Source organism: Silene latifolia, chromosome 11 (assembly GCF_048544455.1).
Source record: "Silene latifolia isolate original U9 population chromosome 11, ASM4854445v1, whole genome shotgun sequence".
Classification (NCBI taxonomy): Eukaryota; Viridiplantae; Streptophyta; class Magnoliopsida; order Caryophyllales; family Caryophyllaceae; genus Silene; species Silene latifolia.
In genome coordinates, this window is record NC_133536.1 from 5,389,288 (window position 1) to 5,521,455 (window position 132,168).

The 132,168-nt window shown below is 37.7% G+C and overlaps 12 protein-coding genes and 1 long non-coding RNA gene across 18 annotated transcripts; 6 read left to right on the plus strand and 7 right to left on the minus strand.

Moving 5' to 3' along the window:
- Positions 1 to 303: 303 nt before the first annotated feature.
- LOC141610767 (putative manganese-transporting ATPase PDR2) lies at positions 304 to 14,571 on the plus strand. Its single transcript, XM_074429022.1, has 22 exons — positions 304 to 458; positions 1,976 to 2,321; positions 3,431 to 3,523; positions 4,110 to 4,303; positions 5,132 to 5,204; positions 5,306 to 5,478; positions 5,553 to 5,724; positions 5,986 to 6,090; positions 6,173 to 6,283; positions 6,364 to 6,450; positions 6,575 to 6,757; positions 8,180 to 8,230; positions 8,328 to 8,453; positions 8,621 to 8,700; positions 9,975 to 10,083; positions 10,577 to 10,705; positions 11,695 to 11,760; positions 11,850 to 11,921; positions 12,024 to 12,175; positions 12,381 to 12,492; positions 12,579 to 12,695; positions 13,149 to 14,571. Exons 2-22 carry the CDS (start codon positions 2,073 to 2,075, stop codon positions 14,259 to 14,261), a joined length of 3,567 nt encoding a protein of 1,188 aa, XP_074285123.1. The 5' UTR covers positions 304 to 458; positions 1,976 to 2,072; the 3' UTR covers positions 14,262 to 14,571.
- A 4,501-nt stretch (positions 14,572 to 19,072) lies between these two features.
- LOC141610768 (uncharacterized) lies at positions 19,073 to 24,256 on the plus strand. The gene is made up of 4 exons (XM_074429023.1): positions 19,073 to 19,282; positions 20,950 to 21,217; positions 22,345 to 22,405; positions 23,517 to 24,256. The coding sequence occupies exons 2-4, from the start codon at positions 20,978 to 20,980 to the stop codon at positions 24,113 to 24,115; spliced, it is 900 nt and encodes a 299-aa protein (XP_074285124.1). The 5' UTR covers positions 19,073 to 19,282; positions 20,950 to 20,977; the 3' UTR covers positions 24,116 to 24,256.
- Positions 24,257 to 24,275: 19 nt separating this feature from the next.
- On the minus strand, positions 24,276 to 25,628 carry LOC141610769 (uncharacterized). Its single transcript, XM_074429024.1, has 4 exons — positions 25,334 to 25,628; positions 25,123 to 25,204; positions 24,693 to 24,854; positions 24,276 to 24,552 (listed from the first exon to the last, which is right to left on the minus strand). The coding sequence occupies exons 1-4, from the start codon at positions 25,538 to 25,540 to the stop codon at positions 24,485 to 24,487; spliced, it is 519 nt and encodes a 172-aa protein (XP_074285125.1). The 5' UTR covers positions 25,541 to 25,628; the 3' UTR covers positions 24,276 to 24,484.
- A 638-nt stretch (positions 25,629 to 26,266) lies between these two features.
- Positions 26,267 to 27,835, minus strand: LOC141610761 (uncharacterized). Its single transcript, XM_074429016.1, has 2 exons — positions 27,701 to 27,835; positions 26,267 to 26,932 (listed from the first exon to the last, which is right to left on the minus strand). The coding sequence occupies exons 1-2, from the start codon at positions 27,713 to 27,715 to the stop codon at positions 26,417 to 26,419; spliced, it is 531 nt and encodes a 176-aa protein (XP_074285117.1). The 5' UTR covers positions 27,716 to 27,835; the 3' UTR covers positions 26,267 to 26,416.
- Positions 27,836 to 41,406: 13,571 nt separating this feature from the next.
- On the plus strand, positions 41,407 to 45,582 carry LOC141610762 (rho GDP-dissociation inhibitor 1-like). Its single transcript, XM_074429017.1, has 5 exons — positions 41,407 to 42,143; positions 42,337 to 42,403; positions 44,447 to 44,665; positions 44,742 to 44,866; positions 45,161 to 45,582. The coding sequence occupies exons 1-5, from the start codon at positions 41,949 to 41,951 to the stop codon at positions 45,236 to 45,238; spliced, it is 684 nt and encodes a 227-aa protein (XP_074285118.1). The 5' UTR covers positions 41,407 to 41,948; the 3' UTR covers positions 45,239 to 45,582.
- Positions 45,583 to 48,742: 3,160 nt separating this feature from the next.
- Positions 48,743 to 51,010, plus strand: LOC141610770 (fasciclin-like arabinogalactan protein 7). Of its 2 annotated transcripts, XM_074429027.1 has the most exons (3): positions 48,800 to 48,919; positions 49,159 to 49,249; positions 49,976 to 51,010. In XM_074429027.1, the coding sequence occupies exon 3, from the start codon at positions 50,049 to 50,051 to the stop codon at positions 50,814 to 50,816; it is 768 nt and encodes a 255-aa protein (XP_074285128.1). In that variant the 5' UTR covers positions 48,800 to 48,919; positions 49,159 to 49,249; positions 49,976 to 50,048; the 3' UTR covers positions 50,817 to 51,010. The 2 variants fall into 2 exon arrangements, with proteins under 2 accessions (XP_074285127.1, XP_074285128.1); XM_074429026.1 differs by lacking the exon at positions 49,159 to 49,249 and having other exon boundaries at positions 48,743 to 48,919.
- Positions 51,011 to 52,848: 1,838 nt separating this feature from the next.
- On the minus strand, positions 52,849 to 57,717 carry LOC141610763 (BTB/POZ domain-containing protein At2g04740). Its single transcript, XM_074429018.1, has 5 exons — positions 57,055 to 57,717; positions 55,079 to 55,838; positions 54,310 to 54,346; positions 54,086 to 54,219; positions 52,849 to 53,686 (listed from the first exon to the last, which is right to left on the minus strand). The coding sequence occupies exons 1-5, from the start codon at positions 57,536 to 57,538 to the stop codon at positions 53,335 to 53,337; spliced, it is 1,767 nt and encodes a 588-aa protein (XP_074285119.1). The 5' UTR covers positions 57,539 to 57,717; the 3' UTR covers positions 52,849 to 53,334.
- Positions 57,718 to 60,094: 2,377 nt separating this feature from the next.
- On the plus strand, positions 60,095 to 62,739 carry LOC141612657 (uncharacterized). The gene is made up of 3 exons (XR_012529132.1): positions 60,095 to 60,257; positions 60,357 to 60,424; positions 62,544 to 62,739. It is a non-coding gene; the product is annotated as an uncharacterized LOC141612657 (long non-coding RNA).
- Positions 62,740 to 64,840: 2,101 nt separating this feature from the next.
- LOC141610764 (protein ENHANCED DOWNY MILDEW 2-like) lies at positions 64,841 to 78,374 on the plus strand. 2 transcript variants are annotated; one of them, XM_074429019.1, is made up of 20 exons: positions 64,841 to 65,033; positions 66,101 to 66,521; positions 66,617 to 66,713; positions 67,552 to 67,605; positions 67,694 to 67,836; positions 69,763 to 69,865; positions 69,941 to 70,039; positions 71,076 to 71,323; positions 71,680 to 71,769; positions 71,861 to 72,235; positions 72,494 to 72,632; positions 72,958 to 73,059; positions 73,463 to 73,555; positions 74,838 to 74,879; positions 75,147 to 75,260; positions 76,544 to 76,615; positions 76,705 to 76,823; positions 77,139 to 77,211; positions 77,319 to 77,557; positions 77,670 to 78,374. In XM_074429019.1, the coding sequence occupies exons 2-20, from the start codon at positions 66,112 to 66,114 to the stop codon at positions 78,148 to 78,150; spliced, it is 3,093 nt and encodes a 1,030-aa protein (XP_074285120.1). In that variant the 5' UTR covers positions 64,841 to 65,033; positions 66,101 to 66,111; the 3' UTR covers positions 78,151 to 78,374. The 2 variants fall into 2 exon arrangements, with proteins under 2 accessions (XP_074285120.1, XP_074285121.1); XM_074429020.1 differs by having other exon boundaries at positions 66,104 to 66,521.
- Positions 78,375 to 78,733: 359 nt separating this feature from the next.
- Positions 78,734 to 83,331, minus strand: LOC141610765 (uncharacterized). Its single transcript, XM_074429021.1, has 7 exons — positions 81,912 to 83,331; positions 80,382 to 80,498; positions 79,988 to 80,166; positions 79,804 to 79,897; positions 79,628 to 79,705; positions 79,251 to 79,352; positions 78,734 to 78,944 (listed from the first exon to the last, which is right to left on the minus strand). The coding sequence occupies exons 1-7, from the start codon at positions 82,389 to 82,391 to the stop codon at positions 78,807 to 78,809; spliced, it is 1,188 nt and encodes a 395-aa protein (XP_074285122.1). The 5' UTR covers positions 82,392 to 83,331; the 3' UTR covers positions 78,734 to 78,806.
- Positions 83,332 to 90,564: 7,233 nt separating this feature from the next.
- LOC141610771 (uncharacterized) lies at positions 90,565 to 99,023 on the minus strand. The gene is made up of 11 exons (XM_074429028.1): positions 98,394 to 99,023; positions 96,480 to 96,613; positions 96,000 to 96,081; positions 94,876 to 94,943; positions 94,232 to 94,333; positions 94,041 to 94,130; positions 93,195 to 93,269; positions 91,970 to 92,002; positions 91,765 to 91,845; positions 91,051 to 91,107; positions 90,565 to 90,970 (listed from the first exon to the last, which is right to left on the minus strand). Exons 1-11 carry the CDS (start codon positions 98,446 to 98,448, stop codon positions 90,788 to 90,790), a joined length of 960 nt encoding a protein of 319 aa, XP_074285129.1. The 5' UTR covers positions 98,449 to 99,023; the 3' UTR covers positions 90,565 to 90,787.
- Positions 99,024 to 106,523: 7,500 nt separating this feature from the next.
- LOC141610772 (putative lipid-A-disaccharide synthase, mitochondrial) lies at positions 106,524 to 111,605 on the minus strand. Of its 4 annotated transcripts, none has more exons than XM_074429030.1 (9): positions 111,521 to 111,605; positions 110,470 to 110,712; positions 109,966 to 110,065; positions 109,746 to 109,851; positions 109,431 to 109,654; positions 108,747 to 108,819; positions 108,102 to 108,340; positions 107,602 to 107,828; positions 106,524 to 106,954 (listed from the first exon to the last, which is right to left on the minus strand). In XM_074429030.1, exons 2-9 carry the CDS (start codon positions 110,697 to 110,699, stop codon positions 106,786 to 106,788), a joined length of 1,368 nt encoding a protein of 455 aa, XP_074285131.1. In that variant the 5' UTR covers positions 110,700 to 110,712; positions 111,521 to 111,605; the 3' UTR covers positions 106,524 to 106,785. The 4 variants fall into 4 exon arrangements, with proteins under 4 accessions (XP_074285131.1, XP_074285132.1, XP_074285130.1 ...); XM_074429031.1 differs by having other exon boundaries at positions 111,448 to 111,524; XM_074429029.1 differs by lacking the exon at positions 111,521 to 111,605 and adding an exon at positions 110,867 to 111,250.
- A 210-nt stretch (positions 111,606 to 111,815) lies between these two features.
- On the minus strand, positions 111,816 to 112,736 carry LOC141612794 (uncharacterized). Its single transcript, XM_074431546.1, has one exon. The coding sequence runs from the start codon at positions 112,734 to 112,736 to the stop codon at positions 111,816 to 111,818; it is 921 nt and encodes a 306-aa protein (XP_074287647.1).
- Between the last annotated feature and the right edge of the window lie 19,432 nt (positions 112,737 to 132,168).

Sequence of the window (132,168 nt, forward strand, 5' to 3'; positions counted from 1 at the left end):
TTATTTTCGCTAAGCATTCCACCAAATTGGGCAACAACTAGTCATTTATAAACAGTTGTGTACCTGTGTGTTTATTTTACCATAAATTTCTTAAGAAGAATTCCAAATCAAACTAAAATATTAATTGATCTATTAATTTACATATTTTATTTAGAAATATTTTCAATCACTAAGTAATAATTACGGAGTGCTAATTAATAATTTGATTAGAATAAAAAAAAAATAGAAAATGTGATATTTTAAAGAAAAAAAGGAAAACACAATTACATAAAACAAAACCCTTATTACACTTCCCCAAATACAACCACAAACCACCCTCCTCAGCCGCCTACTGGTTGCCGGCCTCCTCCTCACCACCGACCACCGACCTCCGACCCTACCTGTCGCCTGCCTCCCACCGACCTCCGACCCTACCTGTTGCCTGCCTCTCCTGATCCCTCTCCATTCTCACCTACTCGGTATGTTTAATATTCTTAATTTTTTCCCCAAATTTCTCCCCAAATTTGATTATTGAATATTTGATTGAATGTTTGGTTATTTTGTTTGTTGTTATTATTAGTTTTAATCTATTAGTGTAATTGTAGATTTGTGGTAGTTTAGATTGAATGATTGGTTAATTACTCATTTTGCTCAAACCCTAAATCATTGAGTTCAATTTCTGTACTTTGGGTAATTAGGAACCACAATTCCACCGGGCAAAGCAATATCTTAGCACTTATCCTCACTAATTTCAATCAAATGAGATTCAATCGATTCACCTTTAAAAAATTTAAGCTAAGATCTGTCGATATGTTGTATCCACGACCAATCGATCCCCAATGGCTACTGGTAATTTCAATGCCATTATACACTACAACACAATCAAGCTCATCACACAAATGTACTCTATTTTCATGTAGAGGCGGTTCTAGGATTTGATGGACGGGGGTGCGTAAATTTTTTTAACAATGAAAATATCTAAAAATTGTCCGAGCACAAGGATAGAACTCATGACCTCTAACTAAGAAATAGTCAATTAATGTGCTCCTTTACTTAACAATATTGTAATTATTTTTCGGAAAAGGGGTGCAGATGAACCCCTGCACCCCGCCAAAAACGCCCCTGCTTTCATGCAGATTGTTCGGCAAACAAGTAAACCAATTCTAACTCTAAAGGCAAGCTTAAAACTCATACGGCGAATGAAACCAATACACAATCTTTCGTACCCTTTTATTTGTACTTTTATTTTAAGCCAATTCTATGAAATAAGTTGGGTTCACAAACAATCCCATCTCCAATACAACCAACTGCCCAAACTTTAAACAAGTAACAAGTCGTTCTTTAACACAATTACTTGTTCATGAATTGTCGTGAACTAAATACTTTTTTTAATTAATAAATTAAGTGCCCTAATCTCAAAACCTGGGCACTGCAATTTATCCGATTGAAACTCTATATTTTGGCGAAAACCAAGTATTCAACACCTCATCATCGGTAAATTCTCTATCTTCCCTCTTTCGATCTACTTTAGATTCTTCATTTTCCTAATTACATGATCTTAAGGGTTTTCGATTGATCAATTTGCGAACTTTCAGTTATTTATCCAACTTTAATTGGATGTGATTGATCTACTAATTTTTTCTTGATTGCATTGTTATAGTAGTAGCTGCGAAACCTCTTAATTTTTCGAATGAATTGATGTTATGATCAGTAATTCATTTGCTTTTACGACTCTAAACCCTAATTTTGAGATTTAATTGCTCTCTATGAGGTGGTTTTACACTAATAATGTGTGAAACGGATCCCAATTACATAGAACATGTCACATAGATGTTTAAAATTCGTTACCAAAATGATCCGTTTTACAATATACTTGTTTAAGACCGCCTTATAAAGTACGTGTGGTTAAGATATATTTGATGTTATTGCTAGTTAGTTTATTTGGCTGTTATAATGAACTTCATAACAAAGATTGTTCCTTTGTTTATTGGATCAGGATTTTGTATAAATAATTCATCTGGATTCAATTTCACATGAGCTGGCATTGGTGAAATATTGAGTTCAGCCAGAAAAAGGAATCGAGTTTTTGAAAGATGCCGAAATTTCATGTTGGAGGGAAAGTAGTTGATGGGATTGATTTATTGAGGAAAAGGCGAACACCATGGCGACTTGATGTGTGGCCGTTCGCCATTATTTATGCTCTTTGGTCGGCCATGATTGTTCCTAGCTTAGACTTCACTGATGCTTTGATTGTTCTTGGCGGGATTGCGGCCTTCCACATCTTGGTCTTGCTTTTTAGTGCTTGGTCCGTGGATTTTAAATGCTTCGTGCAATTTAGTAAGGTATGTGCATGCTTGACTTAACTATATCGTCAAGTGAATATTATCCTATTAAGTAGGTTATGATGGTTTGATATTTGATCCAACCTGTTGAACTCACTGATTTATCATCTGATTTAGTACTTGTATATAATAGAATATCTATATGTTGGTGTTATCAATACAGAATGTGGTTTGATACAAATGTGTAAAGCTATGCATTTTTCCAGTTAGCTAGGGGAAAGTTGCTTATAATACGAGACTTATGCGTGTGTAGGTTGCTATGTTACTCCAACTCTGTATTATACCTAGCTTACCAGTGCCTGGCACTAGACACTCCGGCATGGTTATGACACTTGACACTTCATTTTGAACCAAAAACAAGATATTTTTTTTCCATAAAATAGACGAGTCTGACACCCACTTTGGGTACTTTTCATGGAGTTTGAGTAACATAGGCGGGGGAACAAAAGAGATAATTGAAGCTGGTAAGACCTTGATTAAAAGTAATCTTATTATCTTATCATCCAATCTCTTTCATAATTTCTCAAATCTTTACCTTAGCTTTATTCCACTCATTAATCCTACAAGATTTACTCCCAGAACAATGAGTCCTATTGTGTCTATGGTGCTTACCCCAAATTATTGTGCGGCTAAGGGTTTCTGGTTGTCATTGTTATGTACCAAGTTCTGTTGTGTTGCATTGTCGAACTATATAAATTTATGCTTGACTATGTCACTGTATCTTTTTAAGTGAATATTTTATTATCATATACCATTATAATTCAATAACTGGACACTCAGATCCAAGCAAATGTCGGTTTCCTATCCTGCATGTCTGGGAGACATTTTGCTAAGTTTCGGTTGATGGACGAGCATTGGAATTATGTTGTTAACTACTTGTACTAGTCTACTGCGGTAGCCTAAAGGTAATTCATGATGCGTGGTAGTGGGCAGAGCATTCCTACTTTTTCGTAAAGTTCTATGGAAATGGATATGAATTAGGTCTCTTCTTATGTCATGAGTAACAGCGTTGCCCGTTGGTATTCATATATGATTTGCTGGTCACTGGTTACATGGTGATACTGAGTTTCAGGGTTCCTATATTTTTCTAATCATTTCATATTTTGCAGGTTGATGATATTCAGCAAGCAGATTCGTGCAAAATTATACCAGCAAAGTTCTGTGGTTCAAAGGAAATTGTTCCACTTGAGTTCCGTAAAATAGTAAGCACCATTATTCCAATGAATTTTTGGTGTTCGAAAGTTTCGACAGATTTGTTAATTGCTTATTTTTCCTTATTTTTTTTTTTTTCTTATATTCACAATATTCCATCCAGCAATGTGTCACACGCCTTCTAAGAGTAGAATTTTGTGATAGGAGATTGAGTATCCTGTAAGGTACTTAAGCATCATAGCTCATGTAACATTTTAGGAGTGTGAAAAACTCGGTTTATGGCTCAAAATACTTCGTAGGAGGATTTTATGTTCTTTAATAACTGGATTGTGGCGTGTCTACATGATGCAATGGAGTACGAGTACATGGTAAGAACGTGTTTGAGAAGGAAAAAGAATTGTAGGACATAGTTTGGATATTTCGCAGACGAAAGGGATTTGGGACTTGGGAGCTAAATAAGGGATTTTGGATTTTGTTTTCAAATGTTGACACTTTAGGACTCTGTCGTGATACCTTACATGTTTTGGATGGGGGTTCTGTTTCCATATACAAACCTACTGGATACAGTTGCCCCATGCTGTGTATTCATGTTCTTATTTTACAATTTACATGCCATAACATGTGTTCCATTGGCAGGCAGGTTCCACTAATGATGAAGAGGAAATTTACTTCGATTTCAGAAAGCAAAGATTCATATTTTCGATGGACAAGGAAACCTTCTACAAGCTCCCTTTCCCTACAAAAGAATCATTTGGATACTATCTGAAAAGTACTGGCCATGGCACTGAAGCTAAAGCAGTAGCAGCCACAGAGAAATGGGGGCGAAACGCGTATGTTTTCTTGTATAAATTTTGGATTTGAAGTCTTATGTAATTTGCTAAATTTTAACACCTCCACCAACAATGACTGCTAATCGCAATGATACTTCTGTTTTCCTCCATTTTGTTAAAACATCTCAAAACCTTCAATTTTCCCTTGTGTAAATGCTAATGCTTTAGTCTTGTTTTTTTTTTTTCTCCTAAAGGTATAGCCTATTGGGTAAAAGTGATGTTGAATAGAATTGAAGTCCACATTATTCCTTTCTGTATCTTTTCTATTTACCTTGATGGTTTGGCCGTGCTAGGGAAATTTTTTTGAACACCATATCTGGATTTTTCCTGGTTTAAGAGACAGTTATCCTTCTTACAGCAAATATGGAAAATTCATTTTTTTTTCAGCCATGGTTATATCTTTTAAGTGGTGGTTTATTTAGTTATGGATCATCTTCCTTTTATTTGCTTCTTCTTTATTTCTCATTGCACGTGTTCTTTTATCGGCCGATAGTGTCTGTAGTCTTTGAAGATAAGTAATAGTTTTCGAAGTTTTGAGTATGCCGTTTTTCCTTGGATCAACCCATACGTGATTAGAACATTTATTATCTATAATTGTACATAATTTATGTTTTGGTTACATCGCTGAATGGAAGTCTGTTGTAGTTTGGGCAAAATTTTATTCTGAAAATCTACCTTGTACACAGTTTCTCCTAGGATTTATTTTTACTTCAAATATTGTGGTGGTTCTGTGTTCAAATGACGCACGATGAGTTGATGATAACATATTTATTTGTTTATTTTTTTATTCATTTATTTTCTTTTACCTCATTTCATTTCATGTTCCAGATTTGAGTATCCGCAACCCACATTTCAGAAATTAATGAAAGAGCACTGCATGGAACCCTTCTTTGTATTCCAGGTTTGCTTCTTTCACTTCAGCTTCTTTTGGTTCAGTTTTCTTCTGGGTAATCTTCCACTCTCAGTGTCGCTTATGTACATCGTTTTGTATTATGTGGCCAGGTCTTCTGCGTAGGTCTTTGGTGCTTGGATGAGTTTTGGTACTACAGTCTCTTCACCCTGTTCATGCTGTTTATGTTTGAGTCTACTATGGCAAAGGCCCGTTTAAAGACTTTGACAGAGCTTAGGCGTGTAAGAGTTGATAGCCAGACCATAATGGTGCACCGTTGTGGCAAGTATGTCACTGTTTCACCTGTATTAAGTTTTTGTTGGTTAAATGGAGTATAGTTGCTCAAAACGTTGGTTGTAGGTGGGTCAAACTTTCTGGGACAGATCTTCTACCTGGAGATGTTGTTTCTATTGGACGGTCTTCCGGATTAGATGGAGAAGACAAGTCGGTCCCAGCAGACATGCTATTAGTAGCTGGAAGTGCCATTGTTAACGAAGCGATACTAACGGGCGAGTCTACTCCGCAGTGGAAGGTGCTGTTCTTTCCATATATTGTTTTTGTTGGTACATGTAGTGATTCTAGCGACTTTATTGTTTGTCAATGTCGTCATGGCATTTTGGTTGCTATTGGTTTATTTCAATAGGATCTTAACAAGATGCCAGTTTCTTTCTATAATCTTTTAAAGAATAGCGTTTGCTCAATATTACTGAAAAAAAATCAGATTATAGAAGTGTGGAAGCTTGTGCTAACAGAAAATCCTAATAGTTTTATTTTGAATACTTGGAATTTTTAGGTGTCAATCACAGGCAAATCAGTTGAGGAGAAGCTTTCAATTAAACGAGATAAAAACCACATGTTATTTGGCGGAACAAAGATATTGCAGCACACGCCAGATAAGGTATCTTTTTCGTATTGCTCATTTATTGCTTTGGACGCCAGCTCCAAACTTTTGGTCTGATCTGTCTGTGACTCTGTGTCAGTCTTTTTCTCTGAGAACCCCGGATGGTGGCTGTGTGGCTGTTGTCTTACGAACTGGATTTGAAACAAGTCAGGGGAAATTGATGCGCACAATTTTATTTTCATCTGAGAGGGTAAATGATCTGCACAGCATATGTTATTTTTCTACATTAATTTATATGGCGAAGTGTTAACAACCTAATTTGTGTATCAGGTTACTGCGAACAGTTGGGAAAGTGGACTGTTTATCTTATTCTTGGTTGTGTTTGCCGTTATAGCAGCCGGTTATGTGTTAAAGAAGGCAAGTTAAGCATAGATGATATTTTTAAGCTTTCCTGTCTTAGCAATCTTTAACAGGTTGTTTTGTATGTTGGTTCACTCTCAGTTTGTGTAATGCTTTCATCTGATATTAGGTTTTTCTGTAGGGGCTGGAGGATCCCACAAGGAGTAGATACAAGCTTATCCTCAGTTGTTCACTGATTATTACTTCTGTTATACCTCCTGAGCTACCAATGGAGTTATCTATAGCAGTCAACACTTCTCTTATTGCTTTGGCTAAACGTGGGATATTTTGCACAGAGCCATTTCGTATTCCATTTGCTGGAAAGGTGATGAAAGTTATTCTGATAGCTTGCATTCAGTTTACTACAGTACTTACTAGTGATGTCATTGTGTATCTGCAACCAATATGCAACTTTTGTTATTGGTTGTGGGGAATTTCATTGTCCTCGACTCTTCTAGAGTTGATCCTATAAACTTGTGCATGTGTCATATTATGGCCCCTCTTATTTGTATTTCTATCGCAAAAGCATAATCTAAGCTTAAGCTATGGACAGTTTAACAGTCCTATTTCACCTTGGAATATATGTTAAATTTGTTGGTGTTGCAACTTGCAAGAACTAGGTAGCTGTTGGCCGCTTGAAGCCTAAAATTTTGTATACTTCCTTGGGTCCATTTTATTGTAAACGTATTCTGTTCTGGGCCATTCCATTTGATTCTATATGTTTCTATTTACGGCAAGTTATAAGTTTCCTAAATGAGAACTATATACCCTGACCTCCTTTCTGAATCAAAACCCCCACCTCAAGCTGGAGGTTGGTGGAGGATTTGTAGTGCTGAGGTGGGGGTTTAGATTCATAAAGGAGGTGAGGGTATAATTCTCATTTAGAAGAGTCGGAGTAACATAGAATTCACCATAACCCTACCTCCACCTCTACGGCTCCACCCATCCAACTCTGCCTCCACCAAAACCAGACTAACATCCATATCACCACTGTCTTACCACCTACCAGACTCGCACCCTCCGTCCACCCACCTACCTCACCCATCGCTTCCAACGCCGGCAAAGAGGTTATGGTTGGAGTGATGGACAGATCTGGGATCTGTAGTGTAGTTTTTTGTAATGGAGGGTAATGGATAAGGTTGGTGGTAGGCAAGGGTTGGTGGTGCTTGAAAGACGTGGTGGCTGGCATTTATAATGCGGGGCGGAGGATCAGCATTCTTTGGTGGAGGTAGGTGGTGGTCAAATGACTGGCTGTAGCTCATGGTGGTGTGCGTCAGAGGATCTTTGTTCTATGGTAGAGGTAGGTAGGTGGTGGCTGATTGGTTGGTTAGTTAGGGATGGTGAAGGAGGGCTGTGAAGGTTAGAGAAGGTGGGTAGTGTAAGGAGGTTGTGGTTGTGCACTGTGGTAGTCGTAGTGGTGCAAGGAGGAGCAGAGGAGGTGTGGCTAGGTGATGCCGTGGTGGCTAGTGGGGGATGATCTAATCTGAGGTGATTTATGGGGGCATCTTGTTGCGTAATGACTTTGCCCCACATGGTTTAAGTTTTAAGCTCTCTTAAAATATCGTGCAGAAAGCACACATATACAATCTATTGGAACAGAGGAAGTATATCCTTTGGATTTGCTTCCGGGATTATTGAGTTGCTTTTGGAAGAAGCTAAATTAGAGAGACGACACAGTCTCTTCTTTACCAGATGGTGAGCATTTTTATTAGGCTGGCTCATTCTCTTGCTTTCTCTTTCTTTGCAGGTTGATATTTGTTGCTTTGACAAGACTGGAACTCTCACATCAGATGACATGGTGTGTCATCTGTTGTTAGCTTGACATGTTTACTAATTACTAGAGTACTAGATTATTAGAACTTCTTTTAAATGTTTATTTTTCCTGACCCTCTTAGGAATTCTCTGGCGTGGTCGGGTCAACTGAAAGCATGGAACTAGAGTCAGATATGAAAAAGGTGCCTGGCCGAACGCAGGAAATTCTTGCTTCTTGTCATGCGCTGGTCTTCGTGGAGAATAAGCTGGTAAGCTGTTTTTTCACTTTGACACATTCTGTACCCCTAATTTATTGTTTAAAATACTCTTCGATAACTTTTTAATTTACAAGTCAGTGTTTCAGTGCTCATAGATCCATACTAGTATGTTCATATTTCATTGGTTGTTGACGTGTCTCTTAACATACAATTTTTAGGTTGGTGATCCTCTTGAGAAGGCTGCGCTTCAGGGAATTGATTGGACATACAAATCTGATGAGAAGGCCATGCCGAAAAAGTAAGAAATATTTTTAGTTCTCCAGCAATGTTGTATTTGAAATTCTTCTTTGCGATACTTATGTTCAGCTTGTTCTTTTGGAAGAAAACCTATTCATTCTTTAGAATATTAAGTTTTAATTGATAATTATCTCTTATTTCCTACAGTATATTATTTGTGATGCATGTAAAATCTTTCAGATATTGTTGTTGGGGTCTTGGTGATAGAAAAACTTTACCTTCCTTTGTTTGCTGTTTATATAGTACAGTGATTGATTGCATACATTTTCTGTTTATTTTGAGTTTCTACCCTTTTGACGTATCATGGTCGCCTTGATGTCTCGTAGTACTTAAGCATCACCCACGTGGTGTCCCATTCTCGATATGTGTTATTAATAATTATATTTAAGGTGAAGGTTCATCCGTCGATCGAGAATCATTCCCTGACCTAGTATTTCAAGATAGATAATGGAATGCCAAATTAGTGAAGCTTTTGGTGTTCACCACTTTAGGATAATTTATTACTATTTCTGTACAATAGCTGTGAGGACAGGAAATTGCTTTTTTTTTGGGGGGGATATTCTCCCGTGTACCCCTCAACTTTTTCATTTTCTAAGATGTACCCCTCTTTTCTTGCAAAAAAACTTTGACCGTCAATAACTCTTCGCTACAAGTTCAGAATACGATAAACTTTTTTTTCAAATTGACCGTCTTCAAGAGGTCTTCAGTTTGAAAACGAATTCACCGACGTCTCAACTCGTAGTCGGGAATTATGGTCGCTCAAAGTTTATTCGTTAAGAAAGGTTTGACCAACCATAACTACCGCCTACGAGTTCAAAAGGCGGTGGATTTTTTTTTCAAATTCAAGGCCTTGACCGAGATAATATGTTTGAAAAAAGAAATTACCGTTTTCTGAACTCGTAACAGAGAATTATTGTCTGTCAAAGTTTTTTTTGTGAAAAACAAGGGGTACACCTTAAAAATGAAAAAGTTCAGGGGTACACGAGAAAATATCCCTTTTTTTTTGTTGGACTATTTGTCCCAGTGGCATGTTGCCACTGATGAAATATATCTGTCATCAGGTGCTTAATATGGATGGATAGCTAGTACTAGAGTTATAGCCTGGCTAATTAAAGTTGCAATAAATTCGAGTTATTTTCTAAACCAAAATTAATCTCCTGGTTCGTGTTGGTTTATTACTTATATATTGATATTTACTGTGTTTTGTAATTTAACATTGCAAATTCTTCTGAGTCTTAAATCCTTATATTTGATAGGATTTCAACAATTATGCAGGGGAAGTGGTAATCCAGTGCAAATTATCCAGAGGCATCATTTTGCTTCACATTTAAAACGAATGGCAGTTGTTGTACGTGTTGAGGAGACTTTTTTCGCTTTTGTGAAGGTTAGCTTTCAGACAGCCTCTCTGTGCTATTTTTGTAGAGGAAGCCTCTCCATGTTACTTTTATTGGCTTGTTCTGCCCCATTTTAGATTTTCATTCAGTCTTTCGTGGGTTAATAGTTTGTGCCTTTGTGATTGAAAGGGGCTGATGTTATACCAAAGTTCTATAGGACTCAAATGGAATGATTGTCTTTTATATCCCAATTTAATATAGCCTTCCCTGACTAAAGCATTTGGACATGACAAATAGTTTAAAGCCTATTTAGATTTGTTTGTCTGAAATTCTAGGGTTTTCTTGCACTTGAGTCAGTTTCACTTAAATGAAGCACTTTAGTGAGAGACATTTTTTTTAATGTCATAATTGTAGGTTTGTCTTTTTTCTTTTAGAAGCACTTTTTGATGTGGATAGTGTTGTCTTATACTCTTATCCGAGGACTCTTAACCTCCTACCACTTTGTTGCTTCCCCTTATTCATTTTTTGTTTTGGGAGTCACAGGGAGCCCCTGAAACTATCCAAGAACGGCTTGCCGACCTGCCGGCCTCATATGTTGAAACCTACAAGAAGTATACTCGTCAAGGGTCTAGGGTTTTGGCTCTCGCTTACAAGCCTCTTCCAGAAATGTCGGTAAGAAACATCTTCGTTGGTCATTAGTCACTTGGATATAGATGACTCATTAGTTATCATCGAATTATTGGTTTAAGCACTGTGCTCGTCAAAGGATACTCTGAATAGATTTGATTTCTTTTTTACTGCTTTGTCTTATTGGAAGTCACCTGTGCCATCCTCCTTGGAAAAAAAATGTTCATAACCAAAACAGATAAGCTCCAGTCTGTTGGAGATTTGGAGTAGCAATGTCGTATGCTTAACACTTCATTTGGAGGAAGGGATTTCTAGAGAGCGGGGAAGGGAAAGGGAGGGAGAAAATTCCTATGCGTAGGTGGCAAAATGGGTTGGAGGCAAATGGAGGGAGGGGGAAATGAAGTGATCCATTTCCTTCCTACGAGCCAAATTACAATCCTTCCCAACATAGGAAAACTCCTCCTGTCCCTTTCTGTCCCCCTCCATCCGACTTTCCTACCCTTAGCCCACGTCTATCCAAATACATCTCTCTCTCCCTCCCTCTTCCCCTCCCTCCCCGTCCCCATCTGATTGGACATTCTGATTTGTACACTTAAGGTTCTGGTGTCATTCCTGAGCTGTATCGTAGAGGCTGTTCAGGTTGAGGGATTATCAAGTGTGTTAAATTATGCCTTTATATTGTTCTAATATGCCAATATGGCCTCAGAGTAGTTTAATTTCGTATGGGACTCTGCTTTCCCCCTCCCGACTATTGTCATTAGTTGGTTATTAGAATTGTGGAATGATATTATGTACCATGGCAAAATGATATTATGCAACCTATCTTTGATCTTTATCCCGAGCAATTTTATAATACTGAAATAAAGGAAGTTTGAGTATTTTGGACCGATAATATCATTTTGCCATGGTACATATTTGACCATTAACATGAGTTGCATAATGTAAACTTTTTCACCACTTGCATATCAGTTATATTGATATTGTCACATTTGTTTATATACCATAACTGTGGGTATGTTGCTGACTACTTGAAGGTTAGCAAAGCCAGAAACTTGGACAGGGATGTGGTGGAGAGTGGCCATGTATTTGCTGGTTTTGCGGTAGACACTCTTATTTCATTCAAATGGTAATTTATGCTTCCAGAGTTTTATCTTAGTTGGCCCTGAGTTGGTGAGTTTTTTCATTTCAGGTATTTAACTGCCCCATTCGTTCAGACTCAGCCTCTGTATTGGCTGAACTAAAAGGAGCCTCGCATGATCTAGTAAGGGAGCTTTCATTATTAAATATTTAAAAATTCTTGTCTAGGAGTAATTTTAATAGCATAATGACTTCTTGCTGGCGATGGATGGGGTATCTCTTGCAGGTGATGATAACTGGTGATCAGGCTTTGACAGCTTGCCATGTTGCTGGCCAAGTGCATATTGTTTCCAGGCCGGCTTTAATTTTAACTTGGTCTCAAGATGGTGGCAGCTATAATTGGGTCTCTCCGGATGAAACTGAGACTGTACCCTTCAAGTGAGCACTTCTCTTTCTTCTGCCCTTCCATCGCCTGCACTTCTCTTTCTTTTCCATTTTAGGGGTCTATCTTGTAAAGATAATGTCGTTATCTTGTGCTATGATGTAATAGACTAATATTAGCATGTTTATTGCTTTAAGCTTCCTCTAAAGGGTACCCTCTTTCTAATTTAAGTAGTTTTGATAAGATTAACATCATTTGCAGCGCAAACGAGGTTGAGCTCTTGTCAGAGACACATGACCTTTGTATAGGCGGTGATTGCTTTGATATGCTTTTGCGAACATCTGCTGTTGTACAAGTCGTGCCTTTTGTTAAGGTTTGTTAGATTATTCCTTTTGATGAATTAATTTTGGAGAGCAGATAGTCACGGAATTTCATTGCAGTTCATTGTCAATGAATCAGGTTTTTGCTAGGGTTGCCCCTGAACAAAAAGAGCTAATCTTAACCACGCTAAAAACTGTGGGAAGGATGACACTAATGTGTGGTGATGGTACCAATGATGTTGGCGCTCTTAAGCAGGTAATATTATGACACTAAGGTTAATAATCACTTCATCCTTTAGTATGCTATCTACTTGCCTAACGATCCACCGCCATGTTAATAGTAAAATATTCCCTTGGGCTCAATGTACTCCCTAGCTCCCAAGTCTCTTTAAGAAATTTCTCCTGTCGCCTGCCTAATTGATATCTTTGCGTTTTTCAGTATATCTGAAGTCTATTTTCTTCCAACAACTTTCACATATTTTCAAACTATTTCCCTTACCTTGAAAATTGGAATAAGGAATGGTATAACACAAATTATATATTCATTTGCATGTATTAATTTTCATGTTTCCTTCGGTATTTGGTATTCTTGTTACGGGAAGTCGTGGAAAGATAGTTTTGAAGAGGTTCCAGTTTCTTTACCTTCTGAATTCAAACTCATGTAATACACCAAATCTGATAACCGTCATTTTTGGCTGTATGGTATTAGGCACATGTCGGAGTGGCTTTACTGAACGCGGTGGCTCCAACCAAAAGTATCGAGTCTTCTGAAACCGACAAAAACGAACTTAGCAAATCAAAGTCAAAGAAACAAAAGCTTCCTGCAGAAAACAGGAAAGCCATTAGTGTAAATGGCGAAGGCTCATCAAGGAACAAAAGTACTTCAAAAGCTGAGTCCTCTAGTCAGACGACTGCTGGTAGCAAGGCTCTAACACCTGTTGAGCTTCAAAAACAAAAGCTGGAGAAAATTATGCAAGAGATGAATGAGGAAAGTGATGGTCGTTCAGCCCCTATGGTCAAGTTAGGGGATGCTTCAATGGCTTCACCTTTTACCGCAAAACACGCTTCGGTGGCCCCTACTATAGACATCATTCGTCAAGGTCGGAGTACTCTTGTAACCACCCTTCAAATGTTTAAGATCCTTGGCCTTAACTGCCTTGCAACTGCTTATGTCCTCAGTGTCATGTATTTGGACGGTGTCAAGCTAGGTGATGTCCAAGCAACTATTAGTGGTGTCTTCACGGCCGCCTTTTTCCTATTCATCTCACACGCCCGACCACTTCAAACCCTCTCCGACGCCCGGCCCCACCCCAACATTTTCTGCTACTATGTCTTCCTTTCTTTACTCGGACAATTCTCTCTTCATATTCTCTTTCTAATCTCGGCTGTCAAGGAGGCAGAGAAATACATGCCTGATGAATGCATTGAACCAGACTCAGAATTCCATCCCAACCTGGTCAACACGGTTTCATACATGGTTGGCTTGATGCTCCAGGTGGCCACATTTGCAGTCAATTACATGGGTCATCCCTTCAACCAGAGCATATCGGAAAACAAACCTTTCCGCTATGCCTTGGTTGCAGCCGTTGGGTTCTTTGTTGCCATAACTTCTGACTTGTTCAGAGACCTTAATAACTGGCTGAAGTTGGTTCCCATGCCGAAATCCCTGAGGAATAAACTGTTGATTTGGGCTTTTCTTATGTTTTTGTGCTGTTATGCCTGGGAGAGGTTTTTGAGATGGGTTTTCCCTGGGAAAATGCCTGCATGGAGGAAACGTCAAAGACAAGCCGTGGCTAACTTGGAAAAGAACAAGAATATTTAGATTTTTTGTCAACGGTTTTACTTGATGATACATGGTGCATCATTGCAGTGACTTGATCATCATCCAAAAGGCAGGTATGTAACAGTTTTTTATCTTGTTAATTCTAGATTATCATTCACAGTTTTGTTAGGAAACGCTTTCCCTAGTACGGGATGAGAAATTTGTAAGATTTTGGTTTTTGAGGCAGCCTTAAATTTGGCAGCCATTATCAAAAACCCTTCTGAATGGCTCGTTGATAGTTAGTTACTGGGTATCTCAACTTTTTTTCTCGCAAGATATAATGAAAGCGTAGTATTTTCTTTTTTTATTATACTGTTTGTTCTGCAAATGGTCGTTTGGGCCTAATTTCATATTTATTAATGTGATTAAATGAAGCATTGATGCTTTACTTTAGTTCTTTCTGCGTTTGTTTCAATTGTGATTATATATTGTTGGAATACACTGCTAATTGATGTCCTTGCTAAGAGCTTGGGAGACTGGGTGATGTCTACTTCTTGCCTGATGGAGGAGAGTGCTATTTTCCGATTATTGGTGGATTTTTACAAGACTCCGTATGGTTCGAGGGAAAATATTTTCATTCGATTGTTTTTTTTTTTTTTTTTTTTTTTTTTTTTGTGATAAATGAGTGTTGAAAAGAAAAAAATAAGGGAGGGAGGAGGAATGGATAATTTGACAGCGCCCTCTTGTCTAGGATAGCCAATGGGTAAGGCAAAGAGAGGATACCGAATTGCCCTGCGCCCGAGTGAGGCAATGGGTAGAGTATTGGGGGGTGGTTTGACAAGAAATGGGGGAATGGGGTCCTAACATCCGCAAAGGTGAGGCTCCCCATATCTTCTCTTTCCTTTTCTTATTCGTCCACCTCATTTTCCACTAACTTTTCCATTTACCCTCCCCATTTCATAATTACATTTATACAACAATGGGGTTCCCCAATTCACACACAAAAATTTGGGAACCTCCCCAAAAGCAACACAAATTGCCTTACTTTTTTTTGGGGAGCTCCTCTAAAAACAGTGGAACCCCAAATGTTGGGGAGCTTTGTGCAACAATGAGGAGCCCCATATGAGAAGAGAGAGGACATATGGCCGATATGGGGAGGCACCTCCCCACCTTTGCGGATGCTCTAAGATTCAAAGTACTGCTCATGCTAGCAACTTTGTCTCCACATCGCTGCTACTCTCTCTAGTCTCTACCTACTTGTTTGTTACAAAATCTTGGTTAAGACCGTCTAACTCCTAAGCTAGGATAACACTGACTAAAGGCGGTTTTAAGCCAGATCCACTTTTTTTTTGGTTATGCTATTATCTGAGACGTGAGAGCGAATCGTTAGTCTTATCTTATCTTCTCCGCTATTTTCTTCTACACAGCTCCGTTTGATTTATTTTGCGTGCGTTATTATCTTTAATGGGTCAGGATCTACTATGGGTTTTTACTTTTTAGAGTTCGCTATAAATGAGAAATAGAATGTGTTGGGTGTATAGTACTCCCTCCATACCACACCAATGGTAACATTGAGAATCTTGACACTATTCATGGTCGTAGGTAATCTTCGATATTATTCTTAATCTATAAGACAAAATATAGTCATGTGAGATCTTGTTTGATTTATCGTCATGAATGCTATAAGAATATCAAATTTTTATAATTTTTATTAATGTGTAACTTAAGGTATTGTGAAAAAGTTAATGTTACCATTGGTGTGGTATGGAGGGAGTATGAGTTATGAGTTACGAGTATTTCTTTCTATTTCTCATGATTGAATCTTAAAAATTTATATACATTGAATATAATTTCAATATGAAAAGGTGGGTTGCCCGGGACTCGAACCCGGAACTAGTCGGATGGAGTAGAAAATTTCCTTATTAAAATTAATAAGGGAAAAATCTCTCCCCAAACCGTGCTTGCATTTTTCATTGCACACGGCTTTCCCTATGTATATATCTAAAACTAAGTTCCCTTAAGGAACACGGCTTTCCCTATGTATATTTCCTTAAATGATTTCTTAAGGGCACATGTTAGAAAAACTGTTGTTTTTATTATGTATCAAGTAAATTATATGTTGTGGAGTTATTTTTCAACTCCACTATCACAACACGACAATATCCGTTTTTAACATAAGAAGGTAAAAGGACGAGATTCGGAACATAAGATGAGTCGGATTTTCTTTGTTATTTATGATCAGTATGATGATAACTCCAGCAAGTACCTAGTTTTTTTTTTTTTTTTTTTTTTTTTTTTTTTTTGGTTTTGACACCTAGCTTTGTTTGTTGTTTTATCATCAGTGTGATTTATGAACCTCGTCTATCCTCACCCTCTTATTTTCCTCAAAATCTTGTACCTGGATTTCTAACACCTGTAGGGCACTAGGGCTGTAATAATAGAGCTATAAATTGTCATGTAAGAACGTCATATGACGTACAACAGCCTTGCCATTTGTATTATCATAAATTCTCATTTATGAGTTATGACGGCCGATACGCATCACACGCTTGTGACGGGTCAAATAAAATCCAAATGGGTGGATAAAAATAAGTCATTTGTGATTCCCTATGCATTCTACTTTTTGTCTTATCTACCCATGTGGGTGATGCTTGACCCGTCACAAGCTTGTGACGGATATATCCGTCACAAATGGGACCTATTGTAGTATTATTGTACCAAGAAATATCTGAAACTCAATTGTTTAAGGCGGAGTTTTTCGGTTTACAGTTAAAACGAGTCATATATTATCCACTTGACATAAAAAAGACGAGAATAGAAGAAGTTTGTTCTCATCTGGTTATATAGGGTAGAACTTGACTCGTTTTAGTTATAGAAATGATACCTTCATCTTAAGGGAGATAAACTGTTAAAACTCAAATGTCTTTTATAAGATAATTACTCATGGACTGTGCTGTATAAGTTGATAATTAGGTTTGTGACCCGTGAAATTCACGGGTTTATCTGTTTTAGTTTTGATATTTTTATCGTATTGTTAATATTTGTTCGAGCAATTAATTGTTGATCCATTTAAAAATATACAGTCTTGAAATACATAGAAATTAGTTAATACTTTATTTTTTTGACAACTTTGGTTTATTTTTTTAAATCGAATCCTCCAAGTAACAATGTGGTAGCTACTAATTTTGAGAAACTTGACAACGGAGTAATGACAAAGACGACTCATTATATATACGTGTATTTTACTCCGCAATATATAAAGTGAGTTTTTTAAATATTAAAAGTTGAAACCATCTGTATATAATAAACTAGATTTAATGCCCGTGCGATGCACGGGCCTATTTGTAATGTCTAATCGTGCATAATATAGTAACTGAAAAAGTGTGTGTATAATCGAAACTATGTGCTACTTCGTTCGTATGATCTTCCACTCGGGATGAGATTAATAATATCTTGGTCAACTAATTCCTTAACGATTTATTTACGTTTTTGTATATGTCATCGCTTTTGTTAATGAAGTAATCCATGGTAAATTATCTACCTGATATCAAGTCTTTTTATAGTAACAATTTTCGTTGATCAGCAATAGTTGTAAAAGTTTCGTCAATGTAGCAAAATATTCCATCAACATACATGGTATTTGAGTTTAATACTCATCATGTTCCATCATTTGTTTAGCTTTAATGAAATACTCCTCCAAAATAATAAAATAAAAATATTTCAGGCGGTGAGTAATACAATGTGAACAAATGAACGATAATCCATAAATATATACTTCCTCACATCTAGGGGTGGGCATAATCCAGTCCGGACCGAAATCGAGTGGACTGGAACCGGAATTAAAAATTCCGGTCCGGTCTCCGGTCCACCATTTTTCAAGATTCCGGTTTCCGGTCCGGACCGGAATGCCCGGAATTATGGTTATTTTCATTTTTTTACTTAAAATTGTATTTTTATTCCGGTTTAACCGGTCCGATCCGGTCCAATGGACCGGAATTTTTGGACTTGAAAAACTGGGTAATTCCGATCCCCCCGGTCCGGTCCGGTCTTGGACCGGAATTTTTCCGGTCCGGTCCCGGATCGGAAATTTTGTAATCCGGTCCGGTCCCGATCCGTGAATTTTTCCGATTCCGGTTCCGATCCGGTCCGGTTTTGGACCGGTGCCCAGCCCTACTCACATCCAAACCAATGGTAAAATAAGAGGGGGCACTTTTAAGAAAAAAATCAAAAATGTAAGGGTAGTTTTGGAAATATAGTAGGTCCACTTGCAATTTAATTAAACGAGGATCGCAAACATAATGACATTCTATGTAAATAATAAGAATGTGTGAGGGGTTTTTAGTAATGTTTTACCAAAAAAAAGAATGAGTAGTTTGATTTGAATGGTCCAAATAAGGTAAATGCTACCTTTTTTTTTTTTTTTTTTTTTTTTTTTTTTGATGACGAGGAGGTTGGATCCTCCCCGGATGGGACCCCACCCCGCTGGTGCAAACATGTGAGTTCTTTCCCGCGGGGATTATTCCCTCTCCGGGCGTCAGGTCCCCAGGAAAGTGTTCATCTAGGGAATCGAACCCAGAACCTCGCAATTCCTCCTTAGGAGGCTTTGAGGTTACCCTGGAATTCCACTAGACTCACACATCTTGGGTTAAATGCTACCTTTGGTTTGGATGGGATGAAGTAATATATAATCAGTAATTATTGTGTGGACGGTCTCACAATATAAGCCGGTCCATTTCTATAAAAATCACTCTTTTAATTTATTGATAGCGACAAATGAATGCTTTGAAGGACCGTCTCACGGGAGAGACCGTTTTATTCTACAATTTGTGAACGTACTGAATATGTAAACAAATGATCGAGAGGGAGGCCGAGGGTCTTGTCATTTTTAACAAGGTTTTTAAGAAAAAGAAAACAAAAGAGACAATGAATGACCAAAGTTTGAGTGAATGAGAGAGTATGAAAGTATGAGACCCTCAAAACCCTAATCGGAAAAATCAGACATCAATTCACTAAATTGATTTCACCCCCAATTCTATTCGCTCTTTCTCATCACGAAAACCCTAATTCCTTCAGCGATCCAGGTATTGATTCGATTCTTCATTTTACCCTTTATCTAATTCGTTTTTATCCATTATTCCATTGTTAGTTTTCAATTCTCGAATTCATGCCATGTAGGTTAGCAATTGGGGATTGTTCATCGTAAAATGTTCCGAAATTTTGTGATTGATGTTGTGTTGTAATGTTATGCCTTCAGTAACATGAATCCGAAAATGTTGCGTTTGTAGAGAGCTGTAGGTTTGAGTAATGTGGATGTGTGAAGTTATGTCGCTACGACTCTTCTCCCTCGCGTATCTGTGTCCGACACTACACCTCATTTCAATTAATTTATGAATACAGCTACTTGAACACTCACCCTTGTTAGATACTTGTAAACGAGTCCGAATAACGTATGTGTTAAGTTTATGTTGTCAAGAAAAAAAAGGAAAGTTAGATGCATTGGACACTTGTATGTGAGAATGGCTATTAGACACCTCATTTTAAGCCAAACTGTACAGATTTTCGATAAAAAATGGCTATGTCAGATACTTGATCAGACACCTTAGCTGGATACTTGTAAATGAGTCTGAATAACATAGGTGTGAAGTGTATGGTGTCAAGAAAACAAAGAAAATGTATATGCTAGGTTTGAAGGCCATTTAGGCGAAAATCTTCGCCTTGAGTTCGAAATATTGACACTTTTCGAATCAAATTCATGTGCTCTTTTGCCTGAAATCAGCTGTTACTTGGCAAACTTCCAAGTTCCAAGTTTTGGATTAGTTTCAATGGTTTCTGTCTCTTTAATGATGAGTTTACTGCATGGCTTGGAATTGGATCTTTTGTTGCATCAATGTTGTAGTTATAGCAAGAGCAAGTTTTTGGGTTAGTTTATTAGGAGTATTTGCATACTCGCCTCCTTAGGGCTTTGTGATGGCTTTATTATGTAGCTCTTTTCAAAGAATTCCCCTGCTTTGCTACTATTTATTTTTATTTTGCTAGAATATATGAATTGAATACCTCTTTGTCCAAACCTCTTCATGGGACTAGCTAGGTTAATACTCCCTCTGACTCGCATTGAGGTTCATAGGCACCACCATTACGTGAAGGGAAACGTTGTCTGGTGGGGCCCATGAACCTTATTGTGAGACAAAGGGAGACTTTTGTAGTGAGCATATATTTGAATGAATTTTTTGAATAGTTTGAATATGATTTTGGTATTTCGTCCACTTGTTTTTGTATCCCACTTCTTGGTACCAACTACTCGTATCTTCAATCAAGCTAGGCTTGTCTCAACACAATCTTATATTTTCTACCTTGCTTACTTTAATCAAGTTGTAGATCATTATGTGGAATCGTTATAGAGGTTAAGTAATCATACATGTAAAAAATTTTATGGAAATCAGCATGTTTGCTGATTATGAATGCTTCACATTAGCATAAACTTTCTGACATTGCTACACGTAAGCCCCTGTACCTATAAACTTTGAGGGTTGATAGTGTAAGGTTTAGCTCTTTTCCTGGCGATGTCTACTAGAGAGAACACTCTTCAGCCAAGTATTTTAGCTAGACAACTGTATTTTGAAATTTACTTGCATATATGTTATGCTGCTTGTTCTAGCAGATTCCAATAATGTTAAATTAGTTTGGGTTACACATAAAGGAGATGTTTGATTATTTTAAGTCTTAATAACTTTTCCATGATTGCTTCTAGATCATTAAACTTTCTAAGGCAAGCAAAAATGTCTCCTGCAAGAAGTCCTAGAAGGTTAACCTCTGATATTCGAGATAGGGATAGAGATCGGGATCGGGATCAAAACCGTCGGAGAAGGCTTCATGATGCTTTGCCTCTTGAAACCTCACGAACTTCTGACGCCAAGCCAGAGGTCAAAGATGCCAATGATAAATCTGGAAGGAAAGCTGTAGAACTAAGTGAAACAGCCAATCCAACTGGAGTCCCTCGTTCTCGATCATTTTCTCAGGTTTCTCACGTTTTTTATTACTATCATTTAAATCTGTATGAGTTTTTAAATACCAGTTTCTTTCATGTTAGTCTAGTACTTTTCTCATTTATGGTGAGTGAGTATCATCTACTTTCTTTTGGGTTCACATTTATATGCTTTAGACCTGTGCATAGCAAACGTTGATGAACTCATGATTTCCTGTGTCAGGATAGCAAATAGATAACAGAAAAGGTATACTTTTTTGCCCTATGTATCAGAGAGACTTTTCACAAATATTGAGAAGACTGAAGTGCTTTATTTAAAGTTTTACTGTTACTGGAAACTAAGTTCTTCATATGTTCGTGTTAAGCAACAACATTGCTTTGCCTCTTCTTCTCCCTTTATCAATTACTTTTGAAGCCTCCTGCTTGTTTTTGTGACCTGATTTGTTTTCTTTTTAGTTGGGAATACTGGAATAGGTTGCAATACATTCATGGTTCTGACTTACGATACTGCTATGAACTATGCAGAATCATTTTAACAGAACGTGTTTTGAACTGGCAAGAAGGAATTTAATCCAATGTTTCTTTCAGTAACTATTTGCACATCTTTTATTGTAAAAATAAAAGTCCTCTCAAACATAGCATTTGTGCACCGTGCATTACTTTTATTTTTTTAGTTTAGGAGGGTGCGTTACTGCTTGATAAAAGATATGCAAATAGTTGCTCTCAAACATAGCACAGCTCAGTTTTGGATTAACTCTCAATTCTTGGTGTTGAGCACTACTGAGTGCACAACTGCTATGTTTGAGAGTACTTTTCTGTGCAATACTAGTTTGGCAAGTCGTTTTGCTGGTGCTCTAAATACCTGCCTTGTCTGTATAATGTGTTTCTACTCTATGTTTGACTGAACACAATTTTGTTTGTCGAGAATTTATATTCATTTCTTGTCCTTTATACTTGTGTTGCCTATGATATGAATTGCCAGAACATACCTACTAGATTTTCAAACAGGTAGATATATATACTATTTGAGTTCTGTTACTTGGTGGTTATTCAGTGTGCAAATCGTTTACTGCGGTGAAGTAGCTGGACACCTGTTTCTCCCATGACTTTCAGTGCTCCTATGTAACTATGTTAGGCTTGCCTCTTCATGTCTTGTAACAGCGTGACGACCGTGGCACTGCTGCCCAAGATGGCAGACGTTCTGAACGGAGATTGACTTCTGGTGAGTTTATGTTGCGCTCTTAACTTGTACTCCGTTCATCCCAGTCACATTGTTTCCATTTCCTTTTTGGTTTACCCCAAAATAAATGGCATCTTTCTATATCTAGTAAATATAAGAAGTGTCACTTCTTTTACTACTCCTAGTCAAGTAACATAATATCGAGGATGATACGGTATTTCTACATGGGATAATAAAGATAATTCATTACTGAACCTTTAATTGAGACCTCTACCCTAATGGGAACAATATATAGACGGCATGGAAGGATCTGGTTTGTCTATTGTTTAAAGTTCAAATTTTAGAACTTTTTCTGAATAGGTTAGCCTAAGTTCACTTGCTTTTCATGACCTCACCCTCCTGCTTTTTGGTCTTCTCCACTGTATTGATATAGCTATGCTAAGCTAACGCGCAGGCTTGTGCACAACCATCTTATGTCGAATGGTTATGCTAGTACCATAGGGAATAAATGTTCTAGCTAATATTCAGTACAGTTAGGTGGAAACACTTATCCTCACGTGTCCTTACTCTTGATCAAAACAGCACTTATTGGTTATAATTCTCACATTTTTGATCTGACCAAGCCTGACCTTCCTGAGTTTCAAATTGGTCTGTGACTGGGGGCGATTCTGGATTGAGAGAAGAACAGAGCTGTGAGCAAACCCAAGGCAATTTTTTAAAATTTTAAAATGGTATCAAAGAGATACCAAGGGAAAAGTTTTATGTAGGAGTATGTCTTGGAGGTAGGTTTTTGGTAGATGTAACTTGTAAGGTCATTCTTTTCTTTTTGGCCGCTATTGCCAAGATTGGTCAACAGTTACATAGGTTGTTGGTTGGTGGCAGTGCTGCATGGTTCCTTGTTCAATTTATTTCAGGAATGGGTTTAGACCTCACTGAGTGCCTACTAGATTCAAATCTAAAGAACACTCACGAAATCTGTCCCTGTACCGAATTTCCAGATAGAGGATTGACGGTCCGAACCCTGAGCCATGCATCAGTGGTCCATCTTTAGGAGGGAGGGGAAATGGGAGTTTCGATGTGCATGTTTTGAATTTTGCTCTTTTTGGTGATGCAAGGATGTTTACTTAAACATTTTGTTTATTATATTGTGTAGACCATGGAAAGTGGAAAGATTCCAGAGATGTAGAACGAGCTGCACGTAGAACAGCTGGTGCTAATCTAATTGAAAAGGAGAAACCCAATGCCCGAGGTGGTGATAGTCGAAACTGGCGCCATGATAGGTTCTTTGAAGAAAAAAATGCAGACCCCCCTGCAAAGAAAAGGCGACAGTTTCGGGAGGAAAAACTTCCGCTAGAGTCTAAACCCGCAAATGATGTTACCGCTGTTCCTAGTAAGGATATACAACACCCAAACTCTACTACAGCCACTGAGAGACTTGAGGAAAGATATCGAACTCATCGCCCTTTAGAAAGAAACGACAGTGATCGCCCATTTGTGAAATCAAGGCCTCTTTTTAACCGGGAACGAGGAGAAAGGACTGATATGCCTCCGAGAAATCGATTCAACAATGGCGGCGAGTATGATAATAGATACCGTGGACGGGATAATTTTGGCGGAAGACAAGGGTATCAGTCCGGCAGTGGCGGCCGTGTAGAAAAGTGGAAGCATGACTTGTATGATGAAGCCAATGCAAGTCCTACTAAAATCGAGGAAGATCCTGTTGCCAAGGTTGAAGCTTTGCTCTCTCTGTAGTTTGTCATAATCGACTTAATTCGTGTGAATTATCTTATTGATTCTAAAATGAAGACGAATTGGTATGGTATCCCCCGACAATTGCCGCCATCTTCTGTAAAATTTGCTATTTTATGTCACGATGTTAATCGTCTGTTTTCAGTTTTGTTCTCGTAATCCGTTATCATGGCCTGATACAGTCGTTCCTTCATAAAATGTACAATAACGGCCATGCCCAGGTTCAGGGACTTAGCCGATAATCGCCATATCTGTGAGATCTGAAATGTACAAATGAGTGCCTGAAGTTTCTTTCATTACAGAGACTAGCAGAACATTCATATGAGATTACGAGTCCGTTGAAGTAAAAACTGGTGCCAAACTCGTTATCCTTCAACTGGTGTATTCTGTCCTCAACCGCTCCAGAACATTTTTCTCGCCTATCAGGACCTCAGCCAAACCTTGCAAATGTCCAATAATAAGTGTCGAACAGCCAAGATACAAAAAGTCGTCTCATCTCATACAAGACTCATTGTAGCTCAGGAGAGTGAAGAATATTATTGGTCGACGAAGATGGAGATAGAGAGAGTGAGAAACTAACCATTGGTATAATGGCGGCAATCATGGTGGCCAATGCGCAAATCAGTCGACCAACTGCTGTTGAACTTATACGCTGCTTCTACTGCATTGTCGGAATTTGATAATCCAATGTACCAGCATCTCTTATTTGGGAGCTTACTGATTTTCCTTGTCAAAATCGTTCCTAATTTAAGACGGAAAAACAGAGGTAATATGTGGCTCCGAGCATTTCTTCTATATTGTGTCGAGAATATAGCGACTGATCGACAATTCCCTGCAGCCTAACCGTTTGCTCATGCAACAAAGGTTGCAGTCGAATTAGTCAAAAACTGGTGGGGCAGCAACAACCCAGTGCCAGGTCAATTTGGTGTCGGGTTTTGTTGGGGTTAAATTTTCGGGTTTGATTAGGTTAACGAAAGTAACCGGAGTTATGCAAGCATGGTAAGGCTAACCTGGGATAGCTCTACCAGATAAAGCAGCAAGAGCCACAAATATATCTTCAGGATCCTGTGGCTGAAAATCAAACACTACTCCCTGTAAAAGTATAGGCACTACTAAGACCAGGAACCGACTAAAATGCACAAAAACTTATATCAGACGATCTTCTATATGATACGAAGCAAATACCGAGCAATTTCTGTAAGGAGATTATATATAATGAACCTGAGAGATGGGGTGTGAAGATACGGAAGAGGAGGGTTTGATGATGAGCATGAAATGTTGAAGAGGGCGAACGTTAAGAGCGAAGGCCGCTTTCAGTAGGAGTTGAGGAGGACCCTTGGTTGCTCTCAGTGGCATCGCGGCTACGTATACTTCATCTCTGGTTGTTGCTGTTGGATTTGAAGGAGGACTAATTGAAAGGCTTGCCATTTTTTATGGAGATATACTTGACTTGTGCAATATTGCTATTGAAGTTGCTCCCCTCTATTTTAGAGGGCAGTGATGGAATGACCTCAAGTCCTTAATCCTCCTTTATTTTTTTTACCATTTATTAATTGTTGAAAGAAACTTCGTTTTCACCGGTTTTTTCTCACGTTTAATTAACTCGTATGGATTGACTCAGTTGGTTAAAAAAAAAAAGGAAAAAAAAAAACTTGTAACTTTCAAATGTGGACTCTTATGAGAGATGTTACTCTGACACTTCACTTTGGTTACGTGTCTTACACTTTATTCTAGTCTAAGAAATTGAATACTTAACAGGTCAACTGACTTGAGATCTATGTTACTCGGTCACTTTCAATTTTGACACCAGGTCGTGTCCGACACTTTTAGGGTGTGTTTGGATAGGAGGATTTGGAGGGAAAGGAAGGGGAGGGAAAGGGAGGGATGATAAATCCTTTGTTTGGTTAGCGAAATGGAGGTGAAGGGATTTTGAGGGGAGGGAAATTGGATCCCTCCATTTCCCTCCTCTAAGCCAAATTATTTCCTCTCCAACAAAGGCAAGATTTGGAGGGAAAATGATCTCCTCCATTCTCCCTCCCTTTCCCTTCCATCCCTTTCTCTTCCCTCCTTCTCCCTCCCCTTCCTTTCTCTCCACTTTTGCTATCCAAACACACCCTTAGAATGAACATTGCTCAGCTTGCAAATACAGTGAAATAAACATCCATTCATCTTATTCAACCAAATACACTACAGAGCGAGCTCAACAACATTACACATCATAATAAAAACCATTAATTAAACCAAACTTGATCATAATTAACTAAAAAACATTTCTTCAGCAAACAACAGATTCAATCATCCGACTCAGGCATCTTGTGCATCATCAGTTGTTGCAGCAGGAGCATCATCAACAGGTGCATCAGCAGAAACAGCAACAACAGTAGCAACATCAGTAGCATCGTCAACAGGTGCATCTTGTGCATCATCAGTTGTTGCAGCAGGAGCAGGAGCATCAACATTGGCATCGTCCTTGACGGTTTCATCTTCTTTAGGTTCCTCAACCTCGACTACTTCCTCTTCTTTTTTCAGTTCCTTGAGTTCGGTTTCTTCAGGCTCAGGAACCACCTTTGAGGACTCTTCCTTTTTCTCCAATGCGAGTTCTTCTAGCGCGCTCTTGGCCTCCTCCACTTGTGCTTCCTCATCATTCTTAGTCTCTTCTTCTTGGATGTCTTCCGTTTTCGCTTCTTCAGCTGTCACTGCTGTTTCCTCTTCTTGGTTTTCGACTTTCTCGTCTTCTGCTTGTTTTGGGGATTCCTCTTTAATCATCTGGTTTGTTTCCTGTGCTTTCTCCTCTTGCAGTGCACTCTGTGCTGATGCAACCTGCTCCAATTTGTGTCAATATTTACAACAAAAAAAAAAAAAAAAAAAAAAAAAAATCATTGGAATTTTTAACTTAAGACGAGCCTTTTCCGTCTGAAATTAAGACAGCAGAAAAAATGTGATTCATTTACGATAAAATGTGTCCACTTTTGATACAAAGTTACAAAAAAAATTCTAACGAAATGAGAACAATTTTAGCTGTAACTTTAACGGCAAATCATTAAATGGTAAATTTCTATTACACAAAAGACAGACATTTTATGTCTTAATTTAAAAATCATTAAATGGTGACTTTTTATTACTACAAAAAAGACAGACATTTTATGTCTTAATTTAAAAATTATTAAATGGTGAATTTCTATTACAAAAAAAGACGACATTTTATGTCTTAATTTAAAACGGAAAGGGCCATTTGAAATGAGAATTTACCTACTTAAGAAATGAGGCAATAAAATAAAATAAAATGATCATTTTGTCAGTCGATATATACTATACTTGACACATATATCGTTATAGATTATAGAACATTCATAAACAGGCTCTTTGTGTTTTTAAGAAAAGGTAAAGACGCGTGTCTTTATGAGATTATCGATGATAAATGACCGAGGAAAGTACATGCTTGATTTATCATTGTGAGTTAATAAAACATATGGTATCAAAATTAAACTTACGTTCAGATGTAAAAATGTGTGTGAAAGAGTGGTATTAACACGCGAAATATATAAACTAAAATGTCGTAACAACTCGAGTAATTTATTGATTACATACCTCAACAGTGGCCATTGATTTCAAATGTTGACAGTGAGTGAGCTACTAACACACAAAGAGGAGTGTACAAAGAAAAGTGTTTGAGAAAATCAAGGAAGCAAGAAAGATTAGATTCAAAAGGTGATGACTGATGAGAAAATGATCAATAAGAGGACCTATTTATAGTGGTTAAGTTGCCTTAAAAAATGATATTAATAAGTTGGGTGACGTCGGTTTAGAGGTGATCAGTTGCGGCCTTGGGTCGGATAAGTGAAGGGCCAACAAGAATTTTGTGATCATGGACCGGTTTGGTCGGTATGAGTGTATGACTATGAAATTCACCAAAGCGGGATGAAGCTAAGCACAGGTTTACCTGACCATAGCTCGAGTGAACTTTAACTTTTTTATCAAAAAAATAACTGACTAGATATTTTGACCCTAGGTATAATCTGAACCTAGTTTTGTCCCTGCCCATAAGCGGAAAAAGTTTTTAGATGCGGTACTCATTATCAACTTTAAAACTTATCTTCACTCCTTTTATTTTTTATTCGATATATATTCACTTACGGAATAGGGCTTGTTCTTTTGGACTTAATTTTATGAACTGAACTAAACTCAATTTATAGGAGCTGAACTGAATTTGGCTTTGCTCTTTTCGGCTGAAAAGAGCTAAACTGAACTCAACCAAACTTATTGGATGGAGCTCAACAAAACTGAACTGAGTTGAATTGAACTGAACTAAACTAAACTGAAGTAAGAGTTAATTTGTGAAGAGATGAGCTCAACTGAACTGAACTGAATGAAACTGAACTTAACTGAAATTAATAGACCTGAACTGAACTAAAATGAGCTGAAATTAAGTCCAAAAGAACAAAGTCTTATAGGAGCTAGACTGAACTATAGAAAAATGAGTATGATTTGAGCTAAACTTTTCTGAGCTGAACTGAAATTATAGTGTAGCTGAACTGAGCTTATAGAAGCTGGGCTGAACTTATATAAACTGAACTAAACTTAACTTAATTTAACATATACGAGTTGAATTGAACAAAGGAGTAATTTAAGTCCAAAATAATACTCCGTAGAACCTAAGTTATTCACTTTCAAATGGGGCGGCCCTTGCATTGTTCAATTCGGTTCTTCGAACCGGGGCCCAACAAAGTTGGGGGCCTCATCTGGAAAGAGTTCTTAGATATGTATAAAAACGTTTAGTATTGTTAACAAATATTCCTTTGACATAGTGGTAGTGGGCTTTGTGGCAAACAATTAAGAAGTCTTAGCAGGTCCTAGGTTCGATTCTTTGTGCATTCATTTTACATCAATTTTCCAAATGATGATTCAGTTAACTAATTAATCATTTTGTTTTTTTTCATTAGCTAGCTTTAATTAATTATTTTAGTTTCATTTTCTCTTTTTTTAAACTCTTGTTTCGCATTTGTAAATTTCAAAAGAACATTCATACGAAGTATCCCCTAAAATATTTTTAAAGTGTAAGCGACTTGATAACTTTGTCACTTTTAAAAAGACCGTTGGTCCGTTGGTCTTGCTTAAGACCGTCTTAACTTTAAACCTAGAGAGCCTTTTTTTTTACTTCTATTTCAATCGGTTGTGCAAACCGTCTTATGATAACACGGTTTTAAAGAAGAATGGTATTAAAAGAATAGTCTCATTTAACAGAAAATGGCTCATCTTCTAAAAAAAAACTGTTACAAACATGTTATCGATGATGCATTTACCGTACTCAAATTGTAGCCTTATTTATCAAATTATTTTTCTCCTAAAAATAAAAGTGTAAATACACTAAGTGGAAGAAATAGAGAGAATATTTGTTTAAAAGAAACAAAATAATATGATTAAAGTTTTTAATTAAAGTCAAAACATTGATGCGCTTAATTTATATTTATAGTCTTTGAAATTTTGAATATTACGTCTCCTCATATATTAATGGTCTTATATTTTCTTATGACTATAAGAAATACTAGGCGATCATAAGGCCTCCACCTCATATTTGGAACAGGGCCTCCAAATTTAACGGGCCGCCCCTGTTCAAATCTATATGAATACTCTTGTGTTTTTTTGCGAAAAATGTTAAGATATGTCTTTGTTTAGACATTGAAAGTTTTCATAAAATAAAACCTATATTTCAACAGATTATAAATATATTAAATACAACATTTTAATGTGGGAAAATGATATGCTCCTATTACTTACTCCATTTCATTCAATTTCATACATTTTTAAAAAAGAAAAGAGATTGTGACACGTCTCAAACTTATAACCGTCACCGATATGACTTGTCCTTGATGTAAATAGATTAAAGAAAAAAGGAGTAGTGGAAAAATTAATTGAAGAATATAAAAGTAGGTCCATATCATATCACTGAATTTAAGGTAAGAAAAAATGTAACATGTCTGCTAATAACGTCAGACAAATTGCCACAAATTATAGATTAGAAGTTTTGATGCGTTTCTACTATGAGAAAATTAATACGTTGGTTACCTCTTTGATTGGAGTTAGGCCAAGGACTGTGGCGGATTTAGTAGAGGGTTAGTAGAGACACATGTCCTTGCTGGATAAATAAAAAATATAAAAATTTTGCTAAATTTTCGAAAAATTTCGAGTATAGTTTATTGTATTATTAGTTCTTTTATTCAACTTTTCGACTCCTAATCGTAAATTCTAGCTCCGTCACTGACTAAGGGTAATGAAATTCATATTCCTAAGAGGCTAAAGACTACCATCATTCTTTGTTTGGAATAGTGTGCTCTTGTTCTTTGTGAAGTTACTTGTAAACCCTACCTCATTATCATTTACTCATGTTCTTTGCCTCATTGCTTCTAAATCCTATAAAAATGTTCCATTGGATCTATGAATTTAACTTTTATCACAATTCACAATCTTATGAGTAGTAGTGGTGGAGAATTCGAATTTCTTTCAAATTTATCGGTTAGTCTTATGTAAGACGTAAGACTATTTGAATGAAAAATTACTTTATCTACTTAATATTTGACGCTACTCGTTTAATTGTGTGGATAATTAAGGTAGTCTCAGACTCTCAATTAAGACGTTTCATACGATAATTTTAATTACTGACTGAAATTTACTAGTGATGCATGACTTGTTTTGCCAAAACGATTTTACACAAGTATTTTCATACACGTGCATTTAAGCTATATCTAAAATTTATTTAAGTAACTTAAATCGTCTTAAGCAAAATCTACTTTCTTACTTCGTAATATAACAAGTCAGGAATATTATGTCAAATCAAAATTTTATTTCATTTATTCCCAATCCAAAAAATCTGACTCAGAAAGTATACGGCTACTACTATGATAATTCATATAGTACCAATTTCTGACCATGCATGTAGCCACCCATGTACATGTACCTTTATTTGTTCCTGCATGGAAAATAAAAAATACTGTAATAATATGATGTTAATTTGGTACAACTTACAAGTTGTAACATCATTAATTTAATTAAATTAGTTGCTGAATTTTCATTATCATGGACTTATGAGACCAAAATTACGTCGACACCTACGTGGCAAAACCTTTTTACAAAAATAGAATATTAATGTTTAATATCAACGATAATTGAATTTCAGAACAACTTTTCAGATAAGTAGTCCGTTATTCACTATTTAAATACAAAGAATATTTTATTGATCGGGTGTATTAGAGTATAAAACGTCAGGGTTGAAGCTCATCGACTTGTCATGCACCCTTGTAGTTCTACCCAGCTCGAATGAACTAATTTTAAATAGGACAATACAAAAAAAAAGTAAAATAATGGAAATAAAATGGAAATTTTATGTACCAATCAACCTGCCTAATAATGCTCATAACCTAAAATACTTGTATAGTTGTATTTACATCAGTCACCGAAAGGTATGACTATATGCCCTACTTTTTTCCTAGTATGTAAATAATTCATATGACACTGTTTTTGGATGATCATGATATATAGTCTTATTGATGATCATTTCTATCAAAGATAATCAATAGATGTACGTACGATCACGATTACAAATAAGTTCGAAATAATTTATGATAATCATGAGCATTCAGATCAACTGATAAAAATTCCCGTCAAATTCAAGCAAGAAACACTTAGTGTAATTTATCAAGCTATATTATCAAATCATCATAAATCTCTTTAGTCTTTATCGACTTTAAAGTACATTTAAAATCGTAACTAGCGTTTTTCAACGAGTTATAATTAGCTGGATAAGGCTAAATCGAATATTGCTAAGAGATTGATCCAGATTAATGACTTCAAATTAAGCTATGTTATTATAACGATCCGTGGTGGAGTTAGGGGATATCAGGGGAACTCGGCGAGAAAATTCAAAGTTTTTTGTTAAAATGTCCCAACTTTTATCGAGTTTTCAGTACACTATTATCCGTTTACTAACTTACGTTGAAATTTTTCTCTCCTAAGTTCAAATCCTGGCTCTATAACTGACTACTATCTTATAAAAAAATGAATTAAAATTCTTGAAATGTAAAGAATCTAGAAAAACATTATTGTAGATCCCAAACACACCAAACCTAAATAGAAGATTTCGTACGTTTATGTTTGTTTATAAGCACAAGCATTGGCTCATGAAAAAGTTTATTGGAAATTGGCCTTACACAAAGACATTCCCCTTTAACTTCTCCCATACCCTTATTGGGGGAAATGCCTCACTAAAAGTACAAAGCGTCTTGCTTGTAACGGGTTAATCTCGTTACAAGCTGAAAACCTCTCACAAAAAGGGAGAGGCAAGGGTGTCTAAGGCCACGGGCAACCACGGGCGTGGGAACCGGGCCTCCGCTTTTGGTCACCGTATTATAAGCTTTCATTAATGAAATTTAATACAAATCTCGAAGTATAATATACTTGTGCATTCATTTTGGGGCCTCATTTTTCCGTGTCGCACTGGACCTCCATTTGTTTTAAGACGCCCCTGGTCAGAGGGTGACAAGGTGGGACACTCTCCATGTGCTTCCCCACTCACCTCTCATGGATATTTTGTGAGAAAAAACAGTATCCGTCACAAGCTTGTGACGGATATCGCCGTCTTTAAAGAGATTTTGTGCTAAAAGTAGTTGCCCTTTTCGATTCTTTGTTTGTGGACGGTGGGCCTGGCCCACCATGTATGGCCCATCACTTCATCTTGTACCTACCTAATTAAGATTCTGTCATAATACGGAGTAGTATTAACAGTGTCAGATACTTGGATGTCTGTTGGCTTAGTTGATCACGTAATAAAGCACGGTATTTCTAGCTTAGATTATCTATCAACACTTAGATTAATGGATAAAAGGTTCTTCTACTTTAACCAGAAATTTCGAGTTTAAGCCCTAGGATTCTAGGAATCTAGCAGTGTTAAAACTCTTGAGCGAGTACTTGACTGTTTTAAAGGTCTTACCTAGCTAAAATCCGCACTAAATTGAATTATATACACTAAAAAAATTAACAAAGTTCGAATTTTATCTATTGCGAGTATATTCTTAATGTAACTTATAAAAGTTACATAGACTCCATTTGGTACAATATAAAATATATTGTTACTTAATTTCATACTAACTTTTATGATGCTTAAATTTACATTAATCTGTATTCAAATTTTGTAGGAATTTAGCAGTGTTAAAACTTTTGAGTGAGTGCTTAACCGTTTTAAAGGTCCTACCCAGCTCGAATCTGCAAATTTTTATTGAAGTCGGACAATTTTTGTCACTTTAAAAAAACATCTCACAAATTGTAAGTGGGAGAGTAAATAGAAATGGGGTTGTGAGGATCTTTTTAAAAATACGGTTACAAACGAGACTTATTGCTTTTCTTCCCTTGTTTTAATTTATCAGTTAGTCTTGCTGAAGACGGGTCGAAGCAAGTGACGGGTAATGCCACTCACAAAACGGATAGGGGGGACAAGGTGGGACACCCCTATGTGCTTCCCTCTCTCCTCTATTTGGGTCATTTATGAAAGAAAATGGTATCCGTCACTCCAAAGTGACGGAGCACGTCTTCAATGAGATTTTGTGTTAATTTATTGTCATCTTAAATCCAATACCAGTCCACAGTTAATCCATGTTTAGTCACTTGATCTTATGTGTCTCCAGCTCAGCAACCATGCATACTTTTTCAATGCCATGACTCATGACTCAATTCATGTCCTATACTCCTATTCTCTTAATTTTCATTTTCGATGGCCTACTTATTTTGTAAAATTGATCTCATCAAACTAATGGTCCTATATGTTTGTTACTGAAAGACAGTTTTATACTTCCTCCCATCCAAACCAAATGTTACATTTGACTTTTTGACACTATTCATGATTGTATAGAATCTTTGATATTATTAGTAATGTATAAGAGAGAACATAGTCATGCGAGATCTTCTTTGATTCATCGTCTTGAATGCTATAAGAATATCAAGTTTTTATAATTTTTAATAATGTGTAATTAAAGATATTTACGTTGCAAAACACATCTCGACAAGCGTAATAAAGTCAAATGTAACATTTGGTTTGGATGGGAGGGAGTATAAAAATACTCTTTTCATTTAACTTTTATCACCTCACTTTAATATAATACTCCTCACGCATATTGAAGAAGTGAGGTAATAAAAGTTAAATGGAGGGAGTAATGTTTTGTAGTCAGTAAAAAAAAATTGAACATAACATAGCAGCAGGTAAAGAATTTTTAAAAATACCGGTTTTATAATAAAACTATGATTGCACGAGTATTTTTGATGTTATATTACTTCATCCATATAAATCGGTTTTTTCTATTTTTATTTTGTGTTTCAGTCAATTTTATTCTCTCTCATTTTGAGCATGTTTTGATGAGATCAATTTTTACAAAATAAGTAGATAATATACATAAATTAAAATAGGACTCGGGGATTTGGCATCGGATTGGGCTTGCAACCAAGGTATCCTTCATCTGGATTTGACATCGGATTGTCTACAGCTGCTACTGCAGTGGGCAGGGAAGGAGTGCAAAGATCATCAGATTAAAGGACTCCTGGAAGATATATCTAGTTTATCGACATCGTTTCATTGTCTATGTTTTCGTTATGTGTGCATGAAGCGTAATGGAGAAGCTCACCGTCTTGAAATACGGGAAATGTCATCGCTATAGGAAACCTTTTTTCTGGCTGCCAAAAATAAAAATAAAAATAAATAAAATAAATAAATTATAAATAGGACTCAGGAGTCAGCCTGAGGGAATATACATAGAATAAACTAGGGCGGAAATATACATAGATTAAGTCATTAAACTAAAGGTTGAACAAAAATATACTCTCATCTGGTCATTTGTTTAACCTATTGCATTTTGGAGTGTATTAGTCGATCACCAATCATTTTTACCGTTTTATTTTAAGAATACTACCCTCAATTGCATATTTGCATCCATTTATCATCAAATAACAACTGCTCACCTCCTCTTTCCTTTATTTTTGTTACAATTTTAAATTGGGTTATTTCATAGGAATAATCCAAACTATACCCCGCCTTCTCATATTAATCCAAACAATACTTTAACTCAGAATAATCTGAGGTAGACCCTCATTTCTCTCACAATGAACTAAGTAACCGGCAACCTGTTTGTCGGGTTACACTTAAAAAAACGGTGTTACTCTTTCACATACACATTTTACTCTTTCACATACTTTTTTTCATAATATTTCCATCATATACCCTTCTCATCAACATTGTTCTCTTTTTTTTTTCTCTCTTACGACCTAAACAAAATCCTCCTAAATTCAACAATAATGAATCTTAATCTCTCATGTCAAACAAATAATACTTGTTATTAAGAACAAGGTATAAACAAGAAGAGAATGGAATACACCGAAACTGCTATAATCAATTGCTCCAAACAGTTTGGCCATAACCAATTGCAGTTAACATTTTTGCATACATTCAGTGGGCATGGTAAATCTCTTGACCACAGTCATAGTCCATCCACTGCTATAATGAACATAATTTAAGCGGTAATTCGGTAGTAAATTAAGTTCAAACTTGAATTTGTAAAAGGAAAAATAACAGATTCTTATCAATTGGAAAGAAAATTAAAAGAAAATAAGAATACATTACATCAATTTTGATTGATTAAGTTAATTTGTGTTATATGTTCTTTAATTAGTTAACTTTGTCAATTAGGGTTTGATGGGGAATGGATAATTATGGGTTTGAACCAGGTAATCTGCACGCTGCTAATAGCGGTGGTTGCATCTCGATTCGGCGGTGGAGCACAACGATGGCGTGCGAAGGAGATACAAAGGACAAAGGAGGCGCTATGATGGAGTTCGGGTGGTCAATTTTGGGAGTTCCTAAGGAGGTTTATAAGGAGGTCAGATGTGGTGGCTTGGTTGTGATTCACTATGGTCTTCGGTGCGCAAGTGGTTGGTTGCTGGCGACGGAAGGGTAGTGGGCGACAAAGTGCGGGTGGTGGTCAGATGGTGATAGGCGTCAACGAGTCGTTGGTGGTGGTGAAGGGAATGATGGTGGCGACAATGGCGGGAAGAAGTTGTTCTTTTGTTCCCTAGTTTATTATTGTTGTAAGAGAGAGAAGGGAGAGCAGAAAGACAAAATTGAAAAAAATAAGAGGGGTACAAAAGGTAAAATGCGTATGTGAAGGAGTAAAATTCGTATGTGAAAGAGCAATACCCTAAAAAAATGAGTAAATCTTAATAATTTTTAAGTGGCCTTTTTCACACACCAGACCCCCAAAACCATCGTCAAACCCGTCTCCCTACTTCCTCTCAACAACCTGTCTCCTTTGCTACATTTGACATTCCCACAACAAATGAACAACAACAGAAAAGGTGAAGCAAAGACAACCAGCAATCTCTCGGCTCTTTTCATCAAAAACCAAACAACCGCCTTCATCGCCACCTCTCCAACCTCCCAATTCCCCACCTTTTTCTTCACCATCTTCAAAAAACGGTTCAACATTCACCTTTTCCCCCTTTCCCTGCAAAATGCCTACAAACTTTGAATTCCAACACTAATCTATACTAAAAATCCAAACTTTGACCTTCTTTTCCAAATTTCAATCATACCTTCATCAAAAATACCTCCACAAGCTTTTAGAACCTCACTAAATTACCTCCATATTAGTTTTAATGATAAATACGGTGATATTTTATCAAAAAGATCCAAACTTTCACCTTCTTTTTTCCAATTTTCCTACCCTTCACCAAAAGTTCTTCTTAAACCTTCTGATGATGTTTTAGAACCTTCTCCAACATCCCTTCTTTGCTATTTACAGCCTATTTTTCAATTATAAACCCGATTTCGATGACTGATTTCTCCGCTCCGTTATGTTAGGCCCTCCCAATCCGTGGTGGTGAACTTCGGTGTTGATGAAGGGTGAAGGTGGTTGGCTGGATTGGGGATACTGGAGTATTGGTGGATTGGTGGTTGTTAATGGTGGGAATTGTATGTTACTGAAGGAGAAGGAATGATGTTTATAAAAACAAAGAAATGGGATGACCGGATGAATTTACCTGAGTTTGTAGGTCAAAATGGCTTAGGTGCATTGTGAGAAAAAGGATGGCCTAATTCAGATTATTCCGAGTTAAAATGTAGTTTGGATTAATATGAGAAGATGGGGTATAGTTTGGATTATTCCCATAAAATAACCCTTTTAAATTTAGTAGGCAGATAGGATATAGAATACGGTTCTATAACGATATGGTTTTGGGCTTCCCCCAAATACGAACCCTATTATTTATCAGCAACTCTCCTATAGGACCGTCCTATAGCATAGGACTGGCCCAAAAGGAGAGAAGCCCAAAGATAACACTTAATTTAATTTATATTTTAACAAGACGATATTTTATGATAAAAACTACTCCCTCCTATTCTCTAACATCTTCCACATTTCCTAAAACGGCAAATTCACAATGATCTTCCACTTTCCTTATTTGTCTATCTTTTGTGGTTATAATAACTTATGACCCCACATTCTCTCTCTTACTTTCATTTACATCCACATATCATCATCCCACTAAATTCCACTCAAAAACAAATGTGGAAGAACATAGAGAATCGGAGGGAGTAACATATTTAAATATACAAGTTATTAATATAAAACTTTAGGTTATCAAAATAAAATATTTTTTTTACAAGTTTATTAAATAATTTTTTTGGACTTTTGGTTATTTAATTAAAAAGGTGAGTTATGAGTTAATTATTTGGGCTTTTGAATTATGGGTTGGTCTTATACTATAAGACAGTCTTATAGAACAATTTGTGATTATTAAAGCCCCGCAAAAAACATGGGCTGTTCAGATTTGCTAGTTGCTTTTATTAGGTACACAGTTGGGAGTCCCTGGATTGCTGTACAACAATGCCGCACATGTCTCTTAAATGGGCTGACAATTTTGTCACTGGGCCCTTTGACTGAGTAATGTACTGATCCAATAAACTTGTCGATAGTTTAACTGAAGTGTTTTTGGGTAGTTCATTAAAATTGACCCGATTCAAATAACCCGATCCTAATAACCCGGTCTAAACCCGACCCGACAACCGATTCAAGACCCAATCTTGACTCGAACTCGATTATAACTCGACCCAAATGTTTATTGTTCAAACTGATGACCCAATTCACAACTAACTTGTTAATAGTTGACTCGAAAATGACCCAACCCAGCCCTAGCCGAACTCTATAGGCCCGAGATAACCCGACCCGAAGTTGACACGACCCAAATGACCTGTTTGTCAGGTCTAATCTCGGGCGAAAATCTGAAACTCGTTGAAATTGGTTTAAGACTTGTTATTTGGTGCTGAAATTGAATAAGGTAACTCCTGAAGCGACCCTAGACACGTGATAGATAAACTAGGGGAGATAGAAACACGACCTGGTACGGCCTCCCGAACGGCTCAAATTAAAATGTATATTGAAGTGATACACGATTTTCGACATTCCAGGGTCCGGAACAAAAATATCCGTAAACCGTGCAGACGGTTTCTGGGGTCAGATAAAGCAGCCTCACAAATTTTGATGAATAACGGATGACATTTTAGGTTGCTGTTGTGCGATAACTAAGTGAGAGACGGAAATCAAATACTCGTTAAAAATGGTTTATTACTATTTATTTGTAGTTGGAAATGAATAATGGAACTCCTGAAGCGACCCCGAACACGTGGTAGAAAAACTAGGAGAAAAAGAAACACAGCCCGGAACGGCCTCTCGAACGGCTCAAATTGAAGTGTATAATACACGTTTTTTGGGATTCTAAGGTCCCGGAACAAAAATGTCCGTAAATCACACGGATGATTTCTCGGGTCAGAAAAAGCGGTCTCACAAAATTTGAGGAGCAATAGAGAACATTTGAGGCTGCCGATATGCGATAAACCAGACTTGGGCGGAAATCGGAGACTCGTTAAAAATGTTTTAATACTTGTTATTTAGGGCTGAAATCGAATATGGTAACTCCTGAAGTGACCCTTGACACGTGGTAGAAAAACTGGGAGAAAAGGAAGCACGACCCAGTACGGCCTCCATAACGACTTAAATTGAAGTGTATAATACACGTTTTTCGGGATTCCAAGGCCTGGTAACAAAAATGTCTGTATATCACAAGGACGATTTATCGGATTAATCTAAGCGAACTCTCAAATTTGAGAAAGAATAGTGGATATTTGAGGTTGCCAGTATGCGATAAACAAGTCTGCAGCGGAAATCGGGTACTCATTAAAAAATGGTTTAATACTTGTTATTTTGTGCTTAAATTGAATATGTTAACTTCTGAAGCGACTTTGAAAACGTGGTAGAAAAACTAGGAGAAAAAGAAACATGACTCGATACGACCTCTCAAACGGCTCAAACAGAAATCTCCGTTATAATATAATATACGGTTTTCGGGATTCTAAGGTTTCAGAACAAAAATGTCCGTTAATCACACAAATGACTTCTCGGGTCGGACAAAGCGGTCTCACAAAATTTGAGGAGCAATAGAGGACATTTGAGGCTGTCAGTGTGCGATAATTAAGTGAGAAACGGAAATCGGATACTCGTTAAAATGGTTTAAACTATTTATTTGAAGCTGAAAATGAATAATGTAACTCCCGACGACACGGACATGTGATGCAAAACCAGGAGAAAAAGAAATACGACCCGGAACGACCTCTCGAATGGCCCAAATTGAAGTATATAATACTCATTTTTCGGGATTCTAATGTCCCGGAACAAAAATGTCCGTTAATCACACGGGTGATTTCTCGGGTCATACAAAGCGGCCTCACAAAATTTGAGGAGCACGCAATAGAGGACATTTGAGGCCGACAGTGTGCGATAACCAAGTCTTGGGCGGAAATCGGAGACTCATTAAAAATATTTTAATACTTGTTATTTTGGGGATGAAATCGAATAAGGTAACTCCTGAAGCGACCCTTGACACGTGGTAAAAAAACCGGGAGAAAAAGAAGCACGTCCTGGTAGGACCTCCCGAACGGCTCGAATTGAAGTGTATAATACACGGTTTTCGGGATTCCAGGGTCTCGAAACAAAAATGTCCGTTAATCACAAGGACGATTTCTCGGGTCAGTCTAAGTAACCTCACAAATTTGAGAAAAAATAGTGGATATTTGAGGCTGCCACTGTGCGATAAACAAGTCTCGGAAGGAAATCGGATACTCGTTAAAAAAATGTTTAATACTTGCTATTTTGAGCTGAAATTTAATAGGGTAACTCTTGAAGCCACCCCGGAAACGTGCTAGAAAAATCGGGAGAAAAAGAAACACAGCCTGACTACTTGATACGACCCCCTAAACGGCTCAAAATAGAGTGTATAATATACGCTTTTTGGGATTTTAAGGTCCCGGAAAAAAATGTCCGTAAATCACACGGACGGTTCTCGAGTCGAACAAAGCGACCTCAAAACTTTTAAGGAGTTGCGGATGACATTCGAGGCCGTCGGTATGCGATAAACTAATATCGGGTAGACCTTGCAAGATTGACCCGACCCGAATGACTTGCCCAAATAACCTGACCCGAACCCGACCCGATACCCGAACTCAAGATCTTAACTTGACTCGGCCTGCTATAACCCGACCAAAATATTTGTTATTGCAAACTAATTATTATCCACAACTAACTTGTTAATAGTTGACCCAAAAATGACCTGAATCCGAAATAATCCCGCCCAACCCAATCCGACCCGAACTTTATAGGCCCGAAATAATCCGACCCGAACCCGACCGATTGACTCGTTTAACAGGTCTAAACTACAAGCATCATTCATCTTGAAGCTCCTTCCATTCCACTTTGTTCCATCTTGTGCAAATATCTACTTGGCGTATCATGTCATTTCTAGCTAGTTTATTTATTTTTCGGGTTTTCCTCTCTTATCGTGTACAAAAAAAAAAAATTATGAAAAATTGAGAATCCGATCCCCGACCTATACCCATATGGGTTCAAAATTAAGAGAACTCATACCCAACCCACTAGGATAAGACCTAAAGAGTTTGGATAGGATCCTGAACCCGCTGCCATCCATCCCTACAACCCTACTCATATGACAAACATAAAAACTAACCCGTAAAATTATGGTATAGCCGGAATTCGGGAAACTTTAACTCATACCATGATTAATTATCACGTAAATTTACTGATAGTCGCTATAACCATACTCAAATAAAACCGTCTTATACAAAACCAATCGAGAAACTACTACTATCACCAAACGGGCAATCATTTGCCAAGATAGTGCTCCTCACGATCTCTCTCACACTCTCTGTCTCGATCCTTCCGGATCAGCACAAAACCTTTTTCCCACCACTTTCACTTCTCTGTTCCCTCAACTCCCTTCTCCAATTCCTCTCTCTAATCACTCTCCCCAACAACAACAATAATCCACAAAACTCCATTTCTCCATTGACTTTTTTCTTTCATCACCTAAATTTCAGCAATCAATTACTTCAATTTAACCTACATTCTTCCCCCTTTTTCTTCTTCAATTCAATTGAATCAAACTAAACTACCCAGATCAAATTTTGTCACTTTTGATTGAATTCCTCAAAAGGGTTTTCAATTCAACCAATTTAATCATCTGGGTTTGCTTTACTTTGTCCCAAAACTTTGTATTTTTTCTGGGTCTTGAAGCTACATTCTTCAATTTCCTGTTCTTCAATTAAATTGAACTACCCAGATCAAAATTTGTTGGTTTTAATTGAATTCCTTAAAAGGGTTTTCAATTGAACTAATTTAATCATCTGGGTTTGCATTAATTTGTGAATTTGTAGAGTTTTGATTAGTTGAAGGAACAAAAAATGGGGTTTGATGAGAAGAAAGAGGTAGGTGAGCAGAGTGGAGCAAATAATATAGAAGAAAATGAAACAGAAAGAATTGGGAGACAATTGAGTGAAGTTTCTCTCTGTACAACTGATCATGAAGATGAAGATTATGAAGGAAAACTTGATTTGGGTCCTCAATATACTCTTAAAGAAACCTTTGAAAAAGACAAGGTTTTCCTTTTTCTTCTAAATTGTTAATTATTCGTTGTTTCAAGTCATTTTCTGATTTTCATACGTAAATATGTTTGGTTGAGGTTGCTTTTACGTATTTTGAACAAACGTATGGAAATGACTTGAAACGAGTGAGACCTATAGTGGCATTTGTTTTTTATATGGTGAATTTGATGTTAATTTTGAAATGTAGGATGATGAGAGTTTGAGAAAGTGGAAAGAACAGCTTCTTGGATCTGTTGATTTTAATGAACTTGGAGGTACTTTCTCTATTTAATTATCCTTTCTTAATTAAAATGTATAGTATTTTTTGGTGTATTGTGATGTTAAATGTGAAATATAGGATGATGAGAGTTTGAGAATGTGATGCTGATTGTTGATGTCCCAAGTTATACCGCTATATTACCCTCATGACTTTACCGGTTAAGTTAGTTAAGTTAGTTGGCATCTGCAAACCGTTTCTATTAAGAATATGAATGTATAAAAGAGGTTGATGTATTGTGTGTATAATGGTATTGTTTAATTATTTGTGTTCTTGTTTATGTGTTTCTCCTTGGAATTGTTCTAATTTTCTCTTATAATAGTTGAATGTTATCGAAAAGTGCAACTACTTTTTGGTCTACATAATTATTTATGCCTCATTAGCACAAATTTAATTCCTAACCTCCTATTTAGTAAGCTAGCCGAATGTGATTAGCGCGTGCGTTCTTGTTTCATTGTTTTAATTTTAAGTGTTCGTTTCAATAGACAAAGGTTCCTTTTGGGTAACAGATGACAATTGACAACCACCATCTTTCATAGAGTGAGTCTTGTATTAGGCGATGAGACCAATTCAAATATTTATATATTCCTCGTTTAGTTGTATGGTTTATTAGTTGATCCCAAAGATGTGCCGAATGTCATTTTAAAAAGTACTGGTTTGCAACATGCCAGATTGTAGTTAATGTAAACCACGTTACTGAACCGCCAATGTGTTGATCCTGAATAATTTTGTCGCTTCATCCAGAATATTAAAATATGTCCCTGCCTTACGGAAGGTCTTGATCTATCTTAAAAAATAGGAACCTTAACCTACTGCAGGGCTTAAGGACAGTCGGCTTACGAAATCAGTACATGTACGGGTGGTAGGGTAGGTGCAGATGCCCAATGTTGTTTAACCATAGGTTTTCGTGCTGGACAACCCACTGGACCCAGCTTGATAGAAAGGCATATATGGACTATCAATTTTCAGACTAGGCCGTAGACTGCTAACCCGCCCTAAACCAGCTAACCCGTTTGTCTGTAAGCGACCTATCCCATGCTAAACCCAGATATGTCCAGCCAAACCCTGTGTTTGATCATTTCTTAGCACACAGTTTGCACTCCTGCAGTACAACATGTCCAACATTAACGTCTGATTCAGGATTTCAGTGTTTTGGGTCTACTCTTGGCCATTTTCAATCGTTTCTACTGATTTATGGTCTATGTTCGAGTTTTCCTGTTTCCACCAGGCTTTATGATTTGTGCGATCAACTAGTCTGTACATAGGAGTATAGGACCATGGGATAGTTTTATGCAAATAAAATTTTCTCGTAAGATATTTCTTTGGATTCCATTCGTGACTTATCGCAAATCCACCTATTGATTGCTTCTTTGGATTGATGGGTCCTGCCATGAAAACTAGGGTGATTGTATCACAGTCATGCTCAAGGCCCACTGCAGTGAAGCTACTGCTCCAATAGATAATGTGCAACGTGGCATGTAACTCATGGTCATACAATCATACCGAATACAATTGTTACTCTCATAGGTTTTAGTGCAAACATAATGATTATCTCGAAATATAGCTCATGCCACACAAGAGCTTATTTATCGTGACTTGCTTTACTATGTGGAATATTTAAGTAATCTGATTGCTTTATCTTTTAGTGAAATTGATGGGGAAGAGTCGGAAGACTATGGTTGCTAATTGCTATTTCTATTTTTTTATCGTAATGCAATCTGTTAAACCAATTTCTGTGGTGAGATATGAGACATGTTATGTCATTGGATGTGACGGACGTCCGATTGTGTGAATATATCACATGGTGTGTCCCTATCCCCAAAAGAGCAACCTAATGTAGCACCAAAACTGAAAGGACTGATTTCAAACAAATACGGAAACGACCCAATTTGTAACCACCAACTTCAAAAATACCCAAACTAACCCGTGCATGAACTAACTCAAATCCGTTAAAAAGTGTAGTCGCACCATTTCAGTGCTTGTCAGGTCTACTAGCTGTAAACGTGCAGTGGCGTAACATTTCAGTACTTGTTTGCTGCAGAAGCTCTAGAACCAGAGGTAAAGATCCTAAGCCTTGCAATCGTCTCTCAAGACAGGCCCGACATTCTCCTGCTAATTCCGGAGGACGGGAAACCAAATGGACCATGGTTTACATTGAAGGAAGGTAGCCGCTACAAGTTGAGATTTACTTTCTTGGTTAACAACAACATTGTAGTAGGACTCAAGTACAACAACACCGTGTGGAAAACCGGCATGAAAGGTAAAATGCAGTTCATGTCGATTAGTTTAAAATTTATGGTCAGATTATATGTAGTTCTTACTGAGGTCGTGTACAGTGGATAGCACGAAGGAGATGCTTGGTACCTTTAGTCCCCAGGCAGAGCCCTACACACATGAGATGCCCGAAGAAACCACCCCGTCTGGCTATTTTGCCCGAGGATCATACACTGCAAGAACCAAGGTTCGTCTCATTTCAATCGTCTCAAAGTTAATAAGCTATACACCTCTATCTCTTTTATATCGTTTTGATTTTATCTGATTTTCTCAAAATATACAATAGTTAAAAGTTTATAAAAAACAAGGTTTTTAAAATGAAATAAAAAATATTTCCGATTTAGTGATACATTGTTCATCACTTTATTTTGCTAGTGAAGCCGTGCTATATTCAAAGTTCAAACTCGGGTAATTCCATTCAAATACGTAAATCATATTGTGATGTGAACTAATAATGATACTTTTTTGGTCTATATTGCAGTTTCTTGACGACGATAAAAAGTGTTATTTGGAGATTAATTACACCTTTGACATTCGTAAAGATTGGCTAACTACATAATGAAGCAGTTTGCCGTCAAATGACAGTATCATCTCCAAAATTACCTGCAAATTCGTCTGTGCTCTTTTCGCTCTCCGTGAAAGCTCTTTTTTTTTTGTTACAAAGTTGAACATAGGTTTTCTTTGTCTTACTCATGTTATTACTTGGTGATTTCTTTGCTTGTGTTCCCTTTTAAGGGAAATTAAACCGAAAAACATGTTATAGAGCCATTGTTGCATCTTCGACTTCAGACTTGAATATCTGAGCTCGAGTTTACAAAGGGAAATAGCTCAGTCGCTTGAGCTCGACTTTGTCTCGATTATTGAGTTGATTTCTCTCTATTTATTGTAAGACAGCCTTGGAATCTTGTGTGCGAGAGTTTTGCATGTATCCGTTATAGAATTCTGCGATTAGAAACGCAGAAGATCTATGTATTTTTATTTCGCGGGAATTAATATTTACCTATTTTGTGGGAATACATCCCGACTACGTTTTTCCATTTGGTGGTACATTTTTCTTGCCAACTCCGAATGTATTTGGAAAGAATAATGGCTAAAGTTTTAGCGTTTCATGTTTTCAAAATCGAATATATATGAAAAAAAAAATAGAATGAAGATTGTTGCCATGCGCCATGTAAGCACCGACATACGATGATACAATTGGAAGATAATGACGATTTGGACGATTGGTAATTTGGTTGATGCCCGGGAAAGCAACATTAGGGGAGGGTGATATTGCCCTCCCCCGATCAACTAGTAAAATGATGATCGTTTAATTGAATGTCGCAAGTGCGTAAGATTCTGGCAAACGGGTCATTTTGGTTCAAATTAGTTTTGGTTGTGTTATTGTCAATTTATTTAGATGAACGATCAAATCAAAAACGAGTTTTCTGTTAGAGGGCAGTTCAGATACACATCGAATCATCATGATCATGTCATATCGAAGATTATACCAAATTCAAACATGACGATCAATGATGTTTGAGAACCAACAAACATATTGAAATGGACACAACCATTAAATCATAGCTTCAAAGTTCAAAATAATACGTTAGCAATATCATAATATTCATAAATTCATAAATATTTGCCTACACATTATACTCTACATATATTTCACAATCAAATGACATATACAATTGCCAAAAATGATTGACTTTTACTACAAGAAATCTTAAGAAACAATATGAGTCGGTTTCACACTGTAAAATTGTCCAGCTTTATTAAATGTGTTTCCATTTAACACTAATAAATGAGTCGTCTTTTACTTAATAAGACCGTTTCATAATGTAAAACCGTCTCACGTAATAATTACCGATATCGCAACCGAATGACACATGCAAATGCCAAAAATGGTTGGCTTTTAGTAAGAGCAAACTTAAGAAGAAATGCCGCCGACAACCGTAAACAGAAGAACCAAATGATTAAGTTGGTCCTACTCTACGCATTCCCCCATTTCCAACTAATTATTTGCTCTTTTCCTTTCTAGACTTTTTAGCATTCCGTTATTATTATATTCTCCTACTCTTCATTTTACCTACTACCACAAATTTATTATACGTATTTACACAAGTGGTATGTATATAAACTGTTTTAAGTTTCACAAAATCTCATTGAAGACGGCGATATCCGTCACAAGCTTGTGACGGATACCATTTTCTCTCACAAAATACCCATGAGAGGTGAATGGGGAAGCACATGGGAGTGCCCCACCTTGTCCCATCTCCCTTTTTGTGAGAGGTCTTCAGCTTGTGACGGGATTAGCCCGTCACAAGCAAGACGCTTACTTTAAGTTTAAGAGTTAAGAATGGATGGTGCTGTTTTAAGGGAGATTTAAGTCATGTTCTTTTAGACTGAAACTGTCTGAATTTAATGGAACTGGACTTAATGGAACTGAATTGAACTGAAGTACGAGTTAATTTGTGAAGAAAAAAGTTGAACTGAATTGAACGAAGCTGAACTGAATGAAGCTGAACTGAAACGAACTGAATAGAGCTAATCTGAACTGAAATAAGCTGAAATTATGTCCAAAAAACAAGGCCTAAGTCTCGCTTAAGACGGAAATTAAGATCTCTCACAATTTTTTTTTTTATTTTAACATTATTAAAATCGATTGTGAGTAAATCTTAATTGAAGAGCATCTGAAATAAGAATTTAGGAAGCTTAAGACTTTAAGAGGCAATAGCATGACATACCAATGATACGATACAAATCATACAAATATACATATATGCAATTAACAAGGGTGGGAGGGTGATTTAGAAATCCTACCCGACAAAGAGCACTTTCTAGATCCCTTCTTACCATGAAACACGCCAATGCAATTGACTGAATTAGTATATCACATTTTATTAATTCACATATTTTCAAATTTATCGTCGTATGGCCGTTTTATAATAACTTACGACTTTATTTACCTTATAATAGAATAAGTTAGTAAAAACGAGTCTCTATAACATTTATTTGTATCTCTTATAGAAAAAAAAAACCTCGTCGGAGGGACTATCATTAACAATCTTGCAAGTTTTCATTTTTGTAAAGATTTGAATAAGTTTCAAGTTTCCCGGAGGAACATGCCTCAAATTAAAAGCTTTTATTTTCGCAGGGTTTGGTTTGAATTTTTTTTTTCCTGTTGCAAAGTTAGAAATTAAGCATCCATTTAACTATTACAATGTATCTTTAACATACACGTTCTAAGATGGTGAAATGGAGAGAGTAAAGATGGGAAAACATTAAACACACTTAGATTGAACGAGCTAATACATTTCTTAAATTGTGCTAATTACAATAGTTATACCGGTCAAAAGTATATAAGTTGTACATTTTTAAAAGATAACACAATCCATTTTAGTAGACCAAATGTCACCAATATCACAATCTCTTTCATACATAGTACTTGATAGTTAATACAACATCGTTATAAACCTTATTATAAATTTATAATAGTACGTTTTATAAAAGACCTAATTTCATACTTCCTTCGATTTAACTAAAAGAAATTCAGATGAATGAAAACGGAGTATTAATAATAATTATAAAGACTGTTAAGATTATAGAGGGGAGAATTCATAAAAGATAATTGTGTTGTTGATATCAATAGAATGATCGGTATTTTCAATCAATACCGCATGGAAACCAAAGATATCAAAACCCTACCGATAAATAAAACCAATATCCTAATAAAGACCGCAATTCCACAAGGTTATAGTCTAGTACTAGTTTATATGGGCCTCAGGCTCAAATTTTTTCAAGATTAATCTTATCGATATTACATGAGATTATATACGTTTTATAGACTTCCATTATCATCTTTAACCTAATATACGTGATTTGCATGCTACCCTCATCGTTTAAAAAATATTATAAAGAATTCAAAATAGTACAATATTGCTTTTCTTTTATTACGGTTTTAACCATAATAAAGTTACATGAGATAATACTGGATCCGGGTTCAAATCCCGTCAACTACAAATTTGTTTTTCTTTTCTTAGAGTATAACCATACAAATTTGCACCAACCCAATCTTATTATAAACAATAATAATCACTAAAAACAGCTCACAATCACCTTGTGTAAGCTTTTAACACAGCTTAATAAACTCACTCTTTAAATACTCTCACATTTTTAGCCTTCTTCTGCACTTCTGTCACTCCCTCACACTCCTTCTTTTTTTCTTCTTCTTCTCTGAATTCCTTCTTCTCAGGTTAGTCCAATATTTTTCTAATATTTTTGATAATTTAATGCATTTTTAGCTTAAGATCTATACTTATGCAAATGGGTTTTTCTTAAAAATTGTAATTATTTGTGTTTGAATGAGCTGAGCTAGATCTGGATGTACATTGTATTGCTTACATAATATTGAAACTACGAATTCTTGTGTAAAACGGTTTTATTATAGTAACTAACTTTTTAGTTAAATATTTCATTATTTGTATTTAATAGATCCGTTTGCATTGAAGTTGGTGAAAATTTGGATAAAGATCCTTACTTTGAAGGATATTATAATGGTTTACGAGGAGTATTTTAGTCAAAGGTAAACAAATGATCAGAATGGCGGGTTTGGATCTTTTTATGCAGCTTTATTGTGTTTAGTTCTTTAGTAAATCTGTGAATTTTAGTGAGTAATTAGTAAATTAGAGTGAAACTTGCATTATGGAATTAGTCAAATCTAAATTTGTGTAAAAGATCTTAACTTTATCACAAATACGTGTTAAGGCGGTCTTACACAAGTATATTGTAAGACAGATCTTTATTGTAACTGGTTTTTAACTGTTTTGGGTTAGGTTTTACTCCTATACAGTTAGTATCCGTTTTACACAATATCAATGTAAAACCGTCTTATTTGATGACTGTCATCTTTTAACTGTTGTGGGTTATGGTTTATATAATTAGTATCCGTTTTAACAAATATCAATGTAAAACCGTCTTATTTTATGACTGTCATCTTTTTAGTGAACCAAAACATTTAGCAACTAATGTGTAAATGGTTAATTACATTCTTTTGTTATAATTAATAATACAGTTATTATTGTTTGGTCTGATTTTTCTTGGTGTTTAAATGTTCCATTTATGGTAAGATCTGTTGTTTGTACATGCTGTAATTGAACAATTTGCTACTGGTTTTGTCCAAAGGTTGATTTTTTCGACATTTTGACGAATTAAGAATCGTCTGCCATGACTGGATTACTTCTGAGTGATATTTGTTGCGAAATCCGACTGCTAAAGTGCTAATCTTTGATGGGTTTTGGGTAAATTGCAGGAATTCGGAGACATTTCAGTAAATCTATAAAAAAAAACTTTCTCAGCAGCATCTGTTTTCCCGAAAAAAAACCATGAAGAGCGTAAATTTTATGTTAGCAGCCGCTACTTTGTTAATTTTGAGCTGTTCTTTGTGTAATGCTCAAAAGAAAGGTAAAGTTGCAGCACCAATATCATCCCCAGCTCCGGCTCCAGCTCCACACTACGCAAACATCACCGAGTTGCTAAGTGTTGCCGGTCCTTTCCACACCTTCTTAGGCTACCTTCAGTCAACCAAAGTCATCGAAACCTTACAAAGCCAAGCCAATGACACCGAGGAAGGTCTAACCCTCTTCGTACCAAAAGACAGCGCTTTCGCTTCCCTAAAAAAGCCCTCCCTGTCAAACCTAACCGAAGACCAGCTTAAAAAACTCTGCCTGTTCCACGCCTTACCACATTATTACTCCCTTGCCGATTTCAAGAACCTAAGTGATGTGGGGCCGGTCCCATCTTTTGCCGGAGGTGATTACTCCTTGAATATCACGGATAAGATGGGAACGATCCACATGACTAGTGGATGGAGCGACACCAAGATTAGTAGCAGTGTTTGGTCGACTGCACCTGTCGGTATTTACCAAGTCGACAAGGTACTCCTGCCTGAAGCAATCTTTGGAACTGATATCCCACCCACTGCCGCACCTGCACCAGCTCCTGAGGCAACTGCACCAGCTGCAGACGCTCCGTCTGAAGATACCAAGGCCGGGAAAGGACCCTCGGCTGCTAAGGACTCATCTGCATCATGTCGGGTTTTGGCTAGCTTGGTTTTGGCATTGTCAGGAACGATTTTCGTCTTTTTGAGCTAGGATTTCAAGTACTGGTGAATTAAGTTAAATCTGAAATGGGTATTTTAACCCATTTATTTGTTTGATTTGTTTTATAATTCTTTTACTTTTTTTTTTCTCCTTAATCTGTCTGTGGTATTGTAATTGACTATTGAGAAAAGTCTATGTGAAGATGAGATTTACTTGAATGCATTGTCCATGTGGACAGTTCATTATTCCTTTGATCTGTTTTCTGGTTGGACATAATATTTTTTTCCTCATGTTGTAAGAATTCATGGAATTAAATAGGATTATTAGTCATAATTGTCGTAACGCGCGTAAATTGTGACAGCATTCCCGTTTTAGGTTCAATTAGTCTGGTGTAAAACGGTTTTATGTAAAACCAGTGTCCCTAACTCATGTTACGGTCTTGCGGAGGTACGCAATTCAACTGATACGTGGTTCACACGAATTCTTGAGTAAGGTGGTTTTACACGAGAATTTGCTTTCCTGTTTCTACGATGGCGTTTCTCATGGCTTTCTTTGCTTTGAATCTTAATAGACGCACCATTGTTATATTTTGGTTTTTTGATTCGGTTACAATTAGACCTGGCAAACAGGTTAATTCGGTCAGGTTTGGTCGGGTCAATTTAGGTTCAGGCTGTTTGGGTTTGCAAAAATTCGGATAAGATTTGTTTATTTCAGGTTCGGGTCATTTTCAGGTGGGTGGTTATGAAGTTATTTGGGAATAACGACTAATATGTGATAATAAACATTCGAGTCGTTTTGAATAGGGTAGGGTCAATTCGGATTTCTGGTCAGATTCAGGTCTTCAACTCGAATGCGGGTCAGATCTGATCGGGTTATTCCAATCAGGTCAGTTTTGTCAGATCTAGTTACAACCAACTTTCGTTTTGAATAGGGTAGGGTCAATTCGGATTTCTGGTCAGATTCAGGTCTTCAACTCGGGTGCGGGTCAGATCTGATCGGGTTATTCCAATCAGGTCAGTTTTGTCAGATCTAGTTACAACCAACTTTCGTTTTGAATAGGGTAGGGTCAATTCGGATTTCTGATCAGATTCAAGTCTTCAACTCGGGCGCGGGTCAAATCTGATCGAGTTATTCAGATCAGGTCAGTTTTACCAGATCTAATTACAACCAACTTTTAATCTACGAAATAAGGTGAAAACCGAACCTTATCAGCTAATTTAACTACCTATGTTTAATATCATGAAATGTTGGTGATATAATTATTACTAGTATCAATATTTGGTAGCGTAATTAACAGCTAATTTGTTTGTAAATTGTAATCTTGAAGTGGAAGTACAAGCTGTAATAGATCATGGTTAAGGACCACATTTCAGTTAGTTAGGGTGCTCTTTTGTGCTCATCAAGTTGCTTGCTTTGATGAAACTTTCATGCTATTTAGGTCATTATTTGCATAAGCAGTCCGTTTTTCTTAAGACCATTACTTTTAGTCTGAAATAAGACGGGTAACATATCATCATTTTACAATAAAATGTTGTTATTTTCTGATAACATGTTACCATTATTGTTCACATAATTTTCAGGGTAAAAAATGACACTTCTAGTCATAACATTTTGTGAATTAATTGGTTACATTTTCTTAAAAAATGACAACGTTTTATCCGTCTGACAAATAAGACGAAAAGTATCCGTCTGAAATAAGAATTTGTGATAAGCTTTCTATGCATCTAGACACAACTACAAAAGATTGTGCTCTTGAAACCAACTTTACAACCAACAAACTTTTAAGTATCGACAATTCGAGAAAGGAGAATCAAAGCGGTTTTAATCTAGTGGTTAAAACGTAAATACTATGAACAACAGGTCTAAAGTTTGAATTTCTCAAACTGTTTATATTGCTTTTCTTGCTATTTAGTATTTACTGCTACAGAATAACTCAATCATAACTCCTCCTATTGCCAAATTATCGGATATCATCAACATAAACTCGAGGAGCCGAAGATTTGTTCATGAGCTATATTCAGGACCCGAAAATCCACCACCACCAAAAACACATATAAAATCATCCTAAATCTTTGAATACCGATTGATCTCACAAGTGAAAACGAACTAGTATAAATTTTCGTAGTTATTCAGAACATCGTTTTATAAATCGTGTACAAATTGTGTAAAAATGAATAGTTTCGACAGACTTGATTTTTTTGACAGAATTCAAATCAAGTACATTTGCCGGTAGTTTCTATAATTCAACTGCAAAAACCCGACTTTGGACAACTGCATCAACCGAAGTACATTTACTCTCTGTTCAAGTGTATTGACGAGATTTAGACCTATTCAGAAATTCCGATCAGAGCAGCATCAGTTGTGAGTTGTGACTATGATTTGTATGGAGCTGTATTCTGAGTCTCACAAATAATGTCAGACTTCTCTTGCTCTTGTTCTGCAAGATGATCCGACTCAAACCCAATAGACTAGAAGTCTAGAATCACGGCCATGGACCCAAAAAATGACCGAAACAAACTGACCTTGCCTGTATCCAAAATTCCGAATGTGACTTGTTTGCCAGACAGGTCTAGTTTTCAGCGTCACCAACATTATCAGACTTCTCTTGCTCTTGTTCTTGTTCTGCAACATGTACTAGCATCTCAAGTCGTCGGTCAAAGAGCAAGGCACTCTCATCTCTCTGATCAAGCTCAGCAGCTTCAAACTCGAGCCACTTTTCCCGCAAGTCATCAAGGATGTTACCTTGGTCGTTGCTACCTCCTGCTCCCGGGGCACTGGGAGCAGTAGTTCGGAGAGAAGAATCTCCTGACGGCGGTGGAAGCGTCAAAAGTATGGCTCGGAATTCACGTGTATAGGCAAATGTCTCAAAGTTGCACGCCATAGCATCTAGACAATACTCCCGGATCTTCACCACGCCATACCTGACCAAACAACCAAGTATGTAATAAGATCACTGGATTAAGCTTATGTAGCCAGCCAAGCTGCCAAGGTCGGTAATGATTTTCACGATTGCGCAACTTGGTGTTACGAAAAAGAAAAAGATGTCTGATTTGCCAAGCTCGGATAGGCTTATGGGTTTATTTCCCTAAAACAAGGTTGGGTCGTAAATCACTGCCAAATACCTAAACCAGCTCGGATCAGTTTATAGGTTCATTCGCCTAAAACCGGGTTGGGAACTTGGGCCAGGTTTCTAACGTACCTATTTCTGGGTGACCCATGGTAAGTATCGCGTAAATAATTACATAGATCTGATATGAAACATTTATCTAATCATCACTAACAACCAAATCATGCAATAAAAACTTAAAAAGGTTACTTACATGTCTGCTAGTAGCAACCAATGACACAATTCCGAAGGAGATGCTGTTTCAAGATGTGGAAGCAGAGCATCAGCTACAGCACGCTTGAGTGGAAATAACAAATATCTTGAGGCAGCATCAAACAACTCCTCAGCCTAATACATTACACCGTATTCAGGTGAGACTTGTGAAGCAAGTAAGGAGAAGCTCTCATACATGTCAGTGATAAGCACTAAGCAGCCTACCTGTTGAGGATCCAGCACCTTCAAACCGTCCGTATACCTTAAAGCATCAGTTCCACAGAAACGGGGAGAGCAAGAGTTAGGTTGCTTGTGAATAAACAAACGGAAACAAGTTATGTAAATGCTGAATCAGACCAGTTATATGCAGAATAACATAAAAAAAAATTAAAAAAAAAAAAAAGATGATGGATTCACCCCAGCACCCCCACCATAAAATATACACCCTTCATAATTTCGTCATCATAAAAAATACACCCTATCATCATCTTCTCGCAATCTTTTTCTTTCATCTCTTTCCCCAAAACCACCCCAGCAGGCCAGCACCCTGACCCTCAGTCCCCCACCCTCCGACCACCTGCCACCGTCACCATCAACATGAACGACCAGTCGACCATCCTCCCCCATCCAAACCCCATCAACCTGAACCTCTCCCAGCTAGAACTCCACCCCTCGCCTCACCAACCACTTGAACCCAGCCCACCCCTGTCAATATCCAATTGGCTATTTTGCCAAAAGAAGGGTTTAACCGATTAAGTTCTGTTTTCACAATGCTCTATAACATGAAGCCAATGCATCCTGAACCCAAAGACATCCTAGGGGTGCTTGGTGAACTCTTTCTGAGGAGGGTCTGAGGGATTAAACTAATGTTGGTGGTGGTAGCCTGGTAGGGAAAGAGGGGATATGAGGGAGGGATGCGCCAAACCTATTAAAGTAGTAGACACATGCTTTGAAAAGGCTAAAATTAACAAAAAAAAATAGGTTAGGTACATACATGTATTCTATCATTTTCTCAAATGCCATATGGCTCAGATCATGCTCTTCAAGACAGCAAAGAGCATCACCAAGGACGTCATTATTAATCTCTAAAAAATCTTCCATTCTTGAAATTCTTGTTTTAAAATATTCTGATCTAGAAGCCAGAACAACTTGATGGCATCGGAAATTCCTTCCATCAACCTTCACGCATATATCAGCTAAATCATCTACATGTTCATGAATCTTTAATTTACCAACAGATTCTACTAGCTTGTCACTAGCAAAATCAGTGTCCTCTTCCAGAGTAGAATTAGCCAAAGAGAGCTGTAGAATTCGATGTAATGCAGCAGGAAGACGCTCTTCCTCGGGAAGAGCCGAGCCTTGCAAAATAAACCGTCTCTGGGAGCTGTCTATTTCTCTTAGAGCTTTGTATTCTACATATCTTTGATGAAGTAATTCTTTCTCAATAACACTCTGCAAAGTTTCACATTTACAAACTTTGCATATTCTGACCAAGTCTTCCATGTCGTCTACTGCAATCTCTAGCCTGTCGGAATAGAAAAAGTGAACGAGGCTGTAGAGAGCAGCATAAGATAACTTCTCCTTTGAGAATCTTACTTCTTTACGATACTTCCAATCAGTCTCAAACTTCTCCTTGAAGTACGGAGAACGAGCACTCAGTATTACTCTATGAGCTTCTAAGGGCCTACCATGCACATAAAAGACAACATCAGGTGGGAAGTGGCCGGGATTTGGTCCATCCAGTAACGAAGGTCCTACAGGAAAGAAACCAGAACATTCAATAAAAAAACAGAGACGTCAAGCAAAATGTTTATTTGTAGGGCAACCAAATACCAACACTCCAACAGCCAACTAACATAAGATAATTCTTATAAAGTTATGTGGAATAAGATTGCAGAGGGGGGAGTGAGGGACACATCAAGTCGATATAAACCACTAAGCCTTACAAATTATATACCACAAGAGCCGAGCACGAATCAACTAATATAAGGCAACTCATTGACAAAGCTAAGGTAACTAAGCTACATGTTTTTCTCCAGAAGAAGCTTATTCATTGACACATAGCACTATAAACACTCCCCTTACAGCCTGAAGGTATCTGTTTTCTCACAAAAGACACCTCCTACATCTTTCTTTCAAATAGTGAAGGTAAGGAAATCAGATGTACACCACCTTTCCAATGCCCCCAAAATTCAGGAATGAAGCAAATTTCCAAACTATACGTTAATCGCATTTCCACTCTCTTCCATGAAAATTTAGAAACTTCCCGAACCCCAAACTTACTACCAAGGCCATAACATTACCCAATACCTCAATGACTCACGCAGAATTGCAGGGTTAAGGGATCAGACGCACAAAGCCTAATCTTGTGTCAATAACCCAAATACCCTATGTTAGTAAAACAAAGAGCAACCAACTCTGTAGTACGTCATTTTGCTTTATTCTATCAATCAATAACAACTTCTAAAAGCTCATATTGCTCTATTGCTCTATTCTATCATAACAACACAAACACGAACACAAACACGTACAAAAGTCATTTTACTTTATTCCATTGATAAAAACGACTAGCAAGTCATTTCACTAATTCAATAACTAGTAACTCAATATGAACAACAGGTAATAAGTCATTTTACTTTATTCCATTGATAAAAACGACTAGCAAGTCATTTCACTAAACGACTAGCAAGTCATTTCACTAATTCAATAACTAGTAACTCAATATGCACAACAGGTAATAAGTCATTTTACTTTATTCCATCGATAAAAACCACTAGCAAGTCATTTCACTAATTCAATACGGAGTAACTAGTAACTCAATATGCACAACACCCAATAAGTCATTTTACTTTATTCCATCGACAAAAACGACTAGCAAGTCATTTCACTAATTCAATATTTCACTAATTCAATATGCACAACACGTAATAAGGCATTTTACTTTATTCCATCGACAACGAAAGCACTCACCAGCAAACTCAAACTGATCATCCTCCCCATCACCGTCACCACCACCAACCCCGCCCCCACGATTCCCGCCACACCCGAAAAACACCTCCCTCAACGCCGCATTAAGCGGCGCAAGAGGAGGCGGTCTCGCCTCAAAAGCCTTAAGAAGCTTCCTAACTTTCAAATTAAGGGCAGCATAATGACACCGGTCACCATCAAACGTATGTTCAGAACAAATCGCACCAGCTTCTAGAAGCATCCGGGCAGCATCAAGGTGACCAGCAAGACAAGCATAGTATAGCGCGGTCGAGTCCCACCGGTCTCGACCGTTGACATTGACTCCGGTCTGAAGAAGGTAACCGAGCCGGTCTACGTCGCCGGCTCGGGCCGCGGAAAATAGGTCGCCGTATGGGGTTTTCTTTAGGGGGAGTGATAGGGAGAAGTCTGTTGCTGTTAGGGTTATTTCTGAGAGGTCGGATGGTAATGGTGGTGCTGATTTCGACATTTTTGGGGTTTAATTAGGATTTTTGGGGATTTAATTAGGGTTTTGAGGGTTTAATTAGGGTTTTAGGGGTTTAGATTGGGGGTGATGATGGAGGTGAAGGTGGAGATTGTTAATGGCGGCAGTTGGAAGGTTGTGGATATTGGAAAATGGAGGGAGGGAGTAAAGTACTAAACTATAGTAGTTGGTCAACTTGTTGGGAGGAGATTTTGTATAGAGACGGTTTCTTACCAAGTTACTCAGTTTGTCTAGATTAATAATTATTTATAGAGCGTTCTCTTCGTGAATTTTGCACGATTTCCGGACAATTTGTTAATTTTGACAAATCCACTTTTCAATGCACTAGAAATATTGAGCGTTCTCTTCGTGAATCCTTTAGAGGCATTCTTCATATGAACGAGGAAGCTCATTTAGGTAAGTATTTAGGATGTCCTATAATTGATAGCAGAGTGACTAAAAATACTTTCGAGAACATTATTCAATCTTCTTGCACTCAATTATCGAAATGGAAAGCGAATTCTCTATCTCAAGCAGGTAGACTAGTTCTTGTCAATGCTAATTTAGCCGCGAAGGGAACTTTTCAGATGCAAAGCTTCCTCCTCCCTTCATCGATCCATAATAGATTAGATAAGATTAATAGAGACTTTCTTTGAAATAAGAATCCTTCTCAGCGTTCTCCTAATTTGGTTGGTTGGCATAAAGTTTGTTTACCAAAGTCGGTTGGTGGTTTAGGAATTAAAATCTTCTGAAACAGCTAATAAAGCTCTTCAAATGAAACTTTTATGGAAAATTCTTATGGATAAGGAAAGTATATGGGTCAAAGTGGTATCTAAAAAATACTTGAGAAATTGTTCACTATTTGATCATAAGCCTAATTCAGCCTCTTCTTGGCAATGGCGTAAATTAATGAGTCTTCGGACTCTATTTAGAAAAGGACTGAGATGGCAGGTAGGTAATGGGAGCAACATTAAGTTTTGGTCTGATAATTGGGTTTTTCACACCCACTTACAAGCAGTATGGTTGACGATGATAGTAACCGTGATCTTAATCTTTTGGTTAAAGATTTCATAACCTCAGACAAGCAATGAGATGTTTGTAAATTATCTAGTTTAGTGAATAACGATATTGTTAATCGATTACTAACATTTCGATTGCCACATAATGATATTCCGGATACCCTAATTTGGGGTTGTCCGTAGATGGAAATTTCTCTACCAAAACAAAGAACTTGGTTAGCGCAAGGTTTGTTCGATCAAGCTCTTGACAAATGTGAATTTCAGTGGATTTGGAAATTGAATATTCCTCCTAAATTGAAATTTTTTCTTTGAAAAGGCTGTGTTGACGGCCTTCCAACGAAAAGTAGACTTCTCAAAAGTCATATTGATGTCCCACCTCATTGTGTTCTGTGCAACAACCCTATTGAAAACAAAGATCATTTCTTTTACGAATGTCCCTTGATTGGGTCTGTCATCCAAGACCTGAACATTATTAGTTTCAACGAGTTTTTGTCAAATTATGATACTATTATAAGTCAAAGTTTTCTAACGAAACTTAATTATCTCAAAGATTTAATTTCAAAAGATGACTTTATAAAGTTTATCTTTATTTGATGGAATGCATGGTTCCATAGAAATGATATTATCTTTAATAATGTTAATTTAAGTATCGAAAAAACTTATTACTTTATGTAATAATAGCACTAAGACATGGAATGTGACTAGATTTAAGGATCTCAACAATCCTGAGGTAGAAGAGTCAGCTAGAAACAATTCTAGTAAGGAAGAGATTTGGTGGGAAAAACCTACAAACGGTTTCCTAAAGCTAAATTTTGACGGATCGAGAATAGAAGGTAATAAAAGCTGTCGCTTTAGGATATTCTATAAGAGATCACAATGGTAAAGTCGTTTTGTTGGGAGCCAAAAAGTGCGGATCCAATAGTATCCTTGTTGCGGAAGCACTTGCTTTAAAAGAAGGTATTTTAGCAGCTAAATACTTAGGAATCTCAAAGTTAATTGTGGAGGGTGATAACTTATGTGTTATTAACTCGATTCGAGGTACTTGGCAAATTCCGTGGGAAATTTATAGTATTATCAAGGATGTGAAATTAGACCTTCATTTTTTCGATGAAGTGATAATTAAACATTGCTTTCGTGAAGCCAACAATGTAACACCCGTGAATTTCCCGTTTTGACATTTAAAATTTATTAAACCGTTTAATCACTTTATTTTATATTCTATTTAATTAATTTTATGTCAAACACGATTTTTATAAAAGTAATGTATAAAAGCTCATTTATATAAAGATACGTATTATTAAATTACATTTTTGAGGCATAATTTATATAAGAATTTATGAATACGTATTTTTGGTCGGATAGTAATAATGACAAGAATAATAATAATCTCTGTCTTAATTCCCGTCCAGCTATAGACCGTCACATTTCCACTTGTGAAACTAATCTTTTCTCAACCTATCCCGTATCGACAACACACTACCTACATCTATTATTCTATTACCCTCACTCACCCTCACCATAAATCTAGCGGACCAATCCCCACTCACCTACCCCTTTCTTTCTTTTTCTGAAACATTAGATAACACAGCAGCAGCAGCTGCAATAACAAACCAACGAGCTACAACTCCATTTTCGTGACCTATAAACCCGGTTTCCTCTTAATTTTTGTACCATTGTCTTCCTTACTTCCTCCACCATCTTTTAAGGTAAGAAAGTCTTGTCTTTGTGATGGTTTCGATTTTCGCCGTCTTATAAAAGTTTCGATTTTTGCCTCAATCCTTTCTTTTTCTTGCTCTCTGATAAAGGATTCGAAGACCCGGAGTGAGGCTCGTGCCTTGTGGACCATTTATTCGAAGAATAAGGAGCGTTTGAGGTAACGGTGATAGGTTACTCGACAAAATGTCGAATTTGTATCCGTATATGTTGTGTTTAGCTCTTATATACTACAAAGTTTGAACCTTTAATCGTTTTTCATATGTAGGGGGAGGAATATGCGTTTTTTTTAATCTGAATTCAGTTTTCATTATGGGATATGCTTAAAACAAGGTTACCTAATTGAATTTATGCCACATCCAATTTGTGATATGCTCCTAGTGTAGCGATTGGTTTATAGATTTTTAAAGAGCCACGATATAATACACTTGAACAGTTTTGCTATATTATAGGGGTTGAGTGAATCCTGTAACACAACCTTAAAACATCTATTTAAATGTAGGGGTAACTAAGGTAATGTGAGTACTCTCCTTTATTCTCCAAATACACCTTTGGCAGGACTGCAGGATCCTTAGACTGTGAGTGAGTAATTAATAGTTATGCTTGGATGGAAAATGGCAAGTCTTAAATGAAAAAAAAATATGTTCGAAGTATTTTGGACAAGGTGTTCTTGAGTTGCGATGCTGTGGAGTCCTTGGTTCAGAATTATATAGTCAATTTCTATGAGGATGTATTACTGGGTGTAATTTTTAGAGGAAAAGTTTGTCTTTAAGTGCCTTAGTTATGAGGCTGTTTTGAGTGGTAAATTGTGGTGTTTGTGGTGCTGTTTTGAGGCGTGAATGTGGTGGTTTAGGGGTTGTGTTAGGGGCGGCATGGCCACTGGTTGTAGGCAGTCGAGTGGTGGCATGTCACGGCCTGTTTTGGCCTGCAACTGGACGGTTCACGACCTGCATTGGCTGCTTTTCACGGCTGCAATCAGTCTGTCTTGCAGGTTGCTTGTGTGCGTTTTGTTGGTTTACATGCCTTTTTATTGTTGGGCCATGGTTGCTTGCCTTATAATTGGACTAATTGTGTTTTACATGTTGGACTTAAATGGACTAAAGTATTGGACTTCTTATAGCTTATTTGTTGGGCTCCTAAATGAGTCACTTGGATTTGGTCACATTTTATTTCGTAAATTTCCACATGACGTAAATTATTCATTGTCACTCATGATATTTTATTTAACCGGCACGTTAAATCATAAAATGGAATATTTATTATTCTAAAACAAGTATGAGTTATTTATTATTAAACAGTTATTTGTGAAGAGTCATATTCTTGATAATGCCTTGTATTGTTCTGTTGTGAGAGTCTTGGTCCTAACGGATACTAGGGGTGAGTTATAAGCCCTCTAGTTGCGATATGATCGTTGGGATTAATGTTCCCATCTGTACTCATGGTGAGATGCAAGCCATGAGTATGAATGTGACATTTATAGTCCCGTGTCATATGATGTTTGCATGATCATTCTTACTCTTATTGTGACTCAAGTGTGACGTTTTACATTGTGTGACTACTTGACATTCCTTCTTTTCCTCTTTCGGACCTTTGGTTACAAGTATGTGTCATGTTTCCGGATTGAGTTATCTTTCCTCTTTCGGACCTTTGGTTACAAGTATGTGCCATGTTTCCGGATTGAGTTATCTTTCCTCTTTCGGACCTTTGGTTACAAGTATGTGCCATGTTTCCGGATTGAGTTATCCTTCCGCCTTTTTTCGGACCTTTGGTTACGAGTGTGTGCCATGTTTCCGATTAGAGGTTACTCGACCTTTGGTTACGAGTGTGTGCCATGTTTCGAGTCTTGGATACGATTGGTATATCGTTTGTCGAATCGGGTGACGTCCATCCCGAGAGTCTGGATCCAGGTTTAGACTAGGACCGTATTATGATCGTCGTCCTACCAAGAGGTTGGAGTCTAGATGGTTTGTCTTGTGAGTTCATACTAAGTATATGTCTTACACTTGTTGAGTCGTGTCAATATGAGTTGGTTGACTTGGTTGTTCTATGCCCTTGATTGCATATTTATTCTAATATCTCATGCCTATTTCATTAAGAAAGTATTATGCCAATCTCATCATGATTATCAATTGTATCCCTTGTTCTTAATTGTTCACATACGTTGCATGATCAATATGTTTAATTAAGTGTCTGTTTACTTGTATTTCGACATATTGTGGCTGAGAGAACCTTGAGTTACTCCCCACTGACTGTGGCGTTCATGTTTACATGAATGACAGGTTGTGAAGATGCTTACGTGGGGAAGACGTGTGGGCTAGCGAGAACTAAACCCTTGGACCTTAGTTTCTAGTTTAGAAACCCCTTATATGTTTATTCGTGGGATATCTTTTCTCCGCTTACTAGAGTTGGGTTGTAATAGCCTAAATTTGTCTATTGTAGTATTTGTTTTATTTCGTTAGTGGCATCCGCGTGCTAATCTTTAACTAGTAATTTAAAAGTTTTTAAAATCTCACAAATTTTCGTTTTAGTTTATTAGTTATATTTTCCGCTTTATCGCGGAGTGTCACAAACAAGGTTGCTGACTTCATGGCTTCAGTTGGACATTCATGTCCAAATCTTTCGAGTTGGTTTGATAGCCGGTGGCTTCAACTTACCTCCCTCATTCGAAAGGATGAGATAGGTTGGTCTTACCCTAGAGGATCAACCTAGTTTTCTTACCTAATAAAAAAAAAAAAAATAATAATAATAATTATCTATATTATTTTTGACATAAAGATTAAGGGAATAAATATGGATGAATTTGGACCACAAAAATCATTTTTTAATATCAATACAAAAAGTAAACGTAAAGTTTACGCGATAGGTAAAAAAGAAAAATGAGCGATTAAGTAGTTGTTTATAAATTTTTGATAAAAGATTATCTCGAGCTCATTGAAAGACTATTTTTCTTGTAACTTTTAACTTTTCATATATTGTACTCCCTCATATTCATTCATTTCTCCCCCTTTCATTTTGCACAAAAAATAAGAAAATGATTTTGGACCACACAAAACACTATACCCCACATACAATTGAATTTGTTTCGAGTATAAATGTATTTCATGATAATTACAAAATACATACGAGACTAATGATGATTTTAGTGCTAAATTATGCTAAGCTTGGTCCGACGCTCGATATTGTAGACGTGAGGTCCATTGAATGATTTCCTCCTCTCGGACTGCACTTGAAAATAATAGCAAACTTAGCCTCGAGGGTTCTGAAGAAAACCCATCTCATAGTCAAGTTAGGTTCTCTTTAAATCACCCTAGACCAACCAAGTTCCTTGCGAGGAGTCACCTCGGGCCAATGTAGTGAGAGAGAGTACTTAAAGAGTAGAAGATTAAGTTAGAATTGGATACTTTATCCTGTAAACACTAATCCCTATTTGTAGGGATAGATGATGTGGACTTCGAGGTGCTTGCGTGGACATCTTACGTAAGCTTTCCTTGTACGGATGGTTGTGGCGTTGAGAGCGAATTACTCCTGCCAGGATTATGTTTTGTCTAAGCACATGGTCGGCCCTCGGCCTTGGGATGCTTGGCGCTGAGCCTTTGTTGTACCTTTTGATAGCGGATGATACTCGTCTGGACTTGAGTATTTCGGATTTAGGATTGGCCTGGTGATTAATAGAGCGATTTTTTAATCGGTTTCAACAAGGAATTGGGCTTGAATTGCATGCGTGCCCTATCAGTATCAACTACAACGGCGAAAACCTAAGGAAATAAGCGAGAGGTAAATAAGAAAACTGTGGAAGACGGTATACCTTATAAGAGAGACTAATGTCGCCTTACCGTCTACCTCCAACCCCATCATCGCCCTACCGCATGCCTCTATCCCCACTGTCACCCCACCGACCATCGCCCTTCCAAATCGAATTTCTTTTTTTTTCTTTCACCGTTTCATTCCTTTACAACTCAACATAGCCATTAAATTATTTAACGACTTTCTTACAATTCCCATTAAGCGATTCAACAGTTTCATATCATAACTAGAAAATAAAAACCGAGCACATAAAAACCCATTTTTTGTGGGCTTATTAAAGTTATAAGTTAGATTTTAAATTATGAGTTTTACTATGAAGTTTATGAGTTCATTTACCTAAACATTAAATTTAAAAAATTACAATAAAAATCAAAAGCATTTACAATAAAAATAAAAAACATTACCCATAAGCTTAATTAAATTTGAGTTTTGATGGAAAAAAAAAATTAAAATCTAACTTATAAACTTTAATAAGCCCAAAAAAAATACACAGCTAAAAAAAGTTATTTAAAATAATAAATTCAGACAAAATAAGCATATATTTTATAAAAAATAAAGTATGAGATGAGATAGTACGGTAACACAAAATCTCATTATAGACGGCACATATTCGTCTATAACTAAATACGGACCAAATATAATACCACATTCTTAATATGACAAGTAACAAATGGGGTTGTGGGGGCAAAAAATGTTACCACTTTCAAGTTATTTGACTCGTTATATCCGTATATAGCAAGACTAGCTGATCCGGTAAAGTTATTTCCCCCCTAGTCATAGTACAACTATGAAAGACGAAAATGGTAAGAAAATAGTACAACACGCCACCTCTCAAGTCCTTCCTTCCTCCACTCTCACACTACAGTACTACACCTACTATAACTGACAACTTCTACCACCACCACCATTATTACTTCTCTCTCCTCCATTTTTTCTTCTTCACTTTTTCTCTCCTCCATTCCTCTGTAAGCTTTCTCTCTCTAGCTCCATTTTTTCCCTTTTTTTTTTTTTTCTTCTACAACTTTCTATAATTCCTGAATTATGCTTTATTTTTTTAAATTTTTATTGTTGTTTCTGTAGTGTTCTCGTTTTTTATTTTATAGACATTTGCTCGGTTATTATTATCGCAAATTCTTGTTTGAGACGGTTTATTTTTACTTGCGCCGGGTTCTCTGTTTTAAGAGTACCGCGTTATAATGAGATTAAACAAATTCTTGTGTAAAACGATTTATATTAGGGTTATCGTAAAATTAAGTGACATTTTACTTAAGTAGCACTACTGAAAATAACTTTTATATTCGTGTTTATTGTAAAACCGTTTTACTAAGAGACTAAAGTTAGTGGATCTCATAGGTTTCTTGAGAAACCGTCTCCCACTAAATTAGTGACATAACATGGAAAATAAGAAATAAGTAACTCCCTTCCTTCATCATGTGAGACGTCTCTCAATAACGCTATTGAGAGACCGTCTCTCTAAAGTTTTTGTGATTAATTAAAGTTCGTCTTTTTAATGTGCAGTAATTTTTGTACTTGCATTGATCAAATGTTTGTGAATTTATGATTCATAACGCTGTAATTTCCGTGAATTATGTGTAATTTATTGATGTAATTCTCGACATAATTTTCAATTTGGGTTATTAAGAAACCGCTTTTTTTATGTTGCTGACTTAGGGGTAAGGCCCATGTAAGGTTCAATATGGGTAGCTTTTGCGGGACTGGGGGTAATGTTGTTCTTGTTGGTAATTTTTTTTGGTGTAAAGGGGTGATTATGATGCTGACGGGTTTGAATTAGGTCATGACTCATGAGTACCTACTTCCATTCATGACTTTACTTAGCTAACATCTACTTCTTGTTGGTATTGATGTGCTCATTTTGGTGTAGTATTTCGTGTTTTGTGGGCATTTTAGTTTCACCCAAAAATTGCGTACATTTGATCATCACCTTGTCATAGACGAGAGTTTTAAGGTAGTGGGGCGATGTTGTTATAGTGAGTTTTGGTTCTCTTTGTTAACTGACTGGGAAACTGTTTAGAAGGTTGCAGGATGTCGTCTTCAGATGAAGAGGGTGAGATTTTTCCAGAATGTGTCACTGACTACGCGTTTGTGAATCGAGCAGAGGAACATGTTTCATTGGCATGTCTGCCTCTTCTTTTGCGGAAGGATGAGGTTGTTGATAATGGAACTACTCAGGTTTTCTTGTCGTGTGTTTGTGATGAGGGACTCCGAAAAATATACAAGGAAGTTTTAGGATGGAGATATGAGATCTCTTATGCACGGCCTGAAATCTCAGTGCTGTGCAAGGGCAGTGGTTGGACGAAACTTCTTATGCCTAAAAGGTTATACGAGGCTGTATTGAGGTCTGTACTGGTCACCGTCCACTGCCTTCATTTCGTCAAGCATAATCCAGAGGCTGCTGAGGAATACATGTGGTCCCAATTGTCGAAAGTGTTCAGGTTCGGTTAATGATAGGAGCGTATGTTTCTTTCTATTTTTATTTCATGTTCACCGGTATTCTTAACACATCTTTATATAACTGTGAATTTTGCAGTAGTTATGAAGTCGCCCCTTTTGAAAATGATTGTATTAATCATATATCCCTGATTAGAGATGCTGCTGACAGCGACCCAATCTTGAAGGATTCAAAGGTATTTGTTCTTTGTAAACTCTATCCTTTTAACTGATGTGATCAGGGTTCAGCTGAGATGAGCGTAGTGGTGACTGGTGAGTGGATACCATTGTTGTCAGAATCGCGATTCGATCCAACGATTCTACGATTTTACGATCCAAAAATGCTTGACCGATCCTGGATCCTACGATTCTATCATAGTTGTAGAATCTTACGATCCTATTAATTTGAAAATTTCTAAAGATGGGATCATAATACGATCCTACGATTTTACGATCCTACGATTATATTCCATAATAAAAAAAATTAATACATATTTTTATAGAAAGACACCGTAAAACCCAAATTTCATGTAAGTTGTTCATACAATGATACTAAAATCATTCATTACCAATATTTTAAGAATAAATATTAATAAATAAATGTTTTAATTTTCAATTATATTTTTTTATCAAATAAAAAATCATATTTAGTGAGTTTGTAGAATCTTGCGATTCTACGATCCGATTCGATCCTACCCTCCCCATCGATCCAAAGTAGAATCCCGATCCTGACAACATTGGTGGATACCTAACCTTGAAGCAGTCAATCATCATTACTAAGGGCCTATCCTAAACGTATAAGATACTTAATTTAAGAAACAAAAGTAGAAATAAAGTTTAGATACGTTTAGTGTGTTTGAACTACTTTGAAGTATTGAGTGGATTGTATATTTGAGGCCTTGCCAGAGTTTTGCTTCCAATATAGGAATATAATGCTGCTCATTTATACAACCCGTGATCAAGCTAGCTGTCAGTTGCATTTGGATTTCTGTTTTGTTTATTCCGTTTCTGATGAGCATGAATTTATTTGCCTAGTTTATACAAAGGATTCTATCAGGAGAGCCAATGGAAACAGATATGCTTAAACTGGTTAGTACAAGGCTGCGAGCACAGTGGTTTTTGCATCATTTTTAAAATATGGTTCAAATCTATAGTACTATCTGTTTGTGTCCCACAGGAAAGTGTTCCAGCAGAAAGGCCAGAATTTATTGTTGATGAGGAAATATATGATGATTCTGAGGATGATGAAACGAGTGATGAAGAGGAGGTTCTTTTTGATACCTGTTGCTCATTTTGTGACAATGGCGGAGATATTCTTTGGTAACTACTCTTGTTTTGAATTTCTGGTTAGCAATTTATGGATGTTGACTACTCGTCTGCGGTCTTCAGTGTGTGTTTCTTTTAACTGTTTTAAGTGCTATAGCCAGATAGCTGTAGACTGCTGCTTTAGATGTACTTCTATTTCATGAGATTATCAACAATTCTTGTCTTCCTATGTTATGAAAAAATTGTCCTAGAGTCACATTCGCAAATTCCTTGCCATAATGTTCTAGCAAAGTATAGTAAGATGTTTTAACTCAGTTCCAATATAGTCTTTGTTTGACTAGAAGTCATTTTTTACGAAAATGTATTCAACCAATCACCCTCTGGCTAAAATATTGTTTTGAAACGAGTTTTTGGAAAATGTGTTTTTGGGTGTAAATCTTTTGAAGTGAGGTAATATGGGAAGTTCTTTATAGTAACTTCTTTAGAAAAAGAACCGTTACTTTGGAAAATAGCAAAAAGGAAGGAAGAGCATACTATTTGAGAATGGAGGGAGTAGGTACTTTTTAAATAAGATATGACCAGTTAGCAAATCCATGGATCAAATATTAAGGATCTAAAAAAACATCAGTCACAGACGCATCTTGTAAATTGTAGAGTCCGTTAGCACAATCTGTTAGACTGGATTTATGAGAGATACGAGAAGCAGAGGACCTCGGTGGCTGCATTTGATGTTGTTAGAATGTCATGTTGCACTCCCTCCGTTCTCAATCTATGGATTCAGACCTTTTTGTCCTTAAGATTTTAATTAGGGATCATTTTTAAGTTTTTATGACTTGTCTCTGCTTTCTGCTTCACTTATAAGACGGGGATACTTTAAAAGAGGATCTACTTACAATTTCATCTCTGGTTGAACATTTTGTTCTTGGTTAAATTTCGTTTCTACTTTCCTTTATAATTATTCTTAGTTGGATAGAAGTGCCTTCACGTGGACCCAGGGGCGTGCCCACACTTAGCTAAGGTGTAGCATATGCTACACCAAAACAAAAAAATTCCTTGAGAAAATCCATCTTTGCTACACCATTAAATGTCCATGGTTGACTAGTTTTGTATTAGTTTAATGTCTTTTCTATTTTTCAATACCCTATTCCATAATGCATTCTCTACCATTAAATAAATATTTAATGAAGCATTAGTACTCCCTAGTTGATTAGTATGAATTATTTGTTTTAATTGTCTATCTAATTTCCCCTGTATCTTTATACAAAGAAAAATAATGGAGGCCATATATTGAGTGGTAATAATAATAAATACCCAAAATCTAGAAGATATCTAATACTCGGTCATATTCATTTCTTTACCTTTTCTATTATTTGTGAAAAATATTTTAATCAAAGGTAAAAAAATGATTGAAATGAAGGAAGTAGATATGTCTCTAAGTTTAATACTATATAAGTTATTCAACCTTCTGTCAAAAAAAAAAAAAGATTCATATTTTGATTTGTTATGCTTTAGCTTAAACTAGTTATGGCGAATCTTGAATATCATAAGATGGGGGAATTGGGAAAACTATCATGTTAACGTCAAAGTTATTAGCTACAAATCACATTTCACTTCATTTATTTTAAAGAAACAAATGTGCTACTCTAATTTTTGGGCTAAATTTTAAGGAAAATTGTTTATTTTTTTTATCAAAAAATGTCTAATTTATACTAGACGACTAGATATATATGTGCAATAGCTAACCAAATACTCCGTAATTTTTAGTGCGTTATAATATTGCTACACCATACGAAAAATTCTGGGTCCGCCCCTGCGTGGACCGAGCATCAAGGTAGATGATTTAGAAGTTCTAGTTTAACATTGTCCCCAATTTACTAACAAGTGGTTCTTATCAGTAGGTTCTTGTTGATGATTTTATTTTCTTTATGCGTCATTTTAACAAAATGAATGTTTTCCATATGAATTCTTGCTTCCAAATAGTTGTGAAGGAAGGTGCATGAGGTCGTTCCATGCTAGTAGACAAACTGGAGACTCTGGAGAAGAAATCTGCGAAGGTCTTGGCTTCTCTGAAGACCGAGTCAAGGTAAGGCAACCATATCTTAGGTTCTTTAATATTATGTGCATAAATCATAATGGTCTAATGTGCTATATTGTGCAGGCTCTTTCCCAATTTATCTGCAGGAACTGTCGATATCAGCGACATCAGTGTTTTATTTGCGGAAAGTTAGGGATATCTGATTTAAATGGTAATGTAGAGGTAAAACTTCTTCCTTCTTCAATCTTTTGTTATATTATAACTCTTTTATTTCCCTTCTTCTATTCTTTCATTTATCGTTGCGTACCTTTATGCTTCTGAGGATTTCATGTGATTGGCTTGACCCAACTTGTTCTTTCTCCTTGCATAACATGGTTTCTAGAATATTTATACAAACAATGAAGAGTATATCTTCTCAACATGACATGATATTTGAACGATCAATGAAGTATATCTTCTCATGATAAGCGTACTTGTGTACTGAACCTCTAGTTAATGATGTGCTCTCCTAGACTTCACATCCTAATTATCGAGAATCTTCTCTATGCATTATGATAGCAAAGTATCATCATGAGGATAATAGACCTTCACTAGTCTCACTTTCCAATTTTCATAGAATCAAACAATTTCTTTCTTTAATACTGAACCAGTGAACCTCTCTGGTTTATGCAATTTTTAAAGGGTCCCTTGGAAAAGAAAATTAGTTTGTAATTCATACGTTTCCTCGACCATGGTAATAGAGATAGGTCGTCGATGCATGATCTCGTTATTGGTGCCACAAATACGGCTGTTATGGCCTTGAAGTATGATTACGGTAACCTCTAATCACTACTTTGTCGAGGCACATGCTTAATGCCATATGCTCAAACCTTCATTTACTTCTCTATATATCTTATTTTCTTCTCTCAATTGGTGGGATAACATTAATGTTGGAACAATTTTCCAAGGTTGCCTGAGTCCATATGAATACTCCACATTCGATATGCGGCACACTCTTGATACTGTTAGATATGCCGATTTTAAACAAGGGCCATGTTAGAATACGCTTGGAACATATTTATTTGCAACGAGTTTACTTTTTTCTCAACCTTTCTTAATATGGCTACTTTATGTGTGTGGCTCGTTTAAAAATCAAGGACCTCAATTATAAGGAGTTTTTTTATAAGCCGCAGCTTGCAACGCCCATCAGCGTCTTAGTATCGGACTATCTGTTGTTCCACATCTTTCTTGCAGCTTATTATCTTACACTTTCTTTCAGGTTTTCCCTTGTATTGTTGGCAATTGTGGCCGGTTTTATCATCCTAAATGCGTTGTCAAAGAACTGCAGCAACAGAATGATGCCCAGATAGAGAACCTGGAGGAAAAAATAGTTGCATTGGAGTCTTTTGTTTGTCCTGCCCATAGATGTTTTTCTTGTAATCAACTAGAGGACAGAACAGTCCCTGAGATGCAGTTTGCAGTCTGTAGGCGTTGTCCTAAATCTTATCATAGGAAATGCTTACCTAGGTAATAAATTTTTTTACCACTCCCTTAAGTCCCTCCCTCATATTTATATTGTTCTCATTTAACTTTGATGGTCAAATAATCAGTTTTGACCTTAATTTTTTCATTAAAATAGCTTACACCTTTTTAAAACGATAATATATGTAAGTTGGTTGTTTTGACGAATCAAATGTAACCAAAATAACGTTGTATCACTACATATTTTTTGGAGTAATTAATGGTCGATCATCGGTGGACCACTAAAGTCATAGGGGACTATTAAGTTGGGATGAAGGTAGAATTACTTATGCTATATTAACGTGTCAAATATCAAGAATTTTAACATATTTATACTGAGTTGTGTTTACCTGATGTTGCAGAGAAATTATGTTCGATACTGAAGCCGTGGTGGGTATATTGCCAAGAGCTTGGGATGGTCTTCTCCCAAAACGTATTTTGATATATTGCCTGTATGTTTATCTTATTTTATAATCGTTTATACATTCCTGAATGTCTAAGATATGGTCTTGATTCAATTTCTCTGGTTTTTTCGATGGACAGGAACCATGAAATTGATCCGCACCTTGGCACTCCATTGAGAAATCATATATTATTTCCTCCCCTAAAAGTGAAATTGCGTAATACAGAGAAACCTTTGTCTGGATTGCCTGTTGAGCTGAAGAAACGAAAACTTGATCATAGCAATCCGCTGCCTGAAACTGTTGTAAGAAATACCCAAAAGCAAGCTGCAAGTGAGCCCGGTAGGCTAATTGACAAACATAGGCATGATTTCATTTGCGAGAAAAAACCGTCTGCTATCAAGCCTAGCAATGCTAATAAATATAGTCAGAAACTTGTTGCTTCCCATTCAGCTATGCCTCTCACAAAGAAGCAAGGCCACTCCAGTCCTGTTGTCGACATTGAAATTGAGAGAAGGTAACTGGATAATTTTTTATAGTTCTGCTTTGTTATGGTGTCATGTTGGCCCCTTTTTCTGTAGATCAGTTGTAGAGTGTTTGGGTTTTATAGGGATCCGAGATTTGACTCGTGGATAAGAAACCGTCTATAACTTGAAACTGAACTCATTCATGTTGGCTTGCTTGTTGTTTCAGTAAAGTTAAGTACTGGGCACGGTGGGTAGTGGAATGTGGAAGTAACATAAATTGAAACCTCTATACTGTATTTTCCATGCAGGATAAATACCCTGATTGAGAAAGTCAACTCTTCGTTCAATGCGGGTGACTTCATTAAGCAGAAAAATGCAACTTCTAAAAGCTCTAATAATATGATAGACAAGAACCTGACGAAAGGAAAAGTGGAAGGGGCTGTCAAGGTATGTTTTTTAATTTTTAATAGTACTAACTGTATGTGACTTTAACTGAGGCATATCGCATACTCCCTCCCTCCATCTTTCATTTGTTCTCCTTAATGGTTTTATTTTTCCAGTATGATTGTCCAAAATTCCTAACTAGTCGGCAGATGTTTATCTAATAGTCGCTGACTCCTGTTATTATAGTACATTAGTTATTACCTCGTATCTCTTACCATAAAGACGCAACTCTTAACAAATGTATAATGTTCAGTGAGATTGTGGGAAGTCTCAGGGATCAATATAGTTTTGACATTCTGACTTTGTTTTTTGATACCAACTATTGCAGGCCGTTCAAAATGCCCTTCAAAAGTTAGAGAATGGTGCTTCTATTGATATTGCGAAGGCTGTCTGTGATGTTGATATGCTTCGCCAATTGCCAATATGGAAGGTTTGGGCTGCAAACAGCGATCTTGTCTTTTATAATTACTCCATCTTACCATCCCCTACTTTCCTTATTTGGCTGTCCTTATCAAAAAACTTTCGATTTTGTTTTCAAGTTTGTCCTACTTGTGAACCAATAATTTTCAATGCCATCATTTGAATGTTCACCAAGAAGTTTAATTTGTTTAACTCAGCCTTAACTCCATTGTCTCTCGGACTCTCTCCTCCATTCGGAGGTGATGGTGTACAGTTGTTGGTGGTTTTGGTTGGTTAGGTAGTGGTGAATGTTCCGTGTTGTGGGTCATTCAAAATTGACAGTTGCTATTGCGGAATTCGTTTTAGGTCTCCGTATAAAATCTCTACTCTATAGTTAAACACTGGATAATGTTGTTTTTGTTTGGGTATTGCAGAACAAGCTCAAAATCTATCTTGCACCCTTCATGCATGGCATGCACTATTCATCCTTTGGGAGGCATTTCACGAAAACGGAAAAGCTTCGTGAGGCAAGTGCTTTCCCTCTTAATTGATTTTGCAACACCAAATCAGAAAAGCTTCAAGATGCAAGACATTTTAGATAATTTTTCTGATAAAACTTTGTGCATAGTATAAACAGGATGTATTATTGTTGTAAAACTGAATGAATGTACAAGGTAATGACCTATGTATTTATACAAGATGAATGCTAAGCCTATGGGTATATATTTTCTATAATTACATTATATGAAGAATCATAAGATAATTGATATTGCTTGATTTTAGGAGGAGATTGATTGTCTTGCTAATTGTGTTGATTATGTAATCTTTGCCTTATTTGGGAGGATTGTAGGATCATGGTTAATACATAGATCTTTGATTTTTCTTGCGAGCAAAACTAATAAAATGATTTTATTTTTTAGAGTTCAAAGCTTTAATTAACAAATGAAGTATGTCAATTCGCATGCCGGCCTCTATTGTTTATCATGCGGAAGGTGTGGAGAACACTTGTGTAAGTTTGCACACATGTGATATGGATAGAAAAGAATTAGTTGCTAAAAAGGGCTTTAAATCATGATAATAAAACAACTGAAGTTGGTGTAGAGATGTAACTCCCCATGGACTCACATATCTCCTAGTAGCTCCTAGTCCTAGAGAGCTTTCTTAGGAAACTTGATAACCGATCTCTTGTGTGTATTGATTGACACTTTCTTTGACGCGTGCATATATATTATGGTGCCTAAATGGAGTATTTAGCTAGTTAACTTGAATTAAAATGTATAATTATAGCTCTAAGATAACTTCATTTCCCTATGTATTGCATTTAGTACATTATGAAAACCCTAATCGATGTAATAAGAAACTCCTCTTTTTTCAATCGATGTAATAAGAAACACCTCTTTTTTTTGCTCGTTAGTAAACAGTGTAGTATCTTAACTTTCAACACTCTTTTTGTATGAATACCATTTTCGTGAAACAGATTATTATGATACATGCTCCAACAACATGATTAAGTTGCTTGGGCTATTAATATGATATTGTTACCGAAGTTAGTATCTACAATTTTGAAAATTGTAACCCTCTGACTCTGTGAGTCTTTAAGGAACAGGTTCTATGGTATCATTACTGGTGATTAGGGCGTTGTCGTCTGCCTATATGCCTCTTCAGTTTTGCTATTGTAACCAAAGAAAAACAATCTCGAACAAATACTTAACTTTTAATTCACTTGCTCTTCCACTCCCATCTTCCAAAAAAATTGAAGATCTGAATTGATTTTGTGAAATTTCACTGATGAAATGTTTTGTTTTGCAGATCGTGGATAGGCTCCATAATTACGTCAAAGATGGGGATATGGTGAGAGCTCGTTTCTTAATCTCTGTTCCGTTTCCTTAGCTAATTATAACTTGAGACCTTAAGAAAAGATTTGCTGAAGCATAGTAGTTCCTCCCTTATATAGTTATATATATATATGCTTTAGTAAAATGAAACATCTGAAATACTTCCAACCAAGCTAAAATTGCAGTAACGCATTCTAGCAGTGGATATGGCTGGTAGTTTCGGTGCCAGTTTGTAGTTTGTGTCAAGCACTGAGCTAAACTGTAAGTTTTTGGACCATTCCAGATAGTTGATTTCTGCTGTGGTGCTAATGAGTTTAGCTGTTTGATGAAAGAAAAGCTGGACGCTGAGGGGAAGAAGAAATGCTCATTCAAAAATTATGACCTCTTTCCAACCAGGGTAAGATATTATGGGTCATTTCGGACGGTGTGGTTATGAACCACAGTTCAGGAAAATTAAGGTTCTATGGTCGTGTTTATTGTCTTTCTTGTCAGTTGTTATGTATATAGTAATTTCAGGTTTGAGATTCGTTATTCTGGAACCGACATCATTTCTGGGTCAAATGGTTTCGGGTAGGTCATTATGGACCGGTCAACAGCAGACCAAACTCCCAAAGCAAAATTCAGGCAGGGTAGCGGTGAATCAAATTGACTTGGGTTTTTAGGTCATTGTTTGGGGAGTGCTATTCAGGTCTAATTCCGGTCATTCGTTTAGGGTCAGTAATGTCTGGTTTATCACCCCTCTGTCAACTTAATCATGCTGTCCTTCAGTCTCATCCATCCCGAATCCCGTTACAGTTCTAGTGTCAGGCCAGTTAACAGTGGTACTAGATTGATTGGGAAGAATAATGTCTCCAATCAATTGCTTTCTGAACCAATTGACAGTTCTTTTTTAAAACTAGATGCATATTTCTGGAACCTTTTTGCTTGAAGAGATTCCTTCCTGAACAGGCAAAAGAAAAACTTCGGAAGTTGATTACTAAGGCTGTTGTCATGTAGTATTGCCGCGTGATGAATGCTAATGCTGTTTGCACTTTTATGTTAGGGTTTGTTTTACCTTTGAAATAAGTAACTTAGTTACACTAGGGGCATGCTTAAACCTATTAACCCATTTGGTACAGTAGTAGGTGTCGAAGATGCAAAGTAATTGACTGTGACCTTGCCAACCCAGTGGTTCCCTATATTGCTTGGATGTTTCATTTCTTCAGTGAAGTACTCAAGTACCCACGTTGGTTTAGGAGACGAGGATGCACACGAGTATGATACTGTAGACTGAGTCCGAGTAAACTTAATGTTGAATTTGCATTTAAGACACGACACCTTTGTGTCTTTTTTTGGCTCCTTATGGCAATGGTCCTTGTATTTCACAGTTGCAGAGTTGGATAATAACCAACGGTAGGACTACTTTACCCAAATGTTTCTCATATATCATTAAAATCACAGATTTATTTGATTTTAAAATCAAACATTCAGTTTAGTAATTTAGAAAACTTAATGTAGTCCGTACTAATGTACTATGCTATAACCACGTGAAAGACGTGTTTCAGCTTGAGCTGAAGTACTTAGACTCCCCTTCGTTGTTTTGTGATCGAAAGGTGTGTGCTAAGTAATTCTCGTTATCATGTTCTTTTCTTCTAGAGAATGTATTAACTCAGCTATTTCCCGTATATAACAAATTGGCAGAATGATTTCAACTTTGAGCAAAAAAATTGGTACGATGTTGACCCGAGAGACCTGCCACGAGGTTCTCAACTGGTAAGGATAGTAGGATTCAATTAACTTTTACCTTATTCCAAGTTGTTTCTCTCCTTCACAGTGGATGCTATAACCTGACCTTTGTGTAGGTTATGGGACTGAATCCTCCATTTGGATATAAAGCATCACTGGCGAACAAGTTCATTAACAAAGCTCTCCAATTCAAACCAAAGCTCCTGATTCTTATTGTTCCGCCAGAGACTCAAAGGTTCTGGTTCTAATTCTCTCTGTGTTTTTGTATTCTCTCTGTCGTCTGTCTTGTTGACTATTCTTCCGCCCTCTGTTTGGACCGATGGATTAGGAGGGAAAGGGAGGGAGACAATTTTTCTCGTTTCATTAGTAGGTACTCCGTGTATTCAAGAGAAATAAAGGGATTCGTTTTCTCTCCTACACTCTACATTATAAAATTCATTGAACATATGAAAGATTTAGAAGGAAAACGGCATACCTTCCCAGTTCCCACCCTTTTTCCGTTTCAATTGAATTCAAACAAACCCTTAATACTGTATATATGCTATGTTAGGCTTGATCGCCGGAATAATAAGCATCTCAGGTACGACTTGCTGTGGGAGGATCATAATCTACTTGCTGGAGAGGTTCGATATCAATATTACCTCATTCTTTACTTGTTTCTCGGATGATGTCATCTTTTTTTTTTTTTCCTTCTCCTGACAATTGATTGTTTGTGGTTCAATAAATTCAGTCATTTTACCTCCCTGGAGCCTTCGGCGCGGTAGACAAGCAAATTTCACAATGGAACAACACTACACCTCCCCTTTATCTTTGGAGTCACCCTGACTGGACTCGGAAGCACAAGGAAATAGCTAACCGGTGTGGTCACTCTTTTTCTCGTGATAAACTACCTGAACGTCGACCACCCTCTCCAAAGCATTTTCCGGAAGAGCAGCAGGATGCTCATGGCGATTTCAATACAAATACATAGTAAGTACAACTACTAATGAGGTTTATTACGATTTAGGATCGAGTTCTATAAGAGATTAAGTGAGCTTACATCATAAAATTGATTTTTGTGTGCATGGTAATCTTCCCACAGCTTGGTGGATGACATTCCTGAACCTATGAATGCTGGAAACATGGTTACGGGTAACATCTACGGCCAAGATAAGAGCAATGTCTATGATTACAATATGAGTAATGCCTATGGCCACCATATGAGCAATGTTTACAGCCCCCCTAGGAGCAATGTCTTCGGCCCCTCGACAAGCAATGTCTACAGCCCCATCTACAGCCCAATGAGCAATGTCTATGGCCCCTCTACGAGCAACGTTTACGCCCACCCTATGAGCAATGTCTACAGTCACAGTAGTCACGCACTGGACGACTATCACAATACTCCTAGTGTCGAGGACAAATATATTGATATACCATGTGTTCCTGAGCTGACGGACGTGGGAGGACAGATGGGAAGAAACTTGAGTGGAAGGGAAAACGTTACATACTTGCGCAGCGACAGTCCTCCAGAGGATATGGAAATCTCCCCTACCAATACCAACCTCAGACGCAACATATCTTGAACCTGAGTTGGCATTTTGAAGTTTACCGAAAACTAATGTAAATTGGAGCTCCATTTTGTCGCTCCTGCACTTAAGTTAACTGTCACCCCAGATGGGCAGATCGCCTGGGGACACAGTGTATCTCGAGGTTGTCTTTTTAACAAAGAATCCTTAGTATTGGCTGTGTTAATTGTATGCCCTAATTCCGGATCCAGTATGCTATCTATATAACAAATTCACTTGGATCATGCCAGTTTTCCAGCAGCATTATTACTAAACCTGCAATATTATTTACTTAAATACTCGACAAAGGTACTAAATAAAAAGTCGAGCATTTTTGAGCGAATAGCCTGTGATTTACGATATCCTAGTGCACCCCTAGGAATGCAGTGGCTCGAATTCAGGCAAAATCAGATTGTTTCACAAAAAAAGTATACTCATAATATATATAATTAATTAATTGTCCAAAAGAGCAGACATCACTTTCTCCTCAAATGGAAAGTGATTAAATTTATGGAATTTCAGATAATTTACAAAGTTACATTCTTCTAAGCTCTGTAAAAGGGTAGATTACAGGCACATAAACGAGTGATTAGCGAATACATTTGCTTTTTTTTTGTCGGAGACTAGCCATCTCTAAGGCTGGCTAGCTGCAACAAGGTGACACCAGGTTCCTGCTAAATTTCCTCCTCGTAATTGAGGGAGTTAAGCCGTCTAGACCTTTGATCAAGTTCTGCCATGACACCAGGTTCCTGCTTTTTCCGTTGCTTTGATATGGTGTTTGTCGTCATTGACCCAATTTTATCAAAAGCAACCTGACCAACAACAACATCAACATCAGAGCCTTAATCTCAAAATGATATGGGGTCGGCTGATATGAATCATCCTTTAGAACCGTTCATGGGCGAACGTATACCTCAAAATGCGAAAATATAAAAAAAGAACCTCAAAATGCGAAAATATAAAAGCAACCTGACCAAATTAGCAAGAAATTAGGAACTTTGGTCCTTGCAAAGTCTCCTAGTACAGTACACAGCCAGGTTTCATGCAAAACACAAGTATTCGTCTCCCCCCGGAGCTTTAGTATGATTAGAGAAACAATAGTTTTCGAATGAACTCACCGTTAGTAAATCATCCGGGTCAAACATGTGGTGAGTAGTTTTCTGTAAAATGTTTATCACATCACCAACTTGATGCGCCAGAAGCAACTCGTCCTCTTTCATCTGCAATTTCATTCGACAACTCTAATCACTCGCCAAACAACTTGTCACAGCATTACATTTCGGTTTTAGACTTTATCCGGAATATGTGGCCTATACTGGCTCAAAGTACGGTCACCATAACTTTCAGAACCTTAATACCTTAGCCACGAATCACGATGTGGTATTATGACCCAGATTTCATACCATGCAGGACATGCAGCATATACGGCTTTACAGCGAGTAAAAAAAAGAAACATTCGGAGTATTTAGACTACTAGAAGGAAAATGATGGTCACCTTAAATATTGCCAAAGCCACGTGAAACAAAACTTTGGCTCCTTCGTAAAAAAGAACATCCCACACTCGCAAAGCTGTCTGAAAAGTAAATAGCAAGTATTAACCGTCAGTGAAAGAATGGACTCAGTAGGCAAAAAACCGACCTTGATGAGAAACGGCAAAAATATTAATCAAACCTCTGAAGGCAAGCTCTTTGAGAAGAGGCATAAGAACCACTCGGTGGCAACAAGGGAGACATCAAACTCTAAAGCTTCCAGATGAGCAGCTATCCTGCATTTTCCTTTTCAAAAGTTTAATAGAATACCAATACACGAGTCGAAAGACACAGTAAGATACCAAATTCATTGGAAAAAATGGTACCCGGGACAGTTTTTTGCAAGTAGGTCTTGGAAAACCCTCTGCTCAACATGGCATCCTGATAGATTATTCGAGTAACAGTCGTTTACTAGAACATCTTCCAGTAGGACAGCTAGCATCCAAAAGGCATCTTCTTCTGTCTTCATAACAAGTAATAATAATGCTGCAACATAATTTAAACCCTGCAACAAGAAATAAGCAAGTCATTGGCTATAACAGGAGTTTCGACTTTTAGGCATTTTCAAAACTTTCCTCCGTTTAATACAAATATAATGCCCCGGTCTTTCCTTTAAAGGCAAGATATATAAGAAACAGGAAGATGTGTAAGCGAGATGAAGGAAGGAGAGAATGAAAATAGTTTGCACTATATAGCCAAAAAAATACTTTTGATGATCACCTGACAGTAACCGACGTAGGAATCACGAAATGAGTATGCAACAAGAACATGCCGGAGAGCTGCATGGCCCTCTGTCAAATCCAGCCACGGGTGACCAGGAAATGTTCGAGGCAAATCCTACAAAGGTACGAGAAACCAGTGAATAAAGAGGTATCAAAATTCTTATGCTTAACCAAGCTTAAACTTGCTCAAAGATATTCATGGCAAATATACACAGTAGAAACTGAATGACAAGTCATATAGTTTATGAAGTTCATAAAAATGCAAGATTATAGTACTCGAGTAATTAGACATTTGCTGTCATGAATTATTTGATGGTGCATAAAATACAGTGGAATGGGACAAACAAATTACTCGTACTAAGAACCACTTGAATGCAGGCCTCGCAGGATGACGAGTGCACAAGATATTTCTACATCATTTTCAACTAGCGCAACTATTTAGGAAACAATTCTTAAGTAAATAAGCCATTTCTAATTCTCTTTAAATTATGTTTCCTTATTTATGGGAAATTATCCCCTCAGTTTTACAGAATAAAATTCTAGTTCTCTCATTATTTTTGGTGTACATGACAGGGTACAACGGGAGTACTAATTACCAACGGACCTTTTCTATTTAGGGCGCTTCATACTACTACCAACAGAATTATACAGCACATCAAATCAAGAAAAAACATTGACATCAACTACTTTCCTCTGACAGCTGTGTTACTCAGAGTCAGTTACAAGTGTCGAACAGTCTAACAAGGGTGTGTATCCAAGCGTTGGACTCGATTTCTAAGTGCCATACCATGTAGGATGGTTGAGTGTCGGACACAGGAACAAGAATTAATATGAAGACTCGGAGTAACATAGTCTAACACTAGTTCTAGATTTCATGTTCGTATATGAATATATGATAACAAAACCAGTAACTATGTAATCAAGCCACACTGTGATATGCTTGTGCAAAACAGAAAAATCTAACATCAAGAACAAGACAATTTCACATTGCAATGCACAGGAAGCATTTCTTCTAAACTGAAAATTCAATTACACGAAATGGTGGTTTTAATACCACCAAGCTCCTAAGGATCCATATCTCAATGAAGACACATAAGAAACTTCAATGAAGATATAATACCAGTATACCACTAACATATTACCAAATGCATCATAACCAATTAAGATTATAGTCACTAAACACACATTAAGACGATATCATCTACCAAATAGTCTTCTAACAATCATTCAGCTACAATATTCTACCAAAACAATGCATCGAAAAAAATGCATTAAGCTGCACAAAAAACATATGCAACAATATAACCTAGTAAGCACACAAATGAAATCAAGTGATCAAACCCTAAACCCTAAAACAACCAAAAGAAATGCATCAAAAATGCGAAAACAGAAAACCAATCAAACCCACTTGAGCAATCATTCAGCTTAAGTATTCTACCAAAACAATCAACCACAATGCTTAAACTTCACAAGACATTGCAACAATAGCATCAAAATATGCCAAAGCAAAAAAAACCAGCAAACCCACTTGATCAATCTGTTTAGTCGCAGGAGTCGACATGCCCTCAGTAGCCTTAATAAGATCATCATAATAACTCTCAGGCACAGTAGATTTCTTCTTAGCAGCACCCGATAACGCAAACCAAATCTTAGGCCTTAAAACAGGAGGAATTCCCTTCCTAATTAATCTCTTCAGAGTAATAGCATTAGTTAAAGCTGATAACTTAAGAGAAGCTTTAAGAGTCGACGAAACATGAGTATGAAGATACCAATTAGCACCTTTACTAGCTTCTAATGACCACCAAACCCTCCCTTGTTCCCTCACTTTTTCCCTCACCTCATTCAACACATTCACATCATCCACATTTCCTTCTACTGTAAATCCATATATATCTTGGAATTTTACTGTCAAATTCGCCCGTCTTGTATGAATACTTGGCCTATAATTTATAACATGAGATTGATGCTCATATCCTAAATTTCTTCTACTTTCTTGTGTCCCAAACATTTCTTTGTCTCCTATACATACAATTACAATGATACAAATAAATATACTCCCTCCTCTTCGCTATAATCTTCCTATTCGACTTTCTGAGGTCAAATTTCGAAATTTTGCCCTTAAATATGCACCAATATGCTCAAAAATCAGAATTAAAAGATGGGATCAACCTAAAATTCTAGAATTGATCAAAATGTTGCAACTTTGACCAAATTTACTCAAACTTGCTCCAAATTTTCAAAACCCACAATTTTACTCCCTCCGTTTCACTATAATCTTCCTGTTTCGACTTTTTGAGGTTCAAAGTTTCGAAATTTGACCTTAATTTTGCTCCAATTTGCTCACAAATTAGAATTGAAAGATGGGATCAACCCTAATACCATAGAATTGCTCAAAATTTTGCAACTTTGACAAAATTTTCTCAAATTTGCTCCAAATTTTCAAAACCCACAAATTTCTAGCTGAATTACAACAAATGGGTACACAAATATACAATCTTTCAACCTAAAACACACAAAAAGAGCTCAAAAATCACATAAATTAGAAGAACACTAAATCAAAGTAAGAAAGATTACAACTTTCTGCACTTTTCTTTCACCTTTCCACAAATATAATCAAACAACAATCAAAACATAAATACCCACAAAACTAATATGATTAAAACACAAATCCCATGAAAAAAAAAAAAGAGGATTTTGGGATAAATAAATGGGTATTTTACTGATTTTAGATCAAAATTGAAGAGGGTTTACATTGAGAGATAGAAGACAAAGAGGGATATTCAAAGAGAAGAAAATGGAGGGAGTATAGAGAGAGAAAGATGAGAGGAAGACACGAATTAGATTAGAGAATCTGATTGATTGTCTTTGTGTTTGTGTTGACACTGCCCACTACTCAGTCTCATGTACACATCTACATCTAATCTCACTTCATTTTCATACACCAAATCACCATATGATTTGTTGTAAAACCGTTTTATATTAAACTCGTTGTCGAAATCGGGTGAGATCTAGTTGATTGCAACTTGAAAATATTTATTGGAAACGAGTTTGTGGATTCATCGATGTTTTATTTTAGAACTGTTCTATAGTAGATTTGTTATCGAGATGGGGTGAGATATGGGCATCTAGTTGATTGAAACTTGAAAGTATTTATTAAAAACGAGTTTGCGCACTCATCAATGTTTCTTTTTCTACACGTATAAAATTATACACATAAATTTGAGCCCTTTTGGGAGATCGTACCGGTCATGTTTCTTTTTCCACCACGTGTTTGATGTCGCTTCATGAATTGTCGTATTCGATTTCAGCCCTAAATAACAAGTATTCATCTATTTTTAAGGAGTACCCGATTTTTGTCCGAGAATCGTTTATCGCGTACGAGTAGCCTCAAATGTCATCTATTGATTCTCAAAATTTGTGTGCCTACTTTATCTAATTCCATGAACTGTTCATATGATTTACGGATATTTTTGTTCCGGGACCTTGAAATCCCGAAAACAGTGTATTATACACTTAAATTTGAGTCGTTAGTGAGGTCGTTCCGAGTCATATTTCCTTTTCTCTCAGTTTTTCTACCACGTGTCTATGGTCGGTTTATGAGTTACTGTATTCGATTTCGGACCGAAATAACAAGTATTTATCTATTTATAAGGAATACCCGTTTTTTGCCCGAGAATCGTTTATCGCGTACCAGTACCCTCAAATGTCATCTACTGCTTCTTAACATTTGTGTGGCTACTTTATCTGACCCGACGAACCGTTCGTATGATTTACGGACATTTTTGTTCCGAGACCCTGAAATTACGAAAACTGTGTATTATACACATAAATTTAAGCCGTTTAGGAGGTCGTACCAACCCATGTTTCTTTTTCAACCACGTGTTTGGGGTCGCTTCATGAGTTGCCCTATTCAATTTCAGCCTTAAATAACAACTATTCATTTATTTTTAAGGAGAAATCGAATTTTGTCCGAAAAATGTTTATCGCGTACATGTACCCTCAAATGTCATCTACTGCTTATCAAAATTTGTGTGGCTACTTTATCTGACCCGATGAACCGTTCGTATGATTTACGTACACTTTTGTTCCGGGACCCTGAAATCCCGAAAACTGTATATTATACACTTAAATTTGAGCCGTTTAGGTGGTCGTACAAGGTCATGTTTATTTTTCTCTCAATTTTTCTACCACGTGTTTGGGGTCACTTCATGAGTTGTCGTATTCGATTTCAGCCCTATATAATAAGTATTTATCTATTTTTAAGAAGTACCCAACTTTTGTCCGAGAACCGTTTATCGCGTACCGGTACCCTCAAATGGCATCTACTACTTCTCAAAATTTGTGTGGCTACTTTATCTGGCCAGAGGAACCGTTCGTATGATTTACGGACAATTTTGTTCCGGGACCCTGAAATCCCGAAAAACCGTGTATTATACACTTAAATTTGAACCGTTTGAGAGGTCGTACCGGGTCATGTTTCTTTTTCTCCCAGTTTTTCTACCCCACGTGTTTGGGGTCGCTTCATGAGTTACCGTATTCGATTTCAGCCCTAAATAACAAGTATTCATCTAATTTTAAGGAATACCCGATTTTCGTCTCATAATCGTTTATCGCGTACCGGTACCCTCAAATGTCATCTACCGCTTCTCAGAATTTATGTGGCTACTTTATCTGACCCGAGAAATCGTTCGTATGAATTACGGATATTTTTGTTTCGAAACCCTAAAATCCCGAAAACTGTGTATTATATACTTAAATTTGAGCCGTTTGGGAGGTCGTACCAGGTCATATTTTTTTTTCTCCCAGTTTTTCACCACGTGTTCAGGGTCGCCTCATGAGTTACGGTATTCGATTTCAGCCTTATATAACACGTATTCATCTATTTTTAAGGAGTACCCGATTTTTGTCCGAGAATCGTTTATTGCGTACTGGTACCCTCAAATGTCATCTACTACTTCTCAAAATTTGTGTGGCTACTTTATCTGACCCGAGAAACCGTTCGTATGATTTACGGACGTTTTTGTTCCGGGACCTTGAAATCCGAAAACTGTGTATTATACACTTAAATTTGAGCCGTTTGGGAGGTTATACTAGGTCATATTTCTTTTTCTCTCAGTTTTTTCTACCACTTTTTTGGGGTCACTTCATGAGTTACCGTATTCGATTTCACCCCTAAATAAGAACAGTAGGTCTCATGAGAGATGGTCTCCCACTAATTTAGTGGGAGACATAATAGGGAAAAAAAGAAATTCAGTGGATCCCTCACCCCATCATGTGAGAGGTCTCTCAATAACTCTCTCTGAAGTTGAAGTATTCATCTATTTTTAAGGAGTACGTACCCGATTTTTGTCCGAGAATCGTTTATTGCGTACAGGTACCCTCAAATGTCATCTACAACTTCTCAAAATTTGTGTGGCTACTTTATCGGACCTCATGAATCGTTCTTATGATTTAAGCACTTTTTTTTTTCGGGACCCTGAAATCCCGAAAACTGTGTATTATACACTTAAATTTGAGCCGTTTGGGAGGTCGTACCAGATCGTGTTTCTTTGTTTCTCAGTTTTTCTACCACGTGTCTGAGGTCGCTTCACGAGTTACCATACTGTATTTGATTTCAGCCAGAAATAACAATTATTTATCTATTTTTAAGGATCGAATTGAGTTACTGATTTTCGTCCGAGACCCGTTTATCGCGTACCAACACTCAAATGTCATTTGTTGCTACTCAAAATTTGTGTGGTTGTTTTATCTGACCCGAGAAACCATCCATATGATTTACGTACATTTTTGTTCTGAGACCCTGAAATCCCGAAAACCGTGTATTATACACTTAAATTTGAGCCGTTTGGGAGGTCGTACGGGGTCATGTTTTTCTTTTTCTTCCAGTTTTTCTACCACGTGTCTGGGGTCCCTTCATGAGTTACCGTACTCGATTTCAGCCTTAAATAACAAGTATTTATCTATTTTTAAGGAGTACCCGATTTTCGTCTAAGAATCGTTTATCGCGTACCGGCACCCGCAAATGTTATTAGTTGTTTCTCAAAATTTGTGTGGCTGCTTTATCTAGCACGAGGAACCATCCGCATGATTTATGGATATTTTGATCCGAAACCCTACATTCCCGAAAACCGTATATATACAATGTATCATACATTTGGGGTCGTATTCATCTAAAGTTCTATTATGTAGTATTTTGCAAAAGAATACTCCAAATTCAATAAAATCTTATTGTTATGTTTACTTTTTTTGTTGAACTTGTAAAACTAACTAAATTTATATACATTTTCATTAAGAAATGTGAATATGATGGTCCTAGCGAGCAGGTAGAATTAAACGATTATAGTCTTGTAGACAAACAATTGACAACTACAACGACGAGAACCAAATGAGCGAGATGAAAGGAGTATAATATGAACATTGTTTTTTTTCACTATATTAGCATAACATTTCAATGTACGCAATGTATATGATCACTTGAATATGAAATAGAGAATCCATAACATCATAATCACAGAAACATGCTATACAAATGACTACGATCCAATCCGATCCAATCCGATCCAAATACTCTTATAGTACAACCTTATTATTAAGAGTAGTACAAATAAATGAAGCATTAGTATCCAAAATAATGAACTCAAGGGAGAAAAAACAAGAAGAATAATGCCTGGCCTTCCCATGTACGCCACCACCTAATAATAACCAAAGTTCCATGCTACATGAAACTACTCTATAACACTACCTAATTAATTTGGATGACAAACTTAAACAAACACCCACATAATGGAGTTGTTAAACCCTTGTCAACCCTTACAAAATCACAAATTTTCATTTATGACGCGTAATAAGCTTGTGATGTCTCACAACCAGTTAAAAAGTAATGATAAAAAAGCAAATATAACAACTAACTATGGTACAAAAGCAAAATCTATCAAAACTAAACATAGTTATAGGTATATATATTCCCGACCAGCTAAGCCAGTTGACATTTGTGGAAACGATGATACTCACTTTGTATATATAGTGGTAGTGATCTATCTTCATCATATTCTTTCTCTAATTTGCTTGCTTGATCTTCTCTTCCATTTCTTCAAAATATTTTTCTTAGATAATATAATATGAAAATACATAGGTATAGGTATGTATTCTCGACCAGCTAAACTAGTTGACATTTGTAAAAACCTCGAAACTCACTTTGTATATATAGTAGTGATGATCTTCATCATCTTCTCTTCAATTTTTTCATTATATTTTTCTTAGATAATATGAAAATAAAAACATAAGAAGGGTTTTAATAGGAAGGAAGGGAGACAAAGAAGTGAGGAAAAGAGTGTTCCTAAGAAGAAGAGCATTTTGCGTTGAAGATGTAATTTCAAAGGAAGGTTTTCATAGTATTCACACGTGTTTCTTCCTTGTCTTTCGCTTAAAAACATAGAGTCAATGGTTTTTAAGAGAGGACTTTAATGTCTATGCCAAAAAAAAAAAAGGACTTTAATGTCCTCATGGGAGACATCAATTAACTATTATTTATTCCATGTATATGTTTAATGCAAATTTATAGGATATTTAAAAGTTTATTTGAAATGGATATATAATACACATTTTCTAGATCCGAGATCCAACCAGTAATAAGCATTGATTCGTGTTAGAAAAATGGTATTAAATTTGTTTCACGCTTATAATGATCTTCAGAAGGTTTACTAATTTTTCAAATTTTATTTTATTATTAACATATTATTGTTGTTTATTCCTATATTATTACTCTTTAAGTTTATTTAGTGAATAATTTTTGAAGTAATTTAATTGGTAAATAGTATAGGAAATAGGATGATCAACTATTTAAGTTTTGTGAAAAAAAAATGTTTGTTAATAACTCAACAAATTATTGTTAAAATGGATTATAAGTGTTAATAGAAATAGATATGGTACCATTGAGTGACGCCTTATCGTATTAATTTGTTTATATGGCATTAGAAAAGACGATGGAGATAAGTGACTTAAAAACAAGATACGTAAAAGGATTCTTGTTCAATCACATAAAGTCACATATCACATTATATTACACATATAAAACCAAATTTGATTTAAAGGATTTGTTATACGATGATTAAAACAAGCCTTGATTTGAGGGAACAACTTAGCTCCAAATTTGTTACTTTCTACAAGTGGGTCCATCATGTTTTTGCCAAGTTAAGGATTTGAAGAAAAAAAAATGAAAAATTCAATTTTATATAGCCTATGGTACTAAATTTTTTGCAAATTCTCATTTGTAACGACACTATTTCGTCACAAGCGTGTGACATCTCATAAGGAGCAAGTGAGAGAGTAAATGGAGAGGGCATGTGAGAGGTCACAACTATAGGGATGGCAATGGGTAGGGTCTGGGTAGGGTCCACCTAGATCCGGACCCGGACCCGAGATTTTCCATTTGGACCCGTACCCGATCCAGACCCGCAAGGGTCTAAAATTTGAGGATCCATACCCGGACCCTATGGGTAAGGGTATGGTCTGGGTCTACCCGCGGGTCCGAGTTTTAGCCACTTTAATAGCAGGATTAACAGCTATGGAGTCTATAATATTAAAAAAAAAGGTCATACTACTTTAACATTATGAGTTTATTAATTTCTATTGTACACTACCAAATCCAATATACATACCAACGAGATTAAGAAAGACAAAGAAGACCTAAATTAATTTTACCTCCAAATACATGTGAAAGAATCAAACTCGGAACCCTAAAATCAATACCGTACTTGATAGCCGTCTCCATCTGACCATCGCTGGCTGCCGTTAATAGTGATTGTCGGTCGCCGCCTATTAGAGAGATGGTTGTCAGTGGAGTATCAGTGCTGTGGTGGTGGTTTCCTTGTGTCAGTGGTGGAGTGGTGGTATTGTCAGAAGAGTTTGGTTGAGTTTTATCACTTTATGGGATGAGGGAAGAGAAAGAGACTTTAGTTGCTTTGGTTTCTACGGTCTGCCAGTATGAATTCAGAGAAGTTGTGATTTTTTTTTTAATAAAGGGTCTAAGGGTCGGGTATGGGTCTCATAACTTGACCCTTAATTCCGACCCAAAATATTTTCTTAAGACCCATACCCAGCCCATACCCATTGGGTTTGAAAAAATGAGACCCATACCCGACCCATTAGGGTCCGACCCTCAGGGTCTGGGTCGGGTCCCCGACCCACTGCCATCCCTAGTCACAAGCTTGGGACGGTCTGTAAATTTTTAAGTAGATAGTTTATATCCTCTATCTCATTTACGTGTTTTATCTTGCGTCTCATTGTCTCTTCATCTGACATATGTAAGTATTAATCATTACGGTATAACAAAAAGGTAAATCTCATAAGAAAAAAGTAATGAAACATAAGATCAGATACGAAAATGGGGTTAAAAAATCCGCTTAATAAGCGTACCTTAAACAATACCCGAGCAAAAAAAGGTACTACATTTATATTGTGTTTAGAGTATCGTAACAGAGGAGAGAATGAATTTGGAAGTAGTTGAGGAAAAAAAAAAATGAAATAAGATTTTTCTTTTTAATAGCTCTGTTTTGATTAACTTAACCTATAAAATAACAACTACAAATGAAGCAACAATTTTTTATTCATTTCATATGATTGATTTTTCACAAATTCTTGTTTTAGGGGGACAACTCCGTTTTAAACAAAAAATATGGTCAAATAGACACCAAATTAGATGACAAATTGCCTAAAAAATACTCCCAACATTTTGTCCTTACTATCACCATATCGCAACAATTCAATCTGTTTTAGACATAAAATAAATATTTCCGTCTGAAGTAAAACCGATTATTAAAAGTTGCAATGGTTTAGGTGGAGACAAAGTTAAAGCGTGTTTGGCCATACTTGACTACTTCACCATTCGACATTTATGTTTGTGTAATTTAAGTATTGAAAATAACGCTATTGAAAGATCGTTTCTCTAAAGTTTTTGTAATGTTTGTAAGACGATGTTTCAAAAATGTGATTCGGTTTAACAGTGATAAACTACTACGTATATCAGTAAGGTTCGACAAAATATCGATCACCAAGGTTTAGGAGTATCTTCTCCACTCGAGGCAGAGCTTTGGTAGTTTGATTTCTCCTTATTACTCGACAACTTTAAAGTCTCGATGGTATTTGGGAGTTGCTAGCTTTGTAAATGGTGTAGATGATGAAGCTCGTGTCCAATCTTCTATATTTCATATAGACGGACTCAAAAGAATCGAAGTTTTAGTAATTTCTTTTTATTTGAAAATATACAACTATCAACACCGGTACATCAGGTAAAAAACCGTAAACCTGATAAATAATACAGTTAAAAGAATAGAAATATGCGTGGCAAGAACTTTAACACAAAAAATCTTGCAACCATATCAAGCAGGCGCAGCAGGAATGAATAATTTATACGCCAGCTCGAAGAATGTCGTGTGCCAAAGAAAACCCGACTGGAAAAGACCGATGTATTCTTGTTTTCACGGCTGAAACATTCTTCACGGTAACTGGTTCGAGATCATCAGACTTGGTGGTGGTAACTGGTTTTTCAAGAGCATTCGTGGCAGTTGAATCCGCAAGGAATTGCAGGCCCTACAAGAAATTGACAAATGGTATCAGGAAAGGGAACACGTACGACAACCACGCAAAGGAAGCTTTTAAACACGGCAGACCTTCAATGAGTTATCCTCGCAGGTTATCTTTGGCGGTTCAAGCTTTGATCCGATATCCTATTAAACACCAGAAGATAAAGGTATCAACCCGTTGGCAATGACAGACATATCGGTTTCAAGTTTTTGTAAAACATAAAAAAAAAAAAAAAAAGGGCAGCCCGGTGCACGATGGCGTCCCCGCTAGGCGAGGGTCCGGGGAAGGGTCCCACCACAAGGGTGTAATTGGGGCAAGCCTTCCCTTGCCATTTTGGCAAGAGGCCGCTATAAGGACTTGAACCCGTGACCTCACGATCACAAAGCAACACCTTAACCGGTGCGCCAAGTTTTTGTAAAACATATCGGACATAAAAGACGAGTTTAATGTTGTCTTGTAATATGTCATTATGATCTGTTTCCTTCATAGTCCATAACAAAAGAATCGCGAGTCCTTTGCCTCCACTCTAATAGTAAATCGTAATTGATTAAGAATTCACAAATGACTTTTTTCTTTTTAAATCCGTGTCCAAAAAGAAACGACGCCATTGGTGTGGAAACCGGAAATTGGCCAACTTCAGTTCTTTATAAAATCTTTTTTTTTGATGTTTATCGATTACTAAAGCGCAAATTCCCGAACAAAAACAAGGCAAAAATCATTTATAATGCTTTGAAGTCGAAGCCGATTCTCATCCAACTCCTCAAACAAAACGAAAAGAAAAAGCCAATGGAAACTCTAACCTGGAAAAATCTACCATTTATCCCCTCCTTGATCCCGCCAGCTACTTGACATAGATAAAATACTCCTGAATTTGTCAAATCCTGTGTCACAAGACGAAACAATCACATTATAGTGGCATATAAGTTGCAAATACCCAAGGGCGAAATCTTTTGATAGTAAAAGTGATAGGAGGATAATTTCTCGAGTAGCAAATGAGCAAAATACCTGTTTATTTTCAAGAACTTCAAGCTTTCCTTCCTGTCATCAAAAGAAACCAAGCTTGTCATACAACGCAGCAAAAATTTCCAAAAAAGTTGATGTATGTTACTGACTCTTCAGATTATCCTGCGTACCTGTGTGTCAGTCTAACACTTGACACCAGGACATAGGCGTGACACTTCGATACTTAATTTAAGTCAACAATATGACGATTTTTTAGATGATATAGCAGAGTTTGATACTTCTAACTGAGTCAAAGTAACATACTTATAGGTTATAGCCATTGATTACAAAAATGGTAACAAAAAAATGAATAAGCCAATGCTGGACTTGATGAATTTCCATCTGTCAATCAGCTTCTTCTGAAGTTAAGAAGCTTATATCATCTCGATAAAAAAGAAATTATGAGCTTTTTACTGATTTTCTTTGAATAAGATTTTAAATCATCGTATCCAATACTACTTTGACTCTAAGCTTCTAGAGCCAAATTTGCATAGAAAGGACGCTAAGGCCTTGTTTGGATAGGAAAAAAGGAGGGAAAGGAAGGGGAGGGGGGAGGAGGGAAGAGAAAAGAAAAGAAGGGAAGGGGAGGGAAGGGAGAATGGAGGAGATGATTTTCCCTCCATATCTTGCCTATGTTGGTGGGGAAATAATTTGCCTTGTAGGAGGGAAATGGAGGGATCCATTTTCCCTCCCCTCCAAATCCCTCTACCTTCATTTTGCTAACCAAACAATGGATTTCTCATCTTTCCAATTCCCTCCCCTCCCTTTCCCTCCAAATCTCTCAATCAAAACACACCCTAAGGGTGTGTTTGGATAGTAAATGTGGAGGGAAAGGGAGGGGAGGGGGAAGGAGGGAAGGGAAAGGGAGAGAAGGGAAGGGGAGGGGGAATGAAGTGTGGTTGTTTGGATATAATTTCCCTCCAAATCTTGCCCATTGTGGAGAGATTTTGATTAGCCTTGGAGAGGGGAAATTGGATCTCTCCAAATCTCTCCCCCTCCATTTCCCTCCACACTCATTTGCTATCCAAATAAGGGATTTTAAATCCCTTACTCTCCCTCCCTTTCTTTTCCCTCCAAATCAGTCAATCCAAACACACCCTATGGGTGCAGAATATGTACCCAAAACTCACCATTCACACTTTCTCTTGAGAGACAGAGAGAGACTTACTTGGCAAAAGTAAAAGAAGAGATTTAAATAGGGATTATAGCACAAAAAGGATCTCCTTACCAGACCATATATCATGTCACGGATTGACTCGATGTCATAGCCAATTTGGGAAATATTCGACTTGACATCAGTAACCTGCAAACGCACATGATAACAGGAGTCAGATCAATATCTAGTGAATGGAAGCTTTATTCTCATACACAGCTTATAAACTCAGCATAATCAATAGATTCATCAACTAACAAACGGCAATATTATGTCCTCAGTGTACTAGCTCGTTAAAAACATCTAAGAAGATTAACCTGTAATCAACTATACCGCAGAATTGAGACACATACATGTTTTTATATAATGATACAAGAACCTTACAAAGAGAAGCATGCAAAGTGGCAAAAGCTTGAGAGGATCCAGTGCTTCCGCCATTTAGTTAAAGTAAAGCATAAAATCCATATATTTGTAATGTACTATGTAATGCAACAACATAACTCCAGTGTCTCAAGGCCTCCCGCAAATGGCTTGGTAAGGGAGAGTCAACTGTAAGCAGTCCTACCTTTGTGCTAACAACAGAAAGAGGTTGCTTCCAGCTGACCCATAATGAAAATTGCATCAAGAATTAAATCACATGACGGTTATTTCACCATAAAAGAAAGCGAGTTTAATGAGTCATATGGCTTTATGGAACCAAAGAATAGTGAATCTCTGATTGCGCTGGAAATGAAAACAACGCTGGAGAATGCAAGCAAAAGTAGTAAAGAGCCACAGGGTCACTGGAAACTCGAACTCGTGTGTTAAATGTTAACAGTAATATTTCACGAAAGAAGCACCATAGAAGTTTTGTTAGCTAATTGAAGACTAAGCAATCAGAGAAGCTACATAGACAGGTGAGTTCGTAAATCAGGGACATACATCATCAAGTATTTGCCCTGAGATCTCTTTCTGTTCCTCCATCTTCCAATCCAAAGTCTCCAATCTTTGCGACAAGTGCTTTTTAGTTCTCTACATCGTTGAAGTTAAGCAGAAATTAGAAACAATGACAAAGTGAATAGAAGAGAATGTAGAAAGAAATTAAACAAACACCAAAGTGAGACGATACTCACTGCCACTGCTTCGGACAAACTGTCCAGTTGCTTTGAAACATTAGACACAGCATTTGCCATATTTTGCTTTGTCACGAACATGACATCTGAAAATGACAACCCCTGAGATGAAGGCATGCCACAAAGACATAAAAATGAATTAAGTAAGTAGATGGGAAAAAAAAAAATATGTGATCCATATTTCGCTAATGTAGCACTAACAGTCTACCACAAATAATACAAGATCATGAAAGAGCTTCTAAAAAATTTGCCCATCCCATTTACATTGTCCCGGATGTCCCCATTTGTTTTAATAGTTAGTTGATGTCAAATTCGATCGATATTCTTACCGTACAACTTTTGAAAGTAAGTAGTTTTTATTCTTTTTTGACGGAAGAATTAGTAGATTTGATTACTCCAGTGCGGCAAATTTTACATCATTATCTACATGCATAGGACATATCAAAGTCAAATGGGATGGACGAAATACCGCAGTAAAGGTGTTTAAGCTGTGCAAAATATCGATAAAATATTTATAGAAGCTAGGCAAAAGCTTCGGGGAATTGACTTTAACCCATAAATAATAACCACTGATGACTGATGAGTAAACTGAAAAAAAAAAAAAGGTAGCATGTAGAACAATGATTTGAAAATGAAAAGCACACCTTCCACCACATATAGCAATATCCCATCGCTCCAATCGCAGCCGCTGGCATTATGTAAGAAGAATAACCTGCAACATGAATCATCTACACATATTAATATAAGAACATAGAAAAGTTTTCTTAATTATTAGAAGAGAAAAAATAAAGAATTCAACTCGTATTTAAGATAAAGAAAGGAGCGGCATCAATATTTTTTTTTCAATTGCTACAAATATACTATATCTGACAAACTGTAATAGGCAATCTGAAGCCTCAGGGTATGTAAAAAACTTGATATCGGAGGGGTGGAGAGTTGGAGCTAATTGTCTCCTTATTAACCCCTCTTTCTTCAAATCTATTTATTTATTTGACCACCTAGTCACGGTTCCTCTTTATTAGCTGAACAAAAATTATATCGAGGCTTGGGCTCTGTAGTTGTTGTGAGATCCAGAAAACTCAATTAAAATTCATATGATGTTCCTTTCTTGAATGTTCTTATCATTATGTTGAACAGTCAGTCAGTCAAACCTCTACAAAGGTATGATAACTGACTATAAGTGTATAATAGATTACACAAAGTGAACAATATCTCCGATTGGAATGTTAAGCATACGTAAGCGTCTTCCGCCCACCCGCCTCCTCGTTCAATGTTCTTCATATGACTGTTAATAAGCATGATTAAGCCCGATAAAAAGGAGAAAAGTGACAAATCCAAAGCTTTGACAAACATCAATGGCAGCTAACTAATGAAAAGAAGAAGAAAAATACGAAATTCAAGGAAGGCAAGGAAAAAATAGTAATAGTCAATTTACATAAAAAGCTGATAAATTGCGGGGTAGGGGGGGGGGCGGATGTACGCAGCCTTACCCTTGTGTTAGCAACACAAAGAGGCTGTTTCCGAATGACCCAAGATGAAAATTGCGTCGAGAACTGCATCGAAGGACCGCTACTTCACAAAAGAAAGAAGGGCAACCACTTTAGTGAGCCATTTTGATTTATTCCATTATATTCCATAACCAAAGAGTAATGAGTCTTTGGCTCCATTGGAATTATGGAAAGTGATAAAAACTTCTGAGCAGATAATGATAAAAACTTCCTAATGAAGGAAAAAAACATATAGATAAACATAACGGAAATAAGCTTACCACTAGAGTCAGAGTTTCCATTTAAAATTGTAATAGGATTTGATGCAGATAGCATCCTAATCTCCTGAGCCAGCTGCCGAACCTGAGAGAGAGTAACAATAATTAAAAATGAACTGTTGCATGCATCAAGTGACCTCTCATTCTCAAGCCACTTCAATGAAATTAAAATCACTATACACATTCACTCCAATAATCGACCCTAGAGAGTCACTACTCACTATAACCATCTTCATATCTAAACCAGTTGTGAATCCAAGAGGCTTGAACTCGGTTTGATTTCCATTTTTAATAATAATGAAGCTTGGACTCGTATTAATTCCGCACCTATGTCTTACACAAAAATATTCTCAGTATTCTCCACACTGCGAGAAAACTAGGCAAGTGGCAGTGTCCTGTTACAAATCTATCATCTCCTATCTACACTTTTTCGCCAACAAACATGCCCTATTAATCTGGTACAGATTAAGCATGCAATGTTACCTGTGCTGCGAGGAGTCCAGGATCATATTTAGTGGAAGATATATCAACTTCATTAACACCCTGCATAAGTTCTTGAAGCTGTGCAAGGACATCAGATAACTTTCCGTTCTTCAAAATTATTGAACCGGTTAAACCTTTTGCAAAAGAAACATAAAAGTAAATCCCGTTAGATAGCAAAAATATTTTCAACGCGCAGATAATCTCAATTTTTAGTACTCACCATCAAAACTCAAAAGCATACATATTTTAAAGAGTTATGATACGCATCACAACAGCTTTGAAAAGGTTTTGAAGGTTACTATGGCCTCACGTCGAGGCATATCAACCCCATTAACGGCGCAACGACCGAGAATTGGTTACACTCACCTATCAATATTAAATTGTATTAAAAAACCCATGGTCAAAACAATGATCTTCTCTGATAAGAGAATTCTTGTAACTTAAAACTTTAAGAGTTGGGACTTAAACACTAGTCAGACACCCTAATATTGTACAAATTCATTTGTAGAAGGCCGACTCTTTGGGAATTTTCAGAAAAGCCATTCTTATTGTATCTCAACAGCCTCTTCTGTAACCACTGTGATGGATGGATTTTGGATGTGCAAAGTTCCAACTCTTCGAGGGTGAAGATTTTGGATGAGGTAAAAAAAAAAAAAAAAGAGAACTAATAACAGCCTGCAAGACTGAGCCCTGAACGTAATGTCGGTGCCATGTGGCAGTCGGTCTACTAAATTCTTGGCAGCAATTTTCATTACAGACTATTGGGAATCAACTTTTTTTGTGGGCAAAGGTTGAGTATATACAACCCTCCCTTCTTTTTTCGGTCATAAGTGGGAACCCTTGAGGCAGTAAGCCACTGTTGTTGAGGATTAGAACACTATTTGGATTGAATATCACCAGACTGATGGGAGCTTTGCTTTAAGTTAAGGTGGCAACAAGCGGGTTCTTTAGACAGTACATCGCTAAAAAGGGACGATGTGTTGGCGTGTTGCATAGTCACAGCCTCATAGTAGGCAAGTTTCCTAATTCCCACCCCCTTTGTTTTCTCCACCACATCCACCTTCCCCCACCCCGGAAATCACTCTCTCAATCAAAGTCTAATGACGTTTCCGTCAAATCACCAACTAGAACAAACCTCTATGAAGTTGCAACCCATCATTTTAAACCAAATCCTTAATTAAAGATTTCTTCTTCCCCCAAAAAACAATCCCTTCACCAAAATACTTTATCTCTAAATATATGATCCCCTACTTACCTATCCCTCATCAATTCTAAGGCCTTGTTTGGATCAGAAAAAAGAAGGGAAAGGGAGGGGAGGGGGAAGGAGGGAAGGGAAAGGAAGGGCAGGGGAGGGATAATGTATTTCTCATCCTTTCAATTCCCTCCCCTCCCTTTCCCTTCAAATCCCCCAATTCAAGCACACCCTAAATTTCTAATACTAACGCCGCATCAACAACTAAACCTTCTTAAACGTCCAAGCTAGATTATAAACTCCGCGAAAGCCGGCACACAACAATCCTCTTATTACAAACATTTGCCAGCTATAAATTTCATATCAAGCTAAATCACACACACATACTAACATAGAAACAAGATGACAAGCTATAAAGTTCAATCGAAACCAATCAAACAATTCACAAAAGCGAATTCAATCAAACAATCGAATTGCGTGATAAATGGGCAACTCACAACTGCTCAAATTAATACACAAATTGATTATAGTCACAAAAGCTATGAACTTTACTACTTTAATTGAAAATCCCAGAAATTTAATCAAATAACACAATTGGGTTCTTCATTAATTCCAATTAGTAATTAATTGATTAGGGCAAAACTATGAACTAGCCAAAATCAAATCAAATTAAAAAGACAAAAGATGAAGATAATAAAATTAGATAAGAATAAAAAGAAAACCTGCTCCGAGAAGAACAAGAACCTTGGAGGATGAAACTCCAGTTTGCATCGCCATTTTCAACTTGAGCTTCAATCAAAATTGAGTTTATTGTTTATTGATTTTATGTTTTTCTACTCGTTCTTTGTATTTTTCGCATATATCAGAAACCCAAATTCTTAATATTCTATAGTAACTTAAAGCTTGATGAGAGATTTTATAGTAACTTAAAGCTTGATGAAAGATTATATAATAACGTTTTATTTGATTTTGATTTTTGAATATATGTGTTAAATAACATTTCTTTATTTTAAAGTAGACATTAAATGATTTTTGTCGAGTTTAGGCATAAAAGGTAAAACTAAAAATATATAATAAATAAGTGGCCCGAGAAAAAGAGAGTCAAAAATACAATAAGCAAATACTTAATCAGAAGGGAAATTTTTCTTTTATGATGAGAAAATCCGGAGCAACTGTCTTAAGTGAGCACTAGGTAACCTTCCCGAATACATGAATATGTGATAACTTGTAAACCACGTATATTAAATTAACCATCGTTTTTACGAGGATAACATACTCGAAAGCTGATTAGAAGAGAACTAAAAAATATAATGAGCCACTATTTTCTCAAGTTGTACCATTTCATATTCACTCTTATGTCAATTTGTCAAATGCTCATACTAATAAAATGATAGCCAATGGCTATATTTACCCTCACTATTGGCCATTGTTTTATAACCATATGACATAACCAATGGTCATAAATAAACACCCAAAAATACATTATATCAAATATAGTCATTTAATCCAAGTATAAATATCCAATTCCTTCAAGAATTATTTAAACTACTAATAACAAAATAAATTAATATTTCATTCCCTACCCTAATTAAAAATAAATAAATAAAATGTCTTCATTTACAAAATTTGTAGTTTTTATGTGGGTAACATTAATATGTTGCCTAATGGTACAACAATGTTATGGTACTGATCAAAGTGGTTTTATAAGTCCTGGTGCAATGTTTAAAGGTAATAGAGCATTTTGTGGTGGTGAAAGGCAACTACCATGTGTTGGAGCGGCTGTTAACCCTCCAAGTAGAGGTTGCTCCGATATCACTCGTTGCAAGAGGCATCACGACGGGGTAGGCCTTAACAATGTTAAGCAGGAGAACTCACATTAAAACCGCCTTATAAAAACTTTACATCCGGATAAAAGAAATATAATCTAATATAATCAACTTTAACATATGTATGTAATTCATTTGCGTTTTATCTTCGATCCCGTATATAAATGTTATTCGTTTCTTCTTGAAATTATGTAATTTTGTTTTAAAAATTATGTAATTCAATTTCATTTACTCGCATTTTTAATTCATTCTCACAGATACGTTATTAATTTTATTTACACGGAATGTATAAAATTATTTTATAATATTAACTCATAGAATTTTTTCCTAATATTATTTCATAGAATTTGTTGTAAGACGAAATTTATCGCATGTTTGAAAAGACGGAAATGTGAAGAAATAAATACATTGCACACTCACGGGTCCTACCATAACATGGATTTCAAAAAAAAAAAAAAAAAAAAAAAAAACTGTATTAATGACGTGGCGCGCTGAGGATTGAGTATTGTCTTTTGTATTAATATAGATAAGATTGTAATTTTTTTTTTGTTAAATTAATAAGGGCATGTTTTTTGGGAAAAAAAGGAACGTACATTAGATGTACTTTCTCCAACTTTTTTATTTTTTGAGCTTATGTATTTTGTTGAGCTTATTACCTCAAACCTTTTTTTTTTTTAGCATATGTGTATTTTTTTGACCATAGTAAAGTTTATAAGTTAAATTTTAATATTTTTTCCGGCAAAACTATGAACTAACTAAAATCAAATCAAATTAAAAAGACAAAAGTTGAAGATAATAAAATTAGATAAGAATAAAGAGAAAACCTGCTCCGAGAAGAACAAGAACCTTGGAGGATGAAACTCCAGTTTGCATCGCCGTTTTCAACTTGAGCTTCAATCAAAATTGAGTTTATTGTTTATTGATTTTATGTTTTTCTACTCGTTCTTTGTATTTTTCGCATATATCAGAAACCCAAATTCTTACTCGTGAGTCGTGACGGCCCTGAGCTTAGGATGACTCGTAACAGATTTAAATTAAACGAAAATTTCCCACGTTATCCTTGAATTTTTGCAGATGGTACTACTTATTTTTAAGTTTTTATACATAGTACCCTTGTGTTTACCTTTTTCATTCCCAAAATACCCCTTGGCAAACTTCCGTCATAACGCCGTTTCTCCTATAACTTGCGACGCCTTTTTTTTGTTATCTAATACACTAACATTTCATCATCTAATACATAAATTCTTATTTTATCTAATAAGCTAACATTTAATACGTAAATAATAACACAAATAACATAACATACTCAATTACTCATCTAATTAGTGATAGGAGTAACGGCATTATGACGGAAATTTGTCAAAAAGGTATTCTGGGAAAGTAAAGGGTAAACACAGGGGTACTATATGTAAAAATTTAAAGGAGGGGTACCATGTGTAATCTGCCAAAAATTAAGGGTACCATGGAAAATTTCCGTAAATTAAATAATGTTAAAAAAGAAAGAGACAAGCAAGACTTGTTGTACAAGTAAAAATAAACACAGTTCCAAAGATCCTTAAATTTTGATGTAGTAATTAAGCCCATAACTTTAACGAGAAGTAAACTTTATTTAACCCTGATTTTTTCACTGAAATATCACCAAAAATTTCATTTTACAATGTTTGCGAGGCATCTTTAGGCCATGATAGTCTTTTGTAAGATGGTTTAACATAAATATTGTGTATAAGTGTAAAAAGAATCAACTTAACTAAAAGTTCACAATTTGATATAAAAAAAGAAACGAAAAATTCACGTGGTACCCCTGAAGTATGTAATTTTGTACTTGATATTCAACTTTTTAAGTTGGTGCACATGATAACCTTGAAGTTTGATTTTTAAGTACAACATGTTCTTTCTATCGTTCTTAAAATCTTCAATTGAGCATAAATCATAAACCAGAATTTGGAATTGGCCAAATTTTTTTTTGAAATTGATTACCTCTTCGAGATCTATAATTTGATAAAACAAAAAATTGTCATTCGGAAATTTAAGATCGAAGTTATGGTCGATTTTAGATTTTCGAGAGAAAAAACCCGAGAAATGTACGTCGACAATTTTTTTTCTCCCTCTAATCGTAGATTATGACAAGAAAATGTGTGTAGAACAAAAAATTGGTCTATTCCAAATTGCGGTGCATGGGTTATGCAGAATTGAAGTTTGTTAGAGCGACAAAAAAGACATTATGCTGTGCATTAAAATCAAACGTGAAGGGTAACATGTATACAAACTTAAAATACTGGGTACTATGTGCAAAGTGGCAAAGTTTAGGGGTATCACGTGAATTTTCCGAAAAAGAAAAATATCATTTCACGTAATATACTTTTGCAAGATTGTCACAGCTCTTATATAAGCATTTGTATTTTTGAGAAGTTTTTTTTTTGTCAAGAGTATTTTTGAGAAGTTATTACTGAATAATTTGCGATTTTTCTTTAATGTGTTGCTCACTCAAATAGTTAGGCATATTGACGAGAGTATATAATAAGAAGAGTAGGTTTCCTGAGAGACGGTCTCTTTGGCATATTGACGAGAGTATATAATAAGAAGAGCAGGGGCGGATCCAGAACTTTGGCATAAGGGGGGCACAAATTTTTTTCTAAATAAATCATCTTCCGTCTTCCATTTTATAATGCACTTTATGGATATTTTAATTCAATTTGTATACAGATTTAAAAAGTTGAAAAAAATTAATTTTAAAATATTAGCTATACATCAAATTTTATAGAACATAATTTTTATATTAGTGAAAAATGTCTCTTTTAAGATATATAGGACACTATAATTCTACATAAGCAATGAATGCTAGTGGATCAATGGTTGAGACATTAACTTAATAACCTTGTGGTCGGAGGTTCAAATCTTATTAGATACAAAGGTAATAAAATAGGTACAAATCATGATTAATGATTAAATTAGTACATTTATTATGTACATAGGTACGAAATTACTATGTCACACTCAACAATAAAAGAGGTACGAAATACAAATAAAAGGGTACGAAAGATTGGTCTCTCAATAACTTAGTGAGAGACCGTCTCTCCCAAGTTTTAGTGTAATAAGAATGTTTGAAAACATGCTTGATGAAAGATTATATAATAACTTTTTATTTGATTTTGATTTTTGAATATATGTGTTAAATAACATTTCTTTATTTTAAAGTAGACATTAAATGATTTTTGCCGAGTTTAGGCATAAAAAGTAAATATGAAAATATAAAATAAATAAGTTGCTGGAGAAAAAGAGAACCAAAAATACAATAAGCTAAGCAAATACTTAATCAGAAGGGAATTTTTTCTTTTATGATGAGAAAATCTGCAACCCCTGTTTTAGATGCGCACTAAGTAACCTTCCCGAATACATGAATATGTGATAACCTGTAAACCACGTATATTAGATTAACCATCGTTTTTAAGAGGATGACATACTTGAAGTCTGATTAGAAGAGAACTAAAAATATAATGAGCCACTATTTTCTCAAGTTGTACCATTTCATATTCACTCTCATGTTAATTTGTCAAATGCTCATACTAATAAAATGATATCCAATGGCTATATTTACCCTCACTATTGGCCATTGTTTTATAAACATATGACATAACCAATGGTCATAAATAAACACCCAAAAATACATTATATCAAATATAGTCATTTAATCCAAGTATAAATATCCAATCCCTTCAAGAATTATTTAAACTACTAATAACAAAATAAATTAATATTTCATTCCCTACCCTAATTAAAAATAAATAAATAAAATGTCTTCATTTACAAAATTTGTAGTTTTTATGTGGGTAACATTAATATGTTGCCTATTGGTACAACAATGTTATGGTACTGATCAAAGTGGTTTTATAAGTCCTGGTGCAATGTTTAAAGGTAATAGAGCATTTTGTGGTGGTGAAAGGCAACTACCATGTGTTGGAGCGGCTGTTAACCCTCCAAGTAGAGGTTGCTCCGATATCACTCGTTGCAAGAGGCATCACGACGGGGTAGGCCTTAACAATGTTAATGAGGAAAAATCTCATTAAGACGACCTTATATAAGAATACTAATTTTCAACCCGTGCAATTTGCACGGGTATATTTTGAAAAACATTTATATAATAATTAACATTTAAAATATATTAATATACATGAATATTTTATACTCTATTTCTTTTTTAATAATAATAGGCTCCAAGTACATAAATCCTCAGTGATGAACGACTTTCTATACAGATTTGAGAGGATTATTTTTTCTTAAAAAAAACATATTTTAAAGTTTTTCGACTTACCTTATCGTGTTTTTATTATTTAAACAATAATTGTGAATTATTTATTAAAAAATTTATTAAAAAAATTTAACTAAAATTTTTTTAATCACTTGTAAATTAAAATAAAATTTATTTATTTGTTTTTTTAGAGTAAAAAAAAATAAAAATAGTTTTAAATGCTTGTTGAAGACTATATTAACTCGGTTTCCTATCATTGTCACCTACCAATTTCGGTATGCGCAGCTGATAGTTAACATGTCGAGTTTTATATTTGAAGTACATATGTGGCAGTATCGTTTTTTGAAAAAAAAAAATTGTACCCTGTAATTTTAAAAAATTATGTTGTGAATTTGTGGTAAAATAATATTAACAAAAATACATGTAATTCATTTTTGTAATTCATTTCCGTTGTATGTTCGAACCCGTATATAACTGTAATTCCTTCTCTAATTTTATTGTGTAATTTTGTTTCAAAAATTATGTAATTTAATCACATTACTCGCATTTGTAATTAATTCTGCGTAAATGTTATGCATTTTTTTACACGGATTGTATAGAATTTTATCATAATATTAATTCGTAGAAGTATTCCATAAGATTATTTTATATAATTTGTTGCGACACGGAATTTAGCGCATGTTCGAAAAGACGGATATCTGAATAATTAAATACGTTGCACACTCATGGGTCCCACCATAACCTGGATTTTCCAAAAAAAAAATGCATTTATAACGTGTCGCGCTGTACAATGAGTCAATGAGTATTGTCTTCTGAATTTATATAGATAAGATTGTAATATGTTTTTTTTTTTTTTAAATTAATAAGGGCATGTTTTTCTTGTGATTTAGACTCGTTTTAGGTAATCTCTGTGTAAAATTGTCTCCACAAGATTAATTGCTTAGTTTTTGGAGAGAAAAATGAACATACATCTGATGTACTTTCTCCAACTTCTTTATTTTTTGAGCTTATGTATTTTTTTGAGCTTATTACCTCAAACTTTTTTTTTTTTTAGCATGTGTATTTTTTTTACCATAGTAAAGTTTATAAGTTAAATTTTAATATTTTTTCTGTCAAAACTCAAATTTAACTAAACTTATATGTAATGTTTTTGAATTTTATTTTAATTTTTTAGAGCTTAATGTTTAAGTGAATAAACTCAGAAAATTCGTAGTAAAACTCAAAAACTTTAAAACAAAACTCGAAAACTTTATTATAATGCTCAAAAACTATAGAATTGGAGGTAGTATATCAAATGTATAATCCTCTTACTGGTTTTTGGGATACCAATAAATAAAACTAAAAAGAAGTTTTTATTTTTCAGCAACTCTCCTATAGGACCGTCTTATAGCATAAGACTGACCCAAAAGGAGAGAAGCCCAAAGAAAACAACTATTTTTTTTTATCAACCGACATTTTATGATGAAAACTGACATATCTATATATACAATTTATCAATATAAATTTTTGGGTTATCAAAATAAAATCATTTCCACAAGTTTATTAACTAATTTATTTGGGCTTTTAATTATTGGGCTAGTCTTATGGATAAAATGGTCTTACACAACAATTTTTATACATTTGAAATTTTGAGCTCAAAAAAAAGTTTTGAGCCACTTAACGCTCAGGTACCTAACATTATTTTTTTTGGATCAATACTCCCTTAAAATTTTGAGCCCAAAAGGATAATAAAGAAAGCTAATTGAATAAAATAAGAAGTATTTTCATATATTCGTCTCAAAAGTCAAAATATTGTGCGCATATACTCGTTCATTTGATTTTTGTTTGATAATTCACAAAATATTAAGTTCGTAATTACCACAAACAAGTCAACAAGCAAATATGTTTTTCTTTTTGTTTCAAATAAACACATTATATCGCTCGTAAAAATCGAACCTTCAAGCTTGCGGTTGGAGTAAAAGAGCTCTTACCACTTGAGACAACTCCTCTTCGTTGGAAAAAGCAAACATGTAATCAAGTGATAAAAGTACGGAACGTTGGGATTCTCTTTTTCCGTAAATTCTCTATTTTTGAATAGTTTATTAGTAAATTTTATCGAGATTTCAATATCACCACCTCATACATTTTTAACTACGAGATATCACTTTATTAACTCTATACATGTTACGAAGTATATGTGAGGACTGAAGGGTGGTATCGAGATTCAATATCAACCGGTACCACTACAGCCACTACCACCATCTTATTTTCCTTGAAATTAGTATTGTCAAGATACATGAATACAACCCTTTTATCTCTGCCATTTTTTTCTTATAAACAGATTGATAATTTTTTTTTTTTTTTTTTTTTTTTTTTTTTTTTTTTTTTTTGGCAGCTGTAAAAACAGATTGATAATTGAATCCCCTTATTCCTGTGCTTTTTACTGGCAGCCAAACGACCATTTAGTAATGTCATACACAGTAATACAACAACATTATCAAATATTACAGAGGCATTCGCCTCACGGGTCACGGGCCAGCATACCTATTATGTACAAATTCAGCAAAAAAAATTCCACATCGCCTCATGGCCTCGGTCATAGGCCGCCCATAGCCCCATACTACTATGTTCAATTCAATAAACTACGGCCTAATGAATAATGTCTAGATATCTCCGCCTTAACCGTTTTTCACTTCTTTTTCTGGTATCAAAGGTGGATCAAAGGAAGCAGAATACAAGGGGATGGAGATTCGAACCCATACTAACATCTAGTGTCCAAGTACCTCCACGGCTCCATTAAGTTAAGAAAGTCTCAGTTTCTATTATCAAATAATGAACTTTTAATTTCGGTTATTCAATGTTGTACAGATAAAGTTTTAGACTAATTAATATAATCGGATGGACTTTTTTTTTCTTTGGAAAATCAGACTTCTAATCTACTTGCCCCATAAAAAAAAAACATCGGAAAAAGTACAGCTTACAGTAAAGAGGGAAGTGAAATACCATCAGTCCATCACAAAAATTTAGGCAGAAGGAGACGGAATAGAAAAAACTGAAGGCGAGTTATGGATCCGTTTTGTAATACAGTAAAGTTGATGCAGCAATCATACTAGGTTGTGGACTCCCTGTCTTTTCAATCTGCACTAAAGAATTTGCAGGAGACAAGAGCCTGATAACCTTCTCTGCAGATTTCATTTGCAGTTCTTTAAGGTCTTCATCTCGGATTAATTGCCTGCCATTAAGATCGGATTAAGAGCAAATGTAATACCAAAACTTCAGAGAAGCTTTTTGCAGTTTATTAAGTGTTTTATGTTCAACACTTCATGCTACCAAAACGGAATCATAGAGTGAAACGGGAAATGTCGCAAATTTGAGCAAGGTCACTTTCCGAGCAAAAATTATCCTCTTAAATCCCATGATCTGACATGTTACAGAACCCAATACATCAGACACTATCATGAAGCAGGTAGACTTGTCAAAAAGTTTATTCTGGTCGGATATGGGTCAGGTCAGTTAGGATATTTTGTGCAATTGGGGTCAAGTTCGGTCAAGACATTACAGATCTGGTTAATATTTGGCACGACATAATGATAGAGTCAACTAGCCGGGTCATTCGAGTTCTAGGTCACGTAATTTCAGTCAGGCTAGATTTACTATGTCAAGATTTATGACATGCCACAAGATGAATAAATATGACATGTTAGAAGGAACAGTTTTCAACTTTTCATAATATGAAGAACAATTGTGCCGAACATAGATCCTTCAAGCGGAAGTGCGGAATGCAATTTGAGTACTCGATAAGCCGGCCCTTAAACATCATCTAAAGCTTGTAAGCGACTAAGAGGTTGTCTTAGAGTTGATAGTTATAAAGAATCTTACATAAGTGATGTAGCCAAATGATTAGGCGTGCAACTGTCAAAGAGAGCTTCAGGAATAACAGGCGAATCCAGGAGGATGTTAGGAATCGAAATGTATTTCACTTTTGCTTTAAGCCGAATAAACCATTCAGTTAAGATATGGGCTCTGTAAGCAACAAGACATGGCAATTTTGCAAGTTGCAGTTCCACAGCAACTGTTCCAGACGTACATAATGCAGCTGTGCTTACCTGCGAAAATACTGTTAGCTGCAAATGGGCATCAACATCAACAAGACATGGCTTACGAAACGTAAATCATTAAAATCAAGTAGCTGAAATATCTAGCACCAGCAGATCGTAACAACTTGGTATATCATTCTACCCTCATATTCAGATACTATCATGCCGAAGATTTATTTTCTAAACACCCTACGGTCAGAAAGAATGGCTTGGGATTTTCACTGCAAAATTTAAACCGAAACAGCAAAAAGAAGGGAAAAATATAAGGTAGTTCAGTCTTACGCTAAATGCATCATACTTTAGGCCTGCTGAACTCCCAGGAATCAATGTGATTGGAACTGGCCAATGGTGAAGCATCTCATTGATGTAGCTCTCTACGTGCTGATTAGATGCAACTAGCATGACGGTTCTCAGATCGGGGAATGAACCCTTCAAAAGCTCCATGGTCTTTACAAAGATGGGGAACATACGAGTTACTTCTTGCAATCTGCTACCAGGAAGCACGGCTATAACTTGGGCTCCTTTGAAGACAAAAGACACATGTTGTCAATATAAGCTCTTTCGATTTCACAGACAATGAATACAGATGCAACAGTATTTATTACATTCTGATATATGCTTCACTAAAACAGTCAAAATTTAAAATCCTGAAAGTGAGCAAAAGAGCATGGCATTAAATCTAGGCCACAACCCCACAGCACGACCACTTTCTAAAGGTTTTGAAGGTTATCGAGAGTTCGAGACTATATTTAGAGTAGTATCAACCGCATTAATTGGGCAACAACGGAAGTTAGGATGCAAATATGCAATAACCCATTCCGTAATCACAATTGAGAACCTGTGCGCCATTAAATTTAAGTAGTACGCTGAAAAATGCATAATTGTTATTAGCAAATAGCAATGCAAAAACTATAATAGCACTAGTACCTGGTGGAATGCCAAATTTATTTCGGAAGTCTTCACTACTGGTCTGAATCTTCCAGTCAATAAAGTCTTTTTCCTAAAAGTTGGCTGCGATGTTATTAGGATTGATAAATTACTAGCCACTGTATGTTAATGTGCAAAGGAACGGCAAAATCAGGGAGCCAAAGAAGAATATCAACTTCTACTGTACGTCAACACGTCAATTATTAGTTTCCAGTTAAGTAGGTAACCTGCAGTTAGGTATCATCCAGCATTTTTTATTTCTAAGTATGCCACATGATTCATTCCAGCCTAATAGTCTTGGCTGCTAAATTTAATGCCTCCTATGATATTTGATGGGACAGGAGAAAGAAGAATATATTCGAACCTAATAGTCAAGCCCTAAGACTTCAAACAAAGGGTTTTTCTCGTGGCTGTATTTGTAAGAGGTCGCAGGAAGTTGTAATAATGTCTTACACCCTTAAGGGACATGACAAAGAAGAATATATTCTACAACAATATAATCTAAGGCCTAGTTTTGTTGCATTCCCCAAATCAAATCATAAAATTCCATTAATCCATTTGAAGTTAATGGCAGGGTTATAGGGGATACTTACTATGTGTAAATTCGCCAAATCAATACTAATGTAAATCCACCTCATGAAAGTATCAGTATTTCATAATAAAGAGAGAACTATTGATACTTACTATATTCAGCTCCAAAGAATCTTCTAGCACTGGATGCCCTACGAAAGTTGCCGCCAACCCATTTAACCTGCAAACTTCTTCCTCGAATGGCAGAATACAGAATATGTGGTCCACAAAATGAGAAAGCCCCTTAAGTCTTGCTTCACCGCCTCTCCATGCCCAAAACGATGGTGCCACATAGTGGAAGTGAATTGGACTTTTTAAATGTTGCAACTGACATGAAGCTGCAAAAGGCAAGCTCTAACTTTTGTCACAATGACACTACACAAAAGAGTAATTCACACGAATCCAAGGAACTGAAGCACTGAACAGTACCCCTTAGCTCTTTAAGGAAGCGAAAAGAGAAGCCTTTGGAGTCCACTGTCACCACAACATGTGGATTGAATGAGAGAGCAGCTTTCACAGTTTCCTTTAATCTTGCCTGCAATTCTAAACCCAATTTTAGAGTAACAAAGCCAAGAGTCTTGAGTCTTGACAGATGTTATTTCACAAATCGAAAGGAGAAAGAGGGAAAAATAAGCGTAACTATACATACTCGGAATCTAGTGAGATGTGGCAACAGTTCCCAAATTCCCATCACAGCTAGATCTTCCATTGGGAAAAGGGACTGTAATCCCTTTTGAGACATCATTGGCCTGGAGAAAAGATATTAGAGACATCCTTGACCAAACATTGCGTGAAACAACTAAACCAACCTGTATGATGGGAAAATACCAAGCGGGGTAGTTATCCCAAAACACTTGGCAGCGGAAAATCGGGATTGGGAGCGGAGTTGAGAAATTGTGAAGCACCTCATACAACAACGATGAATTGCATTAATAAAAACACCAACCCAAAACTACTGATCTTAATAACAAGTTGACAAGCTCGAGAGACAAGATGCATAAGAAGTGAGAACCAGACAGGAATGGTAATTAGGTCAGAATACGTCACAGCAACAGACAAATCCAATAACAATCTTCAATTTTGGCTAAGAAAAATAAGCGGCAAGTTAGACTAATTAATAAGTGGAACTCAAGATGAAAGTATCTTGACTTACCCACCAACACCAGAAAATTTCACAGGAAAAGGCGCTATCTTCTTCAGTGATGCCATCAAACGTGCACCAATAGTGTCCCCAGAAACCTCTCCAGCAACTACAAACACTCTGAGCTCCCCATCTTTCGCAGCAATATCAATCACTCGACTTGAAACAGACATATATCTTCTATGTACCCCAGCGTACCCAAGTACTTCCCCTATGAAAATACGGTTTGTTCTAGCCAACATCGTGAATATTCTCCTACAGTAGAAACATAATAATCCTCAACAATATAATCCAACAACTCTTATACATGAAACTCTATATTCAAAACGCAATGCGTAATTTCACAACAACGAGCAAAAAAGTTCTCCCACCAATTTGATATTGACAACAAATGCAAAGAACAAATTACATCTTAATTTCCATAATTCAATACCAACTTTCATTTTCCTTATCAAATAGCTTCACCACACTAAATGTTCCCAATCGTAGCATACTTCGTACTCCCTCAGTCCCTCGGTCCCATGTTCCCAATCGTAGCATACTTCGTACTCCCTTAGTCCCTCGGTCCCATGTTCCCAATCATGACATACTTCGTACTCCCTCAGTCCCAATCATTTGTTTGGCTTTTATATATTTCTAAGTGTTATTTTAATCAAAGGTAAACAAATGATTGAGACGTAGGGACTAGGAGTAATCTACAAATTAATTATGTTACTCCGACACTTCACTTTGGTTGTATGTCGTGTGTCCAGTACTACACTCGGATACGACACGACACGACACAACACAAAACAACCCAACAAAACACTTAATTTTAGACCCAAAAAGTGGAAAACAACGCACAAAATAACCGTATCTGATACTCCGACACTTGATGATTTAACAATAAATCGAATATTGTAGAGACAAAAAAACGATGATAAGATACAAATTTGATGCTGCATAGTACAAATTACACATTTTAGTAACAAATAACATTAAATTAAACACCTGTTTGTTCAATTTCCAGGAACAATAGAAATTAGAAAGCAGAAAAAAAATTCAATTGAATTACTAAGAATACCTTCAATCAGGGAAGCGAAAATTGTGAATTTATTGCGTTAAAGTGAGATAATTTGAAGCACAAAATCTCATTTGTGACGGCACGTATCCGTCACTTTGGAGTGACGGATACCATTTTCTCTCATAAATGCCCAAATAGAGGAGAGTGGAAAGCACATGGAGGTGCCCCCACCTTGTCCCCCTGTTCGTTTTGTGAGTGGCATTATCCGTCACTTGCTCCGACCCGTCTTCAGCAAGACTAATTGAATTTGAAGTGATTGTATTTTTTTTTTTTTTTGAAATAAACCCACACGGGTTTAATTAGATATAATATCAGAATCAGCACAAACTACATCAGAAATGTCCAACGGAAAAGACGCCTCCCATCTACGAGAACCTAGAGTCCATGGCCTCAGATGAGCTAGCTCATGAGCGGCCTTATTAAAACATCTACGCGACCATATAAACGAAACAAAGTCAAAAGAATTACATAAAGCATAAATGTCAATATAAATAAAAAAAATACTACTGCGTCCCTTCCGCTTCAGCTGTAGATCATGAATAACATTCGAGCAGTCACCTTCCACAATAACCGTTCTATTATTCCTCCTTCGAGCCTCCTTAAGACCATACAAAATAGCAGCTGCTTCCGCTTCTTCTGGATCCATTGCCACCGAACCCTGTTCCACACTACACCACTCAACCTCCCCCCTATCGTTTCGACATACAGCTCCCAATCCTATCCCCGCACCCTCCACAATAGCTGCATCTACATTCACCTTCACCGCCCCATCATCCGGCCTTATCCACCCGCCAACACCAGTCGCCTCACCCCGGGCCTCTCCCGCCACCTCCAAACTTCCCTGGCTCTCCATCTCATCTACCAAATCCCCAACCCGTTTTACCACTAATTCCGCCCTCCAATCTCCATCTTCAAAGGTTGTTTTATTCCTCCTCTCCCAAATAGCCCAACACCCCGTCATGAAAACCACCTGCTCCCGAGTCTCCATATCCTTCAAAGCTACCTCCACCCAGTCCCTTACCTTAGCAAATCCTAAACAAGACGGCACCTCCACCTCCAATCCCTCCCAGACGCCACCAACCCACCCACATCCGCGAACCACATGTAAACAAGATTCCAAACAATCCCCACATCGAACACACTCGCCTCCAAACGAACCCATCCTCGCTGAAATATTGCCTCTAGTAGCAATGGCCTCATTACACAGCTGCCACATGAACACTTTAATCCTCGGTAAAACAGGTACTTTCCAAATTGGTTTCGAAAGTGCTAGCTAATAGAGTGAAGAGATTTTTGAGTGAGGTTGTGTCTGAGAATCAGGGGGCTTTTACACCCGGAAGGCTGATTAGTGATAATATTCTGGTTGCTTTTGAGTTGTTTCATCATATGAAGAATACGAGGAGTAATGGGGGTCATTTGGCGTTGAAACTTGATATGGCGAAGGCTTATGATCGGGTTGAGTGGGATTTTTTAGAGGCTGTTTTATGTCGAATGGGGTTTCATGAGCGGTGGGTTAGTACGGTTATGAGGTGTGTTCGGTCGGTGCGGTATTCTGTGCTTGTGAATGGTCGAAGGTCTGAGTCCTTTTTACCTAGTAGGGGGTTACGACAAGGGGACCCGTTATCGCCTTATCTGTTTCTTTTATGTGCGGAAGTGTTGTCTGGTATGTTGAGGAGAGCAGCGGAGTTGGGTTCGATTCATGGTATTCGGATTGCTCCTCAGGCCCCGAGTGTTTCGCATTTATTCTTTGCTGATGATAGTATCATATTTGTGAAGGCAAGGGAGAGTGAGGCTAGGGAAGTTAAGCGAATTCTTGATCGCTATCAGCAGGCATCGGGGCAGTTAGTGAGTTTACCGAAGACCACGGTTTCTTTTAGCCGTGGAACCAGTTTGGCAAGGAAGCAGCAGATAGGGAATGTGTTTGGAGTGAGACAGGTAGAATGTCAGGAGAGATATCTGGGCTTGCCGACTGTTTTAGGGAGGTCTAAAAGAGGACTTACGGATCTGATTCGTGACAAGTTGACTAAGAAGTTGCAGGGATGGAAGGGTTCGTTACTCAGTAAAGCGGGTAAGGAGGTGCTTATAAAGGCTGTGGCCCAAGCTATACCAACTTATGCGATGAGTGTATTCCGAATTCCGTCTAATTTCTGTGATGAGTTACGAGGAGTAATGGGGGTCATTTGGCGTTGAAACTTGATATGGCGAAGGCTTATGATCGGGTTGAGTGGGATTTTTTAGAGGCTGTTTTATGTCGAATGGGGTTTCATGAGCGGTGGGTTAGTACGGTTATGAGGTGTGTTCGGTCGGTGCGGTATTCTGTGCTTGTGAATGGTCGAAGGTCTAAGTCCTTTTTACCTAGTAGGGGGTTACGACAAGGGGACCCGTTATCGCCTTATCTGTTTCTTTTATGTGCGGAAGTGTTGTCTGGTATGTTGAGGAGAGCAGCGGAGTTGGGTTCGATTCATGGTATTCGGATTGAAGTTGCAGGGATGGAAGGGTTCGTTACTCAGTAGGAAGATACCTTGGGTAGCTTGGCGGAAGCTTTGTTTACCTAAATGCCGTGGGGGACTTGGGTTTCGAGACTTTGTGAAGTTTAATAGTTCTTTGTTGGGTAAGCAGGCATGGAGGCTACTTACTGATGAGGATAGCTTAATGACACGGTTGTTGAAAGGTAAATATTTTCCATCTACTTCTTTTCTGGAGGCAGGTTTGGGGACCAATCCGAGTTATTCTTGGAGGAGTATTTGGGAAGCACGGTCTGTGCTGTTGATGGGGTTACGGCGTAGGGTGGGGGACGGGCTTTCCACGGCGGTGTGGCGGGATCCGTGGGTTGGGGGAGCTGGCTCGGGGATGGTTATTTCGCCTAGGGGGGAGTCTAACCCGGGTCTGCGTGTGACGGACCTTATGGAGGAAAGAGGAAGGGGATGGAATAAGGAGTTGGTCGAATCTTTGTTTCTTCCGTTTGAGAGCGAGAGGATATTCAGACTGCGTGTTGGTGAACAGCTGGTTCCAGATGAGTGGTTTTGGAGTGGGGAAAGAGATGGAGTTTATTCTGTTCGGTCGGCTTATAGACTCTTGGTTAAGCAAGATGGGGATGTGGTGGGACCTTCGAGTTTTCTAGCTGGTTATGGAATAAAATTTGGAAAGTGATTGTATTTTTTGAATTATTACGATTGATGATTTAGGGTTTTAGGGTTTGAGTTGAATTTCGCGCGGGAGACTTTGTAGCGTTGACTTATCCCATCCCCACTACTACTAAGAGAATAAAAATTCTCTTAGTTTTTCTCCAAAAAGCATCTAGCTAAATAAGGTAATAAATAAAATTTTCTTTCAGTATTATCTTTTAAATGAATATATTCTTATAAATAAACTCTAATTTTTTAAATAAATTCAAGATTATGATTTTTTCATTAAAATAAAATAAAATTGATATTAAATTATACTGTAATTAGAGCTGGCAAACAATGCCACGACACGAAAACACGACACGAACCCGACACGAAATTAATGGGTTTGGGTTGAGGCTTAATGACCCATTTATGTAGGTGGGTTGACACGAACACGACACGATATTTAATTGGGTTGGGTTTGGGTTGAGCTCTCTAAACACGAACCCGACACGAATGACCTGTTTACCATATTAATCCTAATTTTTGTTGATCCATCACATAAATATACTTAAAATTTTTAAATAAGGACATGACACGAAAACACGACACGAACCCGACACAAAATTAACGGGTTAGGGTTGAGACTTGATGACCCATTTATGTAAGTGGGTCAACACGAACACGACACGATATTTAATTGGGTCGGGTTTGGGTTGGAGGGTTTGTGACCCGTTTACATGTGACACGAACCCGACACGACTCGATCTGTTTGCCAGGTCTAACTGTAATGTATAGAGTCAGTAATGCAATAGTTATTACTGTAGAGAATAACTTGACACATGCTTACTATTAGCTTCGCAACAAAAACAATTACTAAAAAAAATTCACAACTTAAAAAAAAAAATTATTAGTTTTCCATTTCAATTTTTTTGTTTCATATCAAAATACAATGAAGTGAACTGATAAATATTAATGAGGTGCAAAATTTAAAAGTATGAATCCTCCTATATAATAAGAGAATACAACTTATCTAAAGTTTTCCCTCCAAAGTGCTCAAACTTATACATGGAAACAAATTAGATTTTCATTTATTAAACTAATTTTCCATTTAAAATAATCTATACATAAAAACTGTATCACCTATTATTAACTTCGTGACGAAAAAAGATTTTTAAAAAAAAAATTGATGTAGTTAAAATATTTTCATAAAAACTCAATTCATGGAATTATTCAATTCTTTTGATTAATTTTAATATTAATTATTTTTTTATAAAATTTCGCGAGATATAAATCTAAAATCTATAACTAATACACTAAAAATTAAAAGGCCTATATTTACCGCGCATTTGCGCGGGATCTACACTAGTTTTGATTTAAAAGAATTTAGGTTGGGTCGGATAAAGTCGGTCACTTTAATTTGGATTCGGATTAGTTTCGGGACAGTTATTATCATTTGATGGTCGGGTCATATTGGTCATATTAATTAAGGCTTTGATCAAGTTCGGGTGTCGAGTCGGCTACAAATCGGGTCAATTTTGCCAAGTCTAAATTAGTAGAGTATGAAATATGTCCTTCTTAATCAATAATTCTAGTATTCGCTAACGATGCCTAAGGTAATCAGTTGATTCAAATGTTACTCGTATGAGTTATTACTATTAAATTCTAGTTCAACCGGCTTGAACTGCTTGTAATTAAGCTCACTAGGACTTCATGTTATGAATCAGACTTAATTACTTGGTACAATATAATCCTGTAAGATGATTACATCTGGGTTAACCACCTCCTCGAAACTCAAAAAAATGCGGGGAAGTTAACGGATTTTTGATACGATAACAACTTGTACCACTTAATAATATATAAATACGATATTTGACAATGATTAGTTTACAATTAAACAGCTGAAATAGCTTTGACATTTAGTGTTTGTTTGGCCTGATTTTTAAAAGTGTTTTTGGCCTTAAAAATAGTTTTTGGCCAAACACATCATTATTTAAAGCAAAAGGGAAATTTCTCAAAAGTCAACAAATCATAATTTTGCCCATAAAAATAGAAGCAGCAATTTTCTAATTTCGCTTTTGAAAAACACTTTTTGAAAATTAAGCTTAAAAAACAAAAACTCATTTTCAACACGTTAGGCCAAACATGCTCTTAACTTGTTAGTTTAAACTTATACTCGGTATATACGTCAATATAAACTTCGGTATATACGCCATTATAAACTACGCCAAGGCTGATCATCCACAAACAAAACATTAATCCATTCCAATAGTAAACCAATCTGAACTTCACTTAATAACTTTGATGGGGCATATTCTGCACCCGCTGACCAAGTCAACATATTGACCAAGGTCAAAGCTAAAAGACAACAAGTCAAAAGAAAAACGGCCTAACCGACAAAGCCTCGCCGGCTGTCACTGGGTCTCTCGCTTTCGGCAATTAGCCGGCCGAGAGGCATATCCGTGTACTCGCATCCAGTCCCCTCGGCATGGAGTCAACCAGACCTGCCGGCCTGTCATGGGTCCCTCGGCCGAGGGTAAGACAGTCTTTCCACCTGCTACGCCACTTAGCCACTACGTGACAAAAGGTGAAAGTCTATAAATACTCCACATCTCTCATTGAGAAACTAACTGGAAAATCTGGTATAAACTCCCTTATCTCTCTACAATATACTTTGCCAAGTTAAACATACAACTTATCTATCTAAGTTTACTGACTTGAGCGTCGAAGTGAGTACGCTCGGCCCCAAGCCGAGCCCTCAGTTTGTTCATCTTTGCATAAAAGAGCGAAAGGAAGAGACGAGCAATGACATCATTCTACAAGCTCAAGTGGTCACAATCCTGCTCCGGAATTACACCCGGAACAATTGGCGCCGTCTGTGGGGAAACGTACTAAAAGCTAGTCACCTACATTACCAAAACAAAAAAAAATAAAAAACCATTCAGCGAGCTAAGAAGATGTCAAAGCAACAAGAAACTGTGAGTGAAGGAACTGCATTCTTCCAGGATGACACGTTCCGTAATTCTGAGATCGGGCAGTCCCCCACCGGCCGAGTCACTGACACGGCGCTCGGGATGCCGAAAGAGCCAGAAACACCGCTGCCTACCGACCAAGTCACTGTCATGAGACATGTGGTCGATGCGGCCAAATTAAAGCTATTTTCCTGGACCTGATGGGTAGTACGCTGGTTACCCCTGTCACGACGACGGGGACGGCAGCGCATCCACAGGTGACCAGGGCCCATAGAGTGGCCCCGAAGAACTTGTCCGGAGCGATACAAGGAGCTGGGCATGCTAGAACGCCAGCAGAGCCCGTGGTGCCAGTGGCAGACCTGAGTCCTTCCCCCACTCGCGGGAGGACAGCGTCGCCGCGGCAACAGCGAGGCCAGCCCTGAAGGAATGAAAGAAGTCCGACTCACCAAAGTCGGACAAGAAGCCCTTCCCGCCAGAAGGAGATAAGCCGGACTAAGGTTGCGAGGAGCCGATCGCCGCGTGTCGTTCGACACGTGGTCAGACAGCCCCTCAGTACCTATGTCCTCGAGATCCCTGTGCCGACTAAGCTGAAGCTGCCGCCCTTATCATACAAAGGGGATAGCGACCCGACCGACCATGTCGAGGCTTTCGAGTCGTACATGTCGGTATGGGAGCAGTGTTAAGATTATAGAGGGTAGCGGATTGCATAATGAATTGTATTATTGATGATGTAATTCTGACTGAATACATGGGTGTATATATAATACACCTACTAGCATAAACCCTAGACGATAGCCGGCCCTAATGGGCCTAATATCCTAATACCCTCCCGCAATCGTAAAGGTAGTACATAGTACGAACTTTGCGATTGGAGAAATACAGAGAAAAAAGAACATAAAAAAAAATGAAATCTTCAATCTTCGTCTTCTTCAATCTTCATTAATTCTTCATCTTCTGTAACCAAAAAAAAATTAATTCTTCATCTTCACAAGGTTGGTAAGATAAACGAGTATAAGACTCGTTAGAAAATTTTCTTCGAACAAGAACGTTAAGCTTTTCGGACTTGTCGAAAATAAACAATTTGTTAGGAACACTAATCGGACCTAAACAAATCAAGACGGAAAATTATCCGTTAATTTCAATATTTGGAGAACGTTAATTTTTTTCGGACTCCAAATTGGTTGCGTAACTCGCCAGTTAATTTTGTACCACCTTAAACGGTTTTGAAGATTAATAACGAAATTCCGAAAAAATAAGGTCGGGGTGATTTTGGAGTCTCTAGATTCATCATCCTTGCCGATTTAACGTTTCTGTGCTTTTGGAACATATAAAAATGCTCCTGCTCCACCGTTTCTATCACTGATTTCTTTTTATTTTATTTTTTGAAACGAAAAGTAAAATTAAACTAATCTTATAATTATTAGATCAGAAAATCCCGCCGGCGGGCATCGCCTCATATTTTGCCCACCGGCAAGAAAGCGAAAACGAATTTTTAGAGTCCTCGAGGAAGAGGCTCTGATACCATGTTAAGATTATAGAGGGTAGAAGATTGCATAATGAATTGTATTATTGATGATGTAATTCTGACTGAATACATGGGTGTATATATAATACACCTACTAGCATAAACCCTAGACGATAGCCGGCCCTAATGGGCCTAATATCCTAATAAGCAGCCTGATGAGGTGTGGTGCCGAGTCTTCCCAACGACCCTGCATGGGATGGCTCAGAGTTGGTACAAGGGGCTACCTAATGGCTCGGTATCTGTTATGCCGACACGAGAGACAATTTCATAGCCCAAGTATGCTTGCAACAAGAGAAGGGCCGTGGAAACATCGATCTCCTAACTATCCGACGGGGGAGGACGAGTCCCTCGAAGCTACGTGAAAAGATTCGACGCTAAGGTTCAGCGGATCCGTGAGCCGAACACCGAATCGCGGCCTTCGCGGCGATGAAAGGCCTCCCGAAAGGCGAGTTCAAAAATGAGCTGATCAAGTGCGAAGACCTCAACTTAGACTCCGCCAGAAAGATGGCCGGCCGAGCCGTAAAGGTGGAAGACTATCACAAAACCTGGGTAGGCCACAGTGAAGCTGGGCACCCAGAGAGGAAGAGCCGCCGGGACAACATAGATGAAGGTCGCCGTGACGGGAATAGGTCACGGCCTGAGAGATCTAATAGAAAACAGCACTCGGCGGGCGCCGGGGAGTTCGGGACCATACTACCGAGAAGCGGTGCAGTAGTCTCACCCCCACGGTCGCCTCTCCACCGAGGTCTTTACCCTAAGCAAGAATGATGGACAGAAGTGGGCAAGACCCCCCAAGGCGAGGGGGGACGGTGACACAAGCCAGTTCTGCGAGTACCACGGCCACACCGGCCATAAAACTGACAACTGTCAACATCTAAGGAACGTCATCGAAGAGCTAATCCGAAAGGGGGCCCTCAGCAAGTATGTAGCTGGAGGCCCAGGAACAAGCGCCGACGGGGCGAATAGAAAATCAGTTTTCCAACGGATGGGAGTAATCCAGGTTGTCATCGGGGGAAACGAGAACGGTGGGTCAGCTAATGGGCACAAACGGCACCTAAATGAGTTATACCAAGCCATCAACTTTGTGCCTAAAACAGCGATCCCCGCTTCCACCATCCCCGATATAACCATTGGAAAGAAGGACTACGAGGGAGTCGTCGCCCGGCACAGCGACCCGCTTGTAGTCCACCTGGATATATCCAACCACTTGGTCAAAAGGTGCCTGATTGACACAGGCGCCTACACGAACATCATGTTCAGGGAGTGCTTTCTTAATCTCGGTCTGAAGATTGGAGACCTGAGCCCCTGCACTAACCCGCTATACAGCTTCTCTGGGGCCGGCCTGGTACCCCTGGGGTCAATCAGACTGCCGGTGATGTTCGGCCAAGGGGATGCGGCTAAAAATGTTTTATCTGAGTTCGTGGTTATCGATGGTTCGTCTGCCTACAATGTTCTCATAGGCCGGGTCACTTTGAGCAAGGCCGATGCAGTAATGTCCATCCGGGCCCTGACATTGATGTACGTCTCGGACCGGGGGGAAGCACAAAAGTTCGTCTCAAAAGACGAGAAAGATGAAATAGTCAATATCCAAGTGTCTACCAGGGGGTGCAACATGCAATCCCTCAAAGTGGCGAAGAAATCGGAGAAAGGGAAGAGTCCATCCTTGCAGCAGAAGGGCGAACCGATGAATACTGATGTCGGCATGGTCGAAGGAGCCGAGACCGAGGAAGTGGAAATTGACCCAGGGCGCACCGTAACTGTCGGTGTCAACCTGGAGCCAAAATTCAGAGCTGATCTCCTAGACCTGCTGAGGAAGAACAAAGATGTCTTCGCATACTCAGCTGCCGAGATGCCAGGCGTGAGCCGGGAGGTGATCGTTTACAAGCTGAACGTACTCTCCACCGCTCGGTCGGTCAAGCAGAAGATGAGGAACTCCTCGGCCGAGAAGGATGAGGCCGTCAAAGCTGAAATAGAAAAATTATTAGCGGCGGGCTTTATCGTGCCTTGTACTTACCCTGAGTGGCTAGCAAATGTTGTAATGGTGAGAAAATCGTCAGGGGCGTGGAGGATGTGTGTTGATTTTACTAATCTAATAAAGCGTGCCCTAAAGATTGCTATCCCTTGCCTCGAATAAATGGTTTAATTGACGCCACGGCAGGCTACACTATGCTAAGCCTGCTAGACGCCTTCTCAGGGTATCATCAGGTATTTATGGCCGAGGAAGATATGCCTAAATGCGCATTCATCACCAGTCACGGCACATTCATGTATAAAATGATGCCCTTCGGTTTGAAGAACGCTGGCGCAACTTACACTAGGTTGGTGGACAAAGTGTTCCAAAATCAAAAAGGGCGAAACATCGAGGCTTACGTCGACGATGCTATTGTAAAAAGCAAGTCCGACAAATGAGCACTTAGCCGATTTAGGCGAGACATTTTGTTCACTAAGGAAATATAAAATGAAGCTTAACCCGGAAAATGTAACTTCGATCCGGGCCGACAAGTTCCTCGGCGTGCTTGTCAGCGCCAGGGGAATTGATGCCAATCCGGAGAAAGTCAAAGCAATACTAGACCTACCGGAGCCGAGAAATCGAAAAGAGGTTATGACGCTGACCGGAAGGATGGCGGCTCTCGCCCGCTTCATCTCTCGGTCGGCCGACAAGAGCACTCCGTTCTTTCTGATCTATTGAAAGGGAATAAAAACTTTAGGGGGGAGGAACAGAGCACGGCTTTCGGGCAACGAAAGCCCACCTTCTGACACTGCCGACCCTGTCCAGGCCGACGCTGGGGGAGACGCTATATCTATACTTAGCAGTTACCTCGGCCACGGTCAGTGCCGTAATCTTCAGGGAAGAAAATGAGTAGCAATACCCAATTTACTTTATCAGCCATACACTGTTGGCCGCCGAAAGAAATTACCCACTAATCGAAAAGGCAGCCCTCGCCGTCGTCGTTGCCGCAAGGAAGCTGAAACCCTACTTCGACGCACATCCCGTGACGGTCTTAACCGACCAGCCATTGGAGAAAGCATTAGAAAAATTCGAAAAATCCGGCAGACTTATCAAATGGGCAGTAGAGCTCTTCGGCTTCGGCATCCAGTACAAGCCGAGGCCTTCGATAAAGGGGCAAGCGCTTGCAGACTTCCTGGCCGAGTGCACGTATCAAGAAGAATCACATCCCGGCGTGTGAGAAGTGTATACCGACGGATCCTCCACGGCGAACAGCTCAGGAGCCGGCATCCTTATCATCAGCCCTAACGGAAACGAGTTTGAGTACGCCTTGAAGTTTACCTTCTCGGCCTCAAATAACGAATCCGAATATGAGGCGGTGATAATCGAGTCGAGTTAGCTAGAGGCTGCCGGGCGGAGCACATTGTGTTGAAAACAGACTCGCTTTTAGTGACTAATCAAATCCGAGGAGAGTATGAGACTCGAGACGATGGGATGGTAAGGTACCGGAGAGGGTAAAAGCGACACCTCAAAATTGAAATCTTTCCAAATACAAAGCATCCCAGTGTCCGAGAACAACCGAGCCGACGCTCTCTCAAACCGCGCGATTCAAGCATCAAAATGTCGGTCGAACCGTGTCTTTGGTGGATATCGAAATGCTAAAAGCATCACCGAGACCGTCGGCATGGTGGGCGACATCGAAGCCGAGACGACGTGGATGACTCCGATAATGAAATACAAGCCGACAAAAGAGTTGCCGGAGGAGGACGCCTCCTCGAAGATAAGAAGGATCGCCGCAAGGTACTTAGTGTTCGAAGGAGAATTGTACAGAAGGTCCGTAATAAGACCACTCTTGAAATGTGTCGGCCCAGCCGACGCGGAGCTTATACTTGTGAGAGATTCACGAAGGCATCTGTGGACATCACATGGGGGCAAGAACGCTAGCCCACAAAGCTCTCCGAGCCGACTACTTCGGCCTATCATGCTGAAAGATTCCGGGCAAAAACCAAGAAGTGCAAGAATTGTCGATGCATGCTCCGTGTAATACATGCACCTTCCCGAGACCCGCAACCAAGATGCTTAGTCCCTGCCATTTGCACAGTGGGGGATGGATTTATTAGGACCATTTCCGACGGCATCCGGGGGAAGGAAGTACCTGATTGTCGCCGTTGACTACTTCACCAAATGGGTCGAGGTCGTCGCGGTACCGCCAAGACCACGGCGGCCGTAAGAAAGGTGATTTGGGAGAACATCATAACTCGTTTTGGGTTACCCCAAGTCATTGTATTTGACCACGACCGAGAGTTTTGGAGCGACATGGTGATGAATTGGTTGGAAGAGCTCGGTATCAAATTTGCATACTCCTCCGTCCGCCACCCTCGGAGCAACGGGCGGCGGAGGCGGCTAATAAAACAATACTTTGAACGGGTTGAAGAAGAAGGTTGAAGATCTAAAGGAAGATGGGTGATGAACTACCCGACGTCATGTGGTCCCTTCGAACCACGGAGAAAGAAGCAACAGGTACAGTCCATTCCACCTAGTCTATGGGTCTCCGAGGGCCGTCCCCGCTAATTGAAGCGGCGGTGCCGCATTCGAATGCAAACCTTTAACCCGATCGAAAATGAAGAAGGCCCGAGAGCCTCCCTAGACCTGGTCGAAGAAAGTCGAGATACGGCACGGCTCAACTTGGCAGTATATCAAAACCGAATGAGAAGAGCCTTTAACCGTAGGGTCCACAAAAGGGACTTGAGAGTAGGAGATCTAGTCCTGAGAAAGTCGGTCGCAACCAACAAAGGAAGCATCCATGGTAAGATGACGGCCAACTGGGAAGGACCCTACAGGGTGGTTGAAGAAATGGGGCCGGGGACATACCAGCTGACAGACATGGAGGGTGTGCCTCTAATGAGCCATTGGAACACAGACAACCTTAGGAAATATTTCGTATAGCGGCGGAGGTGTCCGAGACCGTTGTGGGCACCCCAACGCGTGATTATACCTTATGAAGAGTGATCCAAGTTTTCCATCGAAATTCTTGTCCCCTCCGTCGTCGTACCAAAGTAGACGCCACGGCCAAAGCCGGGCAGCCACTACAAAGTAGACGCCACGGCCAAAGCCGGGCAGTCACTACAAAGTAGACGCCACGGCCAAAGCCGGGCAGTCACTACAAATGCAGTTTATACTCGCGAAAGCGACCAACATGCTTAAGAACGTATAAGTACAGTTGAGAAACGCAAATCTGACTGCCTCGGCCAATCCGGGAGTGGCAGAGGAAGCGATCAATATGTCTATAGATACGAATGCAGTCGAGCCGTAACCTCGATTGCCTCGGCCAAAGTCGGGAGTGACGGAGAAACGACTGATATGCTAATATGTTTACAACAGCAGTTGGGAAGCGCAAATTTGACCGCCTCGGCCAGACCGAGAGTGGAGGAGGAAGCGACCGACATGCCAACATGTTGCTGAGCAAATTGGGAAACGTGAATCTTGCTACCTCGGCCTGTTCAGGTGCAGCAGAGGGCACGACCAATATGCTAAAGACGTTTAAGTACAGTTGAGATACGGAATCTAATTGCCTCGGCCAAGCCGAAGGTAAGACGGAAAAAAGCGCTCAATATGTTTAAAAACGTAAGAAGACAACTGAATGGAGGATGAGATCAAAGCCTCGGCCAAGCCGAAGGCAAATAAACAAACTTCATTAAAAATGTTTACAAGTGAGACAAAATAAAGTCGGCGGCCGTCCCCATAGGGATAGCCTAAGCTCAACCTACCAAAGTTTAACAAAAAAGAAGGAACAACAAAAAATTGCAACATTAAGACATGAAGCGCCAAAAGGATGGCAGGGAGGAAAGGCTCAAAAGTTGGCCCCCGAACAGCTGAAGCTGTCCGAAGGGCCAGGTGAGTCTGGTGACGACCGCCCGTCTCCCTATGGTTGTTGCCGCTCGCCACCGGCAGCAGCAGTAGCATCACCGTCGGTGGACGGCCCAGAGGACGACTTGGCAGCTTCACGTGCCTTTGCCTTCTGAGCCTCCTCTCTAGCCTCCTTCACCTTAGCATCATGGGCCGCCTTGGCCGCAGCTTCATGAGCAGCCTTCACCGCCTTCGCCTCGGCCGCGGCCCTGGCCTCCTCCGCAGCCGCCTTCTCATCTAGAAGTCTGTCAAAATCTTGCCACGGAAAAGTGCCTTCAGAAAGGAGCTCCTTAATCGCATCCCTTGTAGCATCTTCAGCTTGGTCCCGGTACCGGGCACACATTTCAGGGATGATGACTGTTTTCAGCAGCTCAATATCCTTCTCCCTCTGAGCAAGGATAGCCTTTGTGCCCTTATGTTCCTTCGCCTCGGCCAAATGCAGGGTCTTCCATCTTTCACTCTGCTCAACCATGGCCTTATAACCGCCCTCAAGCTTGTTTCTCTCCTCCCGCAACTTAGCGGCATCAGCCAACGCGGACTCAACCTTAGCTCTCTCGGCCAGGACCGCCTTCTCAGCGTCCTCCTTAAGCTTTCGCTCAACGAGGAAGTCCTGCTTCGCCTTCCCGGCCTCCTCCTTAGAAGCGGCAAGCTCAAGCCTAAGCCGTTTGTGCGTAGGGGCAGTTTGAGCCACGAGCTTTTCTTGCTCGATAAGATGAGTGTCGGCAACTTCAGCCCACTTCACCAGCCTCTTGGCCAACCTAATGCCGTCCGCCCTGAGCTGAACGAAGGAAGCCTTCTCGGACGAGGTGTCGGCGGCGACATTTTTGTCGCCCATCTGCACAGGCTGCTTCTCCAATTGCCGTTCGGTGAAAACAACAGCTGGCGACGGCTGATCTACAAAAAACCCAGACAAGGCGTCCATGTCAACATTCATCGACATATCAGAAAGCCTGTCATCAGGAATGCATAAGGAACCTGCTAAATCCGAGCCATGGGTTAGATCCGTACCAGACCTAGCCTTCTTGGATTGAGGGCCGGCTGACCCCTTCTCTTTCCCCGCCTCGGTAACAGCAGCAGCGGGCGTTGTTTCATTCCTCTTATGTGAAGGAGGAGGACCCTCCAGAACGGTGAGGTCCTCGTCGACATTGATGACCTCCTTATCTTTTTGGACTATGGGGGTTGGAGTTGACGTCGTAGCCGCCGAAGACGTTGCTTTTGGTCTCCGGCGCGGCACGTTACCGCCAATCTCTGCCTGAGTCGCCCCCACGTCCATTGCTTTCAACGCCTGCTCCATGAGTTCGTGCGGGGCCTGCCTACGATCACGCGACGCGGCCTTAGGGTGCAGCTCAACAACTCTCCTGTCCTGGTCAAGTCCCAACTTGCGTAGGATGGAGACAGAGAGATCCCGGCCAAATCGATCTGCAAAAAAAAAAAAAAAAAAAAAAAAAAAAAGGAGTTAAGCGAAAGAAGTAAACCGAGGCTCAAATATCGAAGCATAAAGCAAAGAGGGGCCTCATACCGACCCCACTCACCCTGGCTGAGGGCCGGTATGAGGCCGACGTGACAAAGCGGCTCGTCTTGAATGACGATCTGCGTCGGAGGCATCCATCCCTTCGGTGTGCCATCCTTCTCAGCCTCGAACATGCTCATTGCCCGCACTTCGTCGTCTTTAAGATAAACCTTCTTGGCGTCCATCTTAATCTTATTACGGGAGACATATCTTTCATGCTCCCCCTGACTCTCACAGCGCAAATTGACGCGGCGCTGGAAGGACCGAGGCAGTGGATAGTCCTCCGGAACCTCGACATATACCCACCGCCCTTTCCAGTCTTTGCAGGATGTCAGCTTGGAGACGGTCACGTAACCCGGCTCGGTCTGCACGTTATACCACCCCATGACGCCTTGGGTAGACAGCCGAAGATGGTGGAGCCGGCGGAAAAGGTTCACCGTTGGGGCCTCCCCCTTAAAGAGACAAAACCATACGAAGCCAATAATCGTCCTAATGGCCAACGGGTGCAGTTGTGCCACGGCGACATTCATGGCTTTGATTATGGCCGAGACGTGTTCATTGAGAGGAAAACGGAGCCCATACTCAAGATGTCTAATATACACGCCTATACAACCTTCGGAGGGCAACAGATGCTGATCACCCACGGGGACAATAATTCTATACCCCCTGCCGAAGTTGTAGTGGTCTTCGAAAAGTTCAGGCCCGGCGACACGAGCGAACTTGTTCGTCCAAACGAGATCAGGTTTAATCGAGCAGGCTTTGCCGTGCCACAAGTAATGCGGCCTCTCTGAATCAGATTGGGTCTTTTCCTCCTCCTCATCATCAAAACCCTCGAGATATTTCTCGCCGATTTCAGGAGAAGACGACTTGCGACCCCCGAACCCTACCGGGGTGACAACCAGTGGCTCCTGTTCATCAGGACGCTGCGGTTCGTCCCCCGGGGTTGAGGTACTAGGCGGAGCGTCAGCAGCAGACATGGTGGCAACGAGTACTTAACAAATAAAAGTTGGGGAAGAATTTGTTTTTACCTTGAAAGAAAGTGTTACGCCGAGTAACGCTTCGAAATTAGAGAGAGAAAACTCTTCGAAAACTAGAGAGAGAAAATTTTTTGGAAAAAAGAAATTCAAACAGCAAAATGAGGGGCATACTGCTCTATTTATAGAGCAAAGCCCATTCAGTGGACCAATCAGAGCAAAGCCCATGAAGCGTCCACCAATCAATACCAGGCCAGGTGTCAAGCATGCAGCCACAGAATGTCAATCGACATACAGTAACCAATCTTCTTTGACACGCTCCTTGGTATCTACTTGCCAACGGCCACCAACCAAGCTTGGCGGCCGGCCGGGGCAATCAAAAGCACACGGCACTCTCAACCTTGGTCTCGGCCAGCGCCATTTCCTTTTCCACATTCGATGTCCATTACACAACAATGTGGAGGGGATATGGTACGGCACGAACAGACCAAGCCGAGGAAGAATTTCGACATGCGCAGAATACGCTCAACACGCATCGAAGGTCCATACCACGGCATAGACTACGCTGGGGGCAAATTGATGGGGCATATTCTGCACCCGCTGACCAAGTCAACATATTGACCGAGGTCAAAGCTAAAAGACAACAAGTCAAAAGAAAAACGGCCCTAACCGACAAAGCCCGTCGGCTGTCACTGGTCTCGGCTCGAACTAGCGGTAGAGAGGCATATCCGTGTACTCGCATCCAGTCCCCTCGGCATGGAGTCAACCAGGCCTGCCGGCCTGTCATGGGTCCCTCGGCCGAGGGTAAGACAGTCTTTCCACCTGCTACGCCACTTGGCCACTTGGCCACTACGTGACAAAAGGTGAAAGTCTATAAATACTTCACATCTCTCATTGAGAAACTAACTGGAAAATCTGGTATAAACTTCCTTATCTCTCTACAATATACTTTGCCAAGTTAAACATACAACTTATCTCTCTAAGTTTACTGACTTGAGCGTCGGAGTGAGTACGCTCGGCCCCAAGCCGAGCCCTCAGTTTGTTCATCTTTGCAGAAAAGAGCGAAAGGAAGAGACGAGCAACGACATCATTCTACAAGCTCAAGTGGTCACAATCCTGCTCCGGAATTACACCCGGAACAAACTTATTGTCTAGGGTAAACTTAGAATTAAAATTTTGGGGCAACAAATTTTTACTCATGTTATTTTATACTCACGTTTAAGTCTCATATTTAAGAATTTTTTGCCTTTTTGGGTAGTATAAATCAATAATCTAAGCCGTTTTTAGAAGTTTGGAGTAGCGAGTGTTACCCATTACTACTAAGCAAGCCAGAGTTTCCCCTTTATCCATTTAATTATCCATGTTATTAGAAAATGTAACAGTAATACGTACTACATCGAATCTAATATGGAGTAATCAATTAACCACCTCTTATAATGAATCAAATTAGCTCGAGTTTGAATCGAATACTCCATATTATGTAGATTTTGAATTAACTTTCTTGATATTTGGTAAGCCATGCAATCTAATGTTTTGCAACAAGTCCAAATATTGGTTGATCCAAAGTTGAATTTAATGAGATATATATCTTTTTTATGTCACTTTTCCAAAGGTACGCTTGTTCCAAAATATACACACGACACAAGAATGATAAGTCTTTTCATGAGGCGTTTAATTGATCGTCCCCGTGACGGAAATATGCAACTGTAATCTTAATAACTAACCCTTTTGCACCGTCTTATTAGTTATAGCATTGCAACGTGTTTGATCTTGAGTGCAACCTAGCTAATTGAGATTGACTTTGGAAGTATTTTAGCCTTTGAGGTCAACTAACCTATTTAAGGGAGTTTCGACTTGGTTTAACAATCAGTAATATAAGGAAATTAAATTTGGATTGAATTTGAGACAATGTATAGTACGCTTCACAAATTTCGCTTAGACTAAGTTGAATTTAACATCTCCTCCTTTCTCCTTTTTATTCTCTTAACAACAGTTAATTCGTAAAGGTGTTCCACGTTATTGAAATAGCAAATGAGTAAAATCGATCTAAACGAGATTTTCTTATAATTCGACTGTACCCTTAGCTTGTGTTTGTCTAGAGTTGAGATAAGCTTGTATAAAGTTTGATTACGAACTCTTAATCGACTTCAAACCCAAATTTGAGCTATCAAGAAGCGGACTTAAATTAACTCGTTTACCTCCTATTTTAATCCATAATAATGCCAAATTTCGCAAATAAAATACTAATTATTATAGGCCTATAGGTTGTAGGGTTCTCACCACTCACCATCAAACTTAATTTCGTAACAAGCCAACCTCCATTATACGGATGGCATAGGACTTGATCATAATATCATCATATTTTAGCACTAATAGTGGTGGAGCCATGGTTTTCTGTTACAATAAGTCTTGCTTGCGACGGGTCGGATCTTGCGACGGGTATTATGTGAGTGGAAATGGGTAGAGGGGACAAGGTGGGCACCCACCCCATGTGCTTTGTCTCTCACCCTTATGGGTTGTGTGTGAGAGAATATGGTACCCGTCTCTTATTTGTGACGGATACCTCCGTCACAAATAAGAATTTGCGTTTCTGTTAAGGGTTCAAAAATTTCAGCAGTGAAAAATGAGTACTTTTACAAAGTAAATTTGAATAAATAACGTTTGAAAAATTAACTTAAATTTCTTAGATTTTTCCATTTTCAACTGGGATGTGCGCCTCTGCTAACCCCCCTAACTCCACCACTAAGCAGTATTATCATGGCGCCTAATACCCAGGGCGACCACGGACGGCGGAACCGGGCCTCCGATTTTGGCCACCAAATTTATATGCTTTACTAATAAATTCACTACAAACCTCAACATGTAGGACACTTAATTATTCATTTATATTTAAGACCTCATTTAGACACTTAGTATTATCCAACAAACTATGCATCAATAGAATGATCGATCATCATGCATGAAACTCCGGTTAATATGTGCCCAATGCTTATGCACTACTTGTGCACTACTTCAATAAATTTTATAGAGTACTCTACTTCTCGGTCATTTGTTTACCATTTTTATTTAAGAGTGTCTTATTTATTTGTTTATCTTTTTATATTAAGCAGGCCTTTAATGGATTATTTGACCATCTAATTTTATTATTATCACTCCTCTTTCCTTAATTTATAATTTGTGCTAAAAACAATGATAAACCAATGACTGATACAGAGAGAGTATTAAATTTAACCCAATACCCCCTCTATTTTTCTATATATGACTTTCTCACATTTCGAGACGCACACTTCTCTCTTCAATATCTCTCAAATTATATGATTAAATATAGTGATATGTATACTCATATAAAAGAATTTTTCATAAGAAATTTATGGTATAATTTTTATAATTTTTTACCAAATATATTTTTGTAAATACAAATCAAGCTTGATCTTGAACATAACATGCATGCATGTTAACAACCTCTAGCTAATCTAGAGACATTCCTATATGCAATATATATCACATTTGTGACTATGTAATTTTAAGATAATATTTTTAGTAATGTCAAAAAGTTTGGTTATAATTATAATATTGTAAATTTCGAAAAACTATACATAAATTAAAATTAGTTTATTCACATATTTAGAGGTCAGGTTAATTAAGATATGCACTGATGACGGAGTTAAGAGATTAAGAGGATAATTGCTCACTAGATATTCCTACAAGCAGGGGTGAACCGTGAACCCATAAACAAAATTCTGTGGTAGTGGATTTTTTTATCACCTTGTTTTATACTTATGTTAAAGTTTCATAATTCGGAAATATGGATGGCAAAAACCAATAGCCTTAGCCATTTTTAATTAGGAATTTTTGATTAGCGAGTGCTACCCTTTGTTACTAGCTAGGTTCCCCCTGCGGACTACCGGTTAAGATAATATATACATAGTGGCGGATAGAGGTGTTCATTGGTCCGGGACCGGACTGGACCGGACCAAACTCTCTGGACCGAAGACCAAATAAGGGTTAAGAGGTGGACTGAGGACCGGGCCATATTAATATTGGTCTGGTCCGGTTTGGACCACAAAAACACGTGGACCGGACCGGACCAGACCAAATGGATCAAAGTGGACCAAATATTATTGTCATTGACATGTTTTACCATATAAAATTAGAACTCGAGAAGTTTGTAATGATCAAAATAAACAACATTATTTTCTTACGAGATTTAACTACATAATTACACATTTTATAATACGTGTAAACAAAGTAGAAAATAAAATCAATAATATTACAAATTTAAAAATTATTTTATTACATAACTTCGGTCCATGGTCCGGTCCGCGGTCCATCCGGGTTGGTCCAGGACCGGACCGAAGACCAAAGTAGATTAAATAGGCACCAAACAAAATTCGGTCCGGTCTGGTCCGAACCAAATGGTCCGATCCGGTCTGGTCTTTAGTCCGGACCACTGAGTGAACAGCCCTAGTAGCGGAGTTAGGATATTAGCAAGAACACTTACTTGACATTATTAGCAATTATAAAATTCCAAATTTAATTTATTGGATTACTCTTTTTCCGCTGCTAAAAATAATTCGCCTCCAAATTACAAATTCTGATTCCGTCACCAAAACACAAGTACCATGAAGAGACATAAATCAAATAAGTTACCAATTGACACATTGGACACACGTACAATAACAACAACAATGCACCATAGATTCTCT

What these genes read in the sequence shown, in the direction of transcription:
- LOC141610767 (XM_074429022.1), top strand. Translation starts at nt 2,073, where the DNA reads ATGCCGAAATTTCATGTTGGAGGGAAAGTAGTTGATGGGATTGATTTA. An exon ending in AACCCTTCTTTGTATTCCAG is followed by an intron (nt 5,205 to 5,305) that starts GTTTGCTTCTTT and finishes TTATGTGGCCAG; the next exon opens with GTCTTCTGCGTAGGTCTTTG. An exon ending in CTTTTTTCGCTTTTGTGAAG is followed by an intron (nt 10,084 to 10,576) that starts GTTAGCTTTCAG and finishes TGGGAGTCACAG; the next exon opens with GGAGCCCCTGAAACTATCCA.
- LOC141610768 (XM_074429023.1), top strand. Translation starts at nt 20,978, where the DNA reads ATGTCTCCTGCAAGAAGTCCTAGAAGGTTAACCTCTGATATTCGAGAT. An exon ending in GTTCTCGATCATTTTCTCAG is followed by an intron (nt 21,218 to 22,344) that starts GTTTCTCACGTT and finishes GTCTTGTAACAG; the next exon opens with CGTGACGACCGTGGCACTGC. An exon ending in TGAACGGAGATTGACTTCTG is followed by an intron (nt 22,406 to 23,516) that starts GTGAGTTTATGT and finishes TATATTGTGTAG; the next exon opens with ACCATGGAAAGTGGAAAGAT.
- LOC141610769 (XM_074429024.1), bottom strand. Translation starts at nt 25,540, where the DNA reads ATGGCAAGCCTTTCAATTAGTCCTCCTTCAAATCCAACAGCAACAACC. An exon ending in CTTCACACCCCATCTCTCAG is followed by an intron (nt 25,205 to 25,333) that starts GTTCATTATATA and finishes ATACTTTTACAG; the next exon opens with GGAGTAGTGTTTGATTTTCA. An exon ending in TTGCCGCCATTATACCAATG is followed by an intron (nt 24,553 to 24,692) that starts GTTAGTTTCTCA and finishes GACATTTGCAAG; the next exon opens with GTTTGGCTGAGGTCCTGATA.
- LOC141610762 (XM_074429017.1), top strand. Translation starts at nt 41,949, where the DNA reads ATGGGGTTTGATGAGAAGAAAGAGGTAGGTGAGCAGAGTGGAGCAAAT. An exon ending in GTGGAAAACCGGCATGAAAG is followed by an intron (nt 44,666 to 44,741) that starts GTAAAATGCAGT and finishes GGTCGTGTACAG; the next exon opens with TGGATAGCACGAAGGAGATG. An exon ending in CATACACTGCAAGAACCAAG is followed by an intron (nt 44,867 to 45,160) that starts GTTCGTCTCATT and finishes TCTATATTGCAG; the next exon opens with TTTCTTGACGACGATAAAAA.
- LOC141610770 (XM_074429026.1), top strand. Translation starts at nt 50,049, where the DNA reads ATGAAGAGCGTAAATTTTATGTTAGCAGCCGCTACTTTGTTAATTTTG.
- LOC141610763 (XM_074429018.1), bottom strand. Translation starts at nt 57,538, where the DNA reads ATGTCGAAATCAGCACCACCATTACCATCCGACCTCTCAGAAATAACC. An exon ending in TGATCAGTTTGAGTTTGCTG is followed by an intron (nt 55,839 to 57,054) that starts GTGAGTGCTTTC and finishes TCTTTCCTGTAG; the next exon opens with GACCTTCGTTACTGGATGGA. An exon ending in AGGTGCTGGATCCTCAACAG is followed by an intron (nt 54,220 to 54,309) that starts GTAGGCTGCTTA and finishes GTAATGTATTAG; the next exon opens with GCTGAGGAGTTGTTTGATGC.
- LOC141610764 (XM_074429019.1), top strand. Translation starts at nt 66,112, where the DNA reads ATGTCGTCTTCAGATGAAGAGGGTGAGATTTTTCCAGAATGTGTCACT. An exon ending in CATAGGAAATGCTTACCTAG is followed by an intron (nt 71,324 to 71,679) that starts GTAATAAATTTT and finishes CTGATGTTGCAG; the next exon opens with AGAAATTATGTTCGATACTG. An exon ending in AAGTGGAAGGGGCTGTCAAG is followed by an intron (nt 72,633 to 72,957) that starts GTATGTTTTTTA and finishes CAACTATTGCAG; the next exon opens with GCCGTTCAAAATGCCCTTCA.
- LOC141610765 (XM_074429021.1), bottom strand. Translation starts at nt 82,391, where the DNA reads ATGTTTGGGACACAAGAAAGTAGAAGAAATTTAGGATATGAGCATCAA. An exon ending in CGACTAAACAGATTGATCAA is followed by an intron (nt 80,499 to 81,911) that starts GTGGGTTTGCTG and finishes GTACCTTTGTAG; the next exon opens with GATTTGCCTCGAACATTTCC. An exon ending in CAAAGAGCTTGCCTTCAGAG is followed by an intron (nt 79,706 to 79,803) that starts GTTTGATTAATA and finishes TTTACTTTTCAG; the next exon opens with ACAGCTTTGCGAGTGTGGGA.
- LOC141610771 (XM_074429028.1), bottom strand. Translation starts at nt 98,448, where the DNA reads ATGGCGATGCAAACTGGAGTTTCATCCTCCAAGGTTCTTGTTCTTCTC. An exon ending in GTTTGTCCGAAGCAGTGGCA is followed by an intron (nt 94,131 to 94,231) that starts GTGAGTATCGTC and finishes TCAACGATGTAG; the next exon opens with AGAACTAAAAAGCACTTGTC. An exon ending in GTGACATGATATATGGTCTG is followed by an intron (nt 92,003 to 93,194) that starts GTAAGGAGATCC and finishes TTTTGATGACAG; the next exon opens with GAAGGAAAGCTTGAAGTTCT.
- LOC141610772 (XM_074429029.1), bottom strand. An exon ending in TAAATTTGGCATTCCACCAG is followed by an intron (nt 108,341 to 108,746) that starts GTACTAGTGCTA and finishes TTGTCTTCAAAG; the next exon opens with GAGCCCAAGTTATAGCCGTG. An exon ending in CATTTGGCTACATCACTTAT is followed by an intron (nt 106,955 to 107,601) that starts GTAAGATTCTTT and finishes TCTTAATGGCAG; the next exon opens with GCAATTAATCCGAGATGAAG.
- LOC141612794 (XM_074431546.1), bottom strand. Translation starts at nt 112,736, where the DNA reads ATGTGGCAGCTGTGTAATGAGGCCATTGCTACTAGAGGCAATATTTCA.